The 132591-nt window shown below is 46.2% G+C and overlaps 2 protein-coding genes and 1 pseudogene across 4 annotated transcripts; 1 reads left to right on the forward strand and 2 right to left on the reverse strand.

The window, feature by feature from the left end:
• The first annotated feature begins 32462 nt into the window (after positions 1-32462).
• Positions 32463-64091, forward strand: HTR6 (5-hydroxytryptamine receptor 6). 2 transcript variants are annotated; one of them, XM_075606039.1, is made up of 3 exons: positions 32463-34109; positions 47257-47400; positions 63636-64091. In XM_075606039.1, the coding sequence occupies exons 1-3, from the start codon at positions 33297-33299 to the stop codon at positions 63855-63857; spliced, it is 1179 nt and encodes a 392-aa protein (XP_075462154.1). In that variant the 5' UTR covers positions 32463-33296; the 3' UTR covers positions 63858-64091. The 2 variants fall into 2 exon arrangements, with proteins under 2 accessions (XP_075462154.1, XP_075462153.1); XM_075606038.1 differs by lacking the exon at positions 63636-64091 and adding an exon at positions 49317-50092.
• On the reverse strand, positions 46477-108544 carry TMCO4 (transmembrane and coiled-coil domains 4). Of its 2 annotated transcripts, XM_075606035.1 has the most exons (15): positions 108430-108544; positions 103535-103666; positions 98916-99061; positions 98587-98761; positions 96580-96607; positions 94025-94160; positions 76971-77068; positions 76672-76815; positions 76159-76278; positions 70809-70973; positions 70566-70702; positions 57913-57997; positions 56501-56618; positions 55224-55341; positions 46477-51270 (listed from the first exon to the last, which is right to left on the reverse strand). In XM_075606035.1, the coding sequence occupies exons 2-15, from the start codon at positions 103541-103543 to the stop codon at positions 50794-50796; spliced, it is 1956 nt and encodes a 651-aa protein (XP_075462150.1). In that variant the 5' UTR covers positions 103544-103666; positions 108430-108544; the 3' UTR covers positions 46477-50793. The 2 variants fall into 2 exon arrangements, with proteins under 2 accessions (XP_075462150.1, XP_075462152.1); XM_075606037.1 differs by lacking the exon at positions 103535-103666.
• On the reverse strand, positions 65111-67191 carry LOC142496558 (E3 SUMO-protein ligase KIAA1586-like; annotated as a pseudogene).
• Positions 108545-132591: the final 24047 nt, after the last annotated feature.

Genomic DNA, 132591 nt, shown 5'->3' on the forward strand with positions numbered 1-132591 from the left:
ATAGAGGAGGAGAGAATACAGCAGGATAGTGTAGATGGTACAAAACAATTTATTTAAAAACATAAAAAACAGCCAGATGTAAACTCACATGTGGATGTGATACAAGATCAATACTAGGATGCCGCCCGCTACTTTGTTAAGATGTCCCTTTAGCCGCAACTCAGACAGGGCAATGGAGACTCCTCTCAGCAGTATCTCAATGCTTAGAGCTCCCCTCACTGTCCATGGTGAACTTTGGCGCTGATTCTGCTGACGTCACCACCTCCGCGTCCTCCGCGTGACTGGGGACTTCCTCTACCGACGGCACCTCTAGCTCCTACCCCCTAACGCGTTTCGTGACGTGGGGACGTCACTTTCTCAAAGAATAAGGAGCTGATGTTGACGCACACTATTTATACCCCTGGGGCAACTTTAACCCGTAACAACAGTGCATAATGGCATGATGAAACTTAATAAAACATAATTAAAATCTCCTATTTCTGATGTTGGTCCTTTAAACACGTCAAAAGAGACTAAGCACTGGGATTAAATGACATGTTAAAGGCAAAACATAAAGACATTACCTGCGCAGTAGATATAATGCAGTTTAATCCTTTAAGAAGGAGGCTAGATCGAATTCTATATTCAAGCCTTTTGGTGCCAGAGTCCTCAGTGTGTATATCCAGAAGCTTTCCTTTTTGGATAGACTCCTGAGTCTGTCACCTCCCCTCCAATTTATTTTAGGGCATTCTATCCCTTTGCATATTAGTCCTTCAGGATTTTGACTGTGAGCTGATTTAAAATGATTAGAAACACTGTGATTTTCGAACCCTCTTTTTATATTATACACGTGCTCAGCTAGCCTACGTTTGAGGGGTCTCCCTGTTCTCCCCACGTATTGGAGTCCGCAGCGACATTGTAATAAATAAACACAGTACGTGCTTCTACAGCTAATAAATGTGTTGATTTCATACATTTTGTTGGTGACTGAGGACTGGAACTTACCACATTTTTTACTGTATTTGCATCCAATGCACTTGCCACATAGAAAGTAGCCTTTTAAATTTCCTAACCATGTGTTATTACCCTGTTTGGGTCCACCTAAGGGACAGCTAGGTGCTAAGGATTCCTTTAGATTCCTAGCTTTCTTATACACAATTTGTTGATATGATGGTAATACAGATTTCAGAATGGGATCTCGCTGAAGAATTCCCCAATGTTTTTTAAGGGTTCTCAATATTTCAGGGGCCATGCTGTTATACCTAGTGACAAAAGGTATAAACTCTCCCTCTTTGTCTTTCTTATTCGACTTGCCCATACTAACTAGTGTGGTTCTATTTACATCATTAACCCTTGCAATAGCTTTAATGACCTTTATTGAATTATAATCACGTTCACGGAACTTGTCTTTCAATTCAAGTATTTGTTGGTCATAAATGTGTTTTTGGGAACAATTCCTTTTAATTCTTAATGCCTGACCTTGTGGGATATTTTCAATCCACTTGAGATGGTGATGGCTGGACGCCACTAGATACGTATTGGTGTCCACCTCTTTGTAATACGTTTTAGTATGCACCATCCCATTTTCTATATACAAGGTAAGGTCAAGGAAATTTATGGATGTTGGATCACTATTTGATGTGAACCTAATGTTATAAGGATTTTTATTGAGATGTGTTAAAAAAAGGGCTAAAGTTTCCGGAGTACCTCTCCAGACGCACAGCACATCATCGATATATCTTTTCCAGAGCACCAGGTTTGCACCAAATGGGTTACCACTCCAAATGTGGTCCTGTTCCCACATATCCATAAATATGTTCGCGTAACTTGGTGCAAACCTGGTCCCCATCGCGGTGCCGCGCGTCTGGAGAAAGAACTCGCCCTCATGACTGAAATAGTTATGCTGAAGGATGTATCTAATCCCCTCCAGGATGAATGATCTCAGCTTCCCATCTACATTTGTGTCCTTCTCCAATGTTAGCTGGATAGCCCTAAGTTCTGCCTCATGCTCAATAATGGTGTATGTGGACACCACATCACACGTCACCCAGATGAGGTTGGTATCCCAAGTGAGATCTTTGGTTACATTTAACATGTGTATGGTATCCCTAAGATAGGAGGGGATCTTTACTACATAGCTTTGTAGGATGTAATCGAGAAACTGAGAGAGGTTTGATGTAAGGGAACCGATCCTTGATATGATCGGTCTCCCCGGAGGTCTGATAGGAAATTTATGGAGTTTGGGGATGAAATAAAATACCGGTATTCTCGGTTCTTCTACTATTAGAAATTCCAACTCTCTTTTAGTGATTACTTCATCCTCAAATCCTTTATTCACCATAGTTGCTAGTTCATTTTTGAACTGTTCTGTCGGATTCTTGTCTAATTTTCTATAAGTGATAGCATCACTAAGAATCCTGTTAGACTCTTCCATATAGTAACTGGTGTCCATTATTACAAGCCCTCCCCCCTTATCAGCCGCTTTGATTACAATATCCGTATTATCTGATAGAGTGCGAACCGCATCTTTCTCATCTTTAGTTAGGTTGTGTTTCTTACTCTTGAAATTTTCCCCTAGAGATTCAAGATCTCCTATGACCATATCAGTAATGTGTTTATAAAATTCCCTTTAGTGGCCTTTGGATAAAAGGTAGAGTTATTTTTGAATGGGGTCAGAGGTGATTTGTTATTGGTACTGTTTGTTGAACTTGTCATTTTAGATGCTCTACTTACGGCATCACGTAAGAAATACTTCTTCAACGTGAGCCTCCGAACAAATTTATGTACATCTACATACAGTTCAAACATACTGGTGCGAACTTAAGACCTTTCTCCAGGACTTTAGTCTCAATTTCAGTCAGTTTGTGTTGGGAAGATCATGGTGGACGATGGGGACAATGGGGAACAATGGGAAGATCATGGGGGACGATGGGGAAAATGGGGAACAATGGGAAGATCATGGTGGACGATGGGGAAAATGAGTAACGATGGGAAGATCATGGGGGATGATGGGGAAAATGGGGAACGATGGGAAGATCATGGGGGACGATGGGGAAAATGGGGAACTATTGGAAGATAATGGGGGACAATGGGGAAAATGGGGAACGACGGGAAGATCATGGGGTGCGATGGGGAAAATGGGGTATGATGTGAAGACCATGGGGACGATGGGGATTGATGGGAAGATCATGAGGGATGATATTGGAAAATGGGGAACAATGGGAAGATCATGAGGGAGGATGGGGAAAATGGGGAATGATGGGAAGATCATGAGGGATGATGGGGAAAATGGGGAAGGATGGGAAGATCATGGGGACGATGGTTAAAATGGGGAACGATGGGAAGATCATGGGGGACGATGGGGAAAATGAAAAACGATGGGAAGATCATGGGGGACGATGGGGAAAATGGAGAACGATGGGAAGATCATGGGGGACGATGGGGAAAATGAAAAACGATGAGAAGATCATGGGGACGATGGGGAAAATGGGGAACGATTGGAAGATCATGGGGGACGATGGGGAACAAAGAGAAGATCATGGGAGACGATGAGGAAAATGGGGATAGATGGGAAGATCATGGGGGATGATGGGGAAAATGGGGAACGATGGGAAGATCATGGGGGACGATGGGGAAAATGGGGAACGATTGGGAAGATGATGGAGACGATGGGGAAAATGGGGAACTACGGGAAGATCATGGGGGACGATGGGGAAATGTTAATGATTCGAAGATCATGGGGGATGATGGGGAAAATGGGGAACGATGGAAAGATCATGGGGGACGATGGGGAAAATGGGGAACGATTGGGAAGATCATGAGGGACGATGGGGAAAATGGGGAACGATGGGAAGATGATGGGGACGATGGGGAAAATGGGGAACTACGGGAAGATCATGGGGACGATGGGAAAATGGGGTACGATGGGAAGATCATGGGGGACGATGGGGAAAATGGGGTACGATGGGAAGGTCATGGGAAAGATGGGGAAATTGGGGAACGATGGGAAGATCATGGGGATGATGGGGAAAATGGGGAATGATGGGAAGATCATGGGGACGATGGGGAAAATGGGGAACGATTGGAAGATCATGGAAGACGATGGGTGAAATGGGGAACGATGGGAAGATCATGGGTGACGATGAGGAAAATGGGGAACGATGGGAAGATCATGGGGGACGATGGGTAAAATAGGGAATGATGGGAAGATCGTGGTGGACGATGGGGAAAATGAGGAAACATTGGAAGATCATGGGGGACGATGGGGAACGATGGGAAGATCATGGGGGACGATGAGGAAAATGGGGAACGATGGGAAGATCATGGGGGACGATGGGGAAAATGGGGAACGATGGGAAGATCATGGGGGACGATGGGGAAAATGGGAAACGATGGGAAGATCCTGGGGGACGATGGGGAAAATGGGGAATGATGGGAAGATCATGGGGGACGATGGGGAAAATGGGGAACGATTGGGAAGATCATGAGGGACGATGGGGAAAATGGGGAACGATGGGAAGATGATGGGGACGATGGGGAAATGGGGAACTACGGGAAGATCATGGGGGACGATGGGGAAATGGGGAACAATGGAAAGATCATGGGGGACGATGGGGAAATGGGGAACGATGGGAAGATCATGGGGGACGATGGGGAAAATGGGGAACGATGGAAAGATCATGGGGGACGATGGGGAAAATGGGGAACAATGGGAAGATCATGGGGGACGATGGGGAAAATGGGGAACTATTGGAAGATAATGGGGGACGATGGGGAAAATGGGGAACGACGGGAAGATCATGGGGTGCGATGGGGAAAATGGGGTATGATGTGAAGATCATGGGGACGATGGGGAACGATGGGAAGATCATGAGGGATGATATTGGAAAATGGGGAACAATGGGAAGATCATGAGGGATGATGGGGAAAATGGGGAATGATGGGAAGATCATGAGGGATGATGGGGAAAATGGGGAAGGATGGGAAGATCATGGGGACGATGGGGAAAATGGGGAACGATGGGAAGATCATGGGGGACGATGGGGAAAATGAAAAACAATGGGAAGATCATGGGGGACGATGGGGAAAATGGAGAACGATGGGAAGATCATGGGGACGATGGGGAAAATGGGGAACGATTGGAAGATCATGGGGGACGATGGGGAACGAAGAGAAGATCATGGGGGACGATGAGGAAAATGGGGATAGATGGGAAGATCATGGGGATGATGGGGAAAATGGGGAACGATGGGAAGATCATGGGGGAACGATGGGGAAAATGGGGAACGATTGGGAAGATGATGGAGACGATGGGGAAAATGGGGAACTACGGGAAGATCATGGGGGACGATGGGGAAATGTTAATGATGGGAAGATCATGAGGGATGATGGGGAAAATGGGGAACGATGGGAAGATCATGGGGGACAATGGGGAAAATGGGGAACGATTGGGAAGATCATGAGGGACGATGGGGAAAATGGGGAACGATGGGAAGATGATGGGGACGATGGGGAAAATGGGGAACTACGGGAAGATCATGGGGACGATGGGAAAATGGGGTACGATGGGAAGATCATGGGGGACGATGGGGAAATGGGGTACGATGGGAAGGTCATGGCAAAGATGGGGAAATTGGGGAACGATGGGAAGATCATGGGGATGATGGGGAAAATGGGGAATGATGGGAAGATCATGGGGACGATGGGGAAAATGGGGAACGATTGGAAGATCATGGAAGACGCTGGGTGAAATGGGGAACGATGGGAAGATCATGGGTGACGATGAAGAAAATGGGGAACGATGGGAAGATCATGGGGGACGATGGGTAAAATAGGGAACGATGGGAAGATCGTGGTGGACGAAAGGGAAAATGAGGAAACATTGGAAGATCATGGGGGACGATGGGGAACGATGGGAAGATCATGGGGGACGATGAGGAAAATGGGGAACGATGGGAAGATCATGGGGGACGATGGGGAAAATGGGGAACAATGGGAAGATCATGGGGGACGATGGGGAAAATGGGAAACGATGGGAAGATCCTGGGGGACGATGGGGAAAATGGGGAACGATGGGAAGATCATGGGGGACGATGGGGAAAATGGGGAACGATTGGGAAGATCATGAGGGACGATGGGGAAAATGGGGAACGATGGGAAGATGATAGGGACGATGGGGAAATGGGGAACTACGGGAAGATCATGATGGACGATGGGGAAATGGGGAACAATGGAAAGATCATGGGGGACGATGGGGAAATGGGGAACGATGGGAAGATCATGGGGGACGATGGGGAAAATGGGGAACGATGGAAAGATCATGGGGGACGATGGGGAAAATGGGGAACGATGGGAAGATCATGGGGGACGATGGGGAAAATGGGGAACGATGGGAAGATCATGGGGTGCGATGGGGAAAATGGGGTATGATGGGAAGATCATGGGGGACGATGGGGAAAATGGGGTATGATGGGAAGGTCATGGGGGATGATGGGGAAATTGGGGAATGATGGGAAGATCATGGGGATGATGGGGAAAATGGGGAATGATGGGAAGATCATGGGGACGATGGGGAAAATGGGGAACGATTGGAAGATCATGGGGGACGATGGGGGAAATGGGGAATGATGGGAAGATCATGGGTGACGATGAGGAAAATGGGGAACGATGGGAAGATCATGGGGGACGATGGGTAAAATAGGGAACGATGGGAAGATCGTGGTGGACGATGGGGAAAATGGGGAAAAATTTGGAAGATCGTGGGGGATGATGGGGAACGATGGGAAGATCATGGGGGACGATCAAGAAAATGAGGAACGATGGGAAGATCATGGGGGACGATGGGGAAAATGGGACACGATGGGAAGATCATGGGGGACGATGGGGAAAATGGGGAACGATGGAAAGATCATGGGGACGATGGGGAAAATGGGGAACGATGGGAAGATCATGGGGGATGATCGGGAAAATGGGGAACGATGGGAAGATGATGGGGAGGATGGGGAAAATGGGGAACTACGGGAAGATCATGGGGACGATGGGGAAATGGGGAACGATGAGAAGATCATGGGGTGCGATGGGGAAAATGGGGTATGATGGGAAGATCATGGGGGACAATGGGGAAAATGGGGTATGATGGGAAGGTAATGGGAACGATGGGGAAATTGGGGAACGATGGGAAGATCATGGGGATGATGGGGAAAATGGGGAATGATGGGAAGATCATGGGGGACGATGGGGAAAATGGGGAATGATGGGAAGATCATGGGGGACGATGGGGAAAATGGGGTATGATGGGAAGGTAATGGGAACGATGGGGAAATTGGGGAACGATGGGAAGATCATGGGGATGATGGGGAAAATGGGGAACGATTGGAAGATCATGGAAGACGATGGGGGAAATGGGGAACGATGGGAAGATCATGGGTGACGATGAGGAAAATGGGGAACGATGGGAAGATCATGGGGGACGATAGGGAAAATGGGGAATGATGGGAAGATCATGGGGGACGATGGGGAAAAAAGGAAACGATGGGAAGATCATGGGGGACGATGGGGAAAATGGGAAACGATGGGAAGATCATGGGGGATGATGGGGAAAATGGGGAACGATGGGAAGATCGTGGTGGACGATGGGGAAAATGAGGAAAAATTGGAAGATCATGGGGGACAATGGGGAACGATGGGAAGATCATGGGGGACGATGAGGAAAATGGGGAACGATGGGAAGATCATGCGGGACGATGGGGAAAATGAGCAAAAATTGGAAGATCATGGGGACGATGGGGAACGATGGAAAGATCATGGGGGACGATGAGGAAAATGGGGAACGATGGGAAGATCATGGGGGACGATAGGGAAAATGGGGAACGATGGGAAGATCATGGGGGATGATGGGGAAAATGGGAAACGATGGGAAGATCATGGGGGACGATGGGTAAAATGGGGAACGATGGGAAGATCATGGGGGACGATGGGGAAAATGGGGAACGATTGGGAAGATCATGAGGGACGATGAAGAAAATGGGGAACGATGGGAAGATGGGGACGATGGGGAAAATGGGGAACTACGGGAAGATCATGGGGGACGATGGGGAAATGGGGAACAATGGGAAGATCATGGGGGACGATGGGGAAATGGAGAACGATGGGAAGATCATGGGGGACGATGGGGAAAATGGGGAACGATGGAAAGATCATGAGGGACGATGGGGAAAATGGGGAACGATGGGAAGATCATGGGGGACGATGGGGAAAATGGGGAACGATTGGGAAGATCCTGAGGGATGATGGGGAAAATGGGGAACGATGGGAAGATGATGGGGGCAATGGGGAAAATGGGGAACTACGGGAAGATCATGGGGATGATGGGGAAATGGGGAACGATGGGAAGATCATGGGGTGCAATGGGGAAAATGGAGTTTGATGGGAAGATCATGGGGGATGATGGGGAAAATGGGGTATGATGGGAAGGTCATGGGGATGATGGGGGAAATGGGGAATGATGGGAAGATCATGGGGGACGATGGGGGAAATGGGGAACGATGGGAAGATCATGGGTGACGATGGGGGAAATGGGGAACGATGGGAAGATCATGGGTGACGATGAGGAAAATGGGGAACGATGGGAAGATCATGGGGGACGATGGGTAAAATAGGGAACGATGGGAAGATCGTGGTGGACGATGGGGAAAATGGGGAAAATTGGTAGATCATGGGGGATGATGGGGAACGATGGGAAGATCATGGGGGACGATGAAGAAAATGGGGAACGATGGGAAGATCATGCGGGACGATGGGGAAAATGGGGAACGATGGGAAGATCATGGGGGACGATGGGGAAAATGGGGAACGATGGGAAGATCTTGGGGGACGATGGGGAAAATGGGGAACGATGGGGAAAATGGGAAATGATGGAAAGATCATGGGGGACGATGGGGAAAATGGGGAACGATGGGAAGATCATGGGGGACGATGGGGAAAATGGGGAACGATTGGGAAGATCATGAGGGACGATGGGGAAAATGGGGAAGGATGGGAAGATGATGGGGACGATGGGGAAAATGGGGAACTACGGGAAGATCATGGGGGATGATGGGGAAATGGGGAACAATGGGAAGATCATGGGGACGATGAGGAAAATGGGGAATGATGGGAAGCTCATGGGGGACGATGGGAAAAATGGTAAACAATGGAAAGATCATGGGGGACGATGGGGAAAATGGGGAACGATGGGAAGATCATGGGGGACGATGGGGAAAATGGGGAACGATTGGGAAGATCATGAGGGACAATGGGGAAAATGGGGAAGGATGGGAAGATGATGGGGACGATGGGGAAAATGGGGAACTACGGGAAGATCATGGGGAATGATGGGGAAATGGGGAACAATGGGAAGATCATGGGGGACAATGGGGAAAATGGGGAACGATGGGAAGATCATGGGGGACGATGGAGAAAATGGGGAACGATGGGAAGATCATGGGGGATGATGGGGAAAATGGGGAAGGTTGGGAAGATCATGGGGTGCAATGGGGAAAATGGGGTATGATAGGAAGATCATGGGGGACGATGGGGAAAATGGGGAACGATGGGAAGATCATGGGGGACGATGGGGAAAATGGAGAACGATAGGAAGATCATGGGGGACGATGGGGAAAATGGGGAACGATGGGAAGATCATGGAGGACGATGGGGAAAATGGGGAACGATGGGAAGATCATGGGGGACGATGGGGAAAATGGGGAACGATGGGAAAATCATGCGGGATGATTGGGCAAGATGGGAAGATCATGGGGAAAATGGGGAACAATGGGAAGATCATGGAGGATGATGGGGAGAATGGGGAACGATGGGAAATCAAGAGGGATGATGGGGAAAATGGGGAACGATGGAAAGATCATGGGGGACGATGGGGAAAATGGGGAACGATGGGAAGATCATGGTGGACGATGGGGAACGATGGGTAACGATGGGAAGATCATGGGGGACGATGGGGAAAATGGGGAACGATGGGAAGATCATAGAGGATGATGGGGAAAATGGGGAATGATGGGAAGATCATGAGGGACGATGGGGAAAATGGGGAATGATGGGAAGATCATGAGGGACGATGGGGAAAATGGGGAACGATGGGAAGATCATGGGGAAAATGGGGAATGATGGGAAGATCATGGGGGACGATGGCGAAAACGGGGAACGATGGGAAGATCATCGGGGGTGATGGGGAAAACGGGGAACTATGGGAAGATCATGGGGGCCGATGGGGAATACGGGGAACGATGACAAGATCATGGGGGACGATGGGAAAATCATGGGGAATGACGGGGAAAATGGGGAACGATGGGAAGATCATGGGGGACGGTGGTGAAAATGGGGAACGAAGGGAAGATCATGGGGGATGATGGGGAAAATGGGGAATGATGGAAAGATCATGGGGGACGATGGGGAAAATGGGGAACGATGGGAAGATCATGGGGGACGATGGGGAAAATGGGGAACGATGGGAAGATCATGGGGGGCAATGGGGAACGATGGGAAGATCATGGGGGATGATGGGGAAAATGGTGAACGAGGGGAAGGTCATAGGGACGATGGGGAAAATAGGGAATTATGGGAAGAACATGGGGGACGATGGGGAAAATGGGGAACGATGGGAAGATCATGGGGACGACGGTGAAAATTGGGAACGATGCGAAGATCATGGGGGATGATGGGCAAAATGGGGAACGATGGGAAGATCATGGGGGACGATGGGGAAAATGGGGAATGATGGGATGATCATGGGGGACGATGGGGAAAATTGGGAACGATGGGAAGATAATGGGAGACGATGGGGAAAATGGGGAACGATGGGAAGATCCTGGGGGACGATGGGGAAAATGGGGAAGATGGGAAGATGATGCGGGACTATGGGGAAAGTGGGGAACGATGGGAAGATCATGGGGGACGATGGGGAAAATGGGGAATTATGGGAGGAACATGGGTGACGATGGGGAAAATGGGGAATTATGGGAAGATCATGGGGGACGATGGTGAAAATGGGGAATGATGGGAAGATCATGGGGGATGATGGGGAAAATGGGAAACGATGGGAAGTTCATGGGGGACGATGGGGAAAATGGGGAACGATGGGAAGATCGTGGGGGACGATGGGGAAAATGGGGAACGATGGGAAGATCATGGGGGACGATGGGGAAAATGGGGAACGATGGGAAGATCATGGGGGACGATGGAGAAAATGGGGAACGATGGGAAGATCATGGGGGACGATGGAGAAAATGGGGAATGATGGGAAGATCATGGGGGACGATGTGGAAAATGGAGAGCAATGGGAAGATCATGGGGGACGATGGGGAAAATGGGGAACGATGGGAATATCATGGGGAACGATGGGGAAAATGGGGAATGATGGGAAAATCATGGGGGACGATGGGGAAAATGGGGAACGATGGGAAGATCATGGGGGATGATGGGGAAAATGGGGAACCATGGGAAGATCATGGGGGATGATGAGGAAAATGGGGAACGATCGGAAATCAAGAGGGATGATGAGGAAAATGGGGAATGATGGGAAGATCATGGGGGACGATGGGGAAAATGGGGAACGATGGGAACATCATGGGGGACAATTGGGAAAATGGGGAACGATGGAAAGATCATGGTGGACGATGGGGAAAATGGGTAACGATGGGAAGATCATGGGGGATGATGGGGAAAATGGGGAACGATGGGAAGATCATGGGGGGACAATGGGGAAAATGGGGAATGATGGGAAGATCATGGGGGACGATGGGGAAAATGGGGAACGATGGGAAGATCATGAGGGACGATGGGGAAAATGGGGAACGATGGGAAGATCATCGGGGGTGATGGGGAAAACAGGAACTATGGGAAGATCATGGGGGCCGATGGGGAATACGGGGAACGATGGCAAGATCATGGGGTACGATGGGTAAAATAGGGAACGATGGGAAGATCGTGGTGGATGATGGGGAAAATGGGGGAAAATTGGAAGATCATGGGGGACGATGGGGAACGATGGAAAGATCATGGGGACGATGAGGAAAATGGGGAATGATGGGGAGATCATGGGGGACGATGGGAAAAATGGGAAACAATGGAAAGATCATGGGGGACGATGGGGAAAATGGGGAACGATGGGAAGATCATGGGGGACGATGGGGAAAATGGGGAACGATTGGGAAGATCATGAGGGACAATGGGGAAAATGGGGAAGGATGGGAAGATGATGGGGACGATGGGGAAAATGGGGAACTACGGGAAGATCATGGGGAATGATGGGGAAATGGGGAACAATGGGAAGATCATGGGGGACAATGGGGAAAATGGGGAATGATGGGAAGATCATGGGGGACGATGGAGAAAATGGGGAACGATGGGAAGATCATGGGGGATGATGGGGAAAATGGGGAAGGTTGGGAAGATCATGGGGTGCAATGGGGAAAATGGGGTATGATAGGACGATCATGGGGGACGATGTGGAAAATGGAGAGCAATGGGAAGATCATGAGGGACGATGGGGAAAATGGGGAACGATGGGAAGATCATGGGGGACGATGGGGAAAATGGGGAACGATGGGAAAATCATGGGGGACGATGGGGAAAATGGGGAACGATGGGAAGATCATGGGGGACGATGGGGAAAATGGGGAACGATGGGAAAATCATGGGGGACGATGGGGAAAATGGGGAACGATGGGAAGATCATGGGGGATGATGGGGAAAATGGGGAACCATGGGAAGATCATGGGGGATGATGAGGAAAATGGGGAACGATCGGAAATCAAGAGGGATGATGAGGAAAATGGGGAATGATGGGAAGATCATGGGGGACGATGGGGAAAATGGGGAACGATGGGAACATCATGGGGGACAATTGGGAAAATGGGGAACGATGGAAAGATCATGGTGGACGATGGGGAAAATGGGTAACGATGGGAAGATCATGGGGGATGATGGGGAAAATGGGGAACGATGGGAAGATCATGGGGGACGATGGGGAAAATGGGGAATGATGGGAAGATCATGGGGGACGATGGGGAAAATGGGGAACGATGGGAAGATCATGAGGGACGATGGGGAAAATGGGGAACGATGGGAAGATCATCGGGGGTGATGGGGAAAACAGGAACTATGGGAAGATCATGGGGGCCGATGGGGAATACGGGGAACGATGGCAAGATCATGGGGTACGATGGGTAAAATAGGGAACGATGGGAAGATCGTGGTGGATGATGGGGAAAATGGGGAAAAATTGGAAGATCATGAGGGACGATGGGGAACGATGGAAAGATCATGGGACGATGAGGAAAATGGGGAATGATGGGAAGATCATGGGGGACGATGGAAAAAATGGGAAACAATGGAAAGATCATGGGGGACGATGGGGAAAATGGGGAACGATGGGAAGATCATGGGGGACGATGGGGAAAATGGGGAACGATTGGGAAGATCATGAGGGACAATGGGGAAAATGGGGAAGGATGGGAAGATGATGGGGACGATGGGGAAAATGGGGAACTACGGGAAGATCATGGGGAATGATGGGGAAATGGGGAACAATGGGAAGATCATGGGGGACAATGGGGAAAATGGGGAACGATGGGAAGATCATGGGGGACGATGGAGAAAATGGGGAACGATGGGAAGATCATGGGGGATGATGGGGAAAATGGGGAACCATGGGAAGATCATGGGGGATGATGAGGAAAATGGGGAACAATCGGAAATCAAGAGGGATGATGAGGAAAATGGGGAATGATGGGAAGATCATGGGGGATGATGGGGAAAATGGGGAACGATGGGAACATCATGGGGGACAATTGGGAAAATGGGGAACGATGGAAAGATCATGGTGGACGATGGGGAAAATGGGTAACGATGGGAAGATCATGGGGGATGATGGGGAAAATGGGGAACGATGGGAAGATCATGGGGGACAATGGGGAAAATGGGGAATGATGGGAAGATCATGGGGGACGATGGGGAAAATGGGGAACGATGGGAAGATCATCGGGGGTGATGGGGAAAACAGGAACTATGGGAAGATCATGGGGGCCGATGGGGAATACTGGGAACGATGGCAAGATCATGGGGTACGATGGGTAAAATAGGGAACGATGGGAAGATCGTGGTGGATGATGGGGAAAATGGGGAAAAATTGGAAGATCATGGGGGACGATGGGGAACGATGGAAAGATCATGGGGACGATGAGGAAAATGGGGAATGATGGGAAGATCATGGGGGACGATGGGAAAAATGGGAAACAATGGAAAGATCATGGGGGACGATGGGGAAAATGGGGAACGATGGGAAGATCGTGGTGGACGATGGGGAAAATGAGGAAAAATTGGAAGATCATGGGGGACAATGGGGAACGATGGGAAGATCATGGGGGACGATGAGGAAAATGGGGAACGATGGGAAGATCATGCGGGACGATGGGGAAAATGAGCAAAAATTGGAAGATCATGGGGACGATGGGGAATGATGGAAAGATCATGGGGGACGATGAGGAAAATGGGGAACGATGGGAAGATCATGGGGGACGATAGGGAAAATGGGGAACGATGGGAAGATCATGGGGGATGATGGGGAAAATGGGAAACGATGGGAAGATCATGGGGGACGATGGGTAAAATGGGGAACGATGGGAAGATCATGGGGGACGATGGGGAAAATGGGGAACGATTGGGAAGATCATGAGGGACGATGAAGAAAATGGGGAACGATGGGAAGATGGGGACGATGGGGAAAATGGGGAACTACGGGAAGATCATGGGGGACGATGGGGAAATGGGGAACAATGGGAAGATCATGGGGGACGATGGGGAAATGGAGAACGATGGGAAGATCATGGGGGACGATGGGGAAAATGGGGAACGATGGAAAGATCATGAGGGACGATGGGGAAAATGGGGAACGATGGGAAGATCATGGGGGACGATGGGGAAAATGGGGAACGATTGGGAAGATCCTGAGGGATGATGGGGAAAATGGGGAACGATGGGAAGATGATGGGGCAATGGGGAAAATGGGGAACTACGGGAAGATCATGGGGATGATGGGGAAATGGGGAACGATGGGAAGATCATGGGGTGCAATGGGGAAAATGGAGTTTGATGGGAAGATCATGGGGGATGATGGGGAAAATGGGGTATGATGGGAAGGTCATGGGGATGATGGGGGAAATGGGGAATGATGGGAAGATCATGGGGGACGATGGGGGAAATGGGGAACGATGGGAAGATCATGGGTGACGATGGGGGAAATGGGGAACGATGGGAAGATCATGGGTGACGATGAGGAAAATGGGGAACGATGGGAAGATCATGGGGGACGATGGGTAAAATAGGGAACGATGGGAAGATCGTGGTGGACGATGGGGAAAATGGGGAAAATTGGTAGATCATGGGGGATGATGGGGAACGATGGGAAGATCATGGGGGACGATGAAGAAAATGGGGAACGATGGGAAGATCATGCGGGACGATGGGGAAAATGGGGAACGATGGGAAGATCATGGGGGACGATGGGGAAAATGGGGAACGATGGGAAGATCTTGGGGGACGATGGGGAAAATGGGGAACGATGGGGAAAATGGGAAATGATGGAAAGATCATGGGGGACGATGGGGAAAATGGGGAACGATGGGAAGATCATGGGGGACGATGGGGAAAATGGGGAACGATTGGGAAGATCATGAGGGACGATGGGGAAAATGGGGAAGGATGGGAAGATGATGGGGACGATGGGGAAAATGGGGAACTACGGGAAGATCATGGGGGATGATGGGGAAATGGGGAACAATGGGAAGATCATGGGGACGATGAGGAAAATGGGGAATGATGGGAAGCTCATGGGGGACGATGGGAAAAATGGTAAACAATGGAAAGATCATGGGGGACGATGGGGAAAATGGGGAACGATGGGAAGATCATGGGGGACGATGGGGAAAATGGGGAACGATTGGGAAGATCATGAGGGACAATGGGGAAAATGGGGAAGGATGGGAAGATGATGGGGACGATGGGGAAAATGGGGAACTACTGGAAGATCATGGGGAATGATGGGGAAATGGGGAACAATGGGAAGATCATGGGGGACAATGGGGAAAATGGGGAACGATGGGAAGATCATGGGGGACGATGGAGAAAATGGGGAACGATGGGAAGATCATGGGGGATGATGGGGAAAATGGGGAAGGTTGGGAAGATCATGGGGTGCAATGGGGAAAATGGGGTATGATAGGAAGATCATGGGGGACGATGGGGAAAATGGGGAACGATGGGAAGATCATTGGGGACGATGGGGAAAATGGAGAACGATAGGAAGATCATGGGGGACGATGGGGAAAATGGGGAACGATGGGAAGATCATGGAGGACGATGGGGAAAATGGGGAACGATGGGAAGATCATGGGGGACGATGGGGAAAATGGGGAACGATGGGAAGATCATGCGGGATGATTGGGCAAGATGGGAAGATCATGGGGAAAATGGGGAACAATGGGAAGATCATGGAGGATGATGGGGAGAATGGGGAACGATGGGAAATCAAGAGGGATGATGGGGAAAATGGGGAACGATGGAAAGATCATGGGGGACGATGGGGAAAATGGGGAACGATGGGAAGATCATGGTGGACGATGGGGAACGATGGGTAACGATGGGAAGATCATGGGGGACGATGGGGAAAATGGGGAACGATGGGAAGATCATAGAGGATGATGGGGAAAATGGGGAATGATGGGAAGATCATGAGGGACGATGGGGAAAATGGGGAATGATGGGAAGATCATGAGGGACGATGGGGAAAATGGGGAACGATGGGAAGATCATGGGGAAAATGGGGAATGATGGGAAGATCATGGGGGACGATGGCGAAAACGGGGAACGATGGGAAGATCATCGGGGGTGATGGGGAAAACGGGGAACTATGGGAAGATCATGGGGGCCGATGGGGAATACGGGGAACGATGACAAGATCATGGGGGACGATGGGAAAATCATGGGGAATGACGGGGAAAATGGGGAACGATGGGAAGATCATGGGGGACGGTGGTGAAAATGGGGAACGAAGGGAAGATCATGGGGGATGATGGGGAAAATGGGGAATGATGGAAAGATCATGGGGGACGATGGGGAAAATGGGGAACGATGGGAAGATCATGGGGGACGATGGGGAAAATGGGGAACGATGGGAAGATCATGGGGGGCAATGGGGAACGATGGGAAGATCATGGGGGATGATGGGGAAAATGGTGAACGAGGGGAAGGTCATAGGGACGATGGGGAAAATAGGGAACGATGGGAAGATAATGGGAGACGATGGGGAAAATGGGGAACGATGGGAAGATCCTGGGGGACGATGGGGAAAATGGGGAAGATGGGAAGATGATGCGGGACTATGGGGAAAGTGGGGAACGATGGGAAGATCATGGGGGACGATGGGGAAAATGGGGAATTATGGGAGGAACATGGGTGACGATGGGGAAAATGGGGAATTATGGGAAGATCATGGGGGACGATGGTGAAAATGGGGAATGATGGGAAGATCATGGGGGATGATGGGGAAAATGGGAAACGATGGGAAGTTCATGGGGGACGATGGGGAAAATTTGGAACGATGGGAAGATCGTGGGGGACGATGGGGAAAATGGGGAACGATGGGAAGATCATGGGGGACGATGGGGAAATGGGGAACGATGGGAAGATCATGGGGGACGATGGAGAAAATGGGGAACGATGGGAAGATCATGGGGGACGATGGAGAAAATGGGGAATGATGGGAAGATCATGGGGGACGATGTGGAAAATGGAGAGCAATGGGAAGATCATGGGGGACGATGGGGAAAATGGGGAACGATGGGAATATCATGGGGAACGATGGGGAAAATGGGGAATGATGGGAAAATCATGGGGGACGATGGGGAAAATGGGGAACGATGGGAAGATCATGGGGGATGATGGGGAAAATGGGGAACCATGGGAAGATCATGGGGGATGATGAGGAAAATGGGGAACGATCGGAAATCAAGAGGGATGATGAGGAAAATGGGGAATGATGGGAAGATCATGGGGGACGATGGGGAAAATGGGGAACGATGGGAACATCATGGGGGACAATTGGGAAAATGGGGAACGATGGAAAGATCATGGTGGACGATGGGGAAAATGGGTAACGATGGGAAGATCATGGGGGATGATGGGGAAAATGGGGAACGATGGGAAGATCATGGGGGGACAATGGGGAAAATGGGGAATGATGGGAAGATCATGGGGGACGATGGGGAAAATGGGGAACGATGGGAAGATCATGAGGGACGATGGGGAAAATGGGGAACGATGGGAAGATCATCGGGGGTGATGGGGAAAACAGGAACTATGGGAAGATCATGGGGGCCGATGGGGAATACGGGGAACGATGGCAAGATCATGGGGTACGATGGGTAAAATAGGGAACGATGGGAAGATCGTGGTGGATGATGGGGAAAATGGGGGAAAATTGGAAGATCATGGGGGACGATGGGGAACGATGGAAAGATCATGGGGACGATGAGGAAAATGGGGAATGATGGGGAGATCATGGGGGACGATGGGAAAAATGGGAAACAATGGAAAGATCATGGGGGACGATGGGGAAAATGGGGAACGATGGGAAGATCATGGGGGACGATGGGGAAAATGGGGAACGATTGGGAAGATCATGAGGGACAATGGGGAAAATGGGGAAGGATGGGAAGATGATGGGGACGATGGGGAAAATGGGGAACTACGGGAAGATCATGGGGAATGATGGGGAAATGGGGAACAATGGGAAGATCATGGGGGACAATGGGGAAAATGGGGAACGATGGGAAGATCATGGGGGACGATGGAGAAAATGGGGAACGATGGGAAGATCATGGGGGATGATGGGGAAAATGGGGAAGGTTGGGAAGATCATGGGGTGCAATGGGGAAAATGGGGTATGATAGGACGATCATGGGGGACGATGTGGAAAATGGAGAGCAATGGGAAGATCATGAGGGACGATGGGGAAAATGGGGAACGATGGGAAGATCATGGGGGACGATGGGGAAAATGGGGAACGATGGGAAAATCATGGGGGACGATGGGGAAAATGGGGAACGATGGGAAGATCATGGGGGACGATGGGGAAAATGGGGAACGATGGGAAAATCATGGGGGACGATGGGGAAAATGGGGAACGATGGGAAGATCATGGGGGATGATGGGGAAAATGGGGAACCATGGGAAGATCATGGGGGATGATGAGGAAAATGGGGAACGATCGGAAATCAAGAGGGATGATGAGGAAAATGGGGAATGATGGGAAGATCATGGGGGACGATGGGGAAAATGGGGAACGATGGGAACATCATGGGGGACAATTGGGAAAATGGGGAACGATGGAAAGATCATGGTGGACGATGGGGAAAATGGGTAACGATGGGAAGATCATGGGGGATGATGGGGAAAATGGGGAACGATGGGAAGATCATGGGGGACGATGGGGAAAATGGGGAATGATGGGAAGATCATGGGGGACGATGGGGAAAATGGGGAACGATGGGAAGATCATGAGGGACGATGGGGAAAATGGGGAACGATGGGAAGATCATCGGGGGTGATGGGGAAAACAGGAACTATGGGAAGATCATGGGGGCCGATGGGGAATACGGGGAACGATGGCAAGATCATGGGGTACGATGGGTAAAATAGGGAACGATGGGAAGATCGTGGTGGATGATGGGGAAAATGGGGAAAAATTGGAAGATCATGAGGGACGATGGGGAACGATGGAAAGATCATGGGACGATGAGGAAAATGGGGAATGATGGGAAGATCATGGGGGACGATGGAAAAAATGGGAAACAATGGAAAGATCATGGGGGACGATGGGGAAAATGGGGAACGATGGGAAGATCATGGGGGACGATGGGGAAAATGGGGAACGATTGGGAAGATCATGAGGGACAATGGGGAAAATGGGGAAGGATGGGAAGATGATGGGGACGATGGGGAAAATGGGGAACTACGGGAAGATCATGGGGAATGATGGGGAAATGGGGAACAATGGGAAGATCATGGGGGACAATGGGGAAAATGGGGAACGATGGGAAGATCATGGGGGACGATGGAGAAAATGGGGAACGATGGGAAGATCATGGGGGATGATGGGGAAAATGGGGAACCATGGGAAGATCATGGGGGATGATGAGGAAAATGGGGAACAATCGGAAATCAAGAGGGATGATGAGGAAAATGGGGAATGATGGGAAGATCATGGGGGACGATGGGGAAAATGGGGAACGATGGGAACATCATGGGGGACAATTGGGAAAATGGGGAACGATGGAAAGATCATGGTGGACGATGGGGAAAATGGGTAACGATGGGAAGATCATGGGGGATGATGGGGAAAATGGGGAACGATGGGAAGATCATGGGGGACAATGGGGAAAATGGGGAATGATGGGAAGATCATGGGGGACGATGGGGAAAATGGGGAACGATGGGAAGATCATCGGGGGTGATGGGGAAAACAGGAACTATGGGAAGATCATGGGGGCCGATGGGGAATACTGGGAACGATGGCAAGATCATGGGGTACGATGGGTAAAATAGGGAACGATGGGAAGATCGTGGTGGATGATGGGGAAAATGGGGAAAAATTGGAAGATCATGGGGGACGATGGGGAACGATGGAAAGATCATGGGGACGATGAGGAAAATGGGGAATGATGGGAAGATCATGGGGGACGATGGGAAAAATGGGAAACAATGGAAAGATCATGGGGGACGATGGGGAAAATGGGGAACGATGGGAAGATCATGGGGGACGATGGGGAAAATGGGGAACGATTGGGAAGATCATGAGGGACAATGGGGAAAATGGGGAAGGCTGGGAAGATGATGGGGACGATGGGGAAAATGGGGAACTACGGGAAGATCATGGGGAATGATGGGGAAATGGGGAACAATGGGAAGATCATGGGGGACAATGGGGAAAATGGGGAACGATGGGAAGATCATGGGGGACGATGGAGAAAATGGGGAACGATGGGAAGATCATGGGGGATGATGGGGAAAATGGGGAAGGTTGGGAAGATCATGGGGTGCAATGGGGAAAATGGGGTATGATAGGACGATCATGGGGGACGATGGGGAAAATGGGGAACGATGGGAAGATCATGGGGGACGATGGGGAAAATGGAGAACGATAGGAAGATCATGGGGGACGATGGGGAAAATGGGGAACGATGGGAAGATCATGGAGGACGATGGGGAAAATGGGGAACGATGGGAAGATCATGGGGGACGATGGGGAAAATGGGGAACGATGAGAAGATCATGCGGGATGATTGGGAAAGATGGGAAGATCATGGGGAAAATGGGGAACAATGGGAAGATCATGGAGGATGATGGGGAGAATGGGGAACGATGGGAAATCAAGAGGGATGATGGGGAAAATGGGGAACGATGGAAAGATCATGGGGACGATGTGTAAAATGGGGAATGATGGGAAGATCATGGGGGACGATGGGGAAAATAGGGAACGATGGGAAGATCATGGGGGACGATGGGGAAAATGGGGAACGATGGAAAGATCATGGGGAACGATGGGGAAAATGGGGAACGATGGGAAGATCATGGTGGACGATGGGGAACGATGGGTAACGATGGGAAGATCATGGGGGACGATGGGGAAAATGGGGAACGATGGGAAGATCATAGAGGATGATGGGGAAAATGGGGAATGATGGGAAGATCATGGGGGACGATGGGGAAAATGGGGAACGATGGGAAGATCATGAGGGACGATGGGGAAAATGGGGAACGATGGGAAGATCATGTGGAAAATGGGGAATGATGGGAAGATCATGGGGGACGATGGCGACAACGGGGAACGATGGGAAGATCATCGGGGGTGATGGGGAAAACGGGGAACTATGGGAAGATCATGGGGGCCGATGGGGAATACGGGGAACGATGGGAAGATCATGGGGGACGGTGGTGAAAATGGGGAATGAAGGGAAGATCATGGGGGATGATGGGGAAAATGGGGAATGATGGGAAGATCATGGGGGACGATGAGGAAAATGGGGAACGATGGGAAGATCATGGGGGACGATGGGAAAAATGGGGAACGATGGGAAGATCATGGGGGGCAATGGGGAACGATGGGAAGATCATGGAGGATGGTGGGGAAAATGGGGAATGATGGGAAGATCATGGGGAACCATGGGGAAAATGGGGAATGATGGGAAGATCATGGGGGACGATGGGGAAAATGGGGAACGATGAGAAGATCATGCGGGATGATTGGGAAAGATGGGAAGATCATGGGGAAAATGGGGAACAATGGGAAGATCATGGAGGATGATGGGGAGAATGGGGAACGATGGGAAATCAAGAGGGATGATGGGGAAAATGGGGAACGATGGAAAGATCATGGGGACGATGTGTAAAATGGGGAATGATGGGAAGATCATGGGGGACGATGGGGAAAATAGGGAACGATGGGAAGGTCATGGGGGACGATGGGGAAAATGGGGAACGATGGAAAGATCATGGCGAACGATGGGGAAAATGGGGAACGATGGGAAGATCATGGTGGACGATGGGGAACGATGGGTAACGATGGGAAGATCATGGGGGACGATGGGGAAAATGGGGAACGATGGGAAGATCATAGAGGATGATGGGGAAAATGGGGAATGATGGGAAGATCATGGGGGACGATGGGGAAAATGGGGAACGATGGGAAGATCATGAGGGACGATGGGGAAAATGGGGAACGATGGGAAGATCATGTGGAAAATGGGGAATGATGGGAAGATCATGGGGGACGATGGCGACAACGGGGAACGATGGGAAGATCATCGGGGGTGATGGGGAAAACGGGGAACTATGGGAAGATCATGGGGGCCGATGGGGAATACGGGGAACGATGGGAAGATCATGGGGGACGGTGGTGAAAATGGGGAATGAAGGGAAGATCATGGGGGATGATGGGGAAAATGGGGAATGATGGGAAGATCATGGGGGACGATGAGGAAAATGGGGAACGATGGGAAGATCATGGGGGACGATGGGGAAAATGGGGAACGATGGGAAGTTCATGGGGGGCAATGGGGAACGATGGGAAGATCATGGGGGATGGTGGGGAAAATGGGGAATGATGGGAAGATCATGGGGAACCATGGGGAAAATGGGGAATGATGGGAAGATCATGGGAGACAGTGGGGAAAATGGGAAACGATGGGAAGATCATGGGGGACGGTGGGGAAAATGGGGAACGATGGGAAGATCATGGGGGACAGTGGGGAAAATGGGGAACGATCGGAAGATCATGGGGGATGGTGGGGAAAATGGGGAACGATGGGAAGATCATGGGGGATGATGGGGAAAATGGTGAACGAGGGGAAGGTCATAGGGACGATGGGGAAAATAGGGAATTATGGGAAGAACATGGGGGACGATGGGGAAAATGGGGAACGATGGGAAGATCATGGGGACGACGGTGAAAATGGGGAACGATGCGAAGATCATGGGGAACGATGGGGAAAATGGGGAATGATGGGAAGATCATGGGGGACGATGGGGAAAATTGGGAACGATGGGAAGATAATGGGAGACGATGGGGAAAATGGGGAACGATGGGAAGATCCTGGGGGACGATGGGGAAAATGGGGAAGATGGGAAGATGATGCGGGACTATGGGGAAAGTGGGGAACGATGGGAAGATCATGGGGGACGATGGGGAAAATGGGGAATTATGGGAGGAACATGGGTGACGATGGGGAAAATGGGGTATTATGGGAAGATCATGGGGGACGATGGTGAAAATGGGGAATGATGGGAAGATCATGGGGGATGATGGGGAAAATGGGAAACGATGGGAAGTTCATGGGGGACGATGGGGAAAATGGGGAACGATGGGAAGATCATGGGAGACGATGGGTAAAATAGGGAATGATGGGAAGATCGTGGGGGACGATGGGGAAAATGGGGAACGATGGGAAGATCATGGGGGACGATGTGGAAAATGGGGAATGATGGGAAGATCATGGGGGACGATGTGGAAAATGGAGAGCAATGGGAAGATCATGGGGGACGATGGGGAAAATGGGAAACGATGGGAAGATCATGGGGGACGATGGGGGAAATGGGGAACGATGGGAAAATCATGGGGGATGATGGGGAAAATGGGGAACGATGGGAAGATCATGGGCGATGATGGGGAAAATGGGGAACCATGGGAAGATCATGGGGGATGATGAGGAAAATGGGGAACGATGGGAAATCAAGAGGGATGATGAGGAAAATGGGGAATGATGGGAAGATCATGGGGGACGATGTGTATAATGGGGAATGATGGGAAGATCATGGGGGACGATGGGGAAAATGGGGAACGATGGGAACATCATGGGGGACAATTGGGAAAATGGGGAACGATGGAAAGATCATGGTGGACGATGGGGAAAATGGGTAATGATGGGAAGATCATGGGGGATGATGGGGAAAATGGGGAACGATGGGAAGATCATGGGGGACAATGGGGAAAATGGGGAATGATGGGAAGATCATGGGGGACGATGGGGAAAATGGGGAACGATGGGAAGATCATGAGGGACGATGGGGAATACGGGGAACGATGGCAAGATCATGGGGGATGATGGGAAAATCATGGGGAATGACGGGGAAAATGGGGAACGATGGGAAGATCATGACGTATGATGGGGAAAATGGGGAACGATGGGAAAATCATGGGGGACAATGGGGAAAATGGGGAACGATGGTAAGATCATGGGGGACGATGGTGAAAATGGCGAACGATGGTAAGATCATGGGGGACGATGGGGAAAATGGGGAACGATGGGAAGATCATGGGGGATGATGGGAAAATGGGGAATGATGGGAAGATCATGGGGGATGATGGGGAAAATGGGGAACGATGGGAAGATCATGTAGGAAAATGGCGAACGATGGGAAGATCATGGGGACGATGGGGAAAATGGGGAACGATGGGAAGATCATGGGGGACGATGGGGAAAATGGGGAACAATGGGAAGATCATGGGGGACGATGGGGAAAATGGGAAACGATAGGAAGATCATGGGGGACGATGGGGAAAATGGGGAACGATGGTAAGATCATGGGGGAAAATGGGGAACGATGGGAAGATCATGGGGGATGATGGGGAAAACGGGTAATGATGGGAATATCTTGGGGGCCGATGGGGAAAACGGGAATGATGGGCAGATCATGGGGGCCGATGGAGAAAACGGGGAATGATGGGAAGATCATGGGGGCCGATGGTTAAAACGGGGAACAATAGGAAGATCATGGGGGACGATGGGGAAAATGGGGAACGATGGGAAGATCATAGGGGACGATTGGAAAAATGTTATATTCATCAATATAATGTGTCATTCTGCGTTATAATTCGACATTCTGCGTTGTAATGTGATATTCATCATTATAATGTGACAGTCTGCGTTATAATGTGACATTCTGAGTTATAATGCAATATTCTTTGTTATAATGTGATATTACTCATTATAATGCGACATTCGGCGTTATGCGACATTCGGCGTTATACAATATTCTGTGTTATGAGCGAGTGCAAAAGCCTTGGCAACATCTGTATATGACACCAACAAAGAGGGACTGGTAGTATGTAAATCAATGCCTTTTCTTAATTCAAATAATCTGTTTTTGGAGTAAGTACCTATTTAGGTTTTCGTGAGCTCTCTCATTACCTTAATGATATCATCTTATTTACCAACTAATGTGAATTGCCGTCTTCGTGTGTGTTCTTTTTTTATTAAACACGTAGGGGTCTCTAGTATCAAGGCAAATGTATGTTTTTTGTGTTTCCTTTGACATGATACGGTGCAGTTATTTTGCTCTAGAATTGCTCCACTTTTGCCTTGATACTGTTTATAACATGTCCCAAGTGCTGGAGGGCTGCTCTCAGGAACTGGTTGTATCAGCACCCTGGTCAGCTCCCAGCTAGAGGCCTGTGTGATATTGACTTCTGTTCTAATACAACCATCTCACCAGTCTTTATTGCAATTCCATACTAAAGTGTTCTGGTAGCAAAACTGGGACTAAACCAGTGCAAAAAACAGCCACAGAATTAGAAAAGAAATACCATTAAAAGCCATTACCTCAGGGGTGGGCAACTCCAGTCCTCAAGGGCCACCAACAGGTCAGGTTTTCAGGATATCCCTACTTCAGCACAGGTGGCTCAATCAGTTCCTGCTTCAGCACAGGTGACTCAATCAGTCCCTGCTTCATTCAGCACTGTCATTGACTGAGCCTCTGATTGAGTCACCTGTGCTGAAGCTGGGATATCTTGAAAACCTGACCTCTTGGGGGGCTTGTGGATTGGAGTTGGCCACCCCTACATTAGAGTCTTTCGCTAAGAGATCTGGAGCAATTCCTTTACACAGGTTTTACCCCAGCCAGGAGACATTCCTCAGTTTACCATAGCAAAGCATACAAGATTAAAGTCATTATTTATTTGCAAACTCTAAAATGTTGCTGCTCAGTGTGAGGCTCAGATCCACACTAGGTGGCTGATGCTTAAGCACCCTTTTGTGGTATATGGGTGTGAGAAGGACAGCTTTGCATGTCTGCACATACCAGCCCAGGTTCACACATGGCTGTTCACCATTTCTCCCAATAAGAAAATGAACAAGCTCTGCAGTAAAAAAAAAATGCTGCAAACGCCTATCTTTCCAACTTAGTTTTTATTTGTTTTTGTTCCCCAAAAAAGATTTACATAAACAATCGCAATAATGGGAAGGGAGGGTGCACAGAAAAAAAAAGGGGGGGGGGGTTTGACAATGAGAAGGGGGGTGCGTCTGCGTCAAAGGGGTGTGGTACATAGGAATTTTTGTAAGAACCTTATACAATATACATATGGGAGCACACATACATATGGGAGAACACTTAGAATCCCCCAAATTGGGGGTCTGAGATCCTGCACAATTATATCACCAATCTTGTCGTGTTCAACACACCTGGGTTCAGATCCCGGGGAGGAGGACCGGATGATTGAAATTACAGCGGCAATGATTTTACGTGCACATGTGGGCTACCTGTATGGGAGAGCCAGGGAAGCCAAACTTTCCGAAATGTATGGCATGTATCATTCAGGAAGCTGGTCAATTTCTCCATCTGACATACAAACCATATTTTGTTCCTGATATTGGGAATTGTTGGTAGCTTATTTTGTTTCCATAGACCAGTTATTAGGCATCTGGTTGCTGTTGCAATGTGTGAAATTAGCTTATTTTCCGCCCGTGTAAGATATGGGAGTGTCCTGCTTAAGGGAAATAGCCAGCGGCCCACGGGGATATTTGTGCTTAAAATTTGCTGGAGCCAAGTTCTTATCTGATTCCATAAATGGTGTATCTGAGGACAGGTCCACCACATGTGGAGGAAGGATGCTATAGCGCCACATCCCTTAAGGCAGGGGTGCACAAACTTTTTAATCTGCACCTGCTCTCCCCCCCCCTCCCCACCCCCCTGCTTGTGCCGCTCCCTGCTTTCCTTGTCTCCGGCGTTCTGTCGTCATGTCATGTGATGTCACGTTGTCATGGCAACGCGCCATCATGTGACTCAGTGGCATCATATGACACAACGCTGCCATAGCAACGCATCGCCAGAAGCCACCGAAGACACGGTAAGAGAACTTACAGATGCCTTGCGCGTGATCCCTGGCATTTAATTGAAATGCTTTGGAGAAGTGCGTGGGGCCTCTGTAAGCACCACGCCCCCCACCTCCTCTAGAAAATCTCAGGGGGCATGCCCCCCAGTTTGCACACCCCTGCCTTAGGGCATAATGGGGTGCGCATAATAACACTCTTCTGCCCCTCCTTACATCTCAGCCCTAATTTCTCGATATGCACCATCCCGACTCTTGCGTTCTGCTCAAGGATGTCTTCTCTCTACCCCTTTTGTATCTAAAGCCCTCTCCTGCCTTAAACCCTTCTCACTAACTGCCCCACACCTCTGGAATGTCCTTCCCCTCAGTACCTGACTAGCACCCTCTCTATCCACCTTTAAGACCCACATGCTTAAGGAAGCATATGAGTAGCTCTATGAGTGATAGTTTACACCGTATACATACAGCTTGGCCCCTTGCAGACGCACTTACCAGCACGCCCTCCTACTGTCTCTATACATTCTTCCTACCAATTACATTGTAAGCTCTTCAGAGCAGGGACTCCCTTTCCAAAATGTTACTGTTATGTCTGAAGCTCTTCTCCCCTTTATGTGTTATTTATATTATTTTGTTATCTATGATTGTCACGTGTATTACTGCTGTGAAGCGCTAGGTACATTAATGGCGCTATATAAATAAAGACATACAATACAATGGGGAGTAGCCTGGAACAAATGTAGAAATGTTTTCTGGAGTATTGTTCCACCGCGTCATTACTTTGTACGCGTTTTCTATGATCGTCACAAACGCCTATCAACGCGCTTATTAATCTTCATTTCATGCATACATTTCGGTGACTGGGCTGGAGTAGACTCACAAATTGATACCAGTTCATTTCCATCATTTTGATATATGCTGCAGGTCTGCAGAAAAAGGTCAAAATTTGCTCCAAACTGCATGTGAAAACTGCCAGGAAATCCATAACTAAATTGAGCTTGACAGACACGGCAATGTGTAGGATTTGAACATGAGATCTGCATCTGCTTCTCTCTTACATAGAACCCAAAATGTTTTATTAACCCTTCACTGCAGAAGAGCCTGTAACGCTATAGTGCGACCTCTTCCACCATATATAATGACACCAACTGGGGGTTGTTTACTCAAGTCTCTTCGTTGCAAAACATAGATAAAACCACTGCAAACACAGCACAGATTTATAAAAGCAAAGAAATACCATTGAAATGTCTTGAAGTTTTCTTTTCATGGTAATGATTTGCACTGAGTTTTGACCACATTTTGCAGCACGGAGATTAGTACATGCACCCTCCTAATCCTGAATCTAGGGACAGTTTATCCATATCTTGCTTTCCAGCTCTCCAGAGAGATGCCCATAGTCTAGCTACAGTCTTTAAGAGCGACCAACAGGTGAGGTTTTCAGGATATCTCTGCTTCAGCACAGGTGGCGCAACAAGTGGCTCAGTCAACGACTGAAGCCGAGATATCCTGAAAACCTGATCTGCTGGTAGCTCTTGAGGACTGGAGTTGGATACCCCTACTCTAGCAGAAATACAAGGTCAATTTATTAAAGTCTCCTGCAAAACAATTCCTACTGATTGCAACAGGATTCCAGTCCCTTAATAATTCTGGTGCCGTTTTTTTGAAGCAGATAGGCAACGTTTTTCAGCTGGCTGACTTCAATAAAAAGATCGCCTACATCTGTCAATCATAACAAGGTGGTCGCCCTCTCACCAGCATGCATACGCAGACAGAGCCGGCACGCACGGGGGGATTGTGGTGTAATTAATATTAGATGTGCGATAGTGTCTCATTTCATTTAACGGATGTTTGTGCAAATGTTCGGGGGGAGGGGGCTGAAAAGTGTACATCACGGGTTTTTACAAAGGTAGAAAAGGAGCATATTTCAGAGAAAAAGAAGCTCTAGGTCAATGCATTGGAGGGCGAGAGACTGGGAATGTGAAGAAGTACTTTTTCACAGGAGTGGTGGATACATGGAACAGCCTTAGAGCAGAGGTGGGAGAGGGTGTTTGGGACAGGATACAGAGTCGAGGATCTAATAAGGTCTGCCGTTGCACAGTAGAAAGGAGAATAGGCAGATCAGGTGGGCTGAGTGGTTCTTATCAGCCGTCAGACTCGACGTTTGCACATATTTATCTTTAACATTCGCTCAGGTTACAGAATATGACTTTTTTTTTTTAATTTCTTCAACATAAATGAACATTTGCAGCATGAACAAAAGCCAGGCAAAAATCACAAAATACACTGAAACCCCCTGTAATTATATCCCCCTTATTGTCATGGTTGCTGTTTAGCGGCAAAGTCACCAAAGTCCGAAATTCACCAATTTTGCGATTTCCTTGCAAATGTTTTGCCCCTGTCTACTTCACCCTTACACCGCCTTGCAATGCGTTGCTGCCTCTTCCGGCAATGAGAGGATTACGCTCCAGTGCCATATAGTCATATATAATTGCAATAAAATGAAAGCACTCAGGCATTAAACACATTGTGTAGCATTTCTGCAACTTTTTGATGGGGGGGGGGGGGGGGTGTTATTTTATGGGTTACAGAAAAAAGTAAGCAGACCACAACTTTCAAGGACAAGAGATTCAGAATAATTGTGGATCATTTGGGTTAAAATATAAGTGATGGTTAAATGCATCCCATCGGTGTTACATTGTGTAACTTAAGTAATTGCCAAAGATGCAGAGTACCTGGAAAAAAACACCGTCCACAAGTTCACTGAGTGTGTTATAAAAATGGTAGAAATTATTACGTATTTGAATGTATCTGGCACTTCCGTGGTTAACGTTGGTTACAAATTGCATTCAAAATACATAGAATTGTTTTTATGACAGGTCAAGACCCTTCCTGTCTCTGTGTTAATCTAGAAAGGGAGCTTTAGAAGGGGGCTATCACTGATGGCCCACTAAAAGTGAACAAATGTATAGTTTAGAAGTCTGTAGACCATACCCAGATCCTGGGCTGTCAGCCTCAAAGAAAACTTTACATTCTTGAAACATCCCCTGTGCAGAGAGAGGTGACAAACAGGTCACTACTTAGTTTCAGGGGTTTACTAAATATGAAGATACCATGGGCCCGACAGCAATTTGCAAGAATAACAAATAGATATTCATAGTTGTTGCGATTAGACGAACCAAATTATGTCAAACATTTCATGATTGAGAAGTGAAAAAGACGGATATCTGTTTCTCATGCCAAAACAGACATGATGTGGTCATATTTTATGTTGAAGCGTGAATGTTAAGTACACAGACGCCACAGTGAAGATGGCGTCTTGTCTATGTATTACAGAAAGTCAAACTTTAAAAGTCACCAGGAAAGGTTTTTTTTCTTTTAAGACATAAAAATGTCTACCAAGTGGCTGCTTCATGGGACAGGGGTGGGCTTATGTTGGTTATTTTAAGAAGCTGTCTGCATTTATTGTAAGAAGAAAAAAGAACAACCTCAAATTAACGGCGATTAGTGCGGACTGCTGCAATAAATGATACTTGTCATAATCTTTTTAGGTATTCTAAGCACTGTATTTGTTAATATTAAAGCCAAACTTTAATAAGTAATGCTTTGGGCCTCTGATTGAACTGGTTGCACGCGATGTAGAGATTAAAGTACATTTTTGGACAGATTTTGCTACAACAGATTTTTGTGTGCATAGTTTTTCTTAATAAACAGAGACCGGAGACCCTGGCAAAATATATATTTTGCGAGTTTATCTTTGGTGGTGGCATCGTATATTATTGTAACAGAGTAAGAGTACACATGAACTATTTTGAAGTACCTTGCCCAGGAGAAAGGTGAATTGGCTAGAGTAGCCGTGTGTATTTACCCTGATTGCATATCTAAGTCACGTGCTCACTTGTGTGCTGGTTGTGACAGATGGTATATGGGGACGGATTGAGGGGAGAGATTGTTCATTTGAGGGACCTTTGCGGAAGGTGAAAAGTGGGTCAGCTCGAGAGCAGTGTATTAACCCTTGTCCCATATGCAGGTTACGTGCTCACTGGGGTGCCGTAGGTGACAGATGGTTGTCTAGGACTTTTAATGTTTACACAGTAGGCCCAAAAGCCTAACGTAAAAAAATCCCATAAACATATTTCACAGAACACAAAGTACATTTTGCTTTGATGAGGGATTTCTTAAGGTATCAGGTTTACATGAGGGGGAACAGCCATAATGATCCCAATGTTGCAATGATTGAAGCTAAATTAAAACAGCAATCTCCCCCACAAGTCAACATGCGTTTAACTGATATAATGTGAGTATCTTGCTCCTGAGCATACCCTGCTCTTCAAATGTTTTTTTTTTTTTTTTAAATCAAATTATGATTTTCTAAATCTGTAGCTTCTAATGTTAACATGGCAGGATTACGACTGCACTGGGCTGTGGGGAGAGCTCCATTTTAATCTCCCAGATACTTAATATTTCAAATACATCTCCTGTGCAGAGCCTCAGATAAAAAATAAAAATAAAAAAAAGTGAAAGAAATAAATCAAATAAACGGCGATCTGTGCGCACTGCTTCAATCAATGTTATTTCTGAGAAAATGCACTTATTTAGGAGTTCAAGCAATAATACTTCCCTGGAGCGAAAAGCTGCCTGCTTTTAGTAGGATTAGGTTGAACATGGACAAGTGAAGGTATTTTACTGAGGCTTGAACATGCGAGGGAGGTTGGAAGGGGGTGGTACACATATGTCACTGTGGCACTCATAGTCTCTGTGTCATTTGCTGGCCGCATTCTTTCACAGCTGATTTCCAGATTTGAGATTCGCAGCCTTTGGAAAGCTTTACATGTGATTGCAAATCTTTTCTGCCTCTGCTGCTGCTGCAAGTGTCAGCATCTTGGGATGACAAAGAGACAGCGAGAGAGATAAACATGTAGGAAGTGTGGGAAAGGGATGAAGGGACAGAGAAGGAGGGAGAGAAGCAACCTGAAGGAAGAAAGATATCATGTCGAGGTGATAAAAGGCAGAGCGTGGAGAGATTAAAAAAAAAAAAAAAAAAGATAGAGACGGTAATTAAGAGGCACGGAGGAAAAAGAGACGAGAGATAAAGGGAGGGAGAAAATGGGAGAGATGGAGAAATAACCGAGAGCTATAAATGATGGGACAGTGAGAAAAGGAGGTGAAGAGAGAGAAGAGAGAAGGAGGAATAGAATGAAGGAGACATGAAGCAGTGAGAGAGAGGGCTGAGAAAGAGGGGGCTGAGAAAGGACTGAGAGAGAGGGCTGAGAAAGAGAGGACTGAGAGAGAGGGCTGAGAAAGAGGGGACTGAGAAAGGACTGAGAGAGAGGGCTGAGAAAGGACTGAGAGAGAGAGGGCTGAGAAAGGACTGAGAAGGCTGAGAAAGAGAGGACTGAGAAAGGACTGAAAAAGAACTGAGAGAGAGAGGGCTGAGAAAGAGAGGGATGAGAAAGGACTGAGAGAGGGCTAAGAAAGAGAGCGCTGAGAAAGGACTGAGAGAGGGCTAAGAAAGAGAGGGCTGAGAAAGGACTGAGAAAGGGAGGACTGAGAAAGAGGGCAAGTCAAAATTAAACAAAACAACAGGCATGGTAATGGTGAAATAGAATAAATGGGGAAGGGGAGAGAGGCACAGAGGATAGAAGAGAGCTGCAATGGTCACTTCTCGGTAGGAAAATACTTCTGCTGCATCGGTCAGCGAATGGATCAGCGCTGGGATGGACTGTATGGGAATGGGACAGAAGGGTCTTCCTATCAGGGGGGAAGTGTCTGGATGGCCGTCTTCCTTTGCCTTATTATTATCCTGACCACCTTGGGGAACTCTCTGCTTATCTTGCTCATCTTCACCCAGAGGTCACTCAGGAACACTTCCAACTACTTCCTGGTGTCTCTCTTCATGTCGGACCTCATGGTGGGGTTGGTGGTGATGCCACCCGCCATGTTGAATGAACTGTATGGAAAGTGGGTCCTGGATGTGGATTTTTGCTGCATTTGGTACTCTTTTGATGTTATGTGTTGCAGTGCGTCCATCCTGAATCTCTGCGTCATTAGTCTGGACAGGTATCTGCTTATTATCTCCCCTCTCAAATACAAGCTCAGAATGACCTCTTGTCGTGCCCTATGCTTGATGGTAGCTACCTGGACATTGGCCGCTCTGGCATCCTTTCTGCCCATTGAAATGGGATGGCATGAACATGACTTCGAAATGCAGTCCCAGAACCTGACGTCTGGGTCAGAAGACAAGCAGTGCCGTCTCGTGGTCAGCCTGCCCTATGCCTTGATCGCTTCTTGCCTCACCTTCTTCCTGCCATCAGCTGCCATCTCCTTCACCTACTGCAGGATCCTGCTGGCTGCCCGCAAGCAAGCTGTCCAGGTAGCCTCTCTGACCACTAACATGCCTAGTGTGTCTGGGGAGCACACCCAGGTGAGCAGCATTCATGGCTGAGCCAAGTGTCTCGTCTCCACTCTGTACACAAGGTGTATTCATCTCCATTACTCCTACAGCAGCCAGACTTCTACAAGTCTACAACATTTCCTGCACTGTTATCTATCACTATGTTGCACATCTGTTATATGAACGGACAACAATGTCCCTGTATCTCTTTATTGAGATATATATATATATATATTTACATAATGACAGTTACATAGTTATATAGTTTCAGTTACATAGTTACATAGTAGATGAGGTTGAAAAAAAGTCTTACATCCATCAAGTTCAACCTTTGCTAAATTTAGACGACAGATACTTTATCCTATATTTGTACTTGCATTATATTGATCCAGAGCATTATATTGATCCAGAGGGAGGCAACCCCCCCCCCCCCAGTGTCATATCATCCAATGGTATCTCACAATGGGAAAAAAAAACAATTCCTTCCTGACTTCAAATATTGGCAATCAGATTACTCACTGGATCAACATCCTTCCCATGTTTACTTATTTGGTATATCCCTGTATACCTTTCCTTTCTAAAACGATGTCCAACCTATTTTTGAAGATAACTATAGTTTGACCATCACAGTCTCCATGGGTAATGAATTCCACAATGTAACTGCCCTTACTGTAAAGAACCCTTTCCTTTGTTGCTGGTGAAATCCCCTTTCCTCCAGCCTTAAGGGATGGCCCCAAGTCCTTTGTACTGCCCGTGGGATGAATAGTTCTTTTGAAAGCTCCTTGTATTGTCCCGGAATATATTTGTACATAGTTATCATATCCCCTCTTAGATGCCTCTTTTCTAATGTAAATAAATCTAATTTAGCTAGCCTCTCCTCATAAATCAGATTGTCCATCCCCTTTATTAATTTGGTGGCTCTTCTCTGCACTCTCTCTAGTTCCATAATGTCTTTTCTAAGGAGTGCTGTCCAAAATTGTATCCATATTCAAGGTGCGGAGTACAATTATACACACTCTTTCTTCACTTGCTTTCAGTAACATTTTGACACCTCTAGCCATAAAACACATCCACACCGGGGGAAGGAACAGCACAGATAACATTCCAAGAGACACTGTTTTTAAGTATACCTTTTGCTTCATTCATTGTAACATCGCCGGAAGAAGAGATCAATGTATCTCGAAAGCTCGCACAAATAAAAGCATTTCGTTAGCCACAGAACGGTATCATCTATTTATTTTTTGATTATGTATAATATATATATATATATATATATATATATATATATATATATATATATATATATATATGTATATGTATATTAGTGGGAAGGGATTCGGGAACACACTTAACTGGTATAAACCATACTGCTGGAGAGGGTGCAGCTATCAGAGTACATAGAAGGTACTGTACAAAAACAACAAAGAGACAGACACCAAAAATATGCAAAAACATTTATTTTGACATTTGTTTGCATATTTATGGTGTGCCTATCCCATACATATATATATATTGTATATTCTATATATAATTGTATTTATTTATATAGCGCTGGCAATGTGCATAGCAATGTACAAAATGTACATTAGAATACAGGGAAATTAGGCAAGAAATAAGCAATATATATCTGTATACGAGGTAGTTAATTTTGATGAGACCCATAAGTCCACGTGCGTTACATGTTACTGTACCACCACGGGCTGGAACATTCAAGAGATCACTAAAGGGCAAGTGAGCGAATCAAATTGCAGTGTGTGATGGGCGAGCCACGGGGTCATTTCATCAATGCCATGCTGCAAAATGGGGATAAAAAGGTCATCCAAGTCTTTACATGAACACAGCTGTCTACCAAATTGAGAACATGTGGGAGGATTTGCCCTTTTCTTCCCCAACTGTACTTGCTTTCGTGCACTATATTGGATTCGTTAAATGCTATTTGCTCTTATAAGGGGGCTGCACTTTTAATGAGCTTATTTTTCTAGGGACGGATATTGACATCTGTATCGGCGCAATCTATATTGTGCAATGTGAGATCTTCCGGCACCGTGCAGGACGTGAGAAATTATGCAAACGCCATTGGAAAATAGAAGAACACAAAGCCCGTAGTGTAATATTTAATACGTAATCCTAATGATAATCTCTGCCTTGTTACTTATGGGATATTACACCATGAGGTTAGCGCTCTTTGATTTCTTTTCTATAGTACTTTTGGAGGAATGGGCTACATCCTCTTGCGGAAGAAAGCCACATCCTCGGGAATGGACTGTTCTTCTTGGACTCGGGACTAGATAGGTATATCCACGTTTCTTTGTGTTTTTAGATATCCTTTTTCTGCCTATTTTGATCTGGCGTTTTAGACATTTATGAATTAAATTAGTATGTTATTTATTTTCTGGTTGTGGCTGGGACTGTTACATTTTCAGTGTTAATATTGTGATGGTATTTAGCCTTTTTTCCCCCCACTTATAGCCGTGGGTTATATTCAGAGTGTCTAGAACAGGGGGGCTCAACTCCAGTCCTCAAGGGCCACTAACAGGTCAGGTTTTCAGGATATCCCTGCTTCATCACAGGTGGATCAAATTGGTCCCTGCTTTATCACAGGAGGCTCAATCGGCCCCTGCTTCATCACAGGTGGATCAAATTGGTCTCTGCTTCAGCACAGGTGGCGCAATCAGTCTTCAACTTAGCCACCATTGAGCCACCTGTGCTGAAGCAGGGATATCCTGAAAACCTGATCTGTTAGCAACTCTTGAGGACTGGAGTTGGCCAGCCCTGCTCTAGAATTGATCAATGACTTGGTAGCCAGATTTCACTAACTCCCATTAGAGAAACATAATTGCAAAACATTTCGCGGGTCCCTGCCTTCCATTTGCATGCCTCTGATAAAACCCCTTCTTTAACAAATGCTTTAATGACTTGGCTTCCAGACGGCCAAACCTGTGCTGGTTTACAATGCACTGCTGGGCTTTCTGGCAGAGGACAGGTTAAGCTGAATCTTCTGTCCCTCACGCAGCTTGCCTGACAGATAATTCCTGTTTTGTACCAGACACTAATCGCAGCTCTCACCTGGCAGTCTGCAGAGCCGCTGGGAGCTGCTTGAAGGGGGGGGGAAACTCAAATCCAAAACCTAATCTCTTTTCCCTAGGATCTGTGGCCGCTTTCATCCTGTTTTGTTTATGTTTCACTTCTGGTTTCTAACTAGAAAGGATTAGTTTGTTTCCAGTTTCTATCTGTTCTGATTCCGTTTCAAAATAAGTCAACCTCTCTTTTAAAGCCCTTTGCTTCAAGAGCAATGTATATATAGAACATTTTGGGGCTTTGTCATTGAAGCAAGAATGTTCTCCTGCTCAGAGATGTCCACTTACAATGACCCACATTGGGTTGTACGGGTGGCTCAGTGAGTAAAGGCACTTACTCTGAAAACAATGACCCTGGGGGTAATTCTATATTGTCCAAAACAAACCCCCCATTGATCCAATATAGAATGATCCCCCACTGACTTTAAAGCCGGGGAACCTGTTTCAAATCCTGGTGTCAGCTCCATGTAACCTTGGGCAAGTGACTTTATCTCCATGTGCCTCAGGCACCAAGATTTGATTGTAAGCTCTATGGGGCATGGGTTTATTGTGCCCTTAAAACTCTTTGTACAGCCTTGCGTACACTGTTATCACAGTCTTTTTCAGTGACCATGCAATAGTGTACCGTGTAAGGAAAATCAGACCACCCCAATCAAGCCCTAAAGTTCTCCTCACTATAATATTTAGAACGTTTAACCCACAACAGTTTCTGGCTGATCTTGGTACAGAATCGACTTGGTACCTGACCCCGATTCTGCGCTTGATAATTTCCAAACAGAGTTCTTAAAGCTCTGTGATATCCATGCTCCGCTACCCAAAATAAGAGTACGGGGGGCCACCTTCCCTGGGTTACAACCAACCTTACGGCGATTTACCATTTTAGGGATGGCTTGTAGAAAAGATACAAAGTAACTGGCACTACCAATGATCTTAATAACTACAGATGCCTGCGGAACATGTGCACAAATCCAGCCAACTTCTGGAAGGTAATCAACAATATATTCCAGCCTTCTAGCCATCAAAAACCAAGTAATCAATAAGGAGTATATCACTCTGACAAACCTCACTGACATTGCAAATGTATTCAATGATTACCTTGTGGGGTGTGCTACTTCCCTATTATCAAAGCGCAACCCGAAATACAAACATGAAGCTCATGGGGATCTGTAAGTGCAAATATAGGATAAAGTATCTGTCGTCAAAATGTAGCATAGGCTGAAGTTGATGGACGTATGTCTCTTTTCAATCTCATCTACTATGTAACCTGTGACAGTCCTTATAGACCCACCCTCTCCCAACACTGCGCACAATTTTCAATTTGTCCCAGTATCTGAAGAGGAGATTACACAAGCGCTCCTCAAATTAAAACTAAGCAGCCAATGTGGACCTGATCTACTGCTATAAAAGTTCCTACGACTCGGTGCCCCAGCCATTGCCAAACTACTTGCTTCCATAATCAACTCTATTTTTTCTATGGGCCATATCTCAAAGACCTTAAAAACTGCCAGAGTTGTCCCAATCTTCAAACGTGGGGACAAACTACAGGCCAATCTCTCTTCTCCCAATACTTAGCAATAAAGAAGTCCTCCTTGGAGGAGTTGTGTGGCGCCAAGGAGAACTTCTTTATTGCTAAGTACTTTTTGTATGTTGGTTTTGGGAGAAGAACCTTACAGCCTTCCTATCACCACTAGGGATTCTGCTTCTTAGCAGGTGGACTGGTCTCTGGGTATCATTATCAGTGTTATAATACACCAGCTGATATACCCGGCGTTGCCCGGGATGTAATTTTCCCGCTCCCCCTCTGTCTCCGCTCCCCCCTCTGTCTCCGCTCCCCCTGTCTCTCTCCGCTCCCCCCTCTCTCTCTCCTCCCCATTCACCTCTCTCTCCCCCTTCCCCTCTCTTCCCCCCTCTCTTTCTCCCCTTTCACAGCGGGGTATCTCCCCTCTCTCTGTGAGTGTATATAATATATATATATCCCCTCTCTGTGTATATAATATATGTATCTCCCCTCTCTCTGTGTGTGTATATAATATATGTATCTCCCCTCTCTGTGTATATAATATATGTATCTCCCCTCTCTGTGTGTATAATATATGTATCTCCTCTCTCTCTTTGTGCGTATATAATATATGTATCTCCCCTCTCTCTGTGTGTATATAATATATGTATCTCCGCTCTCTGTGTGTGTATATAATATATGTATCGCCACTCTCTCTGTGAGTGTATATAATATATGTATCTCCCCTCACTCTGTGTGTATATAATATATGTATCCCCCCTCCGTCTGTGTGTATATATGTATCTCCCCTCTCTCTGTGTGTAATAATATATGTATCTCCCCTCTCTCTGTGTGTATATAATATATGTATCTCCCCTCTCTCTGTGTGTATATAATATAGAGTATGTATCTCCCCTCTCTCTATGTGTGTATAATATATGTATCTCCCCTCTCTCTGTGTGTATATAATGACGTCACCCTGCCTTGCACTCAGAGACCGCGCGAGCCAATGAGAGCCAAGGTCCGCCCCGTAGTCAGGCAATGAGAGCCAATGACAGCCAAGGCCCGCCCCGCAGTCAGCCACTAGGAGATCTTGACAGCCAATGACAGCCAATGAGAGCACGCACAAACCCACAGACAAAAAGATTTTGAGTTTTATATATATAGATAAGCACTATTCTTGTTTCTAGTATTTTGCGCAGTGTTTGCACTCCTTTTTCTTTGCATCTCCTAATACTATCCAAAGTCATGGGAAAATGTGTCCACTCCCACTTAAGCAATTACTATAACAAGACAAATTTCCTTAGTCAGCTCCAATCTGGCTTTCGTCCAAAACACCCCACAGTAACTACCCTCCTAAAAGTTTGCAATGAGACCCAGTGTGGAAGGGAACTGGGACAATTTGCTGGTGAAATATTCCTAGATCTTGCAAAGGCTTTTGATACTGTTGATCACGTCATCTTGTTAAACAAGATCCAGTGCTCTGGAATAGGGGAACACGCTTTAAAATAGTTTCACTCATATGTATCAGGTAGATCCCAATACAGTATGTGCCTCTCTCAGGCTCTAACTCCAACCTCATGGATGTCACCTGTGGGGTCCCACAAGTCTCTGTTCTGGGGCCCCAACGCTTTTCAGTCTTGATCTTCCTACAGCTTGTAAAGTCACATCAATGCACATGTCTGCAGATGACACCACTTTATATGCACACAGTCCTAGCCTCTCTGAATTTAGATAAGTACTTCAATCTGATTTTTCAAAACGTGAAAACTGGATTTCCCCCCCAAAAATTGCTTTTAAAAACTGCCAAAACTGCAACAATAGTATTTAGGACTAAGGCTACATTTCTAAAGCTACCAATGACAGATCAGGACCAACTCTAACACCATTCTAGCCCATGTCACTAGATTTTTCATATCTGGGCATATGGTCTGACTCCCATTTAATATGTGGGTGGCATATTGATACTCTGACATCCAAAACCTATGCCAAACTAGGTGTACTTTATAGGAACAAATCCTCCCTAAGCCTGCTGGTCAGAAAGCGTATCGCACAGCAGATGCTAATGCCAATTATAGACTATGGGGACATAGTATACAGTACACCTTAACAAACTAGACACCATCTACAATTCAATATGCCGCTTTGTCCTTCAATGTAACTACAACACACATCACTGCGAAATGCTTGAAGAACTAGATTGGTCATCACTTGAGTCAAGGTGCAAAGTTCATCTCTCCTGTCTTGCCTTCAAATACTTTCTGGGCAAGCTACCCTTCTATCTGAACAAGCTCCTCACCCCTACCACATGCAGCACTTATCATCTGAGATCTGATGCCAAAAGACTGTTCATTGTCCCAAGGTTCAGCAAAGTATCCGGCGGCTGCTCCTCTTACCGTGCACCTCACACCTGGAACAATCTACCAGAGACTCTCACAGCCGCCACCAGTCTACTGTAAGTTCTTTCAAAACTAAAGCTGTCTCATATTTTAATCTGGTCTGTTACAGACCATGTGATGAATAATGTTATCGTAACGGTGCCCAGGACATACTTCAAAACAAGAGGTAAATCTCAGTGCACTACATCTTGGTAAAACATAAATAAATATATAAAAATAATAATAGTATAATTGTATAATGAGTGAGATTTAGGGGATTTGGAGTGAAAAAATGAAATCTTAATGGAAATGCCATTACTTTTTTGTTTCTTTGCATTTATAAGATTAATAAAATGATATTGTGTGTTTATACAATACTAGCTAAAGCGCCCCCCCCCCCCATCGTGTGCTCCGTCTCCTACACCCCAGGCCAACAATCGCAGGTGAGGTAAGCGCGCGTGACGTCACATGCTCCGCTGCGCGCTTACTATGTATGTTGCCTAAGGCTAGGCTCTTACACTCCGCTTGCTTGCGAGAGTGCGAGCTCTTACCTTGCCGCGTGGTTGGAGCAGAAGTGATCCCTGCTCATAGTGCTGGCAGCGATGCGGGGGCGTGGCGGGGGCGTCACAAAGCTCTTTCGCACTCATTGGCTGAACCAGCTCACGTGACACTAACGTCACCCGACTGCAGCCTGAAAAGACAAATTTGTCTGCCCAAAATGCAGCAGCGTCGACGTGCTACATCGCCGCCAGGAGCGGCAGGCACTTGGCTAACTGCAGTAGCCAACCATTGCAGAGTGGGAGACGTGCGCGCGCACGCACGTAGCCACGCCGCCACCATAAACTCAGCCTAACAGAACATCAGTGAGAGAGGACCTGCCAGCTTTTCTTCTTTGTGCAACCGCACTTCTCTAAACTGAGAACCTGATCGGCTTTCTGTCATGTGGGACCGGGTCTTTCGAAGGTTCACAAAGCATTAGGTTTTCTTCTTTTTTTTTTTGCTAAATCCTCCCAGCTTCAAAACTGGGGCTTGGTTTTGCAGACACGACATTTTGATACACAAGCCCCGCTGCTCTTGTAAATATTTGCACGCTGCAATGTCAAGAGGTAAAAGAATAACAGTCCAGAATGAGTAAACAAAGGGGGAAAACAAGCTGTTTCAAATGAATTACTGATCTGTGAGCCATCATTGCTTAAGGCCGTGTCCATGCCGCTTGCGCGTGCGCGCACCTGAGCGCCGTGACATCACGCTTGCATGTAGCTGGGGCGATTCTTGACCTGTTGGTAGACGCGACAGGGAGGCGTGTTGGGGGCGTTTCGGGGAGTGGCCACATCGGGCGAACCGCTCACGTGATCCGGCCGTCGAGACGCAAAGTCAAAAAAGTCTGTCTCCGCAAGCAGCTCTCCGGCCAACGCTCGCGTGTACGTGCGCGCGCTCTATACACGGTCACATTACCCTAATGTGATTCATCGCGCAGCTCTCTCCCGCGCGGGCTAAGACAGGGGGGCTCAATTCCAGTCCTCAAGCCCCCCCCCCCCCCAACAGGTCAGGTTTTCGGGATATCCCAGGTTCAGCACAGGTAGCTCAATCAGAGGCTGTTGATTAAACCACCTGTGCTGAAGCAGGGACTGATTTAGCCACCTGTGCTGAAGCAGGCATATCCTGAAAACCTGACCTGTTGGAGAGGCTTGAGGACTGGAGATGAGAACCACTGGCTTAAGACACGTACAATGTCCATACCTAAAAGAAAGTAGCTGGCATCTTTTGTTTGGTTGAATGTAGACTGTATGTGTAGTATTTTTAGAAAAAGATTAGGAACTGCAGAGCATCCTTCACGATCTAGAAACATCCCCAGCTGTTATTCAGTGATGTGTGGGATTGGCCTCTTAAGAGATGAAAACTTACACACCACTGATATTTACGAGATCTTCCAACAATGTGCACGGGCATCAAACGGGATCATTTCTCATCACATTTGATGTCAGTCTTAAGCTCACACTGGAACTCCCTCTCGGCCTTGGTGGGTGTAATCAATGCAAAGGCCAGGCTGAGCTAATCTGGCTCCGGACCACAGGTTACTGCCTATTCAGGCGAATGGGTCTTCTAGTGCCACCATAGGGCTGTTATATAGTGTGTGCGGCCGTGCACGCCACACACGTTTTGTAAGTATACTGTGCGCGACTGTATGTGTATGTATGTATGTGTATGTGTAGGTATGTGTATGTGTGTGTATGTGTATGTGTAGGTATGTGTATGTGTAGGTATGTGTATGTGTGTGTATATTTTCAAATAAATAAATAAATCCTGTAATAATTTTTTTAATAACGTTGTACATACATACACACACACACACACACACACACACACACACACACACACACACACACACACACACACACACACACACACACTTACACTTTCTGTTGGCTAATGTCAGCCAACTATAAATGCCACACACGCACGGCGCAGCAAGCGCAGGCACTATATAACAGGCCATATATGTTCTGGAATAGCACCACTTAGTAGATGTGGCACACAAAAAAAAAGGATTTGCACTAACTGCAAAAACAGCTGTTTGCAATGATTGACACGTTCCTCAAATTCATTGTAATGAATTTCCAGTTGTAAACATGAGAACCGTGGGCTGCAGAATGCTGCCAGGTCTGCCAGCTTCCCACAGTGCATTAAACATGCACATGCACCTCTCACTCTCTGCTACTAGCAGTGTTTATTGATTGAATCCAGCCCATGACGCACTGAAATCAACAATTCTCTTCAAAATGCATTTAAAGCCGTGTCACCCAAGAATAGCCACCTTTACGTTTTATCAAACATTAATGCAAGGACGTGAAGGGGAGGGGGAGAGAAATGGGGAGCTCTTGCTACAGTCTAATATAATGTTGATCTGCTGCTAGAAAGAGCAAGTAATACAAAGTTCAACAAAAACTATCCAAGGCAAGAAAATAGCCCCTGTAGATCAGCACTCAAAGGTATTTGGGTTGTCTTTACTTGTCTGATTGTTATGTAGCCGGGACCCCCTTTTTGCCACCAGTTGTGTTGTGGGGTGGGAGATGCTACACCTAGGGAACGCTCCGATAACGTAGGTTCCGCGTGGAGGAAGCCGCCATGTTAGGGTTGGCACCAGCGCAGAATTGGCTTAACAGGAGGTTGCGCATGCGCAGACGAGGTGAGCAAAGCCCGCGAACAAGGTGAGCAAAGCCCGCGAAGGAGGAGAGCTCGGATAAGAGGGAAGTTAGGGAACTACGGGTCCCAGCAGCCCTGCGGGTCCCCGTGACGCGCGAGGACCAATCAGGTACGAGGAAGGGAGGAAAAGGAAGTGGTTGCGCGCACGTTTGGGTTAGAGCTTGCTGGAGGAGGAAGGAGACGGAGCTCCGGTGTAGGGAGGCAGTCAGCTCCCTACCCAGGCCGTATGCCCCAGGCCCAGTTAGGCCCTGAGCCCCAGTAGTGTGAAGCGGAGCTAGGGACTGGCCATAGACAGGTTCCGGATTCCATTACGGTGCAATATCACCATCAGGACAGTGCTAAGCCAGCAGGAGGCCTGGGCTCAGGCCCCGCTATCAAGTTGCAGTGTGTCTGGGTGGGATCGCCTGGACACCTACGGGTGACATCAGCTACGCCCACGCCGATCCTTTGTGAAGATTGTTGCAGAACCGGGTACTGGAGTGCCCGGCAGGTAAACTTCAAGTGCACCAACGGTACCATCTTTCATTCAGGACACGGTGGCTGCGCAGTCACATACTGATACATTCACTGTCTCACTTGAGGGTGGGGGACTTATTCCACGAGGGAACTGGACACGGGGTGGGATCACCCGGTAGAGGGATGGGGAGAGTGAGCGTTCAGCAGGACGCAGAGTATAGTGTCTCCTCTAGGGAGGGACACCTGTTGATCTATGCTTATGATTGCTGCAAGTAAAGTTGATCGGTTGAGGTTTATTGCTGTTGTGTGTGTTACTGTACATAAGTCCTGCGAAGACCTACTTCCCCTCGGGCGGAAGCTGTCGCAGGTGGAGGCGCTGCACCAAGTTATCAGTATTGTGCGTACCCCAGGCTCTCCGTGGCAGAGGCTCAGGTCCTGTGAGCCTACAGGTTATACAGCATATGGTAGTGGTCTGTGTTCGCTAGGAACCAGGGCTACAGTTATTTTATTTTTTTTAACTTAAGTTTTTATTAGTTTTTTTTCCAACAGTTGTGGGTGGGAGGGGAGGAAAGGTACAGAAATAAAGAGGAGGGGTAATGGGCGAGGGGGGGAGGGAAGGAATGGTGCAACATTCCTGACAATCATACTTCGCATACAGTATATAGAAATACATTATACATGTCCACTGGAAAAAATACTCTTTATTACTACTATTAGGGGGGAGGGTGGCTTACCCATCTGGTAACCTGGGTAGCATAGGGATTCTCTTTGGAGGATTATGGAATGATCTATGTGTGGGTGGTTCTGCGTCTGATTATTTTTTATGCTTATCATCCTATTAAAGGTCACGTTGTAATAATCACATCAGTTCTCTTTATCTTTGATTTCCGCTTCACAGGGGCTCTTTTCTTGCCTTGGCAAGTTTTTGTTCGAACATTAATGCAGCTGAAATGAACTACTTTGATAATGTTCCCTTTTTGTGCCTTTTGTCTCGGCAAATCCTGGCAGTTTTATTATTCCATCGCAGTAAGATTTGCAAATATTTGGGCACATTTTATATTCTGCAGTCACACGGCAAAAGAAAATCTTACTTTGTATTTTCTTTTCTTCTTCCTTTAATCAGGTTTAAGGTTACATTAGGAAACTTTCACCAAGAACAGCCAAATCTGGAAATTACATTACGCTCGTGCCAAAACTCGCCACATTTCACAAAAGGCACCAAAGTGTTTGCAAACGGGTGACATTTGTCAAGAGGCCTTGCGATTTTTTTGGGAGAACTTTGCCATTTTCACTACTTTGTTACTAGTTGTGAATATCCCACATTTGCCAATTACACCACTTGTTTTACCCACCTCTGCCGGGGACCCTGATTTTGGGTTTATTACGGCTGGAAAATAAAGTGACTAAAAGCAGACTTCAAGAGTTAACCCCTTGACAGCAGGGAGATGAGCACATTACATTACCACAGTGGTAGCCAACTCCAGACTTCAAGAGCTGCCAACAGGTCAGGTTATCAGGATATCCCTGCATCAGCACAGGTAGTGCAGTCAAAGACTGAACCATTGATTGAGCCACCTGCGCTGAAGCAGGGATATCCTGAAAACATGACCTGTTGGTAGCTCTTGAGGACTGGAGTTGGCCACCACTGCATTATATGCATCACTGGCAACAAGGGGGGGAGTGGGAGGAGAATGACTATTTTTACTAGCTTTTTCTCTCTGTCCTAATGGTATGTGGCCACTAATGAAATCTGGAGTCGTGAAATCTCCGTTTTCCCCATGCAGTTCTATTTAGATGGCTGAGTGTAGTAAATGTGTGCCCGAAGAGACACATTCTGAGGGGCAGCAGAAGGACATATGTTCATTTAGCGCACGCAGATCAGATGAATACATGTGAAAAGCAATCTGAAGCTGTGTGTCTGCAACACACTGAGGGACGGGGAACTGTAGGGGAGATATGGATCAAGATCCGCAAAATGAAACGGCCGACATTAAATTGACATTTCTTGGTGTGGTCCGTTGCATCAAATGTGATTAACAGCAACTTTTATTTAAGACCAGTTAGAGAAGTGAAAATCAGAACAGGATGTTTCAACGTTTGCATCTGTAGCTGCTTTTGCTTTGATTTCTCTGAATGAAATGAGCCCCGTCTGACGTGGCATTTGCTCAGTGCCGAAAGCAGCATAGGTTGTGTGTTTGCTAATATTTGTTGTTATGCTCTTAACCGTATGGAAATAAAATGTCATTAACGGCAGAGCCACCCGTGCTGAAGCTGGGATATCCTCAAAACCTGACCTGTAGGGCAGTCTTGAGGACTGGAGTTGAGCACCACTGGTATACAGCAAAATGCAATGGGAAGAGTAAATGGCAATACTACTAAAAATACAGGATATATATAAGTTTTACCAGGCAGACGTTTGTATAGTTGTATGTCTAGTTTTACCAGGGAGACGTTTTATATCCCCAACGACTGTACAATTAGGTAAGGCGAGTTAAGAAGAGATCTCCTTTGAATACCAACCTCCCTGTTGGCACTGGCAGTACCCAGATCTCTTTCTCCAACAGGTTCTCGCAGTACCAGTTGCAGAGAGTAGGAAGTTTGTCACCAAGCACAGTAAGAAGGCGTTGAAAGCCAGCCTGACTCTGGGCATCCTCCTGGGCATGTTCTTTGTGGCCTGGCTACCATTCTTTGTGGCCAATGTGGTGCAGGTATGTCCTTTTAACACTTGTCATATTATGTATTGCAGGTGGTACAGGTGCAAGATCGCTAATGGGACAGGACAAGTTCCCAAGAAACGGTCACCTGGGTGATGGTTTACTATCAAATTACGTCATTTTATGGGGGGAAAAATAATGCAAATTTGCAGTTGTAAAGCCACCCCTATGAAAGTCCATAAATAATGCAATGCCTTACTAAAGTGTCTTATTCCAATGAGCTTCTTTTATTGCACTTAAAGCTCCTATGGGATAGGTTTCCATCAATTAATTTCCAGTAAACCTCACTTAAAGTAATTAGGCATCCAGAAGTCCAGCAACCCATCAGAAAACATTGTCTATATGACATTTTTAGATGATGGGTACTTTAAACGTAATCGAACCACAAGATCAACTATTTGGGGGGAAGAAAATCATTCATTGAGCCACTGTTATTCAAAGGCAGCTTCTTTTGTAGGGAGATAGAGATTAGAATTAGGAAAGCATAACTTGTCCTTCGGAAGACCACACAGCACAACACAACAACTCCACCACCACTTTATTCGTTGTGTCAAAATTAAGTGGTGTACCCCTTTATAGTACGTTTTGTATATCCAAGGTTACTTAGAATGCATTTATACGCTCAATACCATTAAAGGATTTTGTAATATATAATTTATATAATCACTATACCCTACCCCGTTATTCATATACTGTATAATCACTATACCCTACCCCGTTATTCATATACTGTCTAATCATTATACCCTATCCAGTTATTCATGTACTGTATAATCACTACACCCTACCCCGTTATTTATATACTGTGTAATTATTATACCCTACCCTGTTATTCATGTACTGTGTAATCATTATACCGTACCCCATTATTCATGTACTGTGTAATCACTATACCCTACCCCGTTATTCATGCACTGTGTAATTATTATACACTACCCAGTTATTCATGTACTGTGTAATTATTATACCCTACCCATTATTCATGTACTGTGTAATCACTATACCCTACCCCGTTATTCATGCACTGTGTAATTATTATACACTACCCAGTTATTCATGTACTGTGTAATCATTATACCCAACACAGTTATTCATGTACTGTATAATCACTATACCCTACCCCGTTATTTATATACTGTGTAATTATTATACCCTGCCCTGTTATTCATGTACTGTGTAATTATTATACACTACCCAGTTATTCATGTACTGTGTAATCATTATACCCAACCCAGTTATTCATGTACTGTATAATCAGTATACCCTACCCCGTTATTTATATACTGTGTAATTATTATACCCTACCCTGTTATTCATGCACTGTGTAATCATTATACAGTACCCCATTATTCATGTACTGTGTAATCACTATACCTTACCCTGTTATTCATGCACTTTGTAATTATTATACACTACCCAGTTATTCATGTACTGTGTAATTATTATACCATACCCATTATTCATGTACTGTGTAATCACTATACCCTACCCCGTTATTCATGCACTGTGTAATTATTATACACTACCCAGTTATTCATGTACTGTGTAATCATTATACCCTACCCAGTTATTCATGTACTGTGTAATTATTATACCCTAACCAGTTATTCATGTACTGTGTAATCATTATACCCTAACCGCTCTTATTCATATTCTGTGTAATCATTATACCCTAACCCCTGCTATTTATGCTTTGGCAATACTGAAATGTTCTTTTGTCATGCCAATAAAGTTGATTTGATTTAGTAGCTGTAAGGGTCCTGAATCAAATGTTTTTCTAAGTTATGGTTTTTATTTTTGACTGACATCATCTGAGACCAAATAGATCCTCTTTCCGATGTGATAGTGACATTAGTAATTCAGCTTTGTGTGTTTTGCTATAACTGTCTCCTCTCTGGATCCCAATGCAGGCTGTTTGTGACTGTGTCCCTCCTGGGCTCTTTGATGTTCTTACATGGCTAGGATACTTTAACAGCACAATGAACCCCATCATATACCCCCTCTTCATGAGAGATTTCAAGCGTGCAATGGGCAAGTACCTTCCCTGCTGTCACCGCTCCCGTGTCATCTCACTATCACTGCGCAACTCCAACAGTGCACCTCGCTTGGGGCTGTCACTGCGGAACGTCCTGACCCTGCGGGGAGAGACAGACTCCATGTATTCAGCCACGCTGGGCAATGAGCATCTTCTGCCACACTACAAGGACCATAGCACTGACCCTTTGCCAGTTACTGCAGCCGACTCCGTCAATCTCTTTGATTTGGAGCAAGAAATGCAGATAAACCAGCTAAACACACCCATGGATTAAGTCATTGTGGACATGTGGGGGATCCAGCATATTTTTTTAGCCATGGACGTCAGATACAGGGGGTAGGGGCTGTCCCCCCCACTGCTGTCCACTGCCTGGCCAATTTAATGCCAAGAGAGAAACAAGAATTTGGATTGTGTCTCCATTCTCTCATTTTGCTGGAAGACTCTTCGGATTTCACTATAACACTGGGGTTCTCAAGACCCCTCCCAACAAACTGAGCCACTGATTGAGCCACCTGTGCTGAATCAGGGGTATCATTAGCACTTGACCTGTTGGAGTCTCGAGGACTGGAGTTGAGAACCGCTGCTATAACCCATGGTTGCTTGATATAGTATTTGATAACACCATTTTACATGTGTACAGTCTTTGCCTTTATTTCTGTATTAAAATACTTTTTTTTTTTAACACTGTCACTCTATAAAAAATAGCAATACACAAATGGTAATAGATCGGGACAAAATATAGGGCTCTGTTGTGGCTTTCGAAGTTCAGTCTTTGGGGCTACTGAAAATACCACCAGAGAAATTAGGTTTAATTAAATGCTGTCGTTCTTGCAGCTGCATTGTTCATGGGTAGACGTGATGAAGAAACCTATGGAGTTTCAAAAGCTTTGTATTTTCTACGTCATCTATGTTGGTACCCTAACAGGTATCACAACCTACTACAAATCTACATTCAACGGTGTGTAATCTCCCATCTTGGGGTTCATATCAAAAGACCATTGGCTCATTATGGACTCTGGAAGATTATAAAATCCATCACATTGTCATTGCACTTGGGAAAATGTTTCCATACAATAGAAGCCTTCCAGTTTTACTCGCACAACACACGTTATCTTGTTAATAGAACATTAATTTAAGAATACTGTAATACAGACAACATATAAATGGCCGCCATTGTTTCTGTGTTACCACGAGTTAGTTGGGTATTTGTTTTTGTCAGTCTCTGCTTCCCGTGAAGTTGAGTAACACATTAAATGGGTCACTGATTCTTGCTGTATCACTGAGCTTAGTGTGCACAGTAAATAAATCATACAGTAGTATAGGTCACCTTGTATTAGCCTGAATTGAAGGAACTAGGAGTCACTGTGTCTTTCTGTAACTTGTGGTTGGGAATAATTAGATGAGTCACTGCTCCTCTCTATGTTATGACTACTGAGGGTTATCGTACTGTCCACTTCCTCGTTCATGTCCATATTGTTGTTTGCACAGTCTGGGCAGGGCAGTCCTGCTTCTTCCAAAGAACAGCACTTGGTGTTGCAAGACTGGAACGATTCAGCAGGCTGGGTGGCTATAGGTTGTTTGCTAGACGCACAGTCCTGGCTGTTCAGAGATTGTAGCTTCTCATTCGTGGTCACAGGTTCCCAGTCCCAGTTCGCGTTTTCCTCTGCACACGAATCCTTGGATACCTGGCTGCTCTTTCCCTGCACAGTACCACTTGTTGGCTGCAAAAGAAGTCCGCTCTGTTCTTCCAGACGACACTCCTTGGTCTTAATGCCGACAGCTTTCAGCAGGGTATCCATCTGCTTCATGTAATCCAGGTGCCCATTCACCTGCAGGAAGAGGCACCGACATGATATTTATCAAAAGCAACACTAACAAAGGCGGAATAGCATAGCTGTGTCCTGAAAACAAACACTTTCACTGATGTGGCTATATACGACATTGCAAAGAGATTAAAACAACAATTCATTACCAAGCAGTGTCATAAAGCAACAATAACACTCACTACACACTTGAAAGCCTAAAGTCTCTGGTGAATGGGTGCAGAAACTTTAAATTGCTCTGCTTAAGTGGGAGCAGGAAACCCAGCATGAACACGGCAGACCAGGCAGGGTGTGCTGAGGCTTCTTTAAGTCCTAGTTTGAGTAAAACAAATGATCCTTGTCATGTAGTACAGGGGAATGTATGGGTCCGTTTATCAATGTCTCCCAGCAGCAAAACTACAGCAACAGATTTATCAAAGGGGAAAATCTCATTGGTTTCATTGCGAATGTTTTCCTTGATACATTTAATGCTGTTTTTGTGCCCCAATTTAGCAGCCGGGGGAGACTAATAAATGGCTCACTTACGTAGTATCATAACACTATGCATCAAGTTATTTTGCAGGAAAGGGAAATAAATATATATTTTTTATTTAACAATAAGTGCTGTGTTGAAACGTCATAAATTCTCAGCCTTAAAGTCATCCTTGTGCAGTTTGTTTTCCGGCTAATTTCATGCTCAAATATTAAAAGATCTCATGCAACATGCAGGATTGAAATGATAGGCCAGTCTTCATTTAAACACACGGTTACGCGCTTTTAGTGGTACAAAAACGGAAATCCCATCTGGATTTTAGCAATGTAGAAAAGAAACGGAAATAAATGGTGCTATATTGTGCACTGTATTTAATTGAATAGGAGGATGTGGTGCTTGATTGTTGAGGCCGGCTGTCCTCTGCAACGCTCTGCAGGACTTGGACACACACACAAAACATGACGCCTGTCAAAAGCCTCAGGGTCCCTAAAGTATCTCATTAAGAGGGGTTGTTACCACAAGCGTTTGTGCTGGGAAAGGACACAGGGTCAACAGTTAACCTCAAGGTGTAATTACTTTCTGTGAGCCGGGGGCGTCATGCTAATTACACCGATCCTTCCCGTTTAGTATTACCCTTTCGGCAAAAGAGCTGTAATGGGGGCGGAGGAATGGAGCCAATTTATAGGTGATGAATCATCACAGAGAACGCACGTCGACAGTGAAATGAATGAGGTCAAAAGTCTTGGGAGGTGAAATTAGCTTGGATCCTTTAGTACGGGCACATATTTAATAGTGTAAAGCCGAGATTATATTAGCTTCTCTAACACATATAATTTACATAATTATCCTGAAGAGAAACATTGCTAAGTCCGTAAGGAATCGATATTGCTTAAATTGATATCTAACTGGCAGCCCAGGGACTGGATAATGTACTCAACGCGAATTTATCCGGAGCTCGACGCTGCAGATGGGGTAAACGGCTAGGAAATCAGTGGAAATACAGACAATAACTGATGGTAACCTTAGGTAATGTGTGGTAATAAACTCCTTATATTACTCCACATCTCCATTGCCACTTTGGTGACTAGTGGGGCAAAGTTACCAAAATACTTTGACATATTGAGTTAAAAACTCAGATAAGTGCATTTCTGGGTGAAAATGGACATAATATGTGTAAAATATATTCTAAGTATGTATTGCTGACCTGAGGAAGTGAGAAAACTCTCAAAAGTGTTAATATCAATATATAATACTGAAGTACTCATTGATTCTGGACTATCACAACTGGACTAACACAGCTATTTGTACTTAACATATATTCAAATGATTTAAATTTGCATATTTCCCAGGTATATCACCACAGGGATTATAGGTTCATCAATTTATAGTTATACAAGTCAATGGATTCTCTCCTAAATTGGTCTCTCGCCCTCACTCGAGATGAGATTTCAAATCTGTCAGTTTCCGGCATGATATAGCAAAAAAAAAATTTGTCCGAAAAGCATGTGCAAATGAGATGTCAAACTGTGGGATTTTTATGCAAAGATATATATTTTAAATGAATAGATTAAACTAATTTTTATTGCAGCAGGTTGCATGCTTTTTTCCTACGGGCGATTTTGCATTGACAGGTCCACAAAATATATCACTTTTTAAAGCTTAATACGCAGCCCGTGAATTTTTGTAACGCAAAGTCCACATCTGATTACAGGAATCCAGCACAGAGGAAGAACGTATTGAGCTGCTACTGAATTTGCATCACTACAAAATAAAATTAATCATTAAAAGAATTAAAAGAATCCCAGATGTGTCTGGGATCAGTGGCATTTGATGTATCCAATTAATTAATCACCAAATATTCTAAATAGCTTTTTCTTTCAGTGGCCTGTGAAAAAATTAAATTTGTGCATTATTGTTTTTTTCCCTTTAAACTCTTTGACCGTATAATCCCTATCTGTTCTCATTCTCTGCTTTACTCTTTCTATTTTACGTATGTCTCCCTTACCCTTCATGTTGGATGATTATTTGTTTTCTTATAATTTTACAATGTAAACCTTGAAGCATAAAAACTTTTAGAAATAACCAGGGAGCCTATGAATTGTGTTGCAAGACCCAGAGAGCTTGTTCCTTGGGAGTCAGATGGTGCCAATGAGCAAGACAGAAAAGGGTCTGCTGCGGTCATCCTGTGCTGGGAACATCGTTGACTGGGCATTAGGAGGGACTTGTGACAGATCATGCTAATACAGGGGTGCTCAATTCAAGCCCCCCCCCACCCCTCAACAGGTCAGGTTTTAAGGATATCCAAGCATCAGCACAGGTGGCTCAATCAGTGGCTCCGTCTTTGACTGAGCCACTGATTGAGCCACCTGTGCTGAAGCTGGCATATCCTGAAAACCTGACCTGTTTGGGGGGTGGGGGCAGGACTGGAGTTGAGCACACATTCTCCATGGAGATGACACGGGCTGGCGGAGAAGCTCCTGTTTGTTGGTGTTTTAAGCTTGGATTTTAATTAAGAGTCAGAAATATGGAAGTAATGGGAAAGTGGATTTAGAAATAATTGAGTTTGAAGATACCTCTGCATGCGGACTGCTCCTTCATTTCCTACAAGAGCAATCCAATTATGAGAGGCGCGCTGTGTGAGAGAGCAGAGGCATGAAGGAGCCAAGGAGGGGGTGAAGGGAGACCTGAAACACATCAATAACCAACCCCCAAACTGTTGCTGTATCTCTCTTACCAACGGTTCATCTTAAGAGATATCACGGGCTCTGCTTGTACCCCATGACCGGTACCGTTTGGGACCTTACATTAAGCTCAGTAAATCTCTGACATATTATAGTGAGAGAGATCTGTGATACAGCAACCGCTAAGATGGAAGGAAAAGCAGCAAGTGGGTGAGCTGGAGAGAAAGAAAGTCATGAGACGTCCCTGTGAGATTAATGGAGAAGCCTGACATCCACCTGAGAGAGAGAGATTAGCAAGAGAGAAACGGACAGGGACACACAGCAGATAGAGCCTGTGAATGGGTTTCTTACACCCAACCAGAGAACAAATATAAAAAGAGGGGAGAGGGAGGGAGTGCTTGTAAATCTCTGACACAAGAGGCAAGGAAAGAGTCTATGACAGGGGTGGCCTACTCCAGTCCTCAAGGGCCACCAACAGGTCAGGTTTTCAGGATATCCCTGCTTCAACACAGTCATGACTGTGACGCGTCCAGTGACCCCATGTCATCCACATGACCCCCGCGGCATCATTTGACGCAGGAGCAAAGGTAAAGGGGTGGGGTGGAGGGGGGGGACAGCATGTAGAGGGGCGCAGGGAGAAACTTTTGTGCACCCCTGATATAAACCACTGCAAGAGACAGGAGCAGAGAAATCCCGTACCAATGACAACTCCTCCTTCCCCTCCCAGTCTTCTCTTTCCTCCTCAGTGAGGTCCCTCTCCGTTCTCAGCCCGACAGGCCAAGCAGAAGGAAATAAAAGGCGCTTACCACAGAGGACAGGTCCACGTTTACCATTCTCCGGTCATCCAAGTTTACTGGTTGCAGGCCAGCCACGTTCAGCTTTACTGAGGAGCTGCGGTATACAAAGCTCAGCAACCAGTCTCCCCTAGCAGTGATAGAAAGAGTGTGAGCAGCAAAGCACAGATATATCTCACACATTATACATCGGTATAGCAATATTTAGTCTTAGGTAGCTCTGAAAAGATATTCACTGTTGTACAGATCAGTACTCATACAATATATATATATATTCTGCTATAGGCAAAGTGAGTAAGGGAAGATGTTCTAAACGTCTCACAATTATACATTCAGACTGAAATGAGCAAGAGCAAAGTGACATTATACAGTAGTTACAGGAAGATGTACAGATCGTTTGTACATTACAAATTCACTAATGAATCAACCACATGGTGAGTGTGAGGAAAACAGAGGCAGAGGGACACAAAGAAACCTCACTTCAATGGGTCATCAGGTGTCTTCCCACTCCTCCAAGTGTCACTGGGCAAAGCACCACTAGCAAATATGGGCCAGTGTGAGTTAACAATATCACAATGATACAACACGGGTGACAAAAATGGGAGAAAGGTAGTTAGCTGCTAAACCTTTTAGGCAGTGTGTCCACACTGAAAATACGCAGGGAAATATAAGGAACCGGTAGCACTCAACAGAGCAAAACTAACGCTGTCTACATCCTCGTAAGGAGAAGGTGGGACGACATACAAAAGTTGCAGTAACTCTTATGGCATTGTATTTGCAGAGACGGAAATAAAAAAATACGACGTTTCCGGTCACAATGGACCTTCCATCAGGTAAAATTTACTACAACATTTCTATGTCGTCCAATGTTCTCACGGGTGAGTTTTTGCTCTGCTGAGCGCTGCCTTTCCCTTATATTTTGAGTTAACACATTATCACAACTGCAAGGAACAAACCCAGCCTCCTCACACACATACACGAAAGCAAGGGTGCGCAAGCTGGGGAGCGCGGCGATTGCAGAGGCCCAGCGCTCTATCCCCCAAGGCATTTAAATGAATGTCAGGGGATCACATGAGGCCTCTGCAACGTCCCTTACCTTGTCATGGCAATGTGGTGGGGTGTACCTTGCCATGGCAACATGACATCACGTGACCCCACTGCGTCATTTGACGCCGAAGACTAGGTAAGGAGGGGGCCGCGAGCAGGCAGGGGGCGCAGCAGGGAACTCACTATAGGAACGAGGTATAATTTCCTCTAACTTCCATACACACTGTTACAAACATACTCACCTGCTGTATCCATTAATGATCCTTCCAGCCACCACGCGGGTCAGTGGTTCCCATTTCTTTGCATCGCCTTCCACTGGGGCTCCCAGCAGTACCACGTCCTCAATAATCCCATCAGAGCCTGAGAGGGACAACCACAGAGTTAAGGATTCCCGTTTCTCATGCTCCCTGGCCCTTCGTGTCCTCACATACATAATGCATTCACTTCCAGGTGACGAAACGCAAAGACAAATACAGGCATACCCCGCTTTAAGTACACTCACTTTAAGTACACTCGCGAGTAAGTACATATCGCCCAATAGGCAAACAGCAGCTCACGCATGCGCCTGTCATCACGTCCTGAACAGCAATACCACCTCCCTACCTGTACCGGAGCTGTGCGCAAGCGGGGAGACTATAGAGCCTGTTACACATGCGTTATTTACATCAGTTATGCACGTATATAACGATTGCAGTACAGTACATGCATCGATAAGTGGGAAAAGGTAGTGCTTCATTTTAAGTACATTTTCGCTTTACATACATGCTCCGGTCCCATTGCGTACGTTAATGCGGGGTATGCCTGTATTGATTTGTGTCCACCAAAAATGTAATGGTTCTTTGTTTCAGAAGCATCAGCACATAACGTACGTTATACTTTGGCGCTGATTCCATATACTCAGAATCGTTTTCAAACGATCACAGTACAATAGACCGTTTTGGATGATGGTATATTGAACCAGTCTGGTTTTTTTTATTTTTTTTTTAAATAAGGGAGAATAGGACTATATTTAGTCTAAAAAGTCCATACCACGAATTCTTAGCCAATAGAACAAGCCTCGAAATAAGGCAATACTGGGTTTCACATGTCTAGCCATCTACAGCTTCTTCCCCAGAGAACCAAAACACTATTTGTTCCTGTCAATAGTGCTGCTGAACCTCTCTCCAGCCCTTATCACACCAACAGATAAACCTGTAGTGTGGGTTATTACTGCGCGCTACAATGAAGCAAATATGAGCTCCACACAAAATAAACATAACACGCTTGTTAATGATAGAAATATGATCTAGGGCAGAGCTGGCCAACTCCAGTTCCCAAGGGCCACCAACAGGTCAGGTTTTAAGGAGATCCCTGCTTCAGCGCAGGTGGCTCAATCAGTGGCTCAGTTTCCGACTAAGCCACTGATTGAGCCACCTGTGCTGAAGCAGGAATCTCCTTAAAACCTGACCTGTTGGTGGCCCTTGAGAGCTGCAGTTGGCCACCCCGGGTCTAGTTCTTTACAATTAGGTAATTTTTATGAGGAGAAACTACAGGCCTGTAAACAAAAATGTAGTGACAATGAGTTACTGGAGATGTCTGTGCTGTGTCTTTCTTATAAAGGGGGAGGACTGGCCGTGGTTTGTGTGTGAGAGGAAGGTTTTACTGTTGCTTTTACCTGCCTCTTGTGCCAGCTCCTGCAAGCAGAAATAAATGACTCGAGCTCCCAGGCTGAAGCCGATTAGAGTCACCGGTCTCTTCCCCTTTCATTGCAAGAAGATAAAGAGATCAAGGAGTAATGAGAGTGCAGGAGAGAATATCATTATTGCTACTTTTACACATTACAGCCCCTTTAATTGGACAACATGAGGGTCCTTCAGATGTTATTATAGTTAAGCTTCTGAAGCCTGAAACGTGTAACAAGCCAGTGCAACCAAGCAACATGTTCTGGAGCAAATAATACACCCGCTGTGTCAGTCTACCAGGTTTATTCATGTAAACTATGCTTCATAGTTGTTCAAAATGTAGATTCAAACTAAAAGTCCAATAATTCATCACAGAATACATAAAGTATATTTCCTAGGGGGTAATAAATAAACATGCGTGTGTGTGTTTGGGGGGACAGGGACGGACGGTGGGGGGGGGGGGGGGGGAGTTTGGATGTTAAACTCGGATACTCGCTGTGTGTAATCACTTTTGCCACATAATAACCATGACTTGGTTGACCTTTCACTGCCGGCAGATATCTGCTGCTATGCAATACTCTGCAGCGAAACAGTTAATTAGATCAGGGCTGCTTAAACTCAGTCCTCAAGCCCCCCCCCCCCCCCAACAAGTCAGGTTTTCAGGATATCCCAGCTTCAGCACAGGTGGCTCAGCCACCTGTACTGAAGTAGGCACCGATTGAGCGACCTGTGATGAAGCAGGGACAGATTGAGCCACCTGTGATGAAGCAGGCACCAATTGAGCCACCTGTGATGAAGCAGGGACCGATTGAGCCACCTGTGATGAAGCAGGGACCGATTGAGCCACCTGTGATGAAGCAGGCACCAATTGAGCCACCCGTGATGAAGCAGGCACCAATTGAGCCACCTGTGATGAAGCAGGCACTGATTGAGCCACCTGTTGGGGCTCTTGAGGACTGGAGTTGAGCACCCCTGAATTAGATGATCGTGATGGGTCTAGGTGTCCATGACACAGTATATGAAGCGGCATCTCTCCTAGAGACGGTAACATCTTTGTGAATGATGAGCGCCAAACCAGTTAGATAGATAGATGTATTGTGGAAATAGACACAGGCTGTGTCATATCATATCATGGTGCTGGTGCCTAATTCAACAGGCCGATTTCTGCCCGAGACATCACCTCCTCCCACACAGCTGCTCCTCCACCATGTATTTTCTGGGCTTGGATTGTCACGGGTAATAACTGAAGATGTTCTGTGCTCCTGCTATTAATGCATAATGGACACTTATGTCTGTGCATGTAATCCCCAACTCAGCGACACGATTACAAATTCTACTACAGGAACATATGGTAATTAAAGCAATTGCTGACAGGAATACAACACTTCCCCCCACACACAGGGCCATATTGCTCAAGAAATCTCTCGATTCTTCCCCGGCTGGCAGGTGTATGGACCTTATCATACATAAAACAAATCATTTGTATCTTCCCACAAGCATACTCAAGCATTCATCCATTCAGGGGCGTACAAATAAATACAGAACTTGTGAGCCAGCCAACATTTCTAGGAGCCAAATAAAACCCCACTACATACTTGTCACCGCTAGAGGATTCCACCACAGATATGGCTGCATTAAGGCTTTGGAATGGTAGTTTGCTGTATAAATAGGATATATTTCTATATTTGTTTTCATTTTCTTAGCATGATATAATTATTGATCAGTTTTACCAAGCCCCACCTGGCATCTACCTGCTCGTCACACCAGCGATGTCCAGAATTGGCGCCATTTTGTGAGATCTGCGGCGGAAGTGCGACTTCATGAGATAAAGTCGCATTTCCGCGTACCAAACGCGTAAGGCGCACTTGTGATGTCAACTACAGAATATCGAAGCAAGCGAAGCCACGCAGAGAAAGCGGTTAACGCTTTGAATACCTGGATCTGCTGCTGTTACCTGCTGAAACACTAGTCCTTTTGTTTGCAGTCCACTCTCGCATTGGCAGGCTGGTGATTCATACTGCCCCTGGGTGCTCCCTATTACATCCTGGTATCCAGCTTTACCAGCCACTTTTCATCTTTTCAGTGTTCTGGTCCCAGATGACTGCTCTGTCGTGGTGACCATGATTATTACTCTCTAATTGCTTTTAACTTACCTTGTGAGAGCATCTCGTACCACACTTTTTAACCAATTTATGAAATCATTTTTACGCGGCTAAGCACTACAGAGCATGCGCTTCTTTTCTTTGTTTTATAGATTTCGTTTGGACTTGGTTTCGTCGCTTCTTTAGTCTCTGTTTATTTTTTGGAGCTCCCCCCACATTTCTCTACAAAAAGGGTTTTTGGACACTGCACTATATTGCATTGGATACTTTATAACACTTTTATTGTTTTATGTATAATTCACTGTTTGTCCCACTTTTCACTTTGTCGCTGTAACACTACTTACTAGAGAGAGAAGAGAGAGAAGAGAGAGAATATATATATTTCAATGTGAGCAGTACTTTCAGTAAAGCGTTGGGCTGATTAAAACTAGTATTCTCAAACACCAAGAAAGAAAGCACAGGACCGTACCAAGGTCAGGAGATATGTATTCAACAATACTGTAATAAAGCAAGTGGTTACTTACATATTAATAAAACACAGTCCAGTAAAAAATGCAACCAGGCTCCGTGTCACCACATCAGTTTATCGGGGGGGATAGGGGGCTGTTGTATTTGTGTTGGTTTCACCCGCGCGCTGGGATCAGCCAACACCACCTCACAGTTCCCCTACTTCTGGGTTCATGCATCACCCGTATGGAGTAGGTCCCCACGTCTCCGTCACTAACTGTCCCGAACAATGGGAATATGGTGGCTAAGTGCAAAAAATGCACACAAATGGAATCTGGCAACCAAATGGCGTGGAGCCTGGGTATATGCAATGTATTCCGCTACGCATTTCGCACAATAAATGTGCTTCATCAGGCAATAACTTTTGACACCTACAAGGGGTCTTTATAACATCCATCAAGCAGCAGTATTCAATTGCGTAAATTGCTGGTAAATGGACATATAGTATATAAACTAATCTCTATAGCAACTAACAAACAGAAATGTCCGTTCATTGCTGAATTCTATTAGATATTAGATAGTTTTATTATCTATCTGGGTGCAGTGTTATTAGAGGCACTAATTGTAGGTGTTGGAACCAAAATAGATATAAAAATAAACAACCAAGAAAACTGTTAACAATATTATTGAACAATAATCTAAATGCATATAAACACAATAAAAAGCACCCATAGGCAAAAAGGAATGGGAAGGGAAAAGGGGGGAGAGGGGGAGGAAGAGGGGAAAAAAAAGAGAGAGAAAAAGAAGGGAATGCGTAGAGAAGAAATAAAGAAAATGCACAAACAACCAGGCATACACCTAAAAATATAGATGCATACATGCACTCGTGATACCAGATAAATTAAGGGAAGGTGGAAAGGAAAAAATGAGGGAATGCTGGGCCCAAAAAGTTAACTGCGGACTACAATACATGCGTCGAACAAAACGTCACCTTAAACTGCGTATTATGGAGCATCTTAGGAACAATTTTAATATCCCTAAATTAGTGGAATCCTCCAAACCACCTTCTGACCCACTTCCGAGATGTACATGGGTGCAGTACAGTAGGAGTGCGCTATATGGGAATTGAACAGATTACGGCCAATATTAGGGTTGGAGATCGTGATCTCCATATTGCGAGGAGGGAGCAATTTTGGATTTTTACCCTCCAAACCAAATATTCGGGGGGGATTAAACGATTATGTCGAATTAACTCCTTTTTCGAGATAACGTCTTTTCATTTCAGTTCTCTTTATTTTTGGGCCCAGCAGTCCCTCATTTTTTTCCTTTCCACCTTCCCTTAATTTATCTGGTATCACGAGTGCATGTATGCATCTATATTTTTATGTGTATCTTTATTTCTTCTCTACACATTCCCTTCTTTTTCTCTCTCTTTTTCCCCCCTCTTCCCCCCCCCCCCTTTTTTTTTCTCCTCCTCCCCCCCCCCCCCCCCTTTTCCCTTCCCATTCCTTTTTGCCTATGGGTGCTTTTTATTGTGTTTCCATGCATTTAGATTATTGCTCAATAATATTGTTAACAGTTTTCTTGGTTGTATACTTGTATATCTATTTTGGTTCCAACACCTACAATTAGTGCCTCTAATAACACTTCACCCAGATAGTTTTATTATCTATCTATTATCTGATAGAATTCAGTAATGAACGGACATTTCTGTTTGTTAGTTGCTATGGAGATTAGTTTATATACTATATGTCCATTTACCAGCAATTTACGCAATTGAATACTGCTGCTTGATGGGTGTTATAAAGGCCCCTTGTTGGTGTCCAAAATGAATGCCTGATGAAGCACATTTATTGTGCGAAACGCGTAGCGGAATACATTGCATATACCCAGGCTCCACGCCATTTGGTTGCCAGATTCCATTTGTGTGCATTTATTGCACGTAGCCACCATATTCCCATTGTTCAGGACAGTCAGTGACGGAGACGTGGAGACCTACTCCATACGGGTACCGCAGTAATGCGTGAACCCGGAAGTAGGGGGAACTGTGAGATGGTGTCGGCTGATCCCAGCGCGTGGGTGGGACCAACACAAATACAACAGCCCCCTATCCCCCCCCGATACACTGATGTGGTGACACGGAGCCTGGTTGCATTTTTTACTGGACTGTGTTTTATTAATATGTAAGTAAGCACTTGCTTTATTATTGTATTGTTGAATACATATCTCCTGACCTTGGTGCGCTCCTGTGCTTTCTGTCTTGGTGCTTGGTCCACTGACAGAGTTTCTCTTTGGTGGACGTACAAGATCCCTTTAGGAAGCAAGAGCGCGGTTTGAAAACAATTTGACTAGTATACTCAAACATTGGCACATCCTTATCAATGATAAAAACAAATAGGCAAGCATTTCCTTACACCGCCACTGTTTTGCTACAGAAGACGGCGGAACATTGGTGACACTTTGACTCAATCCGATCCAGTGACGAAGTACAGTAGCCCAACCAACTGGCTAACTAGAACGCCTGTAGTGCACAAATGCCACGGTTGCACGAATTGTCAACATATGCTTCTAGGCAAAACATTTGCACACCCACAGAGTGGCAAGCCCATTAAGATAAGGGATGTTATGAACTGTGAGCCGCTTTGTAGTGTATCTCATCCGGTGCCCGTGTGGTCTGTACCATATAGGGTATCGATGTATGCCTATACTACAGGCATGCCCTCCCTTGGGGGGGGGGGGTGATAGGGGTAAACTCTTACCCCAAACTGGAAGCAAGAATGATCTTCGAATTGTGCACTATGGCACCAAAAGGATTGAATGAGGCTTTTAAACTTGGATGTTTTCTCTGAAGACTGGATGATTTGTTTTACTCCTAGTTTGGTTCCTTGAAGACATTTCTACAAGTTGCTAGTCCCTGCATTCTTCAAGCTGCTCTATGCATGTGCAGGATCTCTACCCCCCCCCCCCCCCCCATGGGTCTCTCAGAGGTTCAACTTTCCCCTGACAGACTAAGTATCCTCCCGCATATCTGATCGGGGGCACCCGCTTTGGCTGTTCCGACTCCATACACAGCTAGTTGTATTACCTGCAGCCCGCGACACTATGTACATTGGTTTTATTTCCTCCCCACCCCTCACTCACTTTGTTCCCTCATTTATTTATTTCAGGACCACGCTGCTTACCCGATGGCTCTCCCGTTGTCAGGGCTGCGGCTTATATCCCTGATCGGCCAATACTCAGCATGCGCAGGCACAGGCTTACCTCCAGTCGTTTCCAATGGTGAATGGACGGCAGGACCTGGTTACTTAGCAAGGAAGGACGCCTCGCACTGCAGTAGCAGGAGTGACATCTCACACACGCATGCACAGAGAGTACTACGAGTGGACTGATCACAGCTGTTGAAAATGGCCACTGCCCGTCACTGGGGATGCCTTGTGATGTGCTGTCTTGTGGTTTCCCGATTAGTTAATTGGTTTCTTCTGGTTGACTACACTGGGGTTTTTGGGGTATAAATATCTGCCACTGCCATTGGCCTGATGCACCTCCCTGAAGAAGGTCCTCTCTGAACCAAAACGTTGGCTTGTGTGTGCCATCTATTCCTAATACAGTTTTTTTGCACCTTACCACCGAGTGCTGTTTCTTGATTTCTTTTTACTGGAGTGCCAGCTGTCATCCACAGAGATAGAGACATATATATATATATATATATATATATATATATATATATATATATATATATATATATATATATATATACATACAGGCATACCCCGCATTAACGTACGCAATGGGACCGGAGCATGTATGTAAAGCGAAAATGTACTTAAAGTGAAGCACTACCTTTTCCCCACTTATCGATGCATGTACTGTACTGCAATCTTCATATACGTGCATAACTGATGTAAATAACATATTTGTAACAGGCTCTATAGTCTCCCTGCTTGCACACAGCTTCGATACAGGTAGGGAGCCAGTACTGCTGTTCAGGACGTGCTGACAGGCGCATGCGTGAGCTGCCGTTTTCCTATTGAGCGATATGTACTTACTCGCGAGTGTACTTAAAGTGAGTGTCCTTAAACCGGGGTATGCCTGTATATATATATATATATATATATATATGTATATACATATATATGTATATATATATATATGCAAATATAACTGTATGCTCATCTGCATGTCTTAGGCAGGTCTGCAACCCCGCCTTTCCCCATTATCACCCAGCATACAGCACTTCCACTGCAGCAAGGGATTCTGGGAAATGACATGCAAATGAGCACACAGTGTCACTTTTTGCCTCAATAACCATTTTTAATGAGTTATTGAGGCAAAAAGTGACACTGTGTGCTCATTTGCATGTCATTTCCCAGAATCCCTTGCTGCAGTGGAAGTGCTGTATGCTGGGTGATAATGGGGAAAGGCGGGGTTGCAGACCTGCCTAAGACATGCAGATGAGCATACAGTTATATTTGCATATTTGCTTTCCTGTGGAGGGTTTTTGACACTTTTTTTACTCACCATAACTTAACTCAGTATTCTGGTTATACACACACACACACACACACACACACACACACACACACACACACACACACACACACACACACACACACACACACACACACACACACACACACACACACACACACACACACACACACACACACACACACACACACACACACACACACACACACCTCAGCCCCCAATGAGAAATCCTAGGATTGCCACAGCCATAGGGAATGTGGAACACTTGTAGTCGCATGCATTTATCCAGTGGTGGGATTCAAAAATGTTAGCAAAAGGTTCACTCTCACCAGGGGGAAAGGGGGGGGGGGGGAGAGAGACAGAGGGGGGAGAGAGGGACCGTACCACCCTTTTATAGCGAAAAATGAAAACCAACAATATTTGATTGAAATTGAAATAAATTAATTATTTGCCTTCCTTAAAATATTTCCAAATCGCTACTTGATGATCATTATACTGTTCCTTTTGTCCATGTTTCACCCTGTTGTCATCGGCTGTGTGGTTAATTCTCAGCCACGTTTAAAATGAAGGAGTGAGGTCCCAGGAGTCCAATGGGACGCCAATCATATTGTCATCAAATTTGTGACATTCTGAACTGTGAGCCGGCTTCTTGTATCTGAATATATATTATTCATTGTAGAAAACCCTCTCTCTGCCTCTGCAGAACTAACAGCAACGGTACTGATAATATTTTTTGGAATCTCATGGTTGTGTCTATTTTTTAGAACATTTTCCACATAGTTGCGGAAATCATCGATGTTGAATTTGTTGAATTCACAGTTTTTCTTCGGCGACTTTCCAAGGGACAACAACTTCATCAATATTTCAACAATCTGGCTCTAGTGTGTTTACTATTTCATGAATTGTACTATCGCTATTTTGTGCTTTATATCCTGATTTTAAGTGATCACTGTCCATCAACCTGGCTTTCATATTACTGAGAACTGCTTCCAGTAGTTTTTGACGAGGAAGATTTACATATTTTTTATTCTCAACAAAGTCAATACATTTAAAAGCGTCAGAATTTATGGTAGGATCAACTTTCTTTTCAAAGTTTCCACAGCTTTCTTTGAGCATTTCAACTGCCCTAATGGATCTTTTTATAATTGTTTCAGCTCTGTTTTGAAGGGCATTAGAAAGTAAGGACATTTCTTGCAATATATCTATCATTAATGCTAAATCGTCTATGAAGAATCTGTTGCGAAGACGTGAAGCCATTACTGAATATTGTTTATGTGGATAAAAATATTTGTATAAAGCTGGATAAGCACACCATGCAGCAAGTGTTGACCTTAAGCTGCAAGCAGTCCATCTTGGTCCCAAAACTCTACCAATCTTCGTAATTGTATATTTTATCTATGAACATTTTGAAGTGATTCACCTGTTTAATTTCAGTGATCGAATCATCTAAGACAAGTTGCAGACAGTGATTTAAACAATGCCAAATGATGATGCCTGGAAAGTCTTTAGTAAGTCTGGTGCTCACCCCTGATTTGCAACCAAGCAATACACTTGCGCCATCAGAACAAAATGCAACCAAATTATTTCTCAAATATCCATTATCAAATTCAACATCACACAAACTTTTTAACAAAGTTTTGTGTATAGTCTCAGCATCCTGTGCTTCCAACTCAATCAAAATCGAGGAAAGTTATAGGCGATAGATGACAATCTTCAACTTTTACAAAAAATTCTGATCACTGCTTTAATAGATATGGTTGAAGCTTCATCAATGATGACACAAATTTTAAAAATTTTGATATTATTTTAGTAAATATATATTTTTTCATTTCTCTTGTAATGTGATCAACTATTTTTACAGCAGATTTCCGAGAATGGAGTCCCACTCCCATATCCAAACCATGTTTTATTTGCAGTTCGATCTCATCTTCAATGTCAGAAAATGGCCTATTTCTTTTTGCTTTGCTGTAAACTGTATTGAAGACTTTACATGTAGAGCTGATATATTTTTGGTTAATTTTGGCTATGCATTTGGTAATTACATCATCAGTATGACCTTTCAGTTGTGCCACACATACAGCAGAGACTGTGACTATTCTAACACAAACCAGTGGCAATCGACAAAAAGACCCAGGTACACCCAGGAACATGCTGGATACATGCCTTAAACTTGCCTTAAACTAGACCCAGCATTTCTACATTGATTGATGGCCCATCAGATTAACAGCGGGGGTCCCTGGCAGTCCCATTCAAACTGAATGGGACTGCCAGGGACCCCTGCTGGGTTAATCCTATGGGCCATTAGTCAATGTAGAAATGCCTTAAACTTGCCTTAAACTAGCCAGGTTACACCCAGCACATACTCAGAATGTAACCGGGCTAGTTTAAGGCAAGCTTTAGAATAGTCGTGGTCTCGTCTGTATACCGTGTGCCTGTGGTGAAAAGTGTTCATTCATTTTTTTTCGGGAGAGAAGCTTGCTGGACGACTTTATTTTTTCCTGATACTTCAATACTGCAGCCTTTCCATTACTTCGATACATGAATTCCTTTCATGTCTATGGAATCAAATTTGGCGCAGTGATCACAACCCAGTTTCTTGTTGCGAACAGCCAAACCATCCTATTTTTTCTGAAATTCCTTGACCTGCTTCATATTCCAGCAATCAGGAACAGTAGCCGCTCGATCTTCATTTCTTGTATTGGAAGCGGATATTTCATCATCTCTTGGTGTTAGATGTTCCCCAGGATCCTCATTCCAAATTGCCGATGCAGCTGCTGAATCTTCACCTCTGATTTGTGCCGTATTGGAAGTGGACATTTCGTCTCCTCTTGGTGTTAGGTGTTCCCTGGGATCTTCATTTGAAATGGCAGATCTTGTTTATTTAATTAAATAATGTGATAAAACCTGTTGTCCCTTCATTTTTGTGGCTGAAATATGTAATTTTGTAAACTATTATACAGGGATGTATGTGTGAAATCAGCGGTGAGAGTCAGAGAGGTGATAGACCATTTTGAAACCAGAACAACCTTTTCCAATAGACAGAAACAATCACCGTTTGTACCCCCAGAAATTCAGCCTAATTATTTCTGTCTGTTAAAAAGAACAGCAAACAAACAAAAAAAACAACAACAAATGCAATACCAATGCAAGTATCAAAGTAGAGGCCAGAGGGAACCAGTTCACTTCAATGCAATACCAAATAGATTTCACTTCAATGCAATACCCATGTCCAATGCAATACCCATGTCCAATGCAATACCCATGTCCAATGCAATACCCATGTCCAATACAATACCCATGTCCAATGCAATACCCATGTCCAATGCAATACCCATGTCCAATGCAATACCCATGTCCAATGCAATACCCATGTTCAATGCAATACCAATGCAAGTATCATATACAGTTCATTTCAATGCAATACCAATGCAAGTATCATATACAGTTCATTTCAATGCAATACCAATGCAAGTATCAAAGTATCACTTCAATGCAATACTAGAGAGAGGCACGGGGGAGAGAGAGAGACACATGGGGGGAGATAGAGAGGGAGAGAGAGACATGGGGAGAGAGACACACGGGGAAGAGAGAGAGAGAGAGACACGGAGAGAGAGAGACACGGGGGAGAGAGCGACACGGGGAGAGAGACACGGGGAGAGAGAGAGAAAGAGAGACATGGGGAGAGAGACACACGGGGAAGAGAGAGAGACAAGGAGAGAGAGACACAGGGGAGAGAGAGAGACACGGGGAGAGAGAGGCACGGGGGGGAGAGAGAGAGAGAGACATGGGGGAGAGCGAGAGAGACACGGGGAGAGAGAGAGAGAGACACGGGGAGAGAAATTTAGACACGGGGAGAGAGAGAGACACGGGGGAGAGAGAGAGACACGGGGGAGAGAGAGATTTAGACACGGGGAGAGAGAGAGACACGGGGGAGAGAGAGAGACACTGGGGAGAGAGAGACACTGGGGAGAGAGAGAGACACGGGGAGAGAGAGACACGGGGGAGAGAGAGAGACATGGGGAGAGAGAGAGACATGGGGAGAGAGAGAGACATGGGGGAGAGAGAGAGACACGGGGAGAGAGAGACACGGGGGAGAGAGAGACACGGAGGGAGAGAGAGACACGGGGGGAGAGAGAGACACGGGGAGAGAGGAGAGACGGGGGAGAGAGAGAAACACGGGGGGGGGAGAGAGAGAGAAACACAGGGGGAGAGAGAGACCAGAGGGAACCAATACAATTCAATACATTTTTGCACACACTGATTTCATGGATACTTGTAACAAAATCATGTTTTATTCAGTTGAACAGGAGAGGTACCGGGGGGGGGGGTGGAAGGAATCAGAGAGACCGGGGCGAGGGAAGCAGAGAGACCAGGGGGGGGGGAGCAGAGAGACTAGGGGGGGGAGCAGAGAGACCAGGGAGTGAGCAGAGAGACTAGGGGAGGGGGAGCAGGGAGATCGGGGGGGGGGGGGGAGAGCAGAGAGACCGGGGGGGAGCATAGAGACCAGGGGGGGGGGGGAGCAGAGAGACCAGGGGGGTGGGAGCAGAGAGACCAGGGGGGGGGAGGAGCAGAGAGACCAGGGTGGGGGGGAGCAGAGACCAGGGGGGGGGGAGAGCAGAGACCAGGGGGGGGGAGAGCAGAAACCAGGGGGGGTGAGCAGAGACCAGGGGGGGGGGTGAGAGCAGAGACCAGGGGGGGGGGAGTGAGAGCAGAGACCAGGGGGGGGAGTGAGAGCAGAGAGACCAGGGTGGGGGGGAGCAGAGAGACCAGGGTGGGGGGGAGCAGAGAGATCAGGATGGGGGGAGCAGAGAGACCAGGATGGGGGGAGCAGAGAGACCAGGATGGGGGGAGCAGAGAGACCAGGATGGGGGGAGCAGAGAGACAAGGGTGGGGGAGCAGAGAGACCAGGGGGACCAAGTGCAATCCAATGTCCAAAGCGAAACCTGCAAGCAGTGCAAGTACAAATGTGAAACATTTTAAGTTTTTTTTCTGTCAGCTGAAATAGTGTGCCGGGGAGGGAGGGTTGTGTGCCGGGGGAGGGAGGGTTGTGTGCCGGGGAGGGAGGGTTGTGTGCCGGGGAGGGAGGGTTGTGTGCCGGGGAGGTAGGGTTGTGTGCCGGGGAGGGAGGGTTGTGTGCCGGGAGGGAGGGTTGTGTGCCGGGGAGGGAGGGTTGTGTGCCGGGGAGGGTTTGTGCCGGGGAGGGAGGGTTGTGTGCCGGTGGTTTATCTGAGCGGCTGCCTGCAGCACTTACCTGGTAGTCAGACAGTTTTTTTCAGCGGAGTAGCAGCAGGCAAGTTCTCTCCTTCTTCAACCTCTTGCTGGAGTGATGCCAGGGTCCACAACTTATGCAACTGGGCATACTCTGAACCCCCCTTCCCCCTACTTGAGTCGGTGCCATGAAGGTGTTAGAGGCAGAGCGGAGGCTGAGTGCTTCTCCGCATGGGGTCTAAGAAGCAGCAGAAGCAGGACACAGAAGTGGGAAGGGGGGAAGGCAGCCGGTTCTGAGAACTAAGAAAATTGTAGGCACCGGTTCTCCCGAACCGGCAGCATCCCTCCACTGCATTTATCACATGCATGGGTACACAAATAAGTCCACATACACTCATTACCTGTTGCCTACTGAGCAGTATCTGCGCCAAATGTTTGCCAACCTCAGCTGAACGACTCAGACACACTCCCCAGGGGTTGTCTATCACACTTGCTACAGTAATGAGCGATGCTGGCCATGTCAGTGCAGTCACGATACCTGGAGAGAACGAGACATATAGAACAATGAATAAAAGCCTGAACTTGCAGTCTGCACTGTCTGCTTTTCCCTGGGGTGCATGCCAGCCGGGAGCTCAGTCTCTTACCCGACAGGATGGTGTATTTCAAGGCCTCCTGTGCCACCATGTTCACAAGCCCGTTCAACAGAGAATCGAGAAGGTTCCCAAGCTCCATGAGATATTTGGACTCCCAGGCCAGGCAGTACTGTTCTGTGGAGTGCAGCAAACTTTGCCAAGGTGCGGCAAAACTACCTAAGAAGCCAAGGAAGGCAGGAGTAAGCACATGGCTAGTTAAATGCCCAGTTAATATTCCTACTCAAGCCTACCCCAGAAGGACCCGCTACCTAAGAAAGGTTAGGAGACAACCAATAAATTGCCTACTCCTATTGGGATAATAGTCCGAATTCTTGAATAATAATATGAATAGTTCTATAGCACAGAAGTACACATTGCTCTTTAAATAAAATATTACCGTCCAAATGCACCCTTTCACTAAAAAAATAATAATACATTTTGACACACGTAGCTCTGGGGAATAGTGACTCACCCACTGTCACAAGGAACTCTGCACAAAAACAGCGAAAGTCACGTTTCTACATTTTCTGCTTATTAATGGACATTTGGCTCTCCCTTTATTACAACTTTAAAGGAAAAAAAAGTGCAGTTATCATTAAAAAACGTTTATAGGGCTATGTAACAAGGACGCTATTTTAGTATTGCACAGCTTTACAGAGAGGTCCAGGCATACATTACCAACAAAAGTTCAAGAATGATTACACAAATGTGGAATGTATAAATAGCAGATACATAAACAGCAGAGCATGACATGCGAGCAAATACATGTGCAGCTTTGTTGTGGGTTGATACCCCATCTCTTTGGCTTTGTGTCACACAAGCTGTTATAGAATGATCAAGTTGGCAGGAGTATGTATACATCATAACACAAGAATAACTTCAACTTATATATGCTTATATATACACCCTCATAACATGGAATCAGCCACCTCCAAGGAGGAATCCTGGCACATTCCAAGCCCTGTTTTATCGTTATTACACAGTGTGAAGTGGGACCAGGCAGATAGTACCAGTGGAGGAGGCAGGAATGTTTTACATCTGGAACCTTAATAACTACACTGTGTCTTTTACCGGGGGCTTGTAAACAGATGCTGCAAAACATAAGGGTCTGTGCGGGAGATTTCAACAAGGTGTGAAACTATTGTGCTTTGAATTCGATTTTTTTTCTTTGATACATCTGGTGGAGTGTTTTGCCCCAGAATTGCACCACATTTGCCTTGATACAAAATAGTATGATCACACATTCTGCAATACATCTACATTAAAACAGAAGAGCCATGGGGCGTGGCCAGGACTCTGAACTGAGCAGTCGCGTGCCAGATCAGCTCCACGAAACAAGGTGAAATCCAGCCCTAAATCACACAGCAAAAAGTCCCTTTCAGGCATGTAGTCTCGCAGCCGCCTGCTGCGGAGGAGGTCTCAAGACTACCCAGAGTGCCCCCTCTACCCAAGATGGCTGCCGAAGGCCTTTAAGAAGCAGCAGGGAACTACAGTAAGTGCCAGTCAGCTACTGACGTTAAGGGTGAACATCCAGAAGCTGACAGTCCCCTCATTCATTCACACACAAACTCAAATAAAGCCTTTAAGTAAAAGCCTGCTGCTCAATATCCATCTTCCAAAGGGGAGCATCCACCATCCTTTTCTTTTTGCTTGTATACTGTGCCGACCACCTTTAACCTAACACTTACCCGCAATTGTTCAGGGCTTTTTTTTTCAGCCGCCGAACTTGGCCGCGCGCCAGCCGTATCTTGCGGCCGTTTCTCCCGATCAGCGCTAATGGCGCTGCAGAAAGGAAGCGCCTGCGGCGCCGAAAAAAAAAAAAAAAAAGCCAGCGTCTGCACGTGGTTTAAAAATACCCGCGGAGAAAGCCGCATTAGATTAAAGCGGGCCGCCACTGTAAGAATACAAGAGGGTTAGGGGGGGAATAAAAAGAAAGAAAAAAAAGAGACAAACAAATCAACAAACACACAGATTGCAATACAGAGATCTCGCACACATATGTATCCCTCTAAAAAAAAGATCTGTATGCACAGAAAAGCCTAAATAGAGATGGCTAAGATGGCGGCCTGAGACCCATGTGCCGTAATACCCCGGGCTTCATTCTAAGCTTATGACAGCAAATCGGCTCTGACTAACATTCTAAAAATAAACGTCATCACACGCAAGTCCCATTTACCATGGCTTCGAAAACTGTTAGAACCATCAAAAAGTAAAAGAACCAGAGTGAGTTATGAGAATACTTCAAAAAACATGCTGGCCAGCCACGCAACAGCCGGAGTTGGGAGAAGATCCCTCTGTGGAACACTCAGACTCTGAATCAGGGGTGGAGATCGAAACTCTCTCCACGAAGAATGACTTACTTATCTTCTTTAATAAAATGGAGTCCCTAATGCAAACAGCAGTGAAGGATCTTAAAGAGGAGATATTTTCCCTGGGGAAATGCACCAGCTCTTTAGAATCCAAGGTCAACGCTACAATCACCCGGCAATCCCTAATGGACGCCGAGCTCAAGGAAGTGAATTCGCAGCTTCTAGACATCAAAGACAGACAGTAAGATGCGGAGAACAGAGACCGTCGTAATAATCTCCGGATTCGGGGGATCCTGGAATCAGAAACAGATATCGAGGGGTTAATGGGCAAATGGCTAAATCAACCCTTCCAGATTTTACAGAGGAGTCTCTTACCCTGGACAGATGCCACAGAGCCCTAAGAATGAGACCCCAACCAGGAGACAGACCAAGGGATGTGGTGTTGAGATTCCACTACTTTAAAACAAAAGAGGTCTTCAACACGGTGACGAGAGGCTCCAGAGACTTCAAGTTCCAAAATATACCCCTACAGGTATATGCTGACCTGGCGCCTTCCCCACTCTCCAAAAGAAGAAATCTCTGAGAGGTAACGGCAAAATTAAGAGACCGCAATATCAAATATAGATGGACATTTCCCTTTGGACTCATGGTAGTTAAAAATGGGAGACCTCAGACACTCAGGAACTCGGACGACGGTGAAGCCTTCCTCAACCACATGGGTCCCCCTCCCTCCGGACCTGCTTCGGGAGGTGGGAGCCTTCCAGCTCTGCAACCAACAGGTCTCCGAAATGGGGTCTTTCCCCCCCCTCTAGGTAGCACTTCGAGACTTTTTGACCCATGACCCCCATTACCCTTTAACTCTAGATCCACGGGAAATCTCTTGGATAGATCGCTCCTGGTTAGGAGAGGAAAAAGGCTGAATGCCCGGAAATGAGGTCTGGGGGGTCTCCTGTTCTGGAGAATCCCGAAGGTTTAGTATAAAAGGACTACTGTATTCGTAAAAACCTTAATCATTGAATTGTCATATTATATTTTCTAATCTCAGTTAATATGGGGCTGTACCCGATAGTTTGGTTTTGTGAGAGTTAATGCAAAAGTATTTCATGTTGATATATTATGCTTTATATTATATTAACATCTTTGCAGTAGGCTCAGAGCCCAAAGAAGCTCAGGGGTTGGAGCTTGGGTAGATAGACCACCTGAGTCTTGATCACTTCCCCTGACCAGGTTTGTGTCCTTGAAGACACAGTTGCCCTTGTTTTTGTTTTGTTCCCCCTTATCCCAGATTTTGATATTATATTCTCACGTTCAAGTCAATATAAGGTTACTAATGGTTTACTAGCAAAGTTTATGCCCACGGTATGAACATAGTTTAGCCTCATCTTTACAATAAGCCCAGGGCCCAAATAATCTCCAGAGTTGGAGCTTGGGTAGAAGGACCGTCTTGAGTCCTGGCCACTACCCCCAAATATGGCTGTGTCCTTGAATACACAGTTGCCCTTGTTCTTTTTTGTTCCCCCTCACCCCAGATTTTGTTTCCAGGGACAGATGAGCATCAGGACGGTCTCTCTGGAGCCACATTCATGCTCACTCTTTTTTTTTTCAGGCTTTACCCGCCCCTCTGTTTATGCTCTTTCCCTTCGCCCCACCCCTGTCCCCCGTCCCTGAACAGTCACCAGGTGAGAAGTACAATAGATGGTCAGCAATGCAGTTGAAGATGGGAACCCTGAGCCTGTAACCCCGTGGGATCGATTATATGCCTCAGCTAAGGACTGGCCAGGAGTTTCCCTTGCTCCTCCCCGTAATGTTATCTAAGGCCAGGTCCCCGTTGGCTACTGCAGCGCCCGCTGTGGCGGATGCTGCAGGGACAAGCGCCGCCCCACAATAGGGCCGGGCATGCTGCGAGGTGGGGCCGCCACGCTGCGCCAACAGTTTCACCTGCTCTCAAGAAAATTGAGAGCAGGACTCGCGACGGAGAGCTAGGCCACGCCCCCGCCAGTTCAGCCAATGAGGGCGAACCTGCCGGGTGACGTTATGGCCGCGCTCCCGTCTTTCCCCCTGCTGCTATCTGCAGACCGGGGAATTCGGCTGCATGCACCGCCAGCCTCGCAGGCGCGTGTGCAGCGCAGGCATCTGGGTCGTAGCCTTATACGATTTTTTACAATTATCCAGGTCCCCCAGAGATGGTTCCCACAACAGACTTAGAAGCAGTCCCAAAATGCTCACGTATACTAAGTTAAAACTATGTAAAGCAGTAAGAATTGCCGATTCACCATTGTGCTGCCCCCCCCCCACCCCCTGCTACCCCTTTTTCTTTTAAGTAACCCCCCCCCCAATACCCATCCTCTAATGTTTTATTTCTGTATATCTATTCTTGGAAAACCAATAACACTTTTAAGTTGGAGAGAAAAAAAACCACAGAAGAGCCATATTACAGTGCATCTAACCAAGACTTTTCCAGCATTGGGGATGAAGCGAGTAGTCAAGAGAATGTACTCAATTATCTGGACCAGATATATAACATGCACTGTGTAACAACAGTGTCGCTGCGCACATAACCTACGAGGAGAATGTATCCCTTAAGGAAAGGTAGGCCTATAAAAGTATAAAACACGCCCCACACAGACCTATTATTTCTATCGGTGGAAATGGCAACTATTTTAAAAGGGATCAAAAAGTTATGAATTTACAAGCAGATATTTCCAAAGTGTTGCATCCTGAAAATGAAAGACTATGGAAAGAGTTAAAAGGCTACACTAGTGTTTTTCAACCAGGGTTACTAGGAAGCCATGAGTTCTGTGTGCATCCCTAAAGGCATTTTTCAGGTCATTTGAAAATTGTACCAAATACAGAATAATTTACAATGCATCTGATCTCAGACGCACTATTAGAGAGGGTTGGGGTTCCTTACAATGCATCTGATCTCAGATGCACTATTATGCCGCTTTGTCCTCCAATGGAACTAAAACACACATCACTGCGAAATGCTCAAAGAACTAGATTGACCATCACTTGAGTCTAGGCGCAAGTATTGAGTCTATCTCTGTATTCACCATATTTTCCAGTGCAGAGCCAGCCTGTGATAGCAATGCTGATATGAAGCTGCCTTCCTCCAGTTAGGGGTAAAAACTCAAACTCTTCTATAGCTCCAACTCTCTTCTTCATTTTGTAACCTGGGGAAAATGAAACACACAGGTGAAAGGACATACCTGAAAACAAGAGGTAACTCTCAATGTATTACTTCCTGGTAAAACATTTTATAAATAAATAAAGCCCGGTGTGACAGAATCATTACCAATAGGCCTCTCTCGTGCACCAGTCACCCACACACACACGCACACACTTCTTTGTTCAAACACATCTGTCTTTCTGATGCACATGGCTGTTTTCCCGATATGTTCACACACAAAGTTCTTCACAAACCTTAATTAATCTGATCTCCTTTGTTTTTACAAACACAGCAGTGTGAGAAGCTCTGAGCTCCGTGCATTTGACATCGAGAAGTAGCTTAACCAGGTATAAATTGGAGCTTTGGTGAGAAAAGTTTGTACTCGCTCGTCACTCACCTGTCAGTCCAGCACCGGCCGCGCCGAAAAGAGATGCCATGATGGCGATGCCGGCTGTGGATCCCAGTACCGCAGCTCCAGCACTTCCTATAATAGTGGCAGCGCCTGCAGCTACAAAAGGGGCAGCGAGTCCCCCTGTGAGACCTGTATGAGAAGCACAGACATTCACAAACAAGCACAGATGAAACTCCTAAGGATGATGCATGATAGAAGGGTGTCAAGCAGGTGGTGGCAGAAGGTTGGGAGATGATTATTTTATTGTGTTCCTGTGCAGATAGTTGTTTTGACATTATTCTTACCTATTACAGTCCCACCTCCGACAGTGGCCAGCCCAATGAGCAGGTATCTCTTCATCTTCCTCCAACTTTCCTTCTTTTTGCGGGATGCCTGCGCTGACCTTGGAGAGGGAAGCAAAGACAAAGTGAGCTATATGGACAAGTTTGAAGATGGAACCAAGCTGTTCCTTGTACTTGGGAAACACATAACTCAGCGTAACCCCAACAAAGACCCCCACAAAGTCTCCTATGCTCAATTCTATGGGATCCCACAGTAACCCCTGTGTCATATACAAAAATGGTTTTCTTGGAAATATGGTAATACACGCATCAGTGGTAAATACAAGTAGCTAATCAAGTGCCTAAATATTATTATGAAATATATTTACAACATATGCGTCACCCAGCATTAGCCGTAATTTAAAATCAATGGTAAATAAGGGGGGATCGCGGTGACATAACCTGTTTTGCACATAGTCTGCTGGCTGAAAAAAATTATTTCTCTAAGGAAAACAAAAATATTTTGAAAGCAATGTGTTTTATTGCTTTGATAAATAAAGTGCAGATTCATACATAACCATGTGTTTAATTAAATAAATGATTAAGACTCCATCCTCACCCCCCTCTGGCAGCCATGGGGTACGGCCCCCAAAACATTGCCTTGTTAGGATGGTGTCTTGATGACTGTGGTTGGCTGTAGGGCAGGGGTGGGCAACTTCAGTCCTAAAGGGCCACCAACAGGTTAGTTTTTAAGGTTATCCCTGCTTCAGCACAGGTGGCTCAATCAGTGGCTCAGTAAAAGATTGAGCCACCTGTGCTGAAGCAGGGATAACCTTAAAACCGGACCTGTTGCTGGCCCTTAGGACTGGAGCTGCCAACCCCTGCTCTATGATCTCAACACATCACTAAGGAAGCAATTCCCTACACTGTCATGAAGTAAAAATACAAAAAAAAAACACCTTATCTGGTATAACCCCGTGTGTAGGGGCTTGTGCGCAGTGTGGTACACACGTCTTAGATCTGTCAAAGTCGCGCACGCACCCTGTGATGCACAAGGTCGCTTGAATGACTGAAACAGCTACTTGGCTCTATGAACGTTTAACGATTCACGTGCACGTTCTTGATGAGTTTGGAGTGCAATGCTAGGATTATGCAGCACACATTGTGAGCATGCAGCATTGTACTGTACTCATTGCGAGATTTTATTTTTTGGCACTGTAGAGTGTAACACTTTGGAAAACAAAAAGAATAAAATAAAGACACAAATAAATCCCATGTGATGGGATCTCTGTTGATTATGTGACCCCCTGTCCAGGTTTGGGCACACCAACAATGTACGTGTCATTCCACACTGCAGTGTCCGTCAGTCAGTAACATACCTGTGACACTCCTCCTAGCCAGGCAGCAGAGAGAAGAAAAGATCCATTAATATCTACACCATTTGTGCATCAAGCTTCCACCCAATGTAAACATTCCTCCCTAGTCAGTCTTATAGAGCATGTTTCTATTGCAATATATAGGATTCAGCCCACTCCTTATCTTATATATAGAACGTGTGATTTGAAATACAGTGCACATTTACAGAACTGAGCTGCAGGGTGTTTTAATTGATCTCGGCAGATTAGGAGGGAATATTTCTTGCAGTTTCTAGATTTGGTTTTTACTGTCTGATGTATTTTTCATAGATTTTGTGAAACGTATTATTTTACGATTATGTTAAACAAGATAAATTAATTATACATGGACTTTCTGGAGTCATAAACAGAAAATATATATAACGTTTTTCAAGTGTAGACTTAACGGTGCAAGCAAGCTCACTTAATTAAATAATATTTTTGCTTACAGAACACCGTTGCTTTTTCTTCCTTAAAGCAGCAAGCCCACCCTTTTATATACTAATATTTTTACAGAGCTGAACCACCCGGATGCCGACATACCAGTTTAGTTGCTGATGTTTTTCATGGACATGTAATTATGACAGCCGCAGTCAGGGTTGCCGACAGGGGGGTGAGAGATGGGACATGTGTCCCAGGCCTGGCGGCTATGTGGGGCCCAACTGGTGCTGAAAGTTGGGCCTGACAAGAGGTCAAGCCCAACATCTGTGTCCTTCATTGAAACCGCACCTCTGTGCACGCGGCAAATGTCGGGGCCAACTTCCGCATCCACTGGCGGGAACGACCCCAAGGCAAATGTGCGTGTTTGTATAGGGGAGGGGGGTTATTGTGTATATTGAGGGGTTTATTGAGTGTATTAGGTAGGATATTGGGGGAGTTATTGAGTGTAAGGAGTGAGAGATAGAGACAGACGGAGAGAAAGGTGGAAGTGTAAGGCTGAGTCCCCGCTGGCGCTGAGCGCGCTCATGCTTGGAGAGCGCTCCAAGCATGAGCGCCGGGTGTCCTGTCATATATGCGCGCGTGGGGGGGAGGGCATTGAGCGCGCTGGAAAGTTAGATTTTTTTGTTTACATAAGCGCCGAGTGCTGGTGAGCGTGTGCCCACGTACGACCGCGCGCGCACACTGCGTGAGCGGGGACTTACATATATCTATATATGTAAGTAACCGCGGCAAGCGCCGCCCGCTCAGTGTGCTCAGCGCTAGCGGGGACGCAGCCTAAAGGAGGGAGAGAGGTCGTGGTGTAAGGAGAGAGTGAGAGATGTATGGGTATAAGGGGAGAGAGAGAAGTGGGGCTGTAAGGAGGGAGAAAGAGAGAGGTGGGGTTTGTAAGGGGAGAGTGTGAGAGGTATGGGTGTAAGGGGAGAGAGAAAGAGGTGGGAGTGTAAGGGGAGAGAGAAAGAGTTAGGGGTGCAAGAGGAGAGAGAGAAGTGGGGGTGCAAGAGGAAAGAGAGAAGTGGGGGTGCCAGAGGAGAGAGAGAAGTGGGGGTGCCAGAGGAGAGAGAGAAGTGGGGGTGCCAGAGGAGAGAGAGAAGTGGGGGTGCCAGAGGAGAGAGAGATAGAGAAGTGGGGGTGTAAGAGGAGAGAGAGAAATGGCAGTGTAAGGGAGAGGATGAGTGGGAGAGGTGGGGGTGTAAGGGAGAGGGTGAGAGGGAGGGGGAGAGGTGGGGGTGTAAGGAGGGAGATAGTGTAAGAGAGAGGGGAGAGGTGGGGGTGTATGGAGGGAGAGAGGGAAGTGGCAGTGTAAGGAAGAGGATGAGAGGGAGGGGGAGAGATGGGGGTGGGAGAGAGAGAGGGGGGGGGGTCTCGCAAGGCCTCCGACACTGGGGGAGCTCAGTGGAAACACTAGTTCCTGGGCCCCAGGAATATGATCTGCGGCCCTGGCCACAGTTGTTCAATAGGAAGCCGCATCATCCGTCTAATTATGTTGCAGCTTCCAATTGGCTCGTGGCAACCGCATTATTTGGTGGCCATTTTCATTTCTCTAGAGGGAGAGAAAACACCGGCAACTAAAACAGTATGTATCTTGCACCCTTAATGCGAAATCACTCAGCCAGTAGCTTTTTATATTGGAAGTGTATTGATGCCCACTTATTGTATTAAAACAGTACTTTCAGAGAATATTAAAAATGACAATAACTGCGTTACAAAACTCAGAATATCTAGAGAGGATAACGCTACAAAGCATGTCTTATCGTATCTATTGTTAGTCCAAATAAAAAAGGTCTCATCTCATACTGAAGTATCATTTACTCTGCACTAAAACAAATGTTGACACTTTTCCTAATGCATTGCAGGTCTCTCTGCATGCAAAGGGTTACAAATTATAGTGTGTGTTAGAGATGGGGTGCACAAACTTTTCCCCTAGGCCCCACTACCTGCTCTCGCCCTCCCCCTCCCCCTCCCCGTCTCCAGCGTCAAATGCCCCGCGTTGCACTAAGCCGCCAGAGACAAGGTACGGGAAATTACAGAGGCCTTGCGCGCAACCCCTCAGAAAATCTCACATCCCACAGTTTGCGCACCCGTGTGTTAGAGTACTAAGTGCTTTCACATTACTCTATTTCTCACCCAGAGGCAATTTGTTTATATTAATGATAGAAAGGGTCATTCGGTCTTTATAAAACACGCAGCAGAACGCTGTTGCAGGTGACAATGTTCAGCCGGTAAAGGCAACAACTTTATACAAATAATCTATATTACCCTTTCACTTCTGATGTGGGTAAGACACAAAGCACTCTAACAAATATGGATAGCTCTCTTTTATAGACTTATTGCTTTGGTTGAATACACATTTTACACCGGAGACTCTCCAGCCAACAGACCAGCAGTTAGTGAATGGCTGTTTACTTAAAGCCAGTTGGATGAATGAATTTCAATCACTCCCACGCAGGGACAATTACAGATGTTCTGAGCCGCTCAAACTCAGACATAGAGCTGCATGATAGGAAGCCTTTAAGTGTGCGTGCTGTAAACAATGAAACCAAGATTTGTCTTTATCATGCTTGTTAAGAACTCATAGCAACAATGCAAAACAGACATGGGTATAAAGCTCATGGGAAGTGCACCTTTAATCTCTGCACTTCTCTCTGCTTTAAAATATATATATACTATATAGGTTATGCTGGAATCACGAGGTCTACTGTGTCTGTGATTACATGCAGTTCAAGGGACACCTGCAGTTCTGACCTACTGTATGTGTTCATGTATTAGGAGAGGTTATCTTTGCCAAGTGTATACTTCATAACATTTGCAAGTTAAAGGACCCAATCAAAGCATCCCCGACTATGTAAAATACTCAGCTAACGTAAGGAGAGATTCCAGCCAAGGGAAGAAGCGCCGTGCATTATGGATCCAGCTCTAGGGTGTTGTTTATCTAGATAGTTGGGAGTCAGGCGGGCTTATGGTCTTTCCTGATTAACCCATTCATTGCCGATTTACACCCCACATATGAGCTTCAATGGGATCATTTATTGGATGGATTACCGTGGATTTGACATGCTAATACTTTAACAAGTGATTGCTGTTTGTTTCATTTGTCTCTGGAGCTCTACTATGGGAGGTTTTGTTTAATCCTTCCATTTTTTCTACGTACTCAGCTAACGTGCATGTGCCTCTCCTATTCTCATTGTTAGTGGGAATCAATTGCACAACGATACATGCAGCAACAGAGGTGTTAGTGTTCAAACGTGTTTGTGATAAAGGTAGACAAATCTAAATTTGGCCTACAAATATGTCTAATAATTATTTTTATTTTTCCTCTGCCGGGCTTTAAATAATGTTTTTAACTGCCAAGATAAACGGTATCCAATATATTAATTGAAATATGTATTTTCAACACAAATAGAAAGGAATGACCTTATATAGGTGCAGCCCAAATTGAACTAATGGTTGTGATATGTTTAACGGGTCACATCTTGGATGATTAATGCCTTTTTAATGAACTATTTATTTGCTGTAACCCAAAGATAGTATCATCAAATGACTGGTAAGGAAAGGTGGAAAAATTAAAGGCGATAACGTAGAAGGCAGCAAAACCCGCCCTAAACATCAGGTTACAGGGATTACAAATATTTCTACATTTATTAAACATGTATCTTTTGCTTTTTAAAGGCATCAGCTATCAAGTCTGAACCTTTTACGCGTACTGGTGTCACTAATGTGGTCCTGAGTGGTACTAATCCTGAGAAAGTCACAGTGTGGAAGTTTGATTCTCCTCAGTTGCAGCAAGATAACCTTTTTTTTTGATATAGGGGGCACTGCAGTATATTGCTGGGGATAGCGACGTGCTGGCTGCTGTTCCTCAGCTTCAGTTTATTGCGCTGTTAAGTTTATGGATTCTTGCGGATATCCAGATCTGTGCTTCTGTTTGTTTTCTTTTTTTTTTTTTATATATATCCTTCTTATTGATGCAGGTACGTGCGTTTGTAAAACATGTCAAGCAAATATAGCAAACCGATCTCAAGACTGCATGGAATAATAATAATAATGAGCGAGTCCAATGATGTGTAAATGTAACAAGAGATAAACATTATCCATAGTACAGTAAAATTAGTGATGCGTATTCATTTAATCTTCACTCATTTGTAAGCTTTTCTTGGTATAAAAAGATGAGATAATGCACCTATTTTCCCTTTGTTAGACAAAGCTGAGTTAACAAACTGCTAAACTTAAACATAAACGCCTCATAATTATTCCGGAGAGAAATATTTCAGTTACAGTGCTTCTGTTTTTATCATTATACTGGAAATCTCCTCCGGGGGCTTCCCTTTGGCTCCTGCTTGTGCCGGGGAAGTTCGTGATCGTTAATATTTATCCAGATCTATATATTTTTTATAACAGAGCAGCAATAGCCACATTACACCTGGGGACACCGAGGTTATTTTGCAGATACACTGTACCTTTTAATGGACAAATAGTAGAGCTTTTCATATATGTAATTAGTACATGAACCTTTGAGACCCAACAAGCTACTTCAGACGACACGCCACAGCGGTCTGGGACATTTGGTCGCGGCCGTTTTGCTGCACCCACATCTCTACCGGCCACTTCACCGCTACTAATCTCGCCACCGGCCAATTCACCGCTACTAATCTCGCCACCGGCCACTTCGCCGCTACTCACCTTGCCACCGGCCACTTCGCCGCTATTCACCTCGCCACCGGCCACTTCACGCTACTAATCTCGCCACCGGCCACGTCACTGTTACTCACCTCGCCACCGGCCACTTTGCTGCTACTCACCTCGCCACCGGCCACTTCGCTGCTACTGACCTCGCCACCGACCACGTCGCCCCCACTCACCTCGGCACCGGCCACTTCACAGCTACTCACCTTGCCACCGGCCACTTCACTGCTACTCACCTCCAGCCACTTCGCCACTACTCACCTCGCCACCGGCCACTTTGCCGCCACAGTATGCTCCTAACTTTACCCCATACCCTAAAAAACCCAAATACTAACGCTACCCCTTCCCCTAAAAAGATTAACCCCTTAGTCTAAAACCACTTACCCTAATCCCCTACCCTAAAACCTCAATCCTTAACCCCCTACACCAACTACTACTTTAGCCCTTAAATGAACTTGGCGAAGCGTCGACTGGCTGCAGCAGGGGGTCCGTCTGTGGCCAAACCCCGGCGGAGACTTGGTCGCGGCGATCTAGATAAAATGTCCGATTCCGCGCCACAGCACATACAAAACTGCATTTGTTTTTATACAGGGAAACACACTATGACACTTCAGTCTTGGAAAAAACCCATGCAGTTGTTTCCCCCCCAATGGCACATAAGGTTGTAATTTTATGGAAAAGCAGAGCTGTAATGTTGGTAGCCAAAATCTGTGAAGCAGACTTTCATGTTGCACATTTGCAGCACAAACTGCCAATTGTTTAGGACGATTTCACTTCAATGTGCAAGGAAGTTATTAACACTTCAAGTTTTCTAATGAAAGTCTCCTGGCTGCAAAACAGAACCATACTATCAAAAGAAAGAAATCCGTTTCTTTGCTCCAGTTTTGCAGAAGGGAGAATACTACAACTCTACATTATATCAGTAAAAATATTCATTATCGTGAACTTAAGGAACTCTCCAACATCCTCATATTCCTGCACTACGATACGCTAAACTGCATACAAAAATAACACACATATATACACATACACACTATGCATTTGCATAAGCCTTACTTTTTTAAATACTGTGGAATTTCTTGACATATTGGTTTTATAAACAGAATTGGAGGGGTTGTTTTGTTGGGAAGCTTTGCTTTCTTCTATGGCGCACACTGTCCTGAGCCACTACAGATGTAACACATTATTGCACCTGTTAAAGTGCTGCGTTGCGGTAACGCTGGCGCGTTATGTAACAGTAGTGCTATTCATTTAGATTAGATTAAATTACATTAGATTCTCGCGAGAGAGGGAGAGGCAGAGCAGTGTGCTGGTAGTGGAGCCGAAGTTGCGAGCGGGAGAGGTCTGGAGGCTTTCTTAACAACTCCCCAGCAGGCGGAGGTCTTTCCCACCACCCAGCAGGTCTGGGTAGGAGAAGGAGAGGACATTCCGGCGATACATCCGAAGCGGAGGAGAAGCCATCCAATAATCATTCTAATGCGCTTGACCTACTTGCAGCTTGTAAGTAGGATTCTTATAGTTGCCGGAAGCAGGACAAGTGGATGTCTAGTTCTTAATTTATCTTGTGCTTAGATTTTTGTCTTTTTAATAAATAGTTTTTTTGTCCATTTTTAGTGCTTGCTCAATCACTAATTGTTTTATGTTTTTTTCATTTTTTTTGTGTTTTGATTTATTTTGTCTATATTAATATTTTTTAGGTGCATTTTTCCTTTAACAATATCACACTATGTTGTTTCTTTTATCTCTTTCCATGTGCTGAGCAACGGCTGATCCCAGTTTTCTACATCCTTGGAACTTTTGGGGACTATTTCAGCATCCTGTTACTTTATCACGGTTGTATTTGTGCACATTCACTTTTGGATTAATTTATATGTTAACCGTCATATATATATATATATATATATATATATATATATTACAATTATTTTATATAGTTGTAAGGGCGCCCCTATCATCTGTTTTTGTCTGTTTGCATTATCACTCACTTTGGGTAGTTAGTGATTTTTAGTTGGCAGCCCTAATTATTATTTATCACTTTATATTGTTATTAGAGTGTAAACTATTGATATATATCAATTTTATTTAGAATAGCGCTACACAGCTTGCACCTTTTTTTTCAAGGAAATCTGCAGGACTTATAAACAAGTCCCCATTTATCGCTCTTATCTTTCTCTACTATTCCAATGTCGCTGACTCCTGCTCATAACCTGATTATCGCTTATTAATAGTGCATTAATAACCTTCACAGATGGGTCATTCCAACAAAGCTGTTGGAAAATAATCATAAAAGCAGCTCAGATAACAGCTCTATCTGATGGGACTAAAAAAAGAGAAAGGTGAGAGAAGGAAACGGCGGGTTGGCTATACTACCAGAGGGAAAAACATCAGGCCGGGTTTATACTCTTACCTACTAGAATATGTGATACGCTGTGTGTGCGTTGTGACTGTTAAGTGATTTCTATGCCACTACTTCCATCTTTCACCTCCTATTGTACAGTGCTACAGAATATGTTAGCACCTTACAAATAAACTACAATAATGAGTAATAGGCAGAAGCACAAGTGTATATAAAGAAGGTGGAAAGAGCAATGGGGAGGCCTGGTAGTGTGAGCGATAATATGCATGAGACGCCATCCAGCACTGGAACACCTCTTAGCGCCCATTCATTTGAATGTGCATAAAGTAACAATCCCCCCAGAACCCCCCATATGGGATTAACTCATATAATGTTAGTATTTTGCCCCCTAAACTTCCGGTTCTGACGCAGCAATGTTACGGACATTAGTGTTTTCTGCAGAAACAGACAAAGAGCCTTATTCACTGAGGAAGGAGGCCAGCACTAATACCTCAGCAATGTAATACAAGGATGCCGCCTAAAACTATAATCCATTCCAACCTGCTGAATGCTGGCAGTGTGTGTGGAATGAGGCGGCTTTTAATCCAGTGTTTAATAAACTTTTTTCTCGTGACCCAGTATAAGAAACACATATTTGACCGCGACCGAAAGAATAAATTAGGACCTGAGTTTTCAAAGAAACGACCCCCCTCTCCTTTCACACTCAATCCCCACCATCCAATCACACTCTATTACTCTCCCATCCCCAAGCACTCAATTTCATCCCCCACTCAATTTCTACCCCCTCCCCAAGCTCAATCTCTCCCGTCGCCCCACTCAAAAAACCCACACACATTTTACCTTGCGGGAGGAGGCCTCTCTTCCCACGTTGGTGGATGCGGACGTTGGGCCCGACTTCCGGGCGGGCCCAGCTTCCGGTGCCGACCAACGGAGGGATTGGAGTGAGGGCTTTGCCGCAGCTGCTGGGGCCCAGCAGCTGGACACAGAAATTGGGCCCGGCAATTGAATCCCTAAATGCAGATTGTTTTTCTGGTGTGTGCGCAAGATTACACCTCAAACCTCACCCTATAGAGTTTGCATTAGCTTGTGTCAGGTCCTGTAAATCTGCCCTTTTCGACTTTCAAGGCACATTAGTGATTGTGGGTATCAGAATCAGGACGTTAAGCCTCTATGCTTTCATCTTGCTCTGTGTAGCAAAAAGCTGCAATAAAGCGAATGATAAGAACCAATCGAAACCAATCAATAAATGGCAGACGGAGGAATGGTCATGCAAGTCGATCCCTACATGTGAGGCATCACGTACAACTTCAAACAGGGAAAGAAGAAAAAGTAAACACTGTGTAAAGACAACAAGCATCCCTAGATATATAGAATTTTGCTATAAAATAATTTATAAATTAAGGAAGAAATTCGATATATACGGAGTGTTAAATTCACATTTACGGAATTTTGAATCTCTAAATTATACATTTGGGAGGTGTGGGCGGAGTCCCCCCCAGTAACCACAATTCCACCCCATCTCCCTGCACCAACCACCTCCCACGGTGATCACCCCATCTCCCTGCACCACCTCCCACGGTGATCACCACATCTCCCTGCATCACCTCACTCAGCGATCATCCCATCTCCCTGCATCACCTCACACAGCGATCACCCCATCTCCCTGCACCACCTCCCACGGTGATCACCACATCTCCCTGCATCACTTCACTCAGCGATCATCCCATCTCCCTGCATCACCTCACACAGCGATCACCCCATCTCCCTGCATCACCTCACACAGCGATCACCACATCTCCCTGCATCACCACCTCACACAGCGATCATCCCATCTCCCTGCATCACCACCTCACACAGCGATCATCCCATCTCCCTGCATCACCACCTCACACAGCGATCACCACATCTCCCTGCACCAACCACCTCCCACGGTGATCACCACATCTCCCTGCATCACCTCACACAGCGATCATCCCATCTCCCTGCATCACCTCACACAGCGATAACCCCATCTCCCTGCATCACCTCACACAGCGATCACCCCATCTCCCTGCATCACCTCACACAGCGATCACCCCATCTCCCTGCATCACCTCACACAGCGATCACCCCATCTCCCTGCATCACCACCTCACACAGCGATCACCCCATCTCCCTGCATCACCTCACACAGCGATCCCCCCATCTCCCTGCATCACCTCACACAGCGATCACCCCATCTCCCTGCATCACCTCACACAGCGATCACCACATCTCCCTGCATCACCACCTCACACAGCGATCACCCCATCTCCCTGCACCACCTCACACAGCGATCACCACATCTCCCTGCATCACCTCACACAGCGATCACCCCATCTCCCTGCATCACCTCACACAGCGATCACCCCATCTCCCTGCATCACCACCTCACACAGCGATCACCCCATCTCCCTGCATCACCTCACACAGCGATCCCCCCATCTCCCTGCATCACCTCACACAGCGATCACCCCATCTCCCTGCATCACCTCACACAGCGATCACCACATCTCCCTGCATCACCACCTCACACAGCGATCACCCCATCTCCCTGCACCACCTCACACAGCGATCACCACATCTCCCTGCATCACCTCACACAGCGATCACCACATCTCCCTGCATCACCTCACACAGCGATCACCCCATCTCCCTGCATCACCTCACACAGCGATCACCACATCTCCCTGCATCACCTCACACAGCGATCCCCCCATCTCCCTGCATCACCTCACACAGCGATCACCACATCTCCCTGCATCACCTCACACAGCGATCACCCCATCTCCCTGCATCACCTCACACAGCGATCACCCCATCTCCCTGCATCACCTCACACAGCGATCACCACATCTCCCTGCATCACCTCACACAGCGATCCCCCCTCTCCCTGCATCACCTCACACAGCGATCACCACATCTCCCTGCACCACCTCACACAGCGATCACCCCATCTCCCTGCATCACCTCACACAGCGATCACCCCATCTCCCTGCATCACCTCACACAGCGATCACCACATCTCCCTGCACCACCTCACACAGCGATCACCACATCTCCCTGCACCACCTCACACAGCGATCCCCACATCTCCCTGCACTACCTCACACAGCGATCACCCCATCTCCCTGCATCACCTCACACAGCGATCACCACATTTCCCTGCATCACCTCACACAGCGATCATCCCATCTCCCTGCATCACCTCACACAGCGATCACCCCATCTACCTGCACCACCTCACACAGCGATCACCCCATCTCCCTGCACCACCTCACACAGAGATCACCCCATCTCCCTGCATCACCTCACACAGCGATCACCCCATCTCCCTGCACTACCTCACACAGCGATCACCCCATCTCCCTGCATCACCTCACACAGCGATCACCCCATCTCCCTGCATCACCTCACACAGCGATCACCCCATCTCCCTGCATCACCTCACACAGCGATCACCCCATCTCCCTGCATCACCTCACACAGCGATCACCACATCTCCCTGCATCACCTCACACAGCGATCACCACATCTCCCTGCATCACCTCACACAGCGATCCCCACATCTCCCTGCATCACCTCACACAGCGATCCCCACATCTCCCTGCACTACCTCACACAGCGATCACCCCATCTCCCTGCATCACCTCACACAGTGATCACCCCATCTCCCTGCATCACCTCACACAACGATCACCCCATCTCCCTGCACCACCTCACACAGCGATCACCCCATCTCCCTGCACCACCTCACACAGCGATCACCCCATCTCCCTGCATCACCTCACACAGCGATCACCCCATCTCCCTGCATCACCTCACACAGCGATCACCCCATCTCCCTGCATCACCTCACACAGCGATCACCCCATGTCCCTGCATCACCTCACACAGCGATCACCCCATCTCCCTGCACCACCTCACACAGCGATCACCCCATCCCCCTGCATCACCTCACACAGCGATCAACCCATCTCCCTGCATCACCTCACACAGCGATCACCCCACCTCCCTGCATCACCTCACACAGCGATCACCACATCTCCCTGCATCACCTCACACAGCGATCATCCCATCTCCCTGCATCACCACCTCACACAGCGATCACCCCATCTCCCTGCATCACCTCACACAGCGATCACCCCATCTCCCTGCATCACCTCACACAGCGATCACCCCATCTCCCTGCATCACCACCTCACACAGCGATCATCCCATCTCCCTGCATCACCACCTCACACAGCGATCACCCCATCTCCCTGCATCACCTCACACAGCGATCACCCCATATCCCTGCATCACCTCACACAGCGATCACCACATCTCCCTGCATCACCTCACACAGCGATCACCACATCTCCCTGCATCACCTCACACAGCGATCACCCCATCTCCCTGCATCACCTCACACAGCTATCACCCCATCTCCCTGCATCACCTCACACAGCGATCACACCATCTCCCTGCATCACCACCTCACACAGCGATCACCCCATCTCCCTGCATCACCACCTCACACAGCGATCACCCCATCTCCCTGCACCACCTCACACAGCGATCACCCCATCTCCCTGCACCACCTCACACAGCGATCACCCCATCTCCCTGCACTACCTCACACAGCGATCACCCCATCTCCCTGCATCACCTCACACAGCGATCACCCCATCTCCCTGCACCACCTCACACAGCGATCACCCCATCTCCCTGCACCACCTCACACAGCGATCACCCCATCTCCCTGCATCACCTCACACAGCGATCACCCCATCTCCCTGCATCACCTCACACAGCGATCACCCCATCTCCTTGCATCACCTCATACAGCGATCACCCCATCTCCCTGCATCACCTCACACAGCGATCCCCCCATCTCCCTGCATCAGCTCACATAGCTATCACCCCATCTCCCTGCACCACCTCACACAGCGATCACCCCATCTCCCTGCATCACCTCACACAGCGATCACCCCATCTCCCTGCATCACCTCTCACAGCGATCACCCCATCTCCCTGCATCACCTCACACAGCGATCACCCCATCTCCCTGCACTACCTCACACAGCGATCACCCCATCTCCCTGCATCACCTCACACAGCGATCACCCCATCTCCCTGCACCACCTCACACAGCGATCACCCCATCTCCCTGCACCACCTCACACAGCGATCATCCCATCTCCCTGCATCACCTCACACAGCGATCCCCCCATCTCCCTGCATCACCTCACACAGCGATCACCCCATCTCCCTGCACCACCTCACAGAGCGATCACCCCATCTCCCTGCATCACCTCACACAGCGATCACCACATCTCCCTGCATCACCTCACACAGCGATCACCCCATCTCCCTGCACCACCTCACACAGCGATCACCCCATCTCCCCGCATCACCTCACACAGCAATCACCCCATCTCCCTGCACCACCTCATACAGCGATCACCCCATCTCCCTGCATCATCTCACACAGCGATCACCCCATCTCCCTGCATCACCTCACACAGCGATCATCCCATCTCCCTGCATCACCTCACACAGCGATCACCCCATCTCCCTGCACCACCTCACACAGCGATCACCCCATCTCCCTGCATCACCTCACACAGCGATCACCCCATCTCCCTGCATCACCTCACACAGCGATCACCCCATCTCCCTGCACCACCTCACACAGCGATTACCCCATCTCCCTGCATCACCTCACACAGCGATCACCCCATCTCCCTGCATCACCTCACACAGCGATCACCCCATCTCCCTGCACCACCTCACACAGCGATCACCCCATCTCCCTGCATCACCTCACACAGCGATCACCCCATCTCCCTGCATCACCTCACACAGCGATCAACCCATCTCCCTGCATCACCTCACACAGCGATCACCCCATCTCCCTGCATCACCTCACACAGCGATCACCCCATCTCCCTGCACCACCTCATACAGCGATCACCCCATCTCCCTGCATCACCTCACACAGCGATCACCCCATCTCCCTGCACCACCTCACACAGCGATCACCCCATCTCCCTGCATCACCTCACACAGCGATCACCCCATCTCCCTGCATCACCTCACACAGCGATCACCCCATCTCCCTGCATCACCTCACACAGCGATCACCCCATCTCCCTGCATCACCTCACACAGCGATCACCACATCTCTCTGCATCCATTAAATATGTGCTTTAAAAAAGTTTGCTGCATTCTTCATTGTGATTTTATTAATGTCTTGTAGCTGATTTTTTGGGAACGTATCTGCAGCTATATAATGGAAGTCAATGGGAAAATAGGGTTCGTTAAACGGAATTTCGGGTTACGGAAAACTTATCAGGAACGGATCTGTTCCGTGTATCGAGGGGTTAGAGAAAGGCATGCCAAGGCAAGAGAGACTGTGAGATAATGTCTAACAGGGAGGGAAGTTAGATAACACATCATGGAATAAGTTAAAAGTCACAAAGTAAGGAGAAAAAAAGCAATGGAAAGGCAAAGGTGAGAGGAGAAACAAAGAGGCTCACGGTGAGAATTTAATAAAGACTTTACATTCAATTCTGCTTTGTTTAATAAAATAACACTGAAAATGTGTACAAATTATTTAAAAACAAAGTACAGTACAAGCATCAAGAAATACCATTTCTCATCTACAGCCACTAGTAGACAATGTGTGTATTGTATAAGGAGGCCAGTCTCTCGTGGTGCTTATGCATACAGTATGCCCTGGGCTACCCGACAGTGCTGTGCACATGAGTGTTAACTGGACAACAGCATGATCCAGTGAAGCTGCTGATCTGCTCTATCATGTCGTGACCGCTCTCTCCATTTTGAAATTGCCAGCTCAAGTGAGAGCAGCTCTGGAACATAACTGGGACCCGCTGCTTCTAAGGCCCGTAATAAATTGCGCGTGGCACTTATAATTGGCTGTGTGAAGCCTGACTTTATATAGTTCGCCGCACGCGCACACAGCTGTGAGCGTTGAGCCGGCAGATCAGAGGAAAGACTCTGAATAGTTTCTTTTCGCGCTGCTGCCGCTTGACATCACACTCCGGTAACCAATAGGCCACTACCAAGACAGGTAACACATTAATATAGAAGATGACACATTTATTGGAGCCAAGTCCCACTCATTAAAAGTGCAGCAACAAACAGGACCAAGCTGAACGAATAATAGGGATGTGGTCAATAGCAAAGTGTTTTAGGAATTGTTTTTGAAAGTTGATGATGACAATGGTTTGCAAATATTTACACCTGAGGTATTATTTGGGGTTTTACGGCCCTTATCTCGGCCTTTGTAATTGGTTATTTGACACGCAGGCTGTGCAGAAAACGCATGATCTCATCACAGGTGGCGCACACAGGATTGACAATTTCACACACCCCCTGTTAGAGTCCACATTGCAATGAAAAGGTGGCAGATTTTCACAATGGTTTTTAGGAGGTAAAGGAAAGCGGGTTAATTACCTACTTTTATACAGTACTATGGACTCATATCACGGACACATGTATACACAGATGAATTAAATAATGCATGTACAGTATGTGTCTATGCTTCTATTCACAAGTGCAATGCACTTTAATAACTTTTTTTTGTATATTATGACTTCTACAACACGCCTACCCCTTCGCGTCCTAACCACGCCCATCTGTCGCTCACAGCACTGAACTCTAAACACACAAAACGTGTGTTTCACGTGCACGAGCTGTAGCACTCGCGCGCATGCACGGACGCGGCTACTATAAAACCAGCCTTGGCTGTAGCACAGTAAGCAGACAAAAGCACAGGCGGGAAGGGAAGACAAAGAAGGCCCAGGGGCAGAAATAGTGAAGGTCACCACAGGGGCAGAAACATGGGGAAATGGAGAAAGAAGCAGAAAGAAGTTAAGCAGGCCCAGAGGGAGAAAAAGAAAGAAGGAGGCAGGAAGAGGCAATGGATACACAGGCAGAAAGAGTCAAGCAGTTACAGAGAGGGGGAGGAAAAGGGGGCACATAGGCAGAAAGATGGAAGGAAAGAAGTGAAGAGAGGCAAAATGCTGGAAGGAAGGGGATGCACATAACTGTGTAAAGCGTAACTTTCTTTTTTTGAGTGAATCCCCATGGCAGTGTGAAGACCCCCTTTAATGTGTGGGTAAGACATGAGTGTTAGAGGACATAAGGTCATATTGTACTACCATAGAACAAGTGCTTACTCTGAAGGCTCTTCTTCTGTGTGCTCCTTCAGACCTAGGATCAGGGATTCCTCACAGCTCTCCATTGTTTCTGGAGAAACTCGCAGCAGCCAAGAGACATGTGATATCAGCACGCGGACTCGGGCATCGTAATATCCTGCACAAACAAATACAGCCAGACTCGCACATGAGGCTTCCCTGAGGGGGATTCACTTTATACTTAGAGAGAGGAAACCTACCCCATCATACCGACATGGTTTTCACACCATCACCCTGCCCTGTGCTGCTTTCCCCAACCTGGGCCGAGAGTGTGGAACAATTGTATATACTGTTCAGAAATATGGTATGAACTTTATTGGCTGCTGTGTTTTTGCATCCAGACTACAAAATTACATATATTGTGTTTCTTAGAGTACAGTACATGCCTGATTTACTTTTTTAATCAACTTATTTTATGGTGCAGTTAACCATTTTTCTTAGTCCTGCATGTATTTCTCAACAGATGCCTGCCGCTAGATTCATTTGTATGACTCCTTATATACGCGCGATATGCAGATTATTCTTAAAACAGCAATACTCTAGAAATAAAAGAAGAAAACTGCACTTCTGCCACAACTCTACCTCCTAACTCAGGGGTGGACAACTCCAGTCCTCAGGTCAGGTTTACAGAATAGTCCTGCTTCAGCACAGGTGGCTCAATCAGTGGCTCAGTCAAAGACTGACTAAGCCACCTGTGCTGAAGCAGGGATAGACTGAAAACCTGACCCGTTGGTGGCCCTCCAGGACTGGAGTTGTCGACCCCTGTACTAACCCAACAGCTTCCTTCTTTTCTTTGTTGTTAATCTTAAAATCCAGTTACTGATTATCAGACAGTTTAAATATATGAGACTCCTTCAAAGACCTTCAGAAATATAACATGCTGCCAAGTTTAGCTACTAAACAAACGGGGAAATGTCTAAACATTATGGCTCATTGTTCTAAGGACGCCGGATATGATTATTTTTATTTTAACCATAAAATGTGTGTGGACACATCTCAAACGTTTTATTTTTTCATTTCCGCCAGCAGTTACGTCAAACGTGGCAAAACAAGCGGTTATTCAAAAATAAAATACAAAGGTTTCCCAGCAACTCTACTACAAGAGTATGTCTGAAATATGCAATAAGTTTTAATGAGAACACAAGGGAAAAAATGACTTGGAGTTGCACATCACATTGGAAACAGAGTCTTGGGGAAGGGGAGTGGGAAAGGGAGACAAGGTGACAACACACTACAAAAACAAGGGAGAAAAACACACTAAAAGGAGGAGGGTATGCAAGGGGGGGGCAACGACCGTTTCGAGGTACTAACATCTTTCTCAAGCCCGTTCCCTCTGATCCAAAGGGACCCAGAGGTACGTCCCTATATCCTCACTCCCCTATATACAATGCGCCCTGTCCTACAATAAGGAACAACTGAATATCTGATCAGGTAAGGCTATTGGTAATACAGATACAGAAATACAGCAAACGAAGACCAGCAATAAAGCAATCAAGATCCAGTAAAGACCTCCTGTAAATACTTAAATGTCCTACAATAAGGATCAACAGTATATGAGATCAGGCAAGGTAAGGCTAAGGCCCCGGTAACTCCGCTGCAACGCGCGCCCGCGAGATTGGCGGCGCGTGCAGCCGATTCCCTGGTCTGCAGCTCACTGCAGGAAGAGAGACCGGGGGGGGGGGGGGGGGCGTGGCGGGGGAGTGACGGGGGCGCGGTTCGCCCTCATTGGCTGAACCGCCGGGGGGCGTGCCGTATAGCTCGTCGCGAGTCCTACTCTCAATTCTATTGAGAGCAGGAGCAACTCTCGCCCCAGCGCTGTGGCCCCCCCTCGCAGCGGGCCCGGCGCCATTGAGGGGAGGGCTTTCGTCCGTGCAGCGTCCGCCACAGTAGGCAGCGGGGTCAAGGCCTTATTAGTAACACAGAAGTAGCAATCCAGCAATAATGGAGAAACAGCAAAGCTTGCGAGCTTGTCAGTAGCAGAGACACAGAGGAGCAGTGACTCAGCAAAGGACGGTTTGCTTTCTTGACTTGCACATATTGCTTTATCTTGGACTCCTTTTGCTGTTTCTCCATCATGACACTATGCGGCGTCGCGTTGCCATGGCGTCATGACGTCACGGAGCGTCCCATTACCATGGCAGCATGGCATCATTCATGTTCACTGCAGTTGGAGGGGGAATTGCAGAAGAATACATGAGAATGCCGGAGTCTCGGAGACGCCGCCGCCGCAGCACACCGCTGCCACCCGGAGATTGACGGACTAAACCGGTAGCCAAGTGCCCGAAACCCGGAGTCTCCGGGTCAAAAAGAAGAGGTGGCAACCCTGTCTGTCCTTGATAAAGACCTGTCCCCCTCTCCTATTCTTCCCCCCCCCCCGCGCTACATAATACCAAATATCATTACCAGTATGAAATTGCAATGTGCTAGGAGCCAAGATGAGAATTGTACCTAAGCTCTTGTCTCCCCTTTTTCCTTTTCTGTACCCCCATACAAATGCTGAAAAATAAACATTTTTAAATGTCATAAGAAAAACTTACCATCTCTGAGTGAGAAGGACACCAGATCCTGCAAAACAAGAGGGAAAATAAGAAATAAGTACAAAGGAAAACGTCACTAACATGAAGTATTCCTCTCTTAAGAAAAGGCAAAAAAAAGGAATGAAGACGTCATGGATCCATTGTATCTGTAATACCCAGTGGAGTATTTCTAAATGACAGAAAAATATTAATTAGGAAGTACAAAAAAAAAACACACTGATGCAAAAATAGGCAAATCTGTAAATCCTGCCACAGACCTTCATTCAGCTTCTATCAGGGAGCATGTGGTGGCTGCATTACACCCTGCTCCGTCTCTTTCTTCCCAGCCCATGCATGGGGATGCTATCTTTGCACATTAAAGCTGCAGACCAAGCAATATTCTACATGGTTTTTTTTGGGGTTTTTTAATAAATCAGTTGAGTACTATGAGAAAGTACTTGTAGCATTTATTTTTTTAAACAACTCTGAATGACTTTTTTAATGTAGTTTGTTTCTATAGCAACCATTTACAAAGTCACACCCCCTTCCTCTTCTGAAACAGGCTCTAGCACACCCATTTTTGAGCCCTGCCCTCTCTCTAGCAGGAAAAGAAGGGATCCAGCACTCCACGGATTTCTGAATAAGAAAGATTTATTGTGCCACACAACGTATCGACCTTATGGTCTTTATCTAGCAGAGCACCAATTATATCTAGTGACTGCCTTGTCACATGTTCTTCCCCACAGAACTTGGTATTTTTGGTCCTCTTCTGCTGCACTGACACCCATTTAGTGAACCCCCGAGCCAAATTGTCGATCGATCACAGGAGAACGGATCGATCAGCAAGTTAGCTAATTGCTTATCATTGTGTGGATTGTATTGATGCACATATTAAAAGGGGAAAAATGTAAAATAAAAAAATAATTAAAACGCAGCTTGGACAGCTGTTTTAAAGTGTGCAGCGAGCAACAGTGAAAAGGTGAAATAGAGTTTGGAAAATGTTGCATGGGAGACAAGTAGTAAAAAAAAGGACATGAAATGCTATTTTTACATGTAAAAATATGTAACGTATAATATGATTTTATCTTCGCCAATTTTTTTAATCAATATCTAAGTAAAATTACAAGACTAAGGGATTGCTTTGCTAATACTTATTATGTCAGATTATGATGCAGAAGTCACCCAATGAGTTATGAAAGATCAATAAGGGTCATCAAGTCTATTACTCCCATCACATGATAATCCATGATCTCAGAAAAATAAACGTATGGCCTACTGAGCATTACCCGCTTACTCAGGGGAGCGACACGTACGTGAAGATAGAAGAAATCACCTATGGCCTGAATAATGTACCACACCCACAAAGGGAACACACCCACACACCCACAAAGGGAATACACACACACACACAAGAAACGCAGGTTCCATGTTTGCCTGTTGTCCTATCACTGGATCATATAATGAGAAAGATGTGTTTGTTCTTCTCAACACTGTGAAACACGTAGACAGATGAGTAAGGCCCAGATTTACTGATGGGTGCTAAGCTTTAGTACATCTTAATGGATTTAATGGATACATATAAATGGGAGTTAAAAATGTTTTACAACATGGAAACTTGAGGGTCATCCGGAGCTGAACTATACTACTTTCTGCTTAGGGGACCCCTTGGTCTCCGAGATACTTACTGATGAAGTTACCGGTTATAAATCTTCCTCCAAGGGAAACAAAATGGCCGTCAGATCTGGTTACTGCCAAAAGGAACCCCACACCTTCATTGGCTGTGGTTTTCTATTGAATCACCATTTAAATTCCTTTTGCAAACCAGGAAATTACACCAGTAACTTCACAGGTGGTCCTCTCTGGAACCTGGGGGCTCACCAGGGCTGAAAACAGCAAGGATCAGTTCAGGAGGACCACCCGATTCCAATGCGGTAAAAAAGTTATTAGGTGGGATTGTTGGTTAGCACCCTTTAGTGAACCTGGACCGACGAATGTTAAGGAACCCGTACTGGACATTGGTAGCTATACCTGAGTGATAATAGATGGATGCATTTTCAAGATGGGATCCTCCAGTAACATTTGAGCAAATGTTTCTGTTCCTTCACCCCCTAAGCCACTGGCAAATGCCACCATCGCAGGAACTACCGACTCTGATAAATCCAGCCATTGCACCAAGTCCTCCACAATTGTCCTGCAGAAGCTCCTGCAAGACGTGGCACCAGTTGGTAAAAAAAACAGTAGCATAATGTATACAGTATTGCACTCATATACCACACAAACTGTAGCACCCATGACAATGGCACAGACTGAATTAGGCTTTCCATTGTCCCGGTTCCAGCAGCTGGAATACAAATTACCTTTGTTCCTTTTCCGGATAGAGTTGAGCCAAAGAGAGGGCACAGAGGCCAGCATATGCAAACCTGGCTGGCTCGCTCAGCGATCTCCCCAACACAATACTCGCTGCCTTTCCATCGCACTCATCCTGCATCATGGCACCGCTCTCCTGCATTGCACAGAAAGCACGCACCTTGTTATAATGTGTCTCAATGTTTTCATTCAATAACAGTAAACCGGCAATTATTTTAATGATTTAAAAACCCACTTTGTTAAATTAATTTTACAGCTTTGTGCAATAAAGCCAAAGTAGAATCACTAGATGATATGGATGAGTGATGTTACAGTAGTTCGCACTATTAACGTGAACATTAATGAGTCACATGCTACCAGACATGGTTTTCTCAAGCTGAACATTTGGTGAAAACGGATGAGAGGAACATTTCTGTAACTCCGGCTTGTACACTTTGGCTGTAGTTACTCATTAGTGGCTCCTCGCTATAAAAGGCTCTATACATAAAGCCCTTCCTTCATTTTATGCTGGTATTTGTAACTTTTTTTTTAGGTGTGTATAAAGCAGCAATACGGGTTAACTTTATGTTATAATGCTATATGCTATAATATATATATATATATATATATATATATATATATATATATATATATATATATATACTAGCTGAGAGACCCGGCGTTGCCCGGGATGTAAATGCGTAATAGGTAGTATTATTTATAAATCGTGGAACAATAGGTGACTGTTTGTTGTAAAGGTTGGATAATAATATTGAAAAGAAAGATGGAAGAAAATGTAATACGATGTTGTATAAAAATGGTTTATTGTAACCACACCACAGTACAATGTATATTTTGGTGGCATAAGTGATGTAAAAATCTGAGTCGTGTGTCCTGCTAGGGTGTGAGGCGGCGGGTGGCGCGTGGGTTGTGAGTGCTGTGTGCGAGTGGGGGTCCTACTAGGGTGTGAGGCGGCGGGTGGTGCGTGGGTTGTGAGTGCTGTCTGTGAGTGGGGGTCCTGCAAGGGTGTGAGGCGGCGGCTGGCGCGTGGGTTGTGAGTGCTGTCTGTGAGTGGGGGTCCTGCTAGGGTGTGAGGCGGTGGGTCAGTGATGTCGGTGCGTAGGGGCGGGAGGCAGCAGGTGTGTGTGGCGGCAGGTATGTGTCGAGTGTGGCGGGTGTCTGTTGAGTGCGTGCAGCGGCTGTGAGGCGGTGGGTGAAAGGCAGAGGCGGCCGGAGTAAGGGCGGGTGAAAGGCAGAGGCAGGGGTGGGGAGGCGGGTAAGGCGGGCATGAAGGCGAAGGGCGGCGGGAAGGGGAGGAGGGGGTGGAGGAGGGGGGCAAGGGGTGGAGGAGGGGGGCAAGGGGTGGAGGAGGGGGGCAAGGGGTGGAGGAGGGGGGCAAGGGTTAGAGGAGGGGGGAAGGGTTAGAGGAGGGGGGAAGGGTTAGAGGAGGGGGGGGGAAGGGTTAGAGGAGGGGGGGGAAGGGTTAGAGGAGGGGGGGGGAAGGGTTAGAGGAGGGGGGGGAAGGGTTAGAGGAGGGGGGGGAAGGGTTAGAGGATGGGGGGGAAGGGTTAGAGGATGGGGGGGAAGGGTTAGAGGAGGGGGGGAAGGGTTAGAGGAGGGGGTGGAAGTGTGGGAGGGGAAAGGGGAAAAAGAGGTGGATGGGGGGGGGGAAGAGGAGCGGGAGGGGGGGGGAAGAGGAGCGGAGGGGGGGTGGAAAGGGGAGCGGAGGGGGGGTGGAAAGGGGAGCGGAGGGGGGGTGAAGGGGAGCGGAGGGGGGGGAAGGGGAGCGGAGGGGGGGGAAGGGGAGCGGAGGGGGGGGAAGGGGAGCGGAGGGGGGGGAAGGGGAGCGGAGGGGGGGAAGGGGAGCGGGGGGGGGAAGGGGAGCGGGGGGGGAAGGGGAGCGGGGGGGGGAAGGGGAGCGGGGGGGAAGGGGAGAAGGGAAGGGGGGGGAGGCGGTGGGAGGGAGGCGGTGGGAAGGGGGGGTGGGAGGCGGTGGGAAGGGGGGGTGGGAGGCGGTGGGGGGAGGCGGTGGGAAGGGGGGCTGGGAGGCGGTGGGAAGGGGGGGGGAGGCGGTGGGAAGGGGAGGAAGGGGGGAAGGGGGGAGGCGGTGGGAAGGGGGGGAGGCGGTTGGAAGGTGGAGGGAAGGGGGGGGAGGCGGTGGGAAGGGGGGGGAGGCGGTGGGAAGGGGGGGGAGGCGGTGGGAAGGGGGGGAGGCAGTGGGAAGGGGGGGGAGGCGGTGGGAAGGGGGGGTGGAGGGGAGGTGAAGGTGGGGGGGTGGAGGGGAGGTGAAGGGGGGGGAGTGGAAGGGAGGTGAAGGGGGGGTGGAAGGGAGGTGAAGGGGGGGGTGGAAGGGAGGTGAAGGGGGGGGGGGTGGAGGGGAGGTGAAGGGGGGGTGGAGGGGAGGTGAAGGGGGGGTGGAGGGGAGGTGAAGGGTGGGAGGTAAATGGGGAGGTGAAGGGGGGGGGAAGGGAGAAGTGGAGTGAGGGGAGGTGAAAGGGGGTGAGCGGAGGTGATGGGGGGTGAGGGGTGGGTGAGGGGAGGTGAAGGCCGCTCACTCACCCGTCCGGCAGGTCCCACGTGGATCTGAGGCGGGAGGCAGCGTGTTGTGGCCGCTCTCCCGCTGTGTCCCGGGCGCTCGCTCGCTCCCCCGCTGACTGTAGCGGCGCCGGGGGGGGGGGGGGTATCGGGGAGACACTGACACTGGGGGTGAGGGGGGGGGGGTGGAGGGGAGGTGAAGGGGGGGTGGAGGGGAGGTGAAGGCCGCTCACTCACCCATCCGGCAGGTCCCACGTGGATCTGAGGCGGGAGGCAGCGTGTTATGGCCGCTCCCCCGCTGTGTCCCGGGCGCCGCCATCTTGGGCACTCGGCGCCGCGAGGCAGCCTGCCTGGCCACTGGCTGTTCCCCCGCCGGGGAGGGGTGAGTTGTAGCGCCGGGGAGGGGGGGGCATGTATATGTGTGGGGGGGAGAGGTGGGAGATATAGAGGGGGGGTCTCGCACGGCCGCTGACACTGGGTGGGGGGGGGGGGGGGGCGCTGAAGGGGTAATAATAGTGTGTGTGTCCCGCTGACTGTAGCGGCGCCGGGGGAGGGGGGGTCGGGGTGAAAGCGCGGGAGACACGGGGAGAGGAGGAGGTGCGCGCGGGTGCTGCTAACACTGTGAGCCCCGCTAATGTATGTAACAGTGTGTGTGTGTGTGTGTGTGTGTGTCACTGTGTGTGTGTGTGTCACTGTGTGTGTGTGTCCCTGTGTGTGTGTGTGTGTGTGTGTGTGTGTGTGTGTCCCTGTGTGTGTGTGTGTGTGTGTCTGTGTGTGTGTGTCCCCCCCCCTGTGTGTGTGTGTCCCTGTGTGTGTGTGTGTGTCCCTGTGTTCCCTGTGTGTGTGTGTGTGTGTCCCTGTGTGTCCTTTGGCCCGTCACTCCGCCTCAGGCCAATGAGAGGTGTGCGGGGGCGGGCGGGCCAAGGGACCAATGAGATTTCCCCTAGAGACACCGGACATCCAGGCAGGCAGGCAAACATACAGTGCTTTCACTAATATAGTATAAGATATATATATATAAAAATTATTACAGGTTTGAAGCAGGGGATCTCCGGAGCTCAACTGTGTTCATTTCAGCTCCGGGGACCCCCTGCTTCCAGAGGTAATTACCTCTGTAGGTGGTGGTGGTATCTCTGTGGAATTTAAAGATCCAGATCACGCCGGCCAATAGGAAGCCGCACCGGATGATGTCACAACTTGCTGTTGGCCCGGGTGACCCAGGACATTTATACACCGCCAATTAGATTCAGAAACACAGTTTCTCTGCCTGCAGAGATACTGGCGCCACTATGCAGAGATTCTTAAACAAACCAACTTTTCTTCACTAATCAACACACACAAATCTAACCCACGTCGACTCTTCTCTGTCTTTCACTCTCTACTCAAACCACCCCCAGCTGCCTCTTCTTCCTCCATCTCACCTCAGGACTTTGCCGACTATTTCAAGGAAAATGTGGATTCCATTCGTCAGAACATCCCCTCTGTTTCCTTCTCCCATCCTACAATGCTTCCTAACTCTCCTCCTGCCTTCCTTGACTCTTTTTCCACTGTCTCAGAGGAGGATGTGTCGCTGTTGATCGCCTCTTCTCCCTCTACCACCTGCCCTCTTGACCCCATTCCCTCCCATCTCCTAAAACCTCTTGGTCCTACTATAATCCCTACGCTCACACACATTTTTAACTCCTCCCTCTGCTCTGGAACCTTTCCATCCTCCTTCAAACATGCAACAGTTATACCATTACTCAAAAACAGCAAGCTTGACCCTACCTGTCTTTCTAACTATCGACCTGTCTCCCTCCTGCTTTTTGCCTCCAAACTCCTTGAACGTCTTGTATTCTCTCGCTCGCTCCACTTTCTCAACATCCATTCTCTCCTAGACACTCTACAATCTGGCTTCCGCACTGCTCACTCGACTGAAACAGCCCTCACTAAAATAACTAATGACCTCCATGCTGCCAAAGACAGAGGTCATTACACTCTGCTCATATTACTCGACCTCTCTGCAGCATTTGACACCGTGGACCACCCTCTTCTCCTTCACATTCTCCATACTCTTGGTATTCGTAACATAGCTCTATCCTGGATCTTCTCTTACCTCTCCCATCGTACTTTCAGTGTCTCTTCTGCTAACACCTTCTCCTCCTCCATAGATCTCTCTGTGGGGGTGCTGCAGGGTTCTGTCCTGGGACCTCTTCTCTTTTCTCTGTACACACTTGCTCTAGGCGACCTAAATCACATCCCTTGGGTTTAAATATCACCTCTATGCTGACGACACACAAATTTACTTTTCAACCCCTGACCTTACACCAGCTGTACAGACCAAAGTTTATGAATGTCTCCCTGCGATATCATCCTGGATGGCCCTCCGCCGACTTAAACTCAACATGTCAAAAACAGAGCACCTCATACTTCCTCCCAAATCTGGACTTACTACCTCCTTCCATATTACTGTTGGAAATACCATCATTCACCCAGTAGCCCAAGCACGCTGCCTAGGGGTCACACTCGACTCCTCTCACATTCTCCTCTCACATTCAAAACGTCTCTAAAACCTGTCGCTTTTTCCTCTGCAATATTACAAAAATACGCCCTTTCCTCTGTTGCTCGACTGCTAAAACTCTGACTCAGGCCCTCATTATCTCCCATCTAGACTACTGTAACCTCCTGCTATCTGGCCTTCCTGCCTCTCACCTGTCTCCCCTACAATCTATCCTCAACGCTGCGGCCAGAATCACTCTACTCTTTCCTAAATCTGTCTCAGCGTCTCCCCTGCTGAAATCGTTCTCTTAGCTTCCTATCAAATCCCGTATCACACATGCAATTCTCCTCCTCACTTTTAAAGCTTTACACTCTTCTGCCCCTCCTTAGGCCTTGGGCATGGTCAGCGCATAAGCTGATGCGCGCTGCTGCTCGGCACTGAGCCCCTGCAGCCGCAATGAGAGCGGCTTTAGCAGGGGCTCGCGCAAGCGTGCGGAAGCGTGTGTCTCACCGAGTCTTGAGATTTTCCTGCTTGCCGGAGCGCAGGGCCGGTCACGTGAGCGGTTCGCCCAATGAGGGCGAACCAGCTCCGTTACGTCACTGGCCCGCCCCCAGACCCGCCCCCGACACGCCCACGGATGACACGATGTGTAAGGCCAGGGAAAGCACCGCTTTCCCTGAGCCTCAGCGCGCCTCCGTCCGCATTTAATCACTATGTCCCAGGCCTTAAATCTCAGCCCTAATTTCTCGTTATACACCATCCCGACTCTTGCGTTCTGCTCAAGGATGTCTTCTCTCTACCCCCTTTGTATGTAAAGCCCTCTCTCGCCTTAAAACTTTCTCACTGACTAACCCACACCTCTGGAATGCCCTTCCCCTCAATACCCGACTAGCACCCTCTCTATTCACCTTTAAGACCCACTTGCTTAAAGAAGCATATGAGTAGCACCATGGCTAATACTATACATGATACAAAAAGCTGGGCCCCCTGCAGAAGCACTTACCAAAATGCCCTCCTACTGTCTCTGTACGTTCCTCCTATATACCAATTAGATTGTAAGCTCCTCGGAGCAGGGAGTCCTCTTCCTAAATGTTACTTTTATGTCTGAAGCACTTATTCCCATGACTTGTTATTTATATTATTTGTTATTTATATGATTACCACATGTATTACTACTGTGAAGCGCTATGTACATTAATGGCGTTATACAAATAAAGACATACAATACAATACAATACATACATTTCAGCGCCACTACCGGCGCGAAATCATTCTATTCCCCATCTTCCCTGCTGTCGGCCGGATGCACGCTCACTGCCGTGCGCGCGCGCGGCCCTTGTATAGAAGGGCTGACTAACCTCAGCCAATTATAAGTGCCGGCGCGCGCACGGCGTAGCACGTAGCGGCCACTATATAACAGCCCTTAGGGTCATTTAGTTAAACCCTTTGGCCAAAGTGTTATAAGCCTGCAGTCACGTCACAGCATACCGAGATCACTCCATCCCACTTTCCAAGTAGCAGTTTTTTTCATGTTCCTGTTATGACAGACTGCCATCACTGTGGTCATTCTCCCTCCAGCTGAGGTAAAAGAGAATTTTATCAGGTAGTGTTAGGACCTGCAAATTGGGTATGCCGTGACATGGCTGCAGGCTGATAACGCTTTGGCCAAGGGGTTTAACTAAATGACCCTTACTCATGAGAATATCAGCACTGAAGTATTGCAGTATGTATTTTGTCACATTGGATGTAGCATTGGGAATTTCTGTTTTTTGTTGTATGCATTTGGCCACGCTCAGTAGCTCTCCTTTTTGACACTATATATTTGCTTTATAAATGATGTGGTGGTTTTGGGGTTCTTGAGCTTGCTGGGATATTGCGTGTTTATAAATATATAGCCTTCACCATCTCCATAACCCAAGGGGTGGGCAACTCCAGTCCTCAAGGGTCACCAACAGGTCAGGTTTTCAGGATAACCCTGTTTCAGCACAGGTGGCTCAGTCTTCAACTGCACCACCTGTGCTGAAGCTTGAGGACTGGAGTTGCCCACCCTCCACTACGTATGCTATATAGTTACCCTGTGGCAGCTATGGAGATGTATTGTAAGCCATTAGCATATATCTAGTAGGATTCAAGAAGACATACACACTACAAAAGTTGTGTAAAAAACAGCCTAACATTTATAAGATAACATTAGTGGGATTGTATTTGTGATACATCTGGTGTTGTTTTAGACAACACTGAGGAAAGTAAAAGACAATAGGAAATTACCTTAAAGCTGCAGACCAAGCAATATCCTACGTGTGGTTTTAAAAAAAAAATTAGTTCTGTACTATGAGAAAATACTTGTAGCTTTTTCTTTTAGAAACAATTCTGAATTACATTTTTAATGTATTATAATGCAACAACCATTTTTTGTTTTTATAGCAACCATTTACAAAGTCACACCCCTTCCTCTTCTGAAACAGGCTCTTGCACACATCCCTTTTTGAGCCCTGTCCTCTCTCTAGTAGCAACCATTTACAAAGTCACACCCCCCTTCCTCTTCTGAAACAGGCTCTAGCACACCCCCCTTTTTGAGCCCTGTCCTCTCTCTGGCAGTGCACCAATTGTATCTAGTGACTGCCTGGTCACATGATCTTCCCCACAGAACTTTGCATCTTTGGTGCTCTTCTGCTGCACTGACAGCCATTTAGTGAACCCCCGAGCCAAATCTTCGCTGATCAATCACAGGAGAACGGATCGATCGGCAACTTAGCCAATTACTCATCATTGTGTGGATTGCATTGGTGCACATATTAAAAGGAAAAATAAATAAACAGCAGCTTGGGCTGCTGCTTTAAACGCTTTCAGGAAGTTCCTAGCGAAAATATTTCCTGCACTTTTGACCTAAGAAATTTCCATGCATAACATACTGTACTTTCTGCTCTTGCTCACTGGCTGATATAGGTTGTTGCAGGAGGAGTTACATACACAAAAGCGTGGGGAAAGTTTTACTGCACGGTTTCCCACTCCAGCGGCTGGAGTATAATTTGCTTCTACATAGACAGGCACCAAGTCCAGGAACAGACCGTCCTCTCTAGGCTGAGTCCCCCGTGGTCCCGGCGGTGTGTGCCGCACACATCGGACACTCACCTCTATCAGGCAGGCCCCGGTGGTGTCTGTTGTCGTGACTCAGCAGGGAAGACAAGAATTTTAGTCCCAGAGAGACACAAAGTTCTGATAGGTTATCATCATGTTAAGTGACTTAACATCACGTTAAGTGTATAGTGTATCGTCGAGGGTCAATAACATAAACGTGAACGCATGGTTTCTCCAGTAAAGAGCATTGCGTGAACTATATAACGACCGCTAGTGATAATGATATGCAAATGAGGCGTTGGCATAACATTGCAATTTCCACTAGTTATATCATCCCTAAATGTGGCGTTACTCACATCCGGACAGTAAAATAGGGCTTTTGCGGGGTCTGCATGGGTGGGCAACTCCAGTCCTTAAGGGCCAGGGTCAGGGTTTCAGAATATCCCTGCTTCAGCACAGGTGGCGCAATCAGTGGCCCAGTCTTCGCCTGAGCCACATGTACTGAAGCAGGGATATTCTGAAAACCTGACCTGTTGGTGGCCCTTGAGGACTGGAATTGGCCACTTCTGGTGTAATGCAACAGTTAGGCTGCGCTTATACAGCCGGCGACACGACCAGTGACGTCACCCGTCGCCATTGCAATGAGTTGTATTTGTAGTTTTGGCGCTGTCGCTGGCTGACGTAATAAAAGGGGAAGGCAGAGGCACAGAGAAGCTCCCGATTGGCCACAAGGGGAGGCCGTCGCCGAAAAAATCAAATATCAGTGACTACCAGATTTCTGGTAGCACAATGCATTTGTTTTGCCGCGACGGCGATGTCGCGTCGCCGGCACGATAAGTGCAGCCTTAGGCTTCTTTTAATTAACATATGGTCATTTCCTTCTCCTCTATCTCTCAACATCAGCACAAGCTCTATATGGGGGTTTCTAAAGAGTTGTCGCCAAGCCATGCTTATTAACAACCCCCCCCCCCCCCCCCAATTACCATACAACGTTGCGCTACAATAACGTGACATTACGCCTCTGCTAACGAGATGCAGAACAGCTGCCGCCTTTGCATTGAATTTATATTACCATTACCCTTATGTGATGACATGCCACACTTGTTTAGTTTACAGGATTACAAACCTATGGTTTATTTTTAATTGTTTAATAAACACTTATTGTAAAAGTAACCTACTTCTCTTCCATATAACAGGATATATTTATTCCAACCTACAGAAATAGATTTAAAAAAAAAAAACATATCCTTTCCCACAGTAAGCAGCACTATATATATATTTACTTGAGTTATTTTCACATCTCCCTGGCAATTCACTGGTTATTTTGAATTAACCCCTCAGCTGCCAGGCAGGCCTTCAATGCATTGCAAAGCCGTCCCGGCGGGGTTATATATCCCTTCTGTGTCCCCTTTCACAACACACCCTGTTCTTACCGTGTCTCCGGTGCTGAGAGGCGGCAGGAGCTTGGTGTTTCCGCTCCGGTGACAGTCCTCTCACCGAGCCAGCCCAGGCCGCATCTACGCAACCAGCGCAGTCCTGGCACTCTTCCCACTACGCTTCTGGAATACCAATCCTACGCAGCCAGCGTACTTGGGGCCCCAGCACGCGCTGGCTGCGGTTACGCTAAGTGCGCAGCTGCCGCAGGCGGACAACGTTCTTGAATGGCAGGGATACGTAAAGTGCGCAGTGAGCTGGCAGGCGGACTTTGAGCTTCCTAGCGGTTGCCATGGAGACAGATGGCTGTTTAGGTTCAGTCACAGGCCCTCATTTACACAAAGCTGCCATGTGCTCTATACCTGGCCCGTTATCAGTACACCACAGATAAGTTCATGTTTGTTTCATGAGAACATTATAAGATATGTTATTTTATTTTTTTAAGTCATAGGAAAAAGGGAGCAGGCACATTGCTTTTAATTTGATTTTCCATTCATGGTAAAACTAATATACTAAACACACTTTAGTATGGCAAAGTAACATTTCAATCAACAAAAATCACAATGCTTAAAAAAAAAAAAATATATGTTATCATTAAATCTGATGCTGGAGTTTGCAACATTATTGCTACCGGAGGACTGATACCTGACCCATATTAGGGCCATATTTACTAAGCCGTTCTAAGGGCTGCATCCACAAAGTTTAATCAGGGCTCATAACGTGACGTTATCTAAAACAGTATGTTCCCTGAGGTTAACGCGTATCCTCAAAGTTACGTACATGTAACAACAACGACCGTTCTAAATCTTATTCACATAGATAGTGCAACGTAATGCTACAATAACGGGATATTACATTTATGCTAATGAGATGTATGTAACGGGTTTTCTGGACTGGCCTGACCCACCCAATCTCATATTGGCCCCTGTGATCTAACCAGTCCCCATTACAGTGTGATGTCTGGTGGTGCACCTGTTGGCAACAGGACTCCTGAGTCTCCCACATGATGGTGTGTGGGGATTTGCCAACCCAGACAAGCAGCTGAGGTAGTGTGCTGAGTCCTACCTATATCCAGTGCAGCGCCTCCACCTCATCAGGATCCCTTCTCTTGCTTGGGGATGGTCCTGGTGAGGAACTCCTCTGTGGTGCACCCCTCTGTGTAATCACTCCACACATACACACGAGGGTATAGTTGAACAGGGACATCTTTATTGCACACACGGTGGGCTAGCCGCCCTTCACAGTCGGTGTAATCAGCCCGACATGTTCACCGTGCTCCCCTTTGAAAGGTTTGCTCTGCCCTTAATAGGTGGGTTCCTTTATCTCCCGGATAGAGATAATTCCTGTGCCAGGTCCCTGGTCACAGGCTCATAGTTGTCCTCCAAGCCTCAGTCCAGACTTGCTCCTTAACCTTTCTTTAACACCTCCTCCACTAACAACTGGTCCACTATATGCACACTCCACTATCCACTAACTTTTGAACAGTGCTATGCCTTATATCTCCAGGGGGTGGGCACATCTCTGATGTCACTAACCGTGGATACACAGCATGTTGTCACTTCCTATGGGACATATGACACCTCACCAGGGTGTGAGGGCAAACCTCCACCATGACTACTGGCAATCCTGCATATTTACCAGGTTTACTGCCAGCATGAGAAAGAGATATGTACACCAATTTTAGACATGGCTACATGTAGAACAGACGTTTTATTGTAACAAAGTTGCTTTATCTGCCAATAACGGTACGTGCTTTCTCCTATCCAATAAGTTTAACTCAAGGTGAGAAAGTGGAGAGTGAAATAACGCTATGTTAGTTAAATTATACCTGTGCTGTTACACCCAGTCAGACCTGGAAACGTTCGTTGTTGCTAGCGTACACCTTTCAATAACATTTTATGATCTGTCAATAAAACTGGTATGATAGGTCTTCACATTGATTATCTGTCTTTACATTGATTATTCACACACCAAAGTCTCTCTCATTATCAGAGACACAAGAAGAGTATGGTCCTGTGTTAACCCATAGAGTAGAAAGAAAAAACGAATAAAAAATAAATCAGGTAAAGGTTTTACCTTTATGGTTTGATTGATGTTAAAAAAAAAAGAGTGCTAATTTTGAGGACCACTCAGGGCCCTTCTACAAGCAAACATGTAATAAAGCCATGCTAGCTTCGTTTCTTAGTGGAACTGAAAGCTTGCACTCTTTTAAAACACCATTTAGCCACTGAAGCAGGGATGGCCAACTACAGTTCTCAAGGGCCACCAACTGATCAGGTTTTCAGGCTATCCCTGACCCTGTTTCAACACAGGTGGCTCAATCAGTTGCCCAGTCAGTGACTGAGCCACCTGTCCTGAAGCAAGGATATCCTGATAACCTGACCTGATGTTTGCCTCTTGAGGACTGAAGTTGGCCATCCCTGCACTACAAGTATCACTTTTGGACTTCTGGTTATGGCACGCTGGAGCTAAGTCAGGTGTGAGCAGAGCTCCACTGCCAAACGCAATTGGTTCTCAACCTCTGTCTCCTCTCCGCAGATGTCAGAACCGACCAAATTGATTAGCAAGGCAAACTAAAGACCAGAAATACAGTGCATCCTACGAGGATGGATAAATACCTGAATATTCCCGGTAACAGCATGCCACAGCGACATCCATGTGCAGACATGGCCGGGGTGAGGCTGAGGCCTCGCACAGGGTAGAAACGAGCGCGCTGGTGCTCGAGCGCCGTGACGTCAGGTGTTCATGCTGATTGGGCGATTCCTGGCAAGCTACTTGAGTGCTTAGGGGGCCCGTGCCGGAGGGCGTACCTGTGACGTCACGTGAGCGGTTCAACCTCAATGGCGGAACCATGCACATGACCAGGGCAAGTGCTACAAATACGAAAATATTTGTCTCGCCAAGCATCGTGCCTCTGCGCGCTCACGTGCATGTGCACGCGCGCACAGCATGGACCCAACAATTTACTTTACTTTAATTGTTTTGATCACGTGCTTGCAAGCAAGCTCTCAGCCTGGCGCGGCCTAAGATGGTGGATGGGGAGAACAGTATCTCACAGGAGAGTCACTTCTGCAGTAACAGTAGTGGAGCCTATGTTCCCAAGCCAAACATCTCAATTAAAGAAGGTAATACTTGATATCAAAGAGCATGTTGCTAAACTGAACCAAGACCTTCTAAAGAATGAGCAAAAGCTAGGCGAGATAGTCAGGGCCACCAACATGGGGGGTCTGCCAGGGCTGGTGTCCCGGGCCTGCTTGCTGGGGGGGGCTTGGCCGGCGCTGCAAATTTCCCCTGACCTCTGACCAGGCCCTGCTGCCGGTCGCGGCCAGGCCCAGCTCTCAGCTGCCTGTAAGCTTATTCCTCTCTGTATCCCATGCCGCCAAGCGTCCATTGCCAGCGCGCAACGTGGCCTGGCCTGACCCAAGGTAAGTCTGTATTTTTATATGTATTGGGGGGCTTGGGGGTATTTTTATATGTATTCAGAGGCTTGGGGGAATTTGTATATGTATTGGAGGCTTGGGGGTATTTTATTTATGTATTGAGGTGCTATGGGTTGGGGGGTCCTGCTCCTTTCATTTGTCCTGGGCCCCATGATATGTGTTGGCGGCCCTGGAGACAGTTGATGATATTACAGCTCTACAAACTCTGACAGATAACCTGACCAACAATATAAGACAACACTACGAAAAATCGATGATTTAGAGCAGGGGTGGCCAACTCCAGTCCTCAAGGGCCACAGACAGGTCAGGTTTTAAGGATATCCCTGCTTCCGCACAGGTGGCTCAGTCTTCGACAGGGATATCCTTAAAACCTGGCCTGTTGGTGGCCCTTGAGGACTGGAGTTGGCCACCCCTGATCTAGAGAATAGATCACGAATAGATCACGAAGAGACGAATAGATCACTTCCAGAAGATATAAAAGGGGAACATTTATTTAATTTACTGGCACGCAAATTGTCTCGGAAGCTAGGCCTTCACTCAAAATCCCAACCACTGACAACAGATCACACAGAGTGCGACCACTAAGAAGTAATGAAGAAGTAAAACACCCTGGACAAGAACAGAATCCCAGTTATGAGCACTCAAAAACCCTACCGTCCATCTTAATCATAGACTATACACTCATAGATAAAACATAATTTCTATTTACATCCTATTGAAAAGAGATATAATATATGGGCTCCAAAATTAAGAAAGTGGAACTGTTATAAAGGGTTAAAAAAAATGTGCTGGCTGAGGTCTCAATAGATACGTAATATGACTAAGGGTGCAGATAAATACTGCAAAAATCAATCCCAGGCATAGGTCATAGATATGTCAATGTCAGTGTAAAAAGTGGGTAGATAATTCTTTCAGCCATGTGTATTACCCCTAAATGGGTTGAAAAATACAGCATAGCCACATTCAAAAGTGGACACTGACAGATAGATACTATGACAGATGCCTAGTGTCAAATAATAACTGTATCCTTATTGTAACCCTCTGGGTATCATGGATCTCTAGTGCCCAATAACTTATTATTTAACTGCCCTTCCTAACAAGGCAGATCGTCCTGTATTATTTAGGCATAGAGGGGAGAGGAGGTACGGAGAACTAGCCAAGCAGTCAGGGGGAAGAATATTGATCAATACTGATTGTTGCCTTGAAAAAGTGTGGCTACCGTGTGCTAAAGAAAGGTGCAGCATTATAATTTAAAAGTAATGCTTGGAGTGGACTTTAATATCACTGACAATGCTAAATTGGAAGAGAAAAGCTCCAAAACACATAAATAACGAAAACCTGCGACAGATATTACATACATCAAAAAACATGTAGAACTAACTGATGTACAGATGCAGCGGCCGTTATTCGAACATATCACGGAGCCGTTTTCGTGTGCGCTGCTGTACTCCATGCGGCCAATCACGCGGTTGCTTTGTTTGAATATCATGGATTCCGATTTCTTTGGGTACAATTCTTGGCGTTTCCGTGGCAGGAATGAATGAATTGTAATGTGTACAGTACAGTACTGTGTCAATTTGCAGGTGTTTAAAAACCAGAACACTAAAATGTCATTTTCTGCACTCGATAAAAACGAGTCAACACGCGGTAATGGCGCGCCATGACATGGGTATTCCGAGGTGTACAACGCGTGATATCTGTATGGAGCGCGCTATACTCTGGAGAAATGGATTCCCTGTGTATATCCAAAACGCACATCTCCTTGTCATGAATAGATTCTTTCCCAGTACAAACGCAGTTTTTCCGCAGAGTCACGGAAGCTAAAATTGAAACTGTAACCCTGTCAGGTCATTTTCAAGTTACCTTCAGTATCAAATGAAAGCAGATTCTGGTAAGTTTAATGGATTCATGCATAATTTGTCTAAACCTTGAAATGAACAATAACCAGCATTAAAAAAAAATGACAGTTTCCTGTTCTGGAACGCAGGAAAAAGCTGTTTTGAGAGGCGAACTAATATCTTACGCCGTAAGAAGAAAGAAATAAACAAATTAGGATTATTTAAAAGACCATAATAAAAGGACTAAAATGTAGGCCTTCTTAAAAACTCACATAACAAAACAGAACAAACCAATGTAATTAGAAAGCAAGAAGGAATATGAGTTATTATTACACAAGAAAGAAGAACTGAATAGCTAATTTGCAAAGTACTGTATATATCTTATTAGACATGGTAATAAGATCAGTGAACAATTATGTAATATGTTAAAAGTAGACAGACCCAGAAACTTTATTGAAGCGTTGATGGATGAACGCGGTGAAATCCAACACACAGCCAAGCTAATTTCGGAGATACCGGGACAATTTTACAGTGGGCTATATTAAATGGATCAAATAAATGTAAGTGAAAAGAGTAAATTCTAGGAAAATTTTACGTGAATGTGCTCACAAGCGATATTTTTATTCGCTGTACGCTGTACGGTGGAGGGTTTTTGTCACTGTTTTATCTACTGTAATAAAAATGGCGGGGATATTAAGTATTTTAATCAATCTGGTACTTCAGGGGTTAACGTTGGTTAGAAATGGTGTTAAACAGACAATAATTGTTTTTATGACAGAGTAAGACCATTCCTGTGTCTGTGCTTATCTATAAAGAGGGCTTATTTGGGGGGCTATCACTGATGGTCCACTATAAGTGAAATATGTATAGGTGAGAAGGCTATAGCCGATAGCCAGATCCTGGGCTGTCAGCCTCAAAGAAAACTGTAACATGCTTGAAATATCCCCCTGTGCGGCAGAGAGAGAGGTGACAAACAGGTCACCACTTAGCAGGAGGGCTGTATTAAATATAGGATATCATGGGATGACATAGTTAGAAGAATAATGTATAGATATTCGAAACAGTTACAATTAGATGGGCGGGATAAGGCCAAACACTTGATGTTTCGGAAGTGACAAGGGCGAGATATCCGTTTGTCGCTCTAAATTAGGGGCAAGCCGGCCAAATTAGTATTTTTACATTCAGCAAACACGCTTGAATCTATTGATATGACTCGCATCTGTCTAAGTATTAGAGAATTTAAAATATTAGGGGGCCTATGCAGAGAGCAGCGCTATTTCGAAATTCGCCATTTTTTGGAGAAAATCGCGCAGAAAGCAGCAGAAAATGGCGAGTTCCGAAAAACGCGCCAATTTTTCTTTTCTATTTGTAAAACTCGCCTCGCGGCTGGCGAGAACCTCAATCTCGCCAGTTTTAAAAATATCCTAATGCAGAGAGGCGCGAACGGCATCTAGCGGCTGTTCGCGCCAATAAAATGGCGCGATTGTCTCCTTTTTGCCTCGCCAGAAAAAATTGGCAAGAAGCTGCCGCTCGCGGCCATTGCAATGGGGAAAAAAAGGCGCGAATTTGTTTTAACACGTTTCTGAAGCGCGCATCTCGCCAATTTAAACTCGCCACACGCATCCATGTTAAACATAGCAGAATTCGCACTTTTCTGCATATGGAGAATAAAACTCTCCAAAAAAGCTACTTTTTAATAAATTCGCCAATTTTAAAATTCGCTGCTCTCTGCATAGGCCCCTAGGTCTTTTATATATTTAGTCAGACTTTTAAAATTCAAAGAAAATAGTTTTTTTTTTCTTAAGTCATAAAACTATCTGCCAGAGTTAATTTACGACAGGGTTGAGCTTATGTTATTTCAATGGGGGAAAAAATAGTACATAAGTCTCACCAAGGTAGTATGAAAATCCGAATTCAACAGAGGTGATTTTTGGGATCAGAACACGTGAATTCTCTTTTATTCCAGTGTCCTCTCTGGGACAGGACCTATGACATATGGTAACGTGCTGTATTATTTATTTATTTATTTATAAAATATTTTACCAGGAAGTAATACATTGAGAGTTACCTCTCGTTTTCAAGTATGTCCTGGGCACAGAGTAAAACAAAATAATACATGGTTACAAATACAGTTACATACAGTAAATGAACAAGGATTAGGAATATGGATTAGGATTACTGTTTATGTTTATCCTTTAATTTTAAGAAACTGTTCTGCATTAATTATAACTTTATGGGCCTCATGCAGTAAGCGTTGATAAGGATTTTTTCGGCATTTTATAGCCAAAATTGGGTTTGAGATTCAGTAAGCGCCGATAAGTGCTTGATTTCGGCAGGTTTCGTAGCCGATAATTTTGTTATGGCCAGTTGGCTGCCGATAAGCCTGTTTTCGCCACTGATCGCCACTTTTTTAAATCGGCTGGATTCAAAAACCAAAATCAGCTTATCGGGGCTGATCGGCACTACGAAATTGAGATGTTATGGCCAATTTCTCCCGCCAACTAAAGTTGGCAGGTTGGAGGGGAGAACGATCGCTAAGGCTGCCGGAACGGCACTTAGAAAAAAAAACTCTTCTGTACATCAATGGAGTCAATGGAGCGGGGACGTATAACAGTATAGTACTGTTTACGTTTCATTGCTCACAATACAAACGTCATTTGCATTACAGTGTGGGGGGCATTCCCTGCATTGTGTCACAGCTGACGTGTATTATTTGCATAACATTGTACTTTTACATGTTTTCATCATTTGCGTGTCACATTACTCATCATGTGATGATGTGTCAAGGGAAAATACTATACTTAACTCTTAAAGGAGGACCTCCCATCATATCACACATTTTACTGAAATGAGCGACAATTATTTACATGATGTTACACATGTCACACATGTCACACATACACCGTATATTCATGTTCCTTTACATTACACAATGCTTGTAATGTGTGACGCATCTTTAAACGTTCATGTACATCTTTATTCTCATGTTTACATCTAGTTTTGGTCCTCCCTATTTTCATGACGTCACTTATTGGACGCTCAATCACATTGCATGTTTACATTGTAACCGTTGCATTACAAGCACTTCAACCTAACTTCTACACACATGTACAGTAATTAATCATTGTGACACCTTGTAAACTCATTCTATAGCAACTATCCTCATTACAGAAATGCATGCATATGCACACGACAATTCATTGTTGTCAACATGTGACAATAACATGGCTAATTACACATGTTACAGCAAACTTTTCCCACGTCAATCTCAGCCTTTTTGTCTAATTACATGACTGACTGTTGCGTTCACAAGTGTTACATGCATTGCACATTAAACTATTTATTTTCAAGCAATGTTTGTACAAAGCTTCACGTGACATCATTGGCAAATATCATCATTCCCTGCAGAATACACACAACAAATACTTCTAAGATCAACTGCACACAGCTTGGCACAGAAGTACTTTATTATGTTAATGTAACACCTTGCATTTTACTATGTCACCTGACATCATCACATACCTATTTAAAGGACGCCCATTACCTGCTCATTCACAGCTACTCATTTCAAAATGTTGCGATTGTTTAGGAGACGGAGGAACATTCTTTTCTATGACATGCTTGCTAATCAAGAGAATGATATAGGGCAAGGGAGGGACAGACCGAGGGACAGTGACAGGGACAGGCACGCGGATACGACAGGGACAGGGACAGGGACAGGCCGAGGGACAGGTAGAGGGACAGGAGATCAGAGGAGAAGACAGAGGAGACAAGTTGTGGCTCGTCCGCGTGTGTACAGGGAGAGAACCCTGTTAGATGGGATGAGTGAGGAGGAGATAGTAAGTCGCTATCGTTTGAGTTCAGCAGCAATCTTATCTCTTTATGAAGAGATAAGGGGAGATTTAGATTTTGTGACAGCCAGAGGTCGTGCAGTCCCTGGGCTTGTTAAAATGCTGTGCTCATTACATTATCTTGCTTCCGCGTCATTCCAGACAACTGTGGGCATAGTGGGCGGGGTCTCGCAATCTACATTCTCGCGGGCCTTTACCCATTTTCTCTATGCACTCAATAGACGCGCTAGGAATTATATTCATTTTCCTACAGAGGCGACAGAGTGGCTGGAAGTCAGGACTGGCTTTTATAATATAGCAGGGATACCATGTGTGCTGGGTGCAATCGATTGCACGCATGTTGCTTTGATTGCACCTAGTCAGAGTGAGCATGTTTACCGCAATCGTAAGCACTACCATTCACTCAATGTACAGGTGGTATGTGATGCCACGATGAGGATAATGCATGTGTTACCCAAATTCCCTGGTTCCGGTCACGATTCCTCTATCCTGAGGAACTCTTCAGTCTTCCATGCTTTCGAAGAGGGACATTTTGAACATGGTTGGCTGCTGGGTGAGTACAGATTTAGATGTTATAACACAAAACACATTTTTCTTTAGGAATGTTGACATTGTAGAATCTTATCACTAATGTAAGCTTATGTGTGCTCCATTCATTATAGGTGACTCGGGATACGGAATTAGGCCGTGGCTCTTGACTCCGGTGCTAAACCCTCAAACTGAAGCAGAGGAGAGGTACAATGCAGCCCATATCTCTACAAGATCTGTTATAGAGAGGACATTTGGCCTACTCAAGACCAGATTTAGGTGTCTGGACAGAACTGGTGGGGCTCTTCTATACAAGCCTCAAAAAGTCTCTGATATTATCCTTGCCTGTTGCATTTTGCACAATGTTGCACTCAGGCACAATGTACAATCAGACCTAGCTGAGCCTTTGGTAGATGAGCATCCCACCCATGTAGCTGCTGAAAATGAACAAACAGCCAGTGGTGGCCAGACACGCCAGAATCTCATCAATTCATTTTTTTCTTGTAAGTAAAAACATATATGTTCCTAGTACTACTTTTATAGTTAAATTATGTTATATTAACAATAATGTTTTTTGATATAACCTTCTGTTAGGACACAGATGAATATGGGTTGCACACCTTTCTTTTCTCTGCTGTGTGCAGAAAGGGATGTGGCACCGGTATGTTATTGATGCACAGGTTATATAATCCCTCTTAAATTGTACATTAGTTGTGTGTATGTGAATACAACTGGGGTAACAAAGCAGTAATATTTTAGCATTGTGTTGTTCCTTATGCTAACACAATACACATAGTATGGGCATATTCATTCATTCTAGCAGTATGCTTACATACAATGTTATTGGTGCAGTGTAACATGTACATCCATATGATGTGTACACCAGCCTGCTTTACATTTTGAATGTGATTAAATATACATGGTGTTGCACAGTTAACACCAAATACACACTTTGCTGTGTTGCTTACGGTACTGAAGATGGCATGTCAATGTTTGCAATTTAAATATTTTTCCATTGCATTATAGGTATATCTCCAGTATGACTTATCATGGTATGTATATTTCCTGACATCTCTCATAAGATGTGCCTACCTCAATCTTCCTATAATTATTTGAAGTAAAAACCCAACATATTGGTTTAAAGACAAATGTAACATACATGTACTTTCTGTATCATGTATATGCATTTAGCTACTCTTGAGGTTTCATGTGCATTGTATTACAAAATGATTACTCCCATTTCATCACATTTTATGTATGTTTCCTTATAAATTCCATTAATGTAATATAGAGGTGTTTGGAGAAAAGGGGATAACTGTACTTATTTGTTTACTTACGGGAGCTCATTCATCACGGATGCAATTGACTGATCATAACACTCCATGCATGAATGCCTGTAATCACAACAATGCGTAGTACATCTTATATTTAGCAATGTAGGTGTTTATTAATGCTAGGAATTAATAGTCATCATTAATTTAAATTTGTGACATGTGTATGTATAAGTCACACGTGTGTGGATGTGACCTACATGTACCAAGTGTCAAACTGTTAACAGAAACCACAATTTTGTCGCAAATCTTACTGTAATTTTGCATTTCTAATTTCCCACTATGACAATGTTGGTAAAATATTTGGAATGTCATTCACGTCACTTCATCATTATCATGATGATAATTATCAAGAATTCTCAAAATTTAAACGTCACATTAGCATAGCCACACTTTTTAAGACAACTGTTTGTGTCTGTATCAATTTGTGTAGGATCCATGTATAACACCGACAAATGATAACAGCAGCTTTATTATGGTAGCTTATATCATCATATTGACTGTACTATTTATTTTTAGAACGTTTAATAAACACAGTAAACTATAGTTAGTTAGGTTAATGAAATATACACAGAAACGTACTTCATTACATGATGTTGATGTAATATTCAGAACATCATGCATTGTAGGGGACCACAACATCTAGGCAATAACATTATTTGCTACAGTCCCAAACCATTTTATCAACATACCCATGTAACAAGAGATTTTTAACAAAAAATGGCTAGTTGGTTGTAAGTGTCCTTTACATTGGGAGAAGGAGTGGCTCAGTGAGTAAAGACACACACTGGCACTGAGAGTTTGAAGCAGGGGAGTTCTGGTTCAAATCCCAGTGTCGGCTCCTTGTGACCTTGGCCAAGTCACTTTATCTCCCTGTGCCTCAGGCGGCAAAAAATAAATTGTACGCTCCACGGGCCAGGGACCTCAGCCTGAAAAATGTGTCTGTAAAGCGCTGCGTACAACTAGCAGCGCTATACATGAACATGCTCATATTATTATTATTACATAGTTTCGACAGTCATACGTTCCATTACACAATATAATACACAAATGTGTTAGCAGAGTGGGAATGGTTGTTATATATAAAACACACCATGCCATAAAATGCTAGTAGTAATTAAAGAACACTTAATAAAAATTCATGAGGCACTCTTTTGCAACATCATTATGTTAATTAAGTGCTTATGCAATATAGGCATAAGGGTATCACATTTTTAATTGTTTGTTAATAAGCGCTGCAAGCAATATAAAATTAGTTCCATATGTAGTATAGTAGTCGGTGGCTCCTCCTCACAATCATCTCATATAAAGGTAGACTCTTCTGAAATCATACATTGATCCGATTGTATCTTCCCCGACATCTCTGAAATACAGCAAACACAAGATGGTCAAAGATGGCACCTTACTATATATGTATCCGTGACAATGCGTTACACAGCTCTATGTGATTGTGTAGATACACACGTCAGTCACTTATATGTTAGAACTACAAGTGTACATCATTATGTAATCTGTCATTAAATTATTAGCAGTCATAACTATGTATATGAAGTGAACGCTGCCTGTATACTGAAAAATGTGCGCGCACATCTTAGTGTGCGCACGCACTTCACGCTTGGGTCGACTAACTGTTAGCGCATGCGCAAAACAATGCGTACGTTGTGCGTTCAATACATGTTGAAAATACCATTAACCATAAAATATTTATTTCAAATACTATGAAGGCGAAACTACATTCGTTCTAAACGAGTACATCTGTATTCTTTTTAAACAGACGTTTGTGGACAGAAAGCACGGCCGATAACACAATGCGCAAATGCAATACGTGTGACGTCATGTTAAGGCAGCGTGAAGCGCACGCAAACACTCCTCCCACTCAATTAACATTCGGCTAACGCCCAGTGTACGCCTACAAACACTGAGCCGCACGCATGACACACTGCAGTTACCGTAACTATAACAAAACAACACAGCCAATAGGCTTTGACGCGCGCACGTCGTTTGAGGGCGGGACTTACATCCGTAATCCTTTTTAAGGACCCCTTGGCACATGACAAGGGTCCCACATCATACGTGGTCGCCCCGGTTTTGTATTTTGTAGATGTTGCATGATAACAACACAGGTATGTGTTAGAGTTATGGTAACATGTTGCTAATATGTTTAAATGGATAGGAAAGTACGTATATTTATTCCGTCAGCAATGTGTAGTACTCTTTCAGGTTCTACTATATTGTAATAGGAAAGAATTTGTTTGTGATCGCTACATGTTATGCAGTCTGCAATGTTACGGTGTATCCACGCATTTAAAGTGAAAATGGTGTTTCGAAAAAAAATTTAAAAAAAATAAACGCAGAGTCAACGCATAACGATTGTTATATTTACCATTCTTGTAGAATTAACACTTTGTCTGGCTGCAACTGGTCGCTCCAGAAAAACAAGGCATTTGCATCCACGCTTGACCCAAACGCTGAATCCTGTATGACACACATCTCCTCCATGAAGCGCTCATAGGAATCGCCACAGCTTTCTTCAAACAATTGGTCCGGAGGTAGGTTCATTTCTTCGGGTACCCATTCCAATGCATTTTCAGCTGAAAGGCTTGGTACATAATCATAGTAGTTATGTTCTTGTACAATGTGGGTTTCAGGAATGGAGGGTGCAGATATTGCAGCAGGTATCGATTCACACGGAACAGTAGTAGCGGATCCATTGCTATTGGCATTAGGAATAAATATGCCATTTAGCACAATATGTGTGCCCTCTTTCACGGTGAAATGTTTTTCCTTAGCAAGCTTCCAAAAACCATACCTGTCTTGTAGCTTATCCTGCACACGTTCAAAACAGTCATTAGTTGATAAAGTGAATCTTACTGAGGATTTAAAATTTCGCGCATGCCCAGGTTCTTGGTAATAAGGATACTTGGCTCTAATCAAATCATAGATTTGGCCCGTGTTAGCTTTGTGTCCCGACGCGGACAAAATCGCTTCTGCTATCATGAATTTGTATCCTTTGTGCGGATGCATATTTTTAAATAATTCAACAGCCATTGCAGATTAACAGAAAAGATGTCTGCAGTTCTCTGTTCTTTGCTCATAACAATGAAACTGCTCAATTGCTAACTATTTGCTGTCTTTCCTTTTCAAGGTCATAAAAAGTATCAACTTGTACTCCTTGTTTGAAGCACCAATTGGATGTGTAGAAATAATTGGTTTCACGTTTGTGGTTTGTGATAGCCGTTTGTCAAACCAACATGTATCATTTTTTTATCTACTTTCTCACAACATTGCTAGACTTTTAATTAAGAAACATTGTGGGTTGAGGAAAAATAACATTGACCACTGTCTGAAAATAGTGCTTACACAGCCATATAATGAAATACACACACACCTGCAAAAGTAAATGTTTTTTTTCCTCATAAATTTCTGTGTGTATTTGAAAGTCTGGTTAACTCCCTGTCTGCATCAGTTTAACTACGTGTCTATATGTACATATATATATATATCTCCTAAATATATATATATATATATATATATATATATATATATATATATTACAATATGTCTGTAAAAACAAACTGTACATGTCTGTGTGTGTATATTACAACTTTTAAGGGCTTATATGTAAAGAGGGATTTTTATATTGGTGTGATTTATTTAAAGGTTAACATAATAGAGGCTTAAACTTTTATGGCCTATTGCATTGACCTGTATGGTAAATGTGATTTACCATCAAAAAAATTTCTTTTTTATTTAGAAGGGCTGTAGTATTAAAACATTTAATATATATAATACAGGAGTACACACAACATATTGATGCCAGTAAGTAGGCCTTGTATGAAACCTATTTAAATGGTGATAAACATGAGTGAATTAAGTAATAAAAATTTGTTTTAGGCCAATACTGTTATAGGCTCACAGGTAGTATAGTTCACAAACATTAGGCCTGTATTATTAAAATACTGTGTTTTCACAAGGAAGCATGAAGTGTATGTTTTTTGTAAATACATCTATACCAGTTTAGATAGTACTATATATACATACACACACACACACACACACACACACACACACACACACACACAGTGTGTGTGTGTGTGTGTGTGTGTGTGTGTGTGTGTGTGTGTATGTATATATAGTACTATCTAAACTGGTGTGTGTGTGTGTGTGTGTGTGTGTGTGTGTGTGTGTGTGTGTGTGTGTGTGTGTGTGTGTGTGTGTGTGTGTGTGTGTGTGTGTGTGTGTGTGTGTGTGTGTGTGTGTGTGTGTGTGTGTGTGCATATATCCATACATACTACATATATATTAGTATACATTCAGAGATGTTCTTGAAACAAGAACACATAAATGATTAAAGGACAACATTACAATGGCCAAGCAAGGCAAAGGTAAGTAATATTTTACACATAATCCTGCTGTACACGGACAAGAAAGATGTTTGCAGTTAAATAGATGTGTGTTTTTAATTGCATGTGAATAATATGCACATGCAATGATTACATCAAGTAACACACCCAAATACAATGTTTTGCAGGTAAGTCAATGGCAGATTCTCTAAACATAGCAACTGACTCCTGGTGGACCATTACTGAACAGACGATTAATACATCAATATTAATAACACTATTCATTAATTAGGACTGGTAACATTTCCAAAACTTCACGTGTACAAGAACATACTTGAAAGTTTGGAAACAACACAGTCTTCAGCTCCCTTGTTCCTTTTGAGAGCGAGTAACAGGCCTGCTTGTTGTCTCTTGGATTTTCCTTTTTCGTTTTGCAACAACTTTAGCCACAACAGAGCCACTTTGAGTGGCCTCTGGCACTTCACGGGCAGGGCTTGTGGCCAGTGACTCACCTACAGGGCTTTTGGCCAGTGACTCACCTACAGGGCTTGTGGCCAGTGAATCACCTACAGGGCTTTTGGCCAGTGACTCACCTACAGGACTTGTGGGCAGTGACTGTTCACCGACAGGGCTTTTGGCCAGTGACTCACCGACAGGGCTAGTGCCCACTGACACATGTGAGCAAGTTGGTAGACACTGCACAAGTGATGGTTGGTCTGTTTCATGTGTGTCTTTTTTTGTGTGTGTCCAAAAACTGGTCAGTAGTAACTGCTTGTGCTGTTTTGTTTTTGTCGCCTCCTTTGTAGGTGTCAGCTCCTTATTTTGTACAGATGGCAGCGGTAGGATGTCATCAGGAACCTGCACAGCAATGTCTGCTACTTGACCGGTAACATTCGGACCTGGGGAATGAAGCTCAGATGCATGTGGTGAAAAATTACCAGCATGTAAAGATCCTGCCTGTGAGGTGTTGAAGTTGAAATGTGGTACAGTAGTCATTCTCAAGTAATTTGCTTGGGTTTGCTGAACAACTAATGCTTCGAATGAGGTGTTGATTTTTTGCAACTGTTTAGGCACTTCAATGAAGACTCTGTGGAGATGTGCCAATTGTGATATCGTTTCTTCCTGCAGTGCAATCATCCTTTCCAGCACTGTCATCAGATCAGAATGGCGACGATTTTCTGCTTCCACAATTTTTCCCTCAGAAGCTACTATTGCATCGTATGTGTTAGTTGATGGACGATTTGGCGGTATAACTGTTTCAATTGGAACCTCTTCATGGTCACTTGATTGTATTTCTGTTTCTATGGCGGCATCATAATCATCATCTTCATCATCATGTTCTAAAAATAAATGTACACATTATTAAATGGCATGTTAATCTCTGCTGTTTTACTATGTAATTATACTGTGTCATAAGTAACACCTAACATGTTTCCATACGTTTCATAACCTCACATTAAAATCTACCTTGACTTACGAATAATGTTTGGACTCAGTATGAAATATGAATGAATGAACACTTGCTCTAAACTCAGAACTCCTACATGATAGTTAACATCACTAACACAATACATGTTGCCTTACACTTCATTTTCACTGACACTAAGTAATCCTATTTAAAGAACATGTGCAAAACAAATAATGAACATGACAACATAACATATAGAAGTGCACATATTATATGGCCACCAACTGATACACTCACCTTCTAGGTGTGTTGAGCTGCATGACCCAGGTGAAGACACTTGTTCCGTCTCAGGTGACACATGTCCTCCAGGGGCAACTATATATAACAATAACATTAGTTGTACATTTACATGTGTAAATATTGAACAAACAGTTATTGTATGTTCTGTATTTATGAGTACCTAACAGCATCAGTTCCTTAACTGAAAATGTGTGTGTGAAAGTGAACATAAATAGTTGTAATAACAATGTACATGCCTGTGTACTTAGAACTTTTGAGTTCCCTAACATACAACATACTATGTTTCTGCAGTAATGCGTGAGGATAAATGGATTACATTTGTACATAAAAATCATATGTTGTGTAGTCATATCAGTATCATAATGTACATAACTATCATGAGATGAACATTCACAATGGTTATCATGAAGATGGTCCTATTGCAAAAAGTTTTGTTTTTTGTTCCGGATATGTGTGGTACATTAATAGAAGATGTGGCACACCTGAATGTGGCTGTCACTCAACAAGACAACACATGCAGTGTGTGATAATGTGTCGTTGATAGTAGTTCAACTATAGATATGAGTGAACTAATGTGTGACGTACGGTTTGATAACTAATGACTTGTTGGGGCATTTAGTAGCTAGAGTTAAGCTTTCAAATGAGTGTGATTAACTTCAGTTGTGCTAGTCAGGTTGTAAGAACGGTATTCCCTTCCCCAAAAAGCCTAATCACCCAGACCTTTCAATTACATCAAACAGGTGAAAATGGTGTGAACTAAGTTGACCCTAAGATGACCCTGTAATTTGTGTGTGTGCTGAACCCCACCCCCTCTGTTGACGTGTATGCTGTGATGACATATTCATTGCAGCTGCTTTAACACAATGGTAGAGGAGCTAAATAGTCGTCTGCAGTGTTTAAGTTATGAACACAATGACATAACATATGCTACGTGTGCCTCATTATGCTGTCTGTATATGACATAAAGCAAAAATGGACCTTTTCATAAACAACTATATATGTGTTAGTGCAAGTGATGTTTGTAGGCCGTTGCATGCAATATATTTGATGCATGCTTAGAATAGGCAGTAATGTCGTGTTTGTAGGAGTAAAATAAATAAAATACACAATAATATTATACATATTTATGTTCTGTACCTGTAGCTAGTAATAATTTCTCATTAGCATGTGTTACACATATGTACTACCCTGTTGTTCCCCATCTTCGCCCACCATCAATTGCTTCCACTGCAGCAATGCATTTTGGGAATTCACATGTAAATGACCACGCAATGGCACGTGCTATATTAGTTACTGCTTTTAGTAGGACTACAACATATATGTCTATTTTGAGATATATATATATACTAGCTGAGAGACCCGGCGTTGCCCGGGATGTAAATGCGTAATAGGTAGTATTATTTATAAATCGTGGAACAAAAGGTGACTGTTTGTTGTAAAGGTTGGATAATAATATTGAAAAGAAAGATGGAAGAAAATGTAATACGATGTTGTATAAAAATGGTTTATTGTAACCACATCACAGTACAATGTATATTTTGGTGCCATAAGTGATGTAAAAATCTGAGTCGTGTGTCCTGCTAGGGTGTGAGGCGGCGGGTGGCGCGTGGGTTGTGAGTGCTGTCTGCGAGTGGGGGTCCTGCTAGGGTGTGAGGCGGCGGGTGGCGCGTGGGTTGTGAGTGCTGTCTGTGAGTGGGGGTCCTGCAAGGGTGTGAGGCGGCGGCTGGCGCGTGGGTTGTGAGTGCTATCTGTGAGTGGGGGTCCTGCTAGGGTGTGAGGCGGTGGGTCAGTGATGTCGGTGCGTAGGGGCGGGAGGCAGCAGGTGTGTGTGGCGGCAGGTATGTGTCGAGTGTGGCGGGTGTCTGTTGAGTGCGTGCAGCGGCTGTGAGGCGGTGGGTGAAAGGCAGAGGCGGCCGGAGTAAGGGCGGGTGAAAGGCAGAGGCGGGGGTTGGGAGGCGGTAAGGCGGGCATAAAGGCGAAGGGTGGCGGGAAGGGGAGGAGGGGGTGGTAGAGGGGGGCAAGGGGTGGAGGAGGGGGGCAAGGGGTGGAGGAGGGGGGCAAGGGGTGGAGGAGGGGGGCAAGGGGTGGAGGAGGGGGGCAAGGGGTGGAGGAGGGGGAAGGGTTAGAGGAGGGGGGGGAAGGGTTAGAGGAGGGGGGGGAAGGGTTAGAGGAGGGGGGGGGGAAGGGTTAGAGGAGGGGGGGGAAGGGTTAGAGGAGGGGGTGGAAGTGTGGGAGGGGGTGGGAGGGGAAAGGGGAAAAAGAGGTGGAGGGGGGGGAAGAGGAGCGGAGGGGGGGGTGGAAAGGGGAGCGGAGGGGGGGGGGAAGGGGGGTGATGGGGGGGGGTGGAGGGGAGGTGTGGAGGGGGGGGAGATAAATGGGGAGGTGAAGGGGGGTGGAAGGGAGAAGTGGAGTGAGGGGAGGTGATCGGGGGTGAGGGGTGGGTGAGGGGAGGTGAAGGCCGCTCACTCACCCTTCCGGCAGGTCCCACGTGGATCTGAGGCGGGAGGCAGCGTGTTGTGGCCGCTCCCCCGCTGTGTCCCGGGCGCTCACTCGCTCCCCCGCTGACTGTAGCGGCGCCGGGGGGGGGGGGTATCGGGGAGACACTGACACTGGAGGGGAGGGGGGGTGGAGGGGAGGTGAAGGGGGGGTGGAGGAGAGGTGAAGGGGGGTGAAGGCCGCTCACTCACCCATCCGGCAGGTCCCACGTGGATCTGAGGCGGGAGGCAGCGTGTTGTGGCCGCTCCCCCGCTGTGTCCCGGGCGCCGCCATCTTGGGTACTCGGCGCCGCGAGGCAGCCTGCCTGGCCACTGGCTGTTCCCCCGCCGGGGAGGGGTGAGTTGTAGCGCCGGGGAGGGGGGGGCATGTATATGTGTGGGGGGGGGGGAGAGGTGGGAGATATAGAGGGGGGGTCTCGCACGGCCGCTGACACTGGGTGGGGGGGGGCGCTGAAGGGGTAATAATAGTGTGTGTGTCCCGCTGACTGTAGCGGCGCCGGGGGAGGGGGGGGCGGGGTGAAAGCACGGGAGACACGGGGAGAGGAGGAGGTGCGCGCGGGTGCTGCTAACACTGTGAGCTCCGCTAATGTAGGTAACACCCCCCCTACACACGTGTGTGTGTGTGTGTGTGTGTGTGTGTGTGTCCCTGTGTCCCTGTGTGTGTGTCCCCCTGTGTGTGTGTGTGTGTGTGTCCCTGTGTGTGTTTGTGTCCCTGTGTGTGTGTCCCTGTGTGTGTGTGTGTCCCTGTGTGTGTGTGTCCCTGTGTGTGTGTGTCCCTGTGTGTCCTTTGGCCCGTCACTCCGCCTCAGGCCAATGAGAGGTGTGCGGGGGCGGGCGGGCCAAGGGACCAATGAGATTTCCCCTAGGGACACCGGACATCCAGGCAGGCATGCATGCATGCAGGCAGGCAAACATACAGTGCTTTCACTAATATAGTATAAGATATACAGAATCAGACATATACATATATAGATGCAGGTATGCTTATATTGTGAAGACAGTATAAAAAGCAGCGGAAATATGCAAAATAACTGTAAGCAACGACACGCCTAGTACAGTAATATTTCTCACCTGGTGGAAATTGTGAGGGATAAATTCCAATATCACGGTCACCGGCCAAGCCCTCCACGACGACAGGAAGTAATTTTCCCCGAAGCAGCTCCTCCAATGGAGTTAATATCAGACGTTGTGGTGTCGGCCCACCTCCAGTGCCAGTAGCATGCACGCGATGGTCTTGTATTTTCTGTTTTAATTTTGACCGAATATCGTCAAATCTCTTGCGACAATTCCGCTTGTCCCTGACACTATTCCCACAGGCATTGACACCAATGACTATTGTGTCCCACATTTCTTTTTTGCTTGATGAACTTGTCCGCCCTTGAAAAACATAGAAAATATATGAGGTTAATTAATAATAATACAAGCACCAGTTTCCTACACTGCTAGCTGTTCCAAGAGATAGCAAACATGCTGTTTTAGGTGTAATATGTGAAGCACATGAGCATTCACTACTAAACCTAGACATGTAAGCAAGCTTGCATTCATATTGTAAGCAGTTATGGCAAATTGAACGCCTGTGTTTAGTTGTCCTTGTAACGCATGATAAAAAGCTGTGTTTCCACAATAATTAACATAGACAGATATTCTGTACCCATATTTGCATATGAACAAAACTCAGATGACCTAGGATCACATGTATTTGAATAATAAATGGAAAGGTACACTTACCTACTAAATGTCCATAGATACTGTCATAGTGCTCCAGAATCCCAGTGACAAGAGCTCTATTTTCCTGGTCATTGAAGCGAGGATTACGTGGCTTCTCCACACGTTTCTTCCGAGCAGGTTTAGGCTCAGAGCTTGGCTGGTGCTGACTGGACTCTCCTTCTTCCAATGGAAGAGACTCCAAAAGCTGGCCACCAGCAAGCACGCCACCACCAGACACCCCATCAGCAACTGCGCCACCAGCACCAGCACTCCCACTCGCACTCCTAGCACCAGCACTCCCACTCCCAGCAACAGCACTCGCACTCCTAGCACCAGCACTCCCACTCCCAGCAACAGCACTCGCACTCCTAGCACCAGCACTCCCACTCCCAGCAACAGCACTCACACTCCCAGTAACACCACTCACACTCCCAGCAACACCACTCGCAGCAACAGCACTCCCAGCAACAGCACTCGCACTCCTAGCAACATCAGTCCCCTGAACAGTACGTTCACTATGACGCGTACTCGCACGAGTAGCACTCCCACTCCCACCAGCATCACTCTTCCCACGCTTTGCGGGCATACTTACAGCACTCACAAAAAACAGACAACAAATGTACAGCCAATCACACGAAACACTTCCACATATAAAACAAGACAAAGATGTAAACAAAACAACAAAGGACAAAGCTCTCACAATACACAACAAGTCTCTCAGTCAATATGCAAATCTTAAATCACCCAGCTCTGTGCGTCTCTCTCTCTCTCACTCCCAACAACACAGAGAATGATTACCAGTACACGTTGCCTTTAAATATGGCGCGCTATCCAATACATGCTTGGTTCGCCTGATTCAGCAAGATTTGTGATTGGGCAACCTAACAGCACCCCGCCACGCACGCCGATACACCTGTGTGTGATCGGCAAATCATCGTGAGAGTGGGCGGATTTGTTTTCGGCTTGATTTTGAATGTATTCGGCACTTACTGCATACGGAGAGGGAAAATCGCCAATAACATGACTAATCGGTAAGCTTGCCGATTTCACATATTCGTTGCTTACTGCATGAGGCCCTATGTTCTTGTAATAATCTTTTTTTTTGTAACCTAAGCACTTTATTTTTTATATAAATTAAAACAAAACCTTAATAAGTGATGCTTTGGACTCTGAATGAGTACATCTAGCTACAACAGATTGTTGTGTTTTAAGTGCATCATTTCTCTCTAATAAACAGGGACCTTAAACCCTGGCAGATAGATACATATTTTATTTGTATATTTCTTTGGTGGTGGAAGCAGATAGATATGATTGCAACCGAGTAAAGTTTAAATTTGAACTCATTTGAAGTACCTTGCACAGAAGAAAAGTGAGTTGGATTGTTTAGCCGTGTGTAGTAACCCTAGTTGCATAGATAAGTCACGTGCTCACAAGAATGCTACCATGACAGATATGTATATTGGGACGGATTGAGGGTTCATTTAAGGGACCTTTGCAGAAGCTGAAAAATGGGTCAGGTAGGTAGCTCTGTATTAACCTTTGTCCCATATGCAAGGTCACATGCTCACAGGTGTGCCGTACTGTGAGGATTCGGGGGTCACGACGGTCGCAGTGTGACCTCACCTCACCTCTCGTTGCGCCTGCTGCTGCTGGACGTCCCCCTCGCCGGTCCCGTCCGGTCCCCGTTGTTGGAGGACTCCCCCCTCGTCCCCGGCGGGCGGCCGCTGTTCAGCAGGCGGCTGGGGCTCTGGCGGCTGCTACCACTCATGGGCGCGCGCTCCCCCTCGTTACAGAGCGCGCGCTGGATCAAGTTAATTTATTCACTGCTCCTGCAGTGAAGCCACGCCCCCAACTCACACACAGGCTGCAATCATGCCCCAAAGCTGCTCACCTGCATTCTCCTCTGGGCAGCCTATCCAGGACGGCTCCATGCACTCCTCCAGGTCTGCCTCCTCTTTCTATTCACCAGCCGCACTACAGTATATACACAGGCGACACGTTTTATCCGAGCACGGCCCCGGCGTGCTAGCCGCACTCCCTCAGCGTGCCGCGCATCACCGATGCACGGTCACGCGTCATCGGGTGCCTGCGCCCCCTGCACGGGCGTCCAGGGCTCCCCGAGGGAGCCCTGGTGTCCCGCGATGTGGGGGACGGCGGCAGGGGGTTCCGGGGGACCCGGCGGACCCGGCAGCGGGAGGGAGAAAGCCCCGATCGGAGGGCGCTCCTCCGCTGCTTCGGCGCGCGCCCGGCACCCTCCGGCGCGCGCCAGGTTACTGCTGCGGCCGAGAACGGGCAAATGCTCGAATAAACTCGGCCGCAGCAGTAATGCCTGTTTTGCCATTCCCACATCGCTCGACATAGTCTCTACTAGCGGATGTCTATTCTGGCTCTCTCTCTTGTCTTCGTTTATTCAGGTTACGACCCGGCTTGGCGGACATCACTCTCTGGCTCTGGACCCCGGCTCTCACTTGACCTCGCTGCTTCTCCCGCCCCTCGACCTCAGCTTGGACCCCGACCTTCCGGATCTCTCCTCTCCCAGACCTTGGCTAACAGCAACGACTACGTCTCTTCTTTCACCGGTACCGGCAAGTATTGCTACAGCTATTTCCACCTGGCCTGGCAACGCCAGAAACACCACACTCCGGACACGCTCCTTCTGCTGCGGGTGCGTGCACATATACGTCCCTACCTCAGTATAAGGGACGGGTCTGGTCTGCGGGCAGCACCGGGGTAACACGTACCTGGCACACACCCAACTTAACTTATATAATGTGTGGTTAAAACCGCTTCACATTGCAAATCCAGTAACCAACCTCACACATGCTGTGACGCCATCCTATTGGTGTCTCTACGTGGCTGCCGACAGTCCTATCAGAGACTGTTTCCCTCAGTGTTGTTGCATCTCCGTGGGGGAACTACA

Source organism: Ascaphus truei, chromosome 6 (assembly GCF_040206685.1).
Source record: "Ascaphus truei isolate aAscTru1 chromosome 6, aAscTru1.hap1, whole genome shotgun sequence".
Classification (NCBI taxonomy): domain Eukaryota; kingdom Metazoa; phylum Chordata; class Amphibia; order Anura; family Ascaphidae; genus Ascaphus; species Ascaphus truei.

What these genes read in the sequence shown, in the direction of transcription:
- HTR6 (XM_075606038.1), top strand. Translation starts at nt 33,297, where the DNA reads ATGGGGAAGGGGAGAGAGGCACAGAGGATAGAAGAGAGCTGCAATGGT. An exon ending in TGTCTGGGGAGCACACCCAG is followed by an intron (nt 34,110 to 47,256) that starts GTGAGCAGCATT and finishes TTTCTCCAACAG; the next exon opens with GTTCTCGCAGTACCAGTTGC. An exon ending in TTGTGGCCAATGTGGTGCAG is followed by an intron (nt 47,401 to 49,316) that starts GTATGTCCTTTT and finishes ATCCCAATGCAG; the next exon opens with GCTGTTTGTGACTGTGTCCC.
- TMCO4 (XM_075606035.1), bottom strand. An exon ending in ATCCATCTATTATCACTCAG is followed by an intron (nt 96,608 to 98,586) that starts GTATAGCTACCA and finishes CTTGTTTTGCAG; the next exon opens with GATCTGGTGTCCTTCTCACT. An exon ending in CGGAGGTGGGACTGTAATAG is followed by an intron (nt 76,816 to 76,970) that starts GTAAGAATAATG and finishes CTTCTCATACAG; the next exon opens with GTCTCACAGGGGGACTCGCT.